Raw genomic sequence first — 116,156 nt, forward strand, 5'->3', positions numbered from 1 at the left:
CCTCTTAAAGGAATATCCTAACTGCTATGCTGAGAAGGAAGGGGGCAAGGGTTAAAAATAAAAAAAAAAAAAAGAGATCTAGTTAAAAGGATATTGCAATAGGGGCACCTAGATGGCTCAGTTGGTTGGGCAACCAACTTCGGCTCAGGTCATGATCTTGTGGTCCGTTGAGTTCGAGCCCCAGGTCGGGCTCTGTGCTGGCAGCTCAGAGCCTGGAGCCTGCTTTGGATTCTGTGTCTCCCTCTCTCTCTGACTCTCCCCCACTCATGCTCTGTCTCTGTGTCTCTCAAAAACGAATAAACGTTAAAAAAAAAAAAAAAGATATTGCAGTAATCCTGGAGGGAACCCATGTGGGCTCAGACTAGGGTAGTAACCAGGACGGTGGTGGTTACCTAGGGAGGAGCTAGTGCAGGGATGAGATTGTGATTGAGGAGAGGCCTCACAGCGTGCCCCCTGTTGGCAGTGTTTCTTGACTTACTTGTGTGATGATTACATGGGTGTTCATTCTATAATTATCTAATAAATTGTGTATTTTATGCATGTTTTTGTACTTGTGCTATTTTTCACCATAGAAGGAGCTGTAACGGGAGAAAACGGAGATATAAAGAGGTAACATAAGGAGCCCGGGTAATAAATGGCTGAGATATGTTGGGAACTAATGCCAGTGCTTTGAACCCTAACCAATCCAACCTAAGGCATGGGCCCCAGCCCAGATCACCTATTTCCTGGTGCTGTGGCTTCTGGCAAACCCTGTCACCTCTCTCACCCTCACTGTTCCATCTGTGAAACCAGGAAAATAGTGCCTGGCTCCCTTCTTCATCTGGGTGCTGTCAAGACCACAAAATACTTTTTCACCTGCCCAAAGCACACATTGTTATTGCTATTTAACTACGCTTTTTTTTTATGACTTTATTGATACGTAATTGATGTACAATAAATTGTCCATATTTAAAGCGTACAACTTGATGAGTTTTAACCCAGGTATACACCGTGAAAACATCGCCACAATCAAGATAGCGCACATATCCTTCACCACCCCCCAAAGTCTACTTGTGCTCCTGCGTCTTCTATCCCTACCTGCCCTCTGTCCATATTCCTAGGAAGCACCCTTTTCTTTTGGGCTTAACCGACGAAGCCACCCAGGTGCCCCCGTATTTTCTGGAATTTTATATGAATGGAATCATAGAGTCTTTTTCATCTGCATTTTTTCACTCAGCATTATTAGCTTGACATTTATCCATATTATGTATGTACCACAGTTCTTTCCTTTTTATTGCTGAGTCGTATCCCATTATGTGGTCTAACTACGGTTTGTTGATCCATTTACCTGCCAATGGTTTGTTTTTAGTTTGAGGCTATAAAAATAAAGCTGCTATACATGTTTGTGTACAGCTTTGAATTCCCTTAGATAAATTTCCAAGAATTGAGGAATGGCTGAGTCATAGGGTAAGCATATGTTTAACATTTTAAGAAGCTGCCAGACTGTTTCACAGTGATCATACCGTTTTACATTCCTACCAGCGGCGTTTGAGAGTCTAGTTGCTCAACATCCTTGCCAACATCTGATAAAGTCAGTCTTTTATTTTAGTCAGGCTGTGTAGTGGTGCCTGATTGTGGGGTGTTTTGTGGTGGTTGTTGTTTGCTTGCTTTTGGAGATGAAGATTAGTTTTATTGTTAGAAGTTGGTTGGTAAGCTCTGGCAGAAAGAAATTCTTACCTACAAGCCATGCCAATATCATAACACCCATTTGTGAGGCCACCAGCTATGATGGCCACTGCCTGGAGCCCAGATGAAAACTGTCTATGACAGTGGACAAAGGCAGTCTCTGGGGTGTCACTCAGAAACTGAGCGATTTTGGCCATGATTGCTCCGGCCCTGAGCCGAAGCACATTTCCCACGCAGATAGCCCCCAGCTGGGCCCGGCTTAGCTTGACGGCCAGGGAAACTGTGGTCTTGACGGCCAAGAGAAGTTTGTCAGGGGTGATATCCTTGAAGTTGCTGCAGCTTCCTCAGCCAGTGGCCGTTAGCCACCTGTGCAATGCCACCATCATGTCCTCAGGTCCTCCGTGAACACCTGTGGAGCACCGCTCCAGCATGGCCGGGCCTGGGGCTCCAGCTCCCCACCCGAATTGAATCAGCTGGCGGGTCAGGTGGCCCAGCACCACCTCTGATTGTGGGCGTTTTTTTAATTTTTTTTTTTTTAATATTTTAAGTTTGTTTTATTTATTTTGAGAGAGTGTGTGTGTGTGCCAGTAGAGGACGGGTAAAGAGAGAGGGAGAGAATTCCAAGCCACATGTGGGGCTCAATTCCATGGACCATGAGATCATGACCTGGGCTGAAATCAAGAGTCTGATGCTTAACCAACTGAGCCACCCAGGCACCCGGAAACACATTATTTTTTATCTTGATATTAAAGACATTCTTGATTACACTTATTTTGAGATAATTGTAGATTCATAGGCAGTTGTAAGAAATAATAAAAAGATTCCAGGTACCCCTCTACCCATTTCCCCCCAATGGTAACACCTTGAAAAACTTGAGCACAGTCAATAACACAACATAAAATAGACGCTGATAGGATTCAGTGATCTTACTCAGATTTCCTCAGTTTTCCATGTATCCATTTGTGTGTACATGTGTGTGGTTAAGACCATCTTTTTACTGTTTAAACTTTAACAATGATTTATTTAGCTCCTACTATGTGCCAGACAGTTGACTTTTGGAAATACAAGGTTATGACAAGGCCCCTGCCTTAATGGAGGTCACAATCTCATTGGCTTTGGAAGTTGATGTTTTGGTTTTTTTTATATACTTTTTTTAAAGTTTATTTATTTATTTTTGAGAGAGACCAAGACAGTGCAAGTTGGGGGGAGAAAGAGACAGAGAGGAGAGAGAGAGAATCCCAAGCAGGCTCCACACTGCCAGCATGGAGCCGGACACAGGAACCCAAAGAACAGCGAGATCATGACCTGAGTTGAAATCAAGAGTCAGACACTCAGCCGACTGAGCCTCAGGGGCCACTGGAAGTTGACGTTTAAAAAGTTAACGTCGCAGGGGTGCCTAGATGGCTCAGTCGGTTAAGCCCGAGACTCGTGGTTTTAGCTCAGGTCATGATCTCATGATTGTGAAATGGATCCCAGCGTCACAGTGCTCTGCTCTGACAGTGCAGAGCCTACCTGGGATTCTCTCTCTCTCTCAAAATCAACTTAAAAAAAAAAAAAGTAATGTCGCAAAGGCAGGTTGTTTGTTGTAATCTGAAATAATCTAGTCTACCTTGTTGACAGAGAGAGTGAGGGAGTGGGGAAAGTCAGGAAAGGCCTCGATCAGACCCTGCCCCTAGCAGGTGCTCAATAAATGGGTTAAAGTAAGGTTCAACCCAACAGTATCTTCCGCTGTCTTTTGCAAATCCTCACATCCTGAATGTGGCCGTACATGGTGCACACATCCTTGCCACGTATGCCTTATCCCTACTTGGAATTCTGCCTCCAATCCTCTTCCCACTTTGCTGCCTGTAAATTCTGGACACGATGCAACCTGGGAGAAAACCGACGGAGCAGGCAACAGTAAACACGGCCTAGCGCAGCCGCCTTGCTGCCACCTTGCAGTCACCAGCCACGCGCGGGTCACGCCCTCACCCAGTGCGCTGCTGGGCCGGCGCATGCGCACGCTGGAAGCGGTTGTCCCGGGGACTCCCGCCCCTAAGGAGCGAGGGGAGGGGCCGGAAGCACCTCTACGCTTCCCGGTTGCTAGGAGACGGGGCTTCTACACGCCACACAGAGGTTCTCCGGCTTCTTTTCCTCCCTTTCTCTGCTTCAGCATCACCGCATGCGGTCACCATGTCGGACCCAGAAGCTGACACCTTGCGAAGCACCTTTCCCTCTTACATGGCGGAAGGCGAGCGGTTGTATCTGTGCGGGGAGTTCTCTAAAGCTGCCCAGAGCTTCAGCAACGTGAGTCGCGCTCTGAACGTACCGATTACCCATCACCCCTTCTAATTCCCGGTAACATTGAGGTCCCCGTGGTGCTGGAGGACCCTATTGTTTCTATGATTCATTTGTGTCTAATTGACGCACTACTGGCACCGCTCGGCCATTTTCTACCAATTCTCACTTGCCTTCTGCTGTTAATAACCATTCTCTGCATTAACAGTGACTTCTACTTTTTGCTGAATGTTTTGTGACTCACTGGCCTCTTTCCACAGAGCAGCCTTTATTACCCTTGGAGGCTGCATATACAAGTGGTGCAATCTCTGGCACACAGTTGCTCACAGATGGTCAGTATAGCACTAACATTGTACATAACCTTAGTATGACTCGATCCACCCCGTCCTACGGTGCTAAGCACAGTATGACCCTATGAGGGAGGTTCTGTTATGAATCCATTTTATGGACGAGGAAACTGATGTAGAAGTGGATTACGTGTCCGAGATTCATTGAACTGGCAAGAGAAAGGATTCAAACCCAGGCAGTCAGATTCCAGGGCTAGATACTAACCACCATACATACTCCCTCACAAGTAAGCTGTTAGATGTTCTTACCACAATTTCTTTTACAACCAATCCTTCTCATTCCAAAGGGAGTGGCAGGATAGCCCTCTAACCATCCCAAGACTCCCCCTAAAGTCAAGCTTCTCCACTGCTACCCAAAGTCTTTTGTCCCTTTGGCTCACCAACCACACCCTAAAACCAGAACTGGTTGGCCAGATGGGTTAAGGGTTGAGTTCAGGATTCCTGCCTCCACCCAGTCTCCTCTTTCAGGATCGCATTCCATCCTAGAGAAGCTCAGGCAGAGTGAAAAGAACACCCTGAGGGAAAATAGCTTTGGTTGAGAAGTAGCCTTCTTCTGGAAAAGCCAGTAGCTGCTTCCTGTAAAAAGTAGGTCTTAGAAAGGTGTGAGTGGAGTCTGATGCCTCAGGAAGGACAGTACGTCAAAGCACCTATGATGATTTCAGACAGAAGAGAGGACATGGGGAGAAGTGTTCCATTCTCGCCTTACTCCCCAAATCACAGTTTCAGTTTTGCTAGCATTTTCATCTTGATCTCCTGAAATAGTGATTCCTTCTCAATAAGGGAGTAAGGAAGAGAGAGTTGGGGAATGGATGCCTCAAGTGGCAGGTGTCCTAAAACCCATTTCGTTAGCCTTCAGAGTGCTTAGCCTCACAAATGTATTTTGAGTGTAGTGCAGCCTTTTGAGGTTTGTAGGTGAACTCAGTAGGCGCAAAAAAATCCTAAGCTTCTGTCACCTGAGTGGACCGGAGGAATCCGAGATGTTTTGGGGAAATTCCATATATCCACAGAGCGGTATCTGCATCTCTCTCAGCCAGTCGCTTCCACAACAGCTAGTGATTTGACCTTGTCTGAGAGGAGCTACGTGCAGACAGTCAAGTTGGCGGAGCGAAGATCAGTGTTATGCTGCTTCTGGTCTGATCAGATCCAGAGACATGTTTGCTGGCCTGAGGAATCCCCCGGAAGCCCTGGCAGGAGGGTTTGGGAGGCCCTTTCTGGTCCCGCTTCTACCTCGTGCTGCCTGGTGCCTGTCGACCTGGGTGGTTCGTTTCTTAGGCTCTTCACCTTCAGAATGGAGATAAGAACTGCCTGGTTGCCCGGTCCAAATGCTTCCTGAAGATGGGAGAGTTGGAGAAATCCCTGCAGGATGCTGAGGCTTCGCTCCAGGGTGACCCGACTTTCTGTAAGGTGACTTTACGTATGGGTGGGAGGACTCAGGCTAACCAGATTGCCTAGGGTTTGATGCCGTTTTCTCGCCTTAGGTCACTTATCTAGCTACCTGCCCCTGCATCCCAACCTGGATCCTCAACCCAGGACCCTCTCTGTTCCACCACACCTAAGTCCCATAAAGCCTTGTCTGTCCACCTCAATTTGACTTCTCTCATTTCAGGGGATTTTACAAAAGGCTGAGACCTTGTACACCATGGGGGACTTTGAGTTTGCGCTGGTGTTCTATCATCGAGGCTACAAGCTGCGGCCTGACCAAGAATTCAAAGTTGGAATTCAGAAAGCCCAGGAAGCCATCAACAACTCAGTGGGAAGTGAGTGACCATTGGACCTGTGCCCTTATCCAGGGAGGCTCTTGGAATCCTTAGGCTTGGAGATACGAGTGAGCAGCCACCACCAGGCCTGCAGGGAGCATGCTTGGATTTAGCTGCTGCTGATTTTGTTGGAGATTAGGAACTGTCTACCCAGAGGACCAGCTCCTGAGCCACTGTGCTCAGCTCTGCAACTTCTGGTTCTCCTCCAAGGGCAGGCTGTTCACATTAGGCCTGTCTTTGGCCTGGTTTCATAGGGTAGGTTGGGGTTCTGAGCATAGCCTGCCCTAGGACCTGGCCTCCTCTCTTACCACATCTGCACCAAGGACTGGACTTACCTGTCAGGTTGGTGGCAGGGGGAGGAGGGAGGAGAGCACGAATTTGCCTCCTTGGGTGGGCTGCAGAGTGTGGAAATGCCTGGGGATAGAGAGCTCCTCCAGTGCTTAGGGACTGCCTTCTTTTGGAAATTTGGCGGCCTTGGCCTTGGGCTAGAGGGGGGTGCCCAGCTCTTAGGAGGCTGTAATTCCTTCCAAGCACCCGGGTACCAGTAATCTGCTGGGCTCGCTCAGAGCCAGCTTTGCCACAACCTCCACCACCCCCTGCCAAAGGCAGCCATTTCTACATAAAAGTAGGTGATAGATCATGCCTGAGGGCCTGGCAGACCTGAGCCAGACTTCTCTCCTTGCAGGTCCTTCTTCAATTAAGCTGAAGAACAAAGGGGATGTCTCCTTCTTGAGCAAGCAGGCTGAGGTGAGGGCCTTGGTTCTGACACCACAGCCCGCCCAAGGAGAAGCCCACATGGGCCTGAGCAGCACAGGTCTCAGTGGCCTTCTTACCTGGGGACGGTCAGCTTCTGCCCATCACGGGCAGCCATGGGTTTCTGCCCCGGCCCCAGAGCAGTCTTGTTCCCAGACCAGACACACTCCGTGGTTCTGGGTGCACAGAGAGGGCCCTGGAGGAGATGTCTGGGATCATAGACTCTGGGGCCATGACTGGGTACTCTGTGATCCCTGTTGAGGCTCTGTCGGGTGTCACTCCATCTTCCCAGAGTATGAAAGCCCAGCAGAAGCCTCATCCCATGAGACACCTCGTACACCACCCCAAGATAGAGTCCAAGCGGAAGGGCTCGTTGAAGAGTGAGAAGATTGTCCGCCAGCTCCTGGGCGAGCTCTACGTGGACAAGGAGTATCTGGAGAAGCTCCTTTTGGATGAAGGTTTCAGACACTTTGTTTGCGACAGGGAACTTGGGGCAGAAGAAATCTGGGACGGGTGCTTAATGCACGAGCAGGAGACAGAGCCTGTCGTGTAACATGAGCCGATATGCTCCTATGGACAGGTTTTCCTAGCGTTCTCATTTACAGATGAGGAAACTCAGGTGCAGAAAGGTTAAGTAACTCACCTAAGGTGGCGCATAGGTAAACAGTGGACTTGAATCTTAAGACGTCCCATTTCAGAACCAGTGCTCTTGGCATTATGGTGCCCTGTGAGGGAACACCAGAGATGTGGGTCCTTGGAGGGGCATCCTCTGAGCCTTCAATTTGTACAACGGGCAAAGAAATCTAGCTGGGACTTGCTGGGGGGAATCCTACAATACTAGTACTCGAATGTTCTGAAACCTCATCTGGTCTAATCCCCCCTTTTATAGATAAGGAAAGAGAGACACTGAATGGGGAGTAACTTGTCCAAGGTGACAAGCAAGTTCATGGCAAAGTTGGCACCAGAGGCCGGCCTCCTAACCTCAGGTCCAGCGCTCTTTCCACCATACTGTGCTGGCGGTGGCAGAAAATAGGGCAGAGCCTTGAAATGAAACGGGAGGGTGGGAGTCTTGCCGTTAGCTGATAAGCCTAAGCAGGATTCATCCTTGAATCAAATGCCTTTTCTCCAGAACTGACTTCCTGAGGGCATCTGCAGAACGCCCTGCAGGTCTGTGTCTCGAGCAGCTTCACTGCTGGCCCATCTCTGAAAGAGGCCTGAAAACTTCCTTCCCTCCAGAGGATCTTCTGTGGAGGAAGGGGTAGCCTGAAATTTATCCCCAAGAAGCCCTGCAGTTTTGCTACCAGCTCTAACCTCGGATCAGGCAGGCGGGCAGAGCCTGGGCACGCCCCCACTCCCCCACCCCGGCTCCCAGCTTGCACTGACCCACTGGCACCTGGGGAATCACTTGGCACTCGTAACCTGGACCAGGTTGTGCATTCATACTTAGTCTTCTCAGAGGACACAACCTGAAATAAGGGAGCCCTGTGGGTTGGGGTCCTTTCAGAAAGCTATCCGCCAGCTGCCCCTTCTGCTAGCTCCTTCTATCTTGCCATAAGAGGCCTGTGCACTGAATTCGGCACCCTGGGAGTGCCTGGAAAGGGGGCTCTGGCCTCACCTGGGTCCACATAGAGCTACTCTGTCACCTATGTGCCCTTGCTTTCTCCAACTCAAAGCAGAGAGCCCCACAGGGGCCCCCGCAGCAAGGATCCCCAGCCAAGAGGAGGTAGCTCCCTTACATGCCCGTTCTAGTTGGTTTCTCCTCACACCCTTCTCCCCAGACCTGATCAAAGGCACCATCAAGCACGGCCTGACCGTGGAGGACCTCATCATGACAGGCATCAACTACCTGGACACCCGCAGTAATTTCTGGAGACAGCAGAAGCCCATCTATGCCAGGGAGCGGGACCGGAAGCTGATGCAAGAGAAATGGCTGCGAGACCGCAAACGGCAGCCCTCACAGACAGCCCGCTACATCCTCAAGAGCCTCGAGGACATTGACATGTGTGGGTAGTGTTCTTGGAAGGGCGAGGCCTTCGCCAGGCGGTGGAATGCAGCACTGTGGCCTGAGACCCTGGTTTCGCTGGCCTGTGGATGGTATCCCCTGTGGGGAGGTGGGTTCTCCCCTCAGCCTGAGGAGGCTGCTCCCGCCTCCATGTTCCCTGTTCCCCTTCCTAGTGCTGAGCAGCGGCAATGCTGAAGGGAGCCTTCAGAAGGCTGAGAAGGTGCTGAAGAAGGTGCTGGAATGGAACAAAGAGGAGGTGCCCAACAAGGATGAGCTGCTTGGAAACTTGTACAGCTGCATAGGGAACGCCCAGATTGAGCTGGGGCAGATGGTCGCAGCCCTGCAGAGCCACCGGAAGGACCTGGAGATCGCCAAGGAACAGTGAGTGTCCACGAAAAGCTGAGCGGCTGAGGCCCGTGGGCCTGTAGACGAGGGGGGCAGGGGCCGTGCCTGGCCTTTTGCTAGGACTGCTGGCGGGTGAACTCCTAGGACCGAGGCTAAGAGGCGGACCTAGACTGTCAGCTTTTTTGCCACAAAGAGGAAGGAAGTGGCCCCAATGCCAGAAAGCTCCCAGAGGTTTGGCTCTGAGGGGTATTTCTATTCTTTATTTTTTTAAGTTTTTATTTATTTATTTTGGAGAGAGAGAGAGAGAGAGAGAGAGAGAGAGAGGGAGAGAGAATGAATCCCAAGCAGGCTCCACACTGTCAGTGCAGAGCCAGACTCGGGGCTCTATCTCACAAAGTGCAAGATCATGACCTGAGCCGAAATCAAGAGTGGGTGGCTTAACCGACTGAGCCACCCAGGTGCCCCAAGGGTATTTCTGTTCTTAAATCATCTCAAGAAGCATATATCAACCCCAGACTTGCCACATGTTGCTAGCATTAAGAACACAGCAGTGACCCAAAATAAGGGTCATCTCCCTGCAGATGTAAAACAAAAAAATGACATAGCTAATAAATGGTAATTGTGAGACGTGTCACAAAGGAGAAGTACAGGACCCAGTGCTATGAGGAGTATATTCCAGGAGGATAGGACTGGGCCCTGGGGAGCACACTTGGTCTATGGGAGGACCCTGAAGGAGGCCGATGGAAGCTTGATGCTGGAGAGCACAGAGTATTGCCAGGGGAAGAGTGACCAAGAGGAAGCCAGGCCAAATGGCAGGGGTCAGATCGAACAGGGTCTTGGAAACTATGGTGCTGACCAAGAGCACGGGGCTCTAGAGTCCACCTCACCTGGGCTTTGGAATTGTACCTCGCAGCCAAAACCGCAGCCGTGGGGCCTTAGGCAAGGGACCTCCCCTGTCCCAGCTGGGTGTCCTCTGTCAATGGGCATAACAGTATCCCCTTCCTGATAGGGGGGAAGGAAGAAACCACGCAGAAGTCCATGTAAAGATCTCAGGACAGTGCCAGGTATCCATAATAGTATGAATACCAGCTATCAGCTCTTCCCAAGACTTGAGGGTCCCTCTCAAGGTGCCATCAGTTTCCAGTCATCCTGAATCTAACCTGTAGAGCCCTCCATGACGTTCCCCTGCTCGGTTCCCATTTGCCCACAGTCTGAGCCTCTCCCCCACCTCCCATTATCCATTTCCAGTCACAGGTCAGGGGCTCGGCTGTCTCTGCCTCCAGCTGCTCCCACACCTCACCTCCAGCGACCTGCATTTCATCCCCCAACCCTTCTAACCCTGTTGACACACTGGCCTTGGCCCCTTGTTGTCTGCGGGTTCAAACCACCTGCCTTCACTTGGCACCCAAGGCCTCTTGTGAACCCACTTCTGCACAGCGCTCCCTGTCACTCCTCCATTTGGGTCAAACCCTATTTCTTCTTCTTTTTCTTCTTCTTCTTCTTCTTCTTCTTCTTCTTCTTCTTCTTCTTCAAAAATCTTTTAATGTTTATTTATTTTTGAAAGAGAGAGAGAGAGAAAGAGAGAAAGACAGAGTGCAAGTGGGGGAGGGGCAGAGAAAGAGGGAGACCCAGAATCTGACGCAGGCTCCAGGCTCTGAGCTGTCAGAACAGAGCCCGATGCGGGGCCCACAAACCACGAGACCATGACCTGAACCGTAGTTGGACGCTCAACCGACTGAGCCACCCCGGCGCCCCTGGGTCAAACCATATTCCTTGAAGGCTCCTGCCTCCCACCCTCTCCTCACTCACCGGAGCCCCATGTGCTATTCGTTCCCAGTTCATCTCTCACTGGCCTTTGCGTACTGAGCAGAAGTATCCCATAGCGGCTGTTCTGGAAGTAGAAAACAACCCAGCAGCTTTGGAGACACGGCCGGGTTTGATTCCCAGGTTTGATTCCCGGCTCTGGCACTCTGAGGCTGTGTGGATTTGATTAAGTTGCTCATCTCCTCGGTTTGCTCATCTCTGATGAAGGCATAATAATACCGACTCAGGGACTATGAGGATGAAATGAGATATGTGTTGACAGTGCCGTGAATCCAGCTGTCTCCCAGGCCCTGAGGACTTACTTATTACCTTTGCTTCTCACCACCCCTCCCTCCCGAGCCCCAGGTCCGCATAGCCAACCGAATCCCAGGCATTTTCACTTGGGTGTCCCACAGGAATCCCAAATTTAACATGTCCAAAGTGGAACCCCTTATCTTCCTCCCCAACCTCTTGCTCCAGGGTTCTCTGTCTGCGGGGATGGCTCTCTTGGCCACTCAGTCCCCAAGAAGGAGCCCAGGCAGCTTCTCAGATTCCTCCCTCCCTTCCGTGCTCATGCCCAGCCAGCCTACGTCTTGTCTGGGCCTCCTCCTTCCTGTCTCCTCGGTGTTTTTCCATTTCCCTCCCACAGCTCAGTCCAGACCCTCCTCATTCCTAGACTGATTCCTCCATCCTGGGTTTCCTGGAGCCCACCTGGCCCTTCTGTGCAAAACAAGTCCAGTCGTGGGTCGGGATGAAGTTCCAGCTCCCAGTTCTGCTCAGCGTGGTCTGCCCTTCCTGACCTGACTTGTCCTGGCCCCAATTGACCTAGTTCTCTCCAGGCCCCTGGGCGTCTTGGGCCTCAGCCAGCACCTTGTGGCTCTGTTCCTGCAGCCCCTAAAGAGGACTTCCTTCTCTCTAGCCAGCACTTTCTTTATCAGCTCCCTCCTTCCCATCCTTCAAATTTTGTTTATTTAAGACAATTTTTTCAAGTTTATTTGTTTTGAGAGACAGCGAGCATGAGTGAGGGAGGGAGAGAGAGAATCAGAAGCAGGCTTCATGCACTGTCACTGTGGAGCCCAATGTGGGGCTTGATCACGAACCGCGAGATCATGACCTGAGCTGAAATCAGGAGTCCACTGCTTAACTAACTGAGCCACTCAGGCACAGGCACCACCACCCCCTTCAAATTTTAAATGTGTGTCCCCTGGGTGATATAGAAATCCCCCTTTAATGTTCCCTCTGCACACTCCATGTGGATCTTGGCTCCCCTTGGACTTTGGAAGGGACTATCATATATCCCTTTCCCTTTCCAGCAGCTGCCACTTAGTGGGCATGTGATAAATGCACGCCAAGTGGCTAAGCAAATAGAGGTGTTCTTTTGATAACGTTAGGCCCTTTTTAACACCCATGAAGGGGCCTCCAGTCTTGTTTGTGAGTTCAGGTCCTCCCTCGTTGTAATCAGCAATGCCCCACATGTGCCTCCCACCTCCAGAGCCTGCCAGCCCTCATTTCTCCCTTCAGACACTCTAGATTGCATGCTTTATCATTGCTATTGTTTCTTGTTACACGGTATTATGAATAAGTTAGCATTCATTCATTCATTCATTCATTCATTCATTCATCACACCATAGCAGAGCACCCTCTCTAGAAGGGGGAGGCTGCCATCGGGGGTGCCATCAGAGCAGCAGGTGCACAATGTGGGTGAAGGTCCAAGGAGAGGCAGGTGGGAGCACTGGCGGGAGCTGAGGGGGCCTCGGAGAGGACAGGTCAACCAAGTGGACCAGCGGAGAGGGAGGAGGGCACCCTAGGCGGAGAGAGAGAAGCAGCAGGGGTGGAAGCTGCGGGGGGTGGGGCAGGACCTATGGGGAGTGGCAGTCTAGATCCCATGCTGAAGAGGACTGAGGGCCGAGTTTGTTTTTACACAAGTACTAGTGTGAGTGTGGTACTTGGTCCAGAGCTCTGTGGCACGGAGAGCAGAACTTGGAAGTCCCCCCCTCCTCCCCCACCTCCCAGGACCACACCCCCCGCACTTCCCTGGGGTCATGTAGACATGTGGCCTTCTGGCCCCTTTGCAATATATTTACCTGTGTATTTCTGTACATAAGCACATACCTAGGATTCTCAAAACAAAAGCAACTCGTTTTTGTGGTTTTTAAAAAGCATGTGCCTTGGAAAGGGTCTCGTCCTTTAAATGGCTCCAGAGAAAGGAATTTCAGCACACAACGTACTTTCTTGCACTGTGTCCCTGTGGGCAGACATGCAGGATGTTCCATTTTTGTCATCATGCACAGCAATACAGTGCAACTCGGTGCTTTTGTGTGCATGTTTCTGTGGCGAGAGCAATGGCTTGATGAGATGTGCATGTTTGAAAGGCAGGCTCTGTTCACACTGGGGAGAATGAGTCCAAGGTGCCAAGTTTCATGGGGGACACAGGAGCCCGCTGGATGGCAGGGCCTTGGGTGAGGACAAGGGAAAGAGTGGGAGGAGATGCTGGGGGTGACGGGAACATTGGAGGAGGGTTTTCTTATTTTCTTTGTTGGGGAGGAAGTTTTTGACAGATCAGAGTGTTCGTATGGTGGTGATGGTAAAGAACCAATGTAAGGGGAACAATTGTGTTTTTCTTTATGGAAATATCTTACTCTCTTTTCTGTTGTTACAGGAATACTGTACACAATTTAAACAATATGGATAAATAAATAGTTTTCCTCATACTCTCATTTCCCCTGGGTAATCACTGTTAATAGTTAGACTTACATCCTCTCAACTTCTTTTTTTTTATTAAAAAAATAATTTTTTTTAATGTTTATTTATTTTTGAGACAGAGAGAGACAGAGCATGAATGGGGGGAGGGTCAGAGAGAGAGGGAGACACAGAATCAGAAGCAGGCTCCAGGTTCTGAGCTGTCGGCACAGAGCCCGACGCGGGGCTCAAACTCACGGACCGAGAGATCAGGACCTGAGCTGAAATCCAGAGCCGGACCCTTAACCGACTGAGCCACCCAGGCACCCACCTCTCAACTTCTTTTAAAAATGCCCATTAAAAAAATTTTTTTTAATGTTTATTTATTTTTGAGAGAGAGAGAGAGAGAGAATAAAGGATGGGCAGAGAGAGAAGGAGACACAAAATCCAAAGCAAGCTCCAGGCTGTGAGCTGTCAGCACAGAGCCCCACATCGGGGCTGTCACTGTCAGCACAGAGCCTGATGTGGGGCTCGAACCCACGAACCATGAGATCATGACCTGAGCCGAAGTCAGACGCTTAACCAAATGAGCCACCCAGGTGCTCATTTTAGGTGCCAAAAAATGGGCACCTGGGTGGCTCAGTCCATGGAGCATGCAACTCTTGATCTTGGGGTTGAGTTCAAGTCCCACGTTGGGTGTAGAGATTGCTTGAAAATAAAATCTTTAGGGGTGCCTGGGTGACTCAGTCGGTTAAGTATCCGGCTCTGGATTTCAGCTCAGGTCCTGATCTCACAGTTCATGAGTTTGACCCCCACATCGGGCTCTGTGCTGACAGTGTGGAGCCTGCTTGGGATTCTCTCCCTCTCCCTGTCTCTGTCCCTCCCACGCATGCTTGTGCTCTTTCTCTCTCTCTCTCTCTCTCTCTCTCTCAAAGTAAATAAATAAACCTTATTAAAAAAAAAGAGAGAAAATCTTTTAAAAAATGCCCACTTTTTATTCATTCACTTCTTTTTTGGTGAGTGAAAATAACACACGCTCATTCTCTTACAGATCTGAAGGGTAGAGTCGTAAGCCATTGTCACTGGACCAGAACCAATGTGTTGGCAGGGCTGTGCTCCCTTTATAGGCTCTAGGGAGAATCCGTTTCCAGCCTTTTCCACCTTCTACACTTGTACTCCGTGCATTGAGCGTAACTCATCCATGGCTCCTTCCTCCATCGTCAGGCCAGGGGCACAGCATCGTGCCTCAGGCCTGCATGTTTATTTTTGGCACAAACAGGGCAATAGACCTAGTCTATGCTCCTATAATCTGACTTTTTTTTTAGGTTTATTTATTTGGTTTGAGAGCGAGACAGAGCAAGCAGGGGAGGAGCAGAGAGAAAGAGAGAGAGAGAAGAGAGAGAATCCCTGCCAGCATGGAGCCTGACTCTGGGCTCGAACTCACAAACTGTGAGATTCATGACCTGAGCCGAAATCAAGAGTCAGATGCTTAACCGACTGAGCCACCCGGGTGCCCCTATAATCTGGCTTTTTAACTTAATATGTGAGGGACTTTTTTTTTTTTTTTTATACACAAAAATTGCCAGCACTAGGGCACTGGTTTAGATTGTTTCTGATGTTTACCATTATAAAGAGTGCTTTAAAGAATGCCCTTCTCCAGGTAAATTCCTAGAAGGGAAATTGCTGCATCAAAGGACATGTGGTAAGCTCTTGAGTGATTATTCTCTGGAAAGATCCCAAAGGTGTTCATTCATGGCCACAGAGCCCGAGAGGGCCTATGTGCCACAGCCTCGCCTCCTGGATATCATCCCTCCAACCCACCCTACCCGAGTCCTGGAGGCCAGAGGCCCTGTCTTTGCTTCTTTTCAATTCCTACAGCTCGAAGAATGGCCAACTTCTAGTGAATAACTTATTCTGCTTCTTCCCCACAGTGACCTTCCTGATGCTAAGTCAAGAGCCCTTGACAACATCGGCAGAGTTTTTGCCAGAGTTGGGAAATTCCAGCAAGCCATCGACACGTGAGTGCTCAGGGCTGTCCCTGCCCCACCCTCGGGCCAGGATTCCCCACTTCCCACCAGACTCCCAGCCAGGGGCCAGCATGCCAGGCAAAGAGGCATCAGAAGACCCAAGTTTGGCTCCAGGCTCTGCTAGGTGACCAGGGGCAAGCTGTTTTGTAAGCTCTGAGGCTCATTTGTTAATTGGCTGGATCTTCTCAAAATTTCCCAGTGACAAGAATCCCCTGCAGTACCGGTATACGAACACCTGTCTCTGCACTGGAAATTCTGATTCTACCGGTCTGGGTGGGAGCCCAAGAATCTGGTTTTAACAAAGCCCTCCAGATGGTTCTCACCTTGGGCAAGTTCAGGAACTGCCTGACCTTGGGGATCTCTTCTGAGGCTCTTCTGTGACTCTGGGAAGTCAACGTGGACTCACTGGGAAGGGAGGCTGAGTTCTCCAGGTGACCCAATCACTGAAGTGTTGATGTGCAACCACCCTGGGTCAACAGTCTGCTCCAATGGGGCAGCTCAGCCCCGGGGAAACTCCGGAGAGAGCCTGGCCCGCCTGGCGACCAGCCTGCATGGAGAGGTTCCACGGGCCCATTCGCTTACCCCTGAGAGCAGCTGTCCTACCGGTGCTCAGTGCTGGATCGAAATAGACTCGTTCACCAGGACCCTGTGCTCCAGGCAACTTGGTTTCCTGAATGGCCCCTGGTGTCTATGTGCCAAAAGATGGAGGAGTTTGAGAGTTCACCCACCCATGTGCATCTTTTTATAAGAAAATGTTTTAGGAGCTCCTGGGTGGCTCAGTGCGTTAAGTATCAGACTCTTGGTCTCAGCTCAGGTCATGATCTCACGGTCATGAGTTCATACCCTGCATTGGGCTCTACACTGGGTGTGAAGCCTACTTTAAAAAAAAAAAAAAGAAAGAAAGAATATGTTTTCTAGTAAATCTGTGCTTATTGTTAAAATATTAATTTGGAAAATATGGAAAAGTAGCAGAAAAACTACTCAATCTCACCCCCCCGAAGACAATGATTAACTCTAATCTTGCTCTTACTTTATTGAGGTCTCGCGTTTTTTTTTTTATTCTAATATTTTCTCGGTATTGATTTTGTCTTCTGTATACTTAATGAGATTCTTCAATGTTATTTTTATGTTATTTTTAAAGATAAAAAAAATTTTTTTATGTTTTATATTTGAGAAAGAGAGAGACAGAGACAGAGACAGCCAGCAGGGGAGGTGCAGAGAGATGGAGAAAGAATCTGAAGCAGGCTCCAGGCTCCAAGCTGTCAGCACAGAGCCCCATGTGGGGCTCGAACTCATGAACTGTGAGATCATGACCTGAACTGAAGTCAGATGCCCAACCGACTGAGCCACCCAGGCACCCCTTAAGATTTTTAAAAAATGGTTATTCATTTTTGAGAGAGAGAGAGAGAGAGAGAGAGAGCGTGCATGAGCTGGGGAGGGGCAGAGAAGAGGAAGACACAGAATCCCAAGCAGGCTCGAGGCTCTGAGCTGTCAGCACAGAGCCTGACGTGGGGCCTTGAGATTATGACCTGAGCCGAAGTTGGACACTTAACCCACTGAGCCACCTGGGTGCCCCTATGTTATTTGAAACGCAAGTTTGTAAACATTATCTCCGATTGTATCAGATTCGATTCCGTAAATGTACCAAAATAGCTCTGTTAGTTTGGAAATATCTTAACACTTATGGCTCCATCCCCGTGTCTGAAAGAGCTGGTAGTTGGAGCACAAGTTCTGTTCTGCCCCGGGAAGGAGCCCTGGCCTCCTGTGGCCGAGTAAAGGGTTTGGGTGGAAAGAGCCGACCCTGGTTCTTCATGTTCCCAGGTGGGAGGAGAAGATCCCTCTGGCAAAAACCACGCTGGAGAAGACCTGGCTGTTCCACGAGATTGGCCGCTGCTACTTGGAGCTGGACCAGGCCTGGCAGGCCCAGCATTACGGCGAGAAGTCCCAGCAGTGTGCTGAGGAAGAAGGGGACATCGAGTGGCAGCTGAACGCCAGCGTTCTGGTGGCACAGGCACAAGGTATGGGCACAGAGAGGACTGCCCTACCTTTCCCAGCCCTCAGGGCCCGCTGCCATGCCATGGCCAGAAGCTTTACCATCAATGTATCCCTGGCCAGGTTAATTTTTTTTAATGTTTATTTGTTTAAAAAAAAATTTTTTTAAATGTTTATCTTTGAGAGACAGAGAGAGACAGAGCACGAGTGGGGAAGGGGCAGAGAGAGGGAGACACAGAATCCGAAGCAGGCTCCAGGCTCCAAGCTGTCAGCACAGAGCCCGACGCGGGGCTTAAACTCACATACCGTGAGATCATGACCTGAGCCAAAGTCAGATGCGCAACTGACTAAGCCACCCAGGTGCCCCTTAGTCTGGCCAGGTTAATTCTGACTCTGAGGGTGGACGATAAACCCCTCTGTTTTGCCCAGCGTGTGGTAAGTGCCTTCTTGAAGCTAGTCTCAGATAGAGCTTGGGGCACCCTGGAAGCTGGCCCTGCTGTCGAAGAGCTCGGCCACAGACCAGCATAGCACTGTGCCATTGTCAGAAGAGCACCACTTCCCCCAGCCCTGGTGCTCTGTGCACATGCATTCTAGCACTTACTCACCATGTGAACCAATGATGAAGGTGTTATCTTCCTCATTTTGCAGACGGTGGGAGGGATAGGGGTAAACGAGGCGCTGAGTGGTTCAGCAGGTTGCTGAGGGACCTTTACGGAGTAACGGAAATATTCTGAAAGTGGGTCATGGGGATCATCCCACGCCTCCATAAAGTTGCCAAGAATCACTGAACTGTATACTTACAAATGGTGCGCTTTATAATATGATAGTTACATCTCAATGAAGTCGTAAAAAGCAAGCCAGCAAGGGGCAGGGGTGAGGAGGAATAGATGAAACAAGATCGGTGGTAGCTTGATCATTGTTGAAGCTGGGTGAGTAGTGGGGGCTCATCAGACTACTCCATCTACTTCGTGTATATTTGAAATATTTCATAACACGAAGTTGAAAAAGAAATGGCTGCAGGTCACGGGTTAGGACGCAATGAAGCCGCGACCAGAGCTCAGTGCCCTGCCCCAGGTGAGCAGCTGATCCGCAGTGAGGAGGGAAATGCAGCGGGTGCTGTAATCAAGGGCATCATCATTCACTCACTCGTACTGCAAATACTTCCTTGGCACCTTCTAGGCGCCAAGTTGGGCATACAGTAGGGACGACCACTGGTAACCGTTTCCTGCCTTCATGTCCAAGGAAGTCACTTTTAAGCAGAAACCTGAAGGATGAGAAGGCACCAGCTGCTCCAAGAGCTGAGGACAGAGCTTTCCAGCCAAAGGGACAGCATTTAGAAGCATTTAGGAGTTCGGCTGATTTAAAAGGCTGGGGGAGACCAGTTCCAGCTGGAGCCCCTGGGGGCCGGGGGTGGGGGTGATGAGGGGCAGATCCACAGGGCCTCATGGGCCTCATTTACAAATCAGATTCTTCCCTAAAAATATGGGTAGAAACTTCCAGTGGAAGCTTTAAGCTGGGGGAAGGTGTGATGACTGGAGCTTTTCCTAGAACTCTTTCCTTTTCTTAGGAGGTCATGGTATAAGCTCAAGGGGAAATGCAGTGTACCCGTCAGAGCTGACATTGCCCTGAGTCGACTCTCGACTCTCGACTCACTTGCCCCCGAGGGCCGCTGGGCCCCTCTCAGCTTCCCCTCTCTGGGATGGAAAAAATCAGATGAAGCCGCCTGGGAGCCACCGAGTTCTAGAGGCCGTGCAGCCCTGCGGGCAGAGCTTGGGCTTTGGGCATTCCAGGCTCAGAACCTTGGGGAGTTGGCCAGTCAGTCAGGGACTGGGTTCCAGCTCCAGCACTAACGAGCTGGGTGAGTGAGCTCAGACAGCGCCACTTCCTCTCTGGGTTCAGATCGAGCAGGTGCAGGGGCTGGACTCCAGCTGCTGGCCCGTGGGTCGCATCCAGCCTTTTGATATTTCTGTGGCCTTCGCAGCGTTTTTGCGCAATTTGAATGAACATTTTTAAAATACGGATTTCCACTTCTGGAACAATCTTAAGTTGGGAGAAGATGGGGTTGTCCCACTGCCCTGGAGTTTCCTCTTTGACCTCTCTGAATGGCCTGCTGTCCAAGACTCAGGCTCCTAGGTTCTGGTCCTTAGTGGTGAGATGGCCCAGGAAGGTGACGGAAAGGGTGGTGCTGGCCAGTGATGCTGCCTGAGGCCTGGGGCTTCTCACTGACCCCGGAAGCAGCCAGGCAGCCGCATTGTGCAACACACAGTGTCACAATCTACCTGTGCCGTGCCTCCTCCCTGCTTTCCAGTCAAGCTGAGAGACTTCGAGTCGGCCGTGAGCAACTTTGAGAAGGCCCTGGAGAGAGCGAAGCTGGTTCATAACAACGAGGCGCAGCAAGCCATCATCAGCGTGAGCTGCCCACCCCCCTGGGCCCTGGCTGTGGGAAGGGGTGGGTGGGCCGCAGCCCCTCAGCCCCTCAGCCCCTCAGTTAGCCAGTCCACAGGTATTTATTACCCACCAACTGCAGGCCACATTCTAGGAGGGATAGTGGCTTTCGAATGCTTGCTACTGCCGTCAGTTTATTCAGCAACCCCGATACTCTTCTTTCTTTCTTTTTTTTAAAGTTTATTTATTTTTAAGAGAGAGTATGAGTGGGGCAGGGGCAGACAGAGAGGGAGACAGAGGATCTCAAGCAGGCTCCACGCTGACAGCCGAGAGCCTGATGCGGGGCTCGAACTCACGAACCGTGAGATTGTGACCTGAACCGAAGGCAGACGCTTAGCGCCCCTATTTCTATTTGAAATAAACAATAGAGGGGCACCTGGGTGGCTCAGTCGGTTAAGCGTCCGACTTCGGCTTAGGACATGATCTCACAGCTCGTGAACTTGAGCCCTGTGTTGGGCTCTGTGCTGACAGCTCAGAGCCTGGAGCCTGCTTCAGATTCTGTCTCTCTGTCTCTGTCTCTCTCTCTCCCTCTCTGTCCCTTCCCTGCTCTGCTCTCTCTCTCAAAAATAAACATTAAAAAAAATTTTTTTTAATTGAAGTAAATAACAGAAACGAAAGTTTTACAAAACATATTTCCCATTACTATGTATGTTGATATTTCCTATTATATTCTCTTACAGTTTTCATTTTTTCTTTAATGCTGGTTGAAATCTTCTCAGTTGATTTTGGGACTTGACAGTTTGTAAAATGCTGCCTCCTCCAGGAGACAACAAGAAATACAGTGTGACAGCCTCCCACGCCTAGACCCGCACTGCTCACTCTCATTAAGGCGGCCGCCTGCCACATGCTGCTATTTAGATTAAAACGCATTAAGAGTAACTAAAATGTAAAATTCAGTTTCTCAGTCACACGAGCCACATTTCAAATGCTCAGTAGCCACATGTGGCTTGCAGGTACCACATAGCGCAGATCTAGAGGATTCTCACGGTGGTGGAAATTTCTGTTGGATAGTGCCGGCCTAGAGTGCAAGCTTCAGGACACAGAGACCAGAGGGGAATCCAGGGAAGCCTGCAGGTGCATCAGGCTGGCCACTGCTCCCAGAACCACTCCAGGCAAATACACACCCTCAGTAGGGTCTGCGCACCGACCCTCGACAACACAGGCAGTTTGGCATGAATCCCCTGGCCTCCCCACCTCCCACTGCCCGCCTAGGCTGCCCCGTGTTGAAACTCCAGAGCTACGACCAGCAAGCACCTGGCTGGACCCCAGTAAGCATCTGCTGGTGTGAATTAAGCAGGGCCCCTGTCCCGGGGCACCTAGGTGGCCCAGTTGGTTGAACGTCCGACTCTCGATCTGAGCTCAGGTCTTGTATGTATGTATGTATGTATGTATGTATGTATGTATGTATGTGTGTGTGTATGTACGTTTATTCTCTAGAGAGAGAGAGAGAAAGACAGAGTGTGACTGGGGTTGGGGCAGGGAGAGGCGGAGACACAGAATCTGAAGCAGGCTCCAGGCTCTGAGCTGTCGGCACAGAGCCTCGATGCAGGGCTTGAATTCACAAGCCGCGAGATCATGACCTGAAGTCAGACGCTCAACTAACTGAGCCACCCAGGCACTCCTATCTCAGCTCAGGTCTTGATCTCAGGGTGTGAGTTCAAGCCCCAAGTTGGGCTCCAAGCTGGGCATGGAGCTTACTTAACAACAACAACAAAAAGCAGGGCCTTGTCCTTGGGGAGCTTGCCCCCATGGTCAGGAGAGGCCAGGCATGGTAACTAGGGGTACCACGAAGGGCATGGATGGCCTTAGGGACCAGATTGAAGGTTCAGGCACTCGCGAAAGGGAGCAGGGACCCTGGGAAGTGACAGCCAAGGATGCTGCAGTTGGAGGCGGGCCTCATTCTGGGCTTCGAAGGACCAGGACAGCAGGGTTTGGCTGGGCTGAGAAGGGGTGAGGGCTCTGAATGCACAGGAGGCCATGGGCACTGAGGAGTCTGTGGGAGGCAGAGAAGAGGTCCTGGGACTGGGTGCACGGGCTGGCTCACTGTGGCAGGAGTAGGGCCAGAGGACCCCAGATGGTCAGTGGACCAGCTTGGACTCGAAGGGCTGGGAATGGCAGAGGAGAGACCTGATGTACTCGGTTTTTTTAGGACGTGAGCTTGTGGTTTGTGAGGACCCTGGTGGGACTACCCCTTTCCTGTCAGGGGGAAATTGCTCCCAAGAGAGTCCACCATGAGGCAGTCTGTGCCCTCCCTTCACCTGTCCCAGGGCAGCTCAGGCCCGTCATACCGCTGTCTTCTTCCTCTGTAGGGGGGTCAACTCCCCAAATGTGCACCTTGCCCTCCAGAGGAAGAGCTCTCCAGTCACACTCATGGTTTCTCCCACTTGATGTCCTTCTGTGCGATTGCCCTGCAGATGGAGCTTGACAGTTCAGTCCAGTACATATTTGCTGACCACTAGCTGGCTCTGAGCTGCCCAGCCCAAAGGTGACAGCTATGGTCCTGGGCCCTCGGGAAGCTTGCTGTCAGTGGGAAGGTTAAGGCAAAAATCCCTATTCTTGACCAGTGCTGCAGGGACCAGGGGATCTGGAGTGAGAGAGCCCAGGGCGGGAGGCAGGGCTGGCCTTTCCCATCTTGGAGGGTCTGGGGTCGCCTTGAAGGCAGGGCAGTGTTTTGAAAATGAGAGGCACGGGGAAGTCTCGGCCCTAGGTGACACCTCAGGAGACCAGGTCCCTGCCGCCTCACCTTCCTGGACCGGCAGCCCTGGGCAGGAATGTGTACTAGCGGGCAGACCAACGCTGAACAGGAGCATCCAGGCCCGTGGTCTTTCTGCGGATGGTTCCCGCATGCTTACTGCTGCTCTGCCCGCAACAACACTCGCACAGGCTGAGGCCCAGGCCCCTGGGGAAGCTGCAGATGCCCCGGAAGCCCCTCTGAAGACAGGCCAGCACTGCAGCCCCACCCACGGTGTGTTTCTGAGGCCTCTCCATGGCTCACTGCCTTGCTGAGTGCTTAGAGGCTTTCCACTCTACACTGGCTGAAGCCAAAAGAAGCTTTTGGTAAGGAGGTCAGAATGAGCAGAGACAGCTCCCAAATACACAGCTCAGCCCAAGGGAGGTGAAGTCCGAGTTCCCCGCAGTTGTGTATCCCCTGCCACTTAGTGTGGGTAATTCCAAGTCCGGAAGTCTACGTTTTTTATTTATTTTTGGGACAGAGAGAGACAGAGCATGAACGGGGGAGGGGCAGAGAGAGAGGGAGAGACAGAATCGGAAACAGGCTCCAGGCTCTGAGCCATCAGCCCAGAGCCCGACGCGGGGCTCGAACTCCCGGACCGCGAGATCGTGACCTGGCCGAAGTCGGACGCTTAACCGACTGCGCCACCCAGGCGCCCCCCAAGTCCGGAAGTCTAAATTAGCCCCAGGGCAGGAGTCTACAGAGGAGCCAGGGGACAAGGGAGGGTGGCAAGGCTGGTGCAGAGCCTTGCCTGCTGGGGAAGGGGCCTGGGTGGAGAAAGGGAGCTGCTGATGCCAACAGGGAGGGGTTAAGAGAGTTCACCGCGGGGGGGAGGGAGGGGACGCCTGGGTGGCTCAGTTGGTTAAGCGCCTGACTTCAGCTCAGGTCATGATCTCACAGTTCGTGGGTTCGAGCCCCGCGTCGGGCTCTATGCTGACAGCTCAGAGCCTGGAGCCTGTTTCAGATTCTGTGTCTCCCTCTCTCTCTGCCCCTCCCCTGCTCACACTCTGTCTCTGTCTCAAGAATAAATAAAAAAAAAAAAAAAAAAGAGTTCACCGGCTCCTCTCCACCCACAGGCCTTGGATGATGCCAACAAGGGCATCATTGAAGAGCTGAAGAAAACGAACTACAGGGAGACACTGAAAGAAAAGAGGGAGAAAGGTGAGTGCCAGGAGGTAGCTTCAGGATTCTCTTCTGCTTTCTTTTCTGTCAGTCCTCCACCGCACTTTCCAGCAGCTCCTCCGGTGCCGGGTTGGCACGGCCCACTGAGCCTTCTGGCTGCGGTGCCCCCCTCCCTCTGCAAACCCCAGGCCTTCCCTGGGGCAGGAGAGGCGGGCGGTCCAGCCCATCTGGGGGGGGGGTGGTCAGAGCCTACACCGTGTTCCCCGAGAGCCCACCCCTGTATTTCTCCAGTTGATTCATCAGATATTTGTTAAACACTTGCCATGCACTGGGAAGGTGTGGGATTTGGGGGAGACAGAGGCTCAGCCCCTGCCCCAGAGGAGCCCACAGCCCGGGGGCGAAGTCAGGCGATTTGAGTTGTCGGCAAATGGGCTCCTGCGGGGCGAGCACTACTGACTGGGAGGCATCGCTCTTCTGTGGGCACCAGCAGAGAACTCCGGCTGTCTCTGGGGAGAGCGGGAAGGTTCCAAAGAGGAAGAATCATCTGCTTTAGGCTCCAAAAGATGCCCAAGGGCTTTCTAGGCATGAGGAGGAAGGGGGAGGGCACTTCTGGTGGGACACACAGCGGCAGAATGACAGCAGCTTACGCTGTAAGCACACTTACACTTTGGGGGCTCTTCCTGCATTCCCGCACAGGGTTAAGCATCAGACAGGAAGGATCTGGCTCAGTCCTCACCACCTTAGGAGTAGCTACTGGTTTTTTTTGGGGGAGCAGTGGAGGCTGAGTGAGGTTGGGTAACCTGCCTAGGACACACAGCAGTCTGACTTGGAGCCACACTGTCCCCTGCTACATCACACTGCTCTCCTGGCTGGCACGTTAAGGCAGGGGCCAGGTGAGGGCACACAGGAGTCTGGCCTCCAGGGAAGCCTCGAAAATCCCCCTTGAAACCCCCCCCCTCGCCCATCCCCCAGCTCTAGGAAGGATTGAGGGAAGAGGAGGTGGCTGGAACCCCAGGCCCCACGGTAGTCAGCAGGGATGGGCCCCAGGGGGTTGGGGTGATGAAAGAGGCAGTTCTCCATTCAGTGCTTCCTGTGTGCCAGGCCCTCCTCTAAGGGCTTGATGTGAGCTGACTCTCCTGATCCCTTCGAGAACACTATGAAATAAGTATTACTGGTTTTATGGATGAGGACACAGAGGCAGAAGGGTTCAAGTCCCACCGTGGCTTTCAGTCTCAGGCAGCCTGGCCCAGAACCCATACTTCTACCCACTTTCTGCCTCCCCCTCTGTGGTGGTGTATCATTCCTGCTGCATCGCAGTGAGAGGCAGCCAGGTCTGGGCTCCGTGTTCCCAGGAGGACAGAGCCCCTCCAGGCACCAAGGCCGAAGTCCTCCAGTAGCAGCAGCGGGAAGCTGGGTGTGAGGTTTCCACAGCCCTTTATTATCCAGAGCCTGCCATATGGTGGCTGGATCTCCCCAGGGAGGGAATCTGCCCCTGCTCCCACAGGCCCTTAGAGCTGCTCTCAGAAGCCGCAGGGGCAATTGATGTGAAGAGATACAGCAGGGAAAGGGCAGATGCACCTTGCAGCTTCCCATCCCCTTGGCGGGCCACGTGCCGGGGAAGGTATCCTGAAAACCCATTGGGAAGGCCCTCGGGCGAGCGGCTGGGTACTGCTTGGCACTTCCCTCCGGGAACAGCAGGTGGCAGCATTGCACATGTCTTCACCACCAAATGGCGGCCTTTTCCCTGCTGTGAACTTTGGTTTTGGGGTGGGGGCGGGGGGGGGGGGCGTGCTTGTAGGCATCTTAGAGACCAGGGGCTTCCAGAAAGAGAATATGGAGGAACTCAGGAGGGGATTGTGACTTTTCTCTGTAGCTCATAAAAACATGGGGCAAGGATCACTTTGGTTGTAAACATAGCTCTCCAGCTGAACTTCCTGCTAACAGTCTGCTCATATTTTGATAGGGAACCTCCCAATAAATGATGAATGTGTTTCCCAGGGACAAAGAGAAATGCAGAATAAGGGTGCTGGAGAAAAGAACCCCTCTGTGATTTTCCAGTTCCTATGTTATTTTTCGTAGGGAAAGAGAATGTGCTCCGAGGGCAGACCGTCCTGGGTTCAAATTCTGGTCCTGCCATTTATTTATCTGCAGTGTGACCACTGGCTGTGATTTCTGTCATCAGTCTCGGGTCCTTTGCGAACTTGAATCACTGACACTATGCAATTCCATGACAACCGAATGGTATCACCTCTGCAGCTCACACGATGTCTGGAACAGGGCTGGCGCTCAGGAAACAATGATCCCCTTTCTCTGCTTTTGGAAAGGTGTGCTATCTCTCAGAAGCACAGGCCCCTATAGGTTGAGGTTCACCCAGGCCCAGAGATGAACAAACTTTTACTTTTCTTCCCTCCTATTTCCTGTTTTTCAGAAGAGGCCATTGCATTGGAAAATAAGATCATGATGGTAAGGGAGAAGGGAACAATGAGAAGAGAAAGAAACGAGCCTGAGAAGGTGATGAAGCATTGGGAACGAGAGCCAGTTGAGAACGAGAAAGAGACAGAAGACAAGTTGTCTCAGGAGATTCTGAGGATCACAGCAACTGGACAAGAAGAAAACGGGCAGAGAGAAGTAGGGGGAGCCCGTTCCTTTCAGAGAACAGGGCTGGGAGCCACGGGGCAAGATTCAAGGGACGTTGCCAAGAAAGCATCTGGAGAAGCAGGCGCAGAAAGAGCGGGAAATGTGAGCAGAAGGGAATCGAGAGAAATTTACAGGAGGCCTTCAGAGCTGGACCAGAAACTCTCAGGGGACTTAAGTGGAAAGGAGTCGGAGGGACTGGAGAGGAAAGTTTCAGAAGCCAGCAGAAAAGAGTCAGAAGTAGAGCAAACGGAACTGGGAGGAACAGCAGAAATGACCACAGCAGAAGATGCTGAAGAAATGGAAAAAGATGAAAAAGCAGATGAATGAAGCAGTCAGCAGCTGGCATTAGAATCAGGGGGCTTGTGTTCCCAGGGGCTGTGGGGATCTTAAACTGGACTTTCGAGCTGAGATTTGTCTTTAACGGGAGAACATGGGGCCTAGGCTCCGCAGGTCACTTCTGCCTAATTCTGTTACTGTTTTCCCTTTAAATAGATACCTTTCATTCTTACAAACCCCAAGTCTGTCATTTTGCCTCCCTCCTCTCCCACAAGAGCCTTAGAGAACGAATAACCCAGCTCAACCCAGCTCGAGGTACCGCATTCCAAGCGAAACTCTGACCTGACCCTGACCAGGTGACAAACACAGACCCCAAGCAAGGGCTGACCCAGAGCGTGTTCAAGGTGAGACGGGTGGTCCTCTCCCCTAAGCCCTGTCCAAGGACCGCATGGAAGAAATGAGAGAGGTGCTAAGAAGAAAGGGTTTCAGGAGGGTGAAGAAACAGGTAAGCTCCAAGGAACCAGGCTAACTTAAAGAGGGGAATAGAGGTATGTCTGCCCAGGCACCGGTCATCTGTTCATCTTGCTGAGTGCCTACTGTGTTCAGGGCACTGTGGGAGGCTTTATGGAAGAAATAATGATGGGACAGCCTCAGCCGTCACAGTGAGGAAGCCCTACTTGTAAACCCTGAAGCCTGGAAGGCAGAAAGAAGTGAATGCTGGCACTGACAGGGGCACTGTGTTCTAGAAACCCAGCTGGAGAAAGTTCCTGCCCAAGTACAGGCAGCAGCCCCAAGTAGGAGTGGCAGCTCGCCTGCACCTGCGCCACTTCCGGGCGGCATGGTCAAGTAAATCAGGCTCCCGCAAGCTTGTTTCCTCCTCTGTAGAATGGGTATCTGTCTCCCGGGTTGGTGTGAGGCTTCTAGGGGTGCTTAGCAACAGCACTTGGTACACGGGAAGCTCTCAAAAATCCAACCGAGCTTTCAGTGGCTTCCCAGAGGTGGTGGTGGCTGAACAGCTACCTCAGGGGATAAGCTAGGATTTCACTACGTTATCCATCTGTCCCTTGGCTATTGCCATCCTTATTCCATTTCTGCAGTTCTTGTAGGTGTTAGGGCTGACGTGACGCTAGCTAGGACCAGGCCCCGACTAGGGTGAGGCGAGTGAGGCATTTCAGATGCAATTTTTCATAAGGTGCCAAGAAACTCAGTAAGCGACATAACAGTATTTTAACATAATATTGTAAAACACACACAAATTAACGCAAACCCCCACGATGAATAAAATACCAAAATTTTAAATAAAGACAGGATCTGCCTTTGCCCTTGCACGACCCTGCCTCCCTGGCTTCACCCTAATCCCGCTGTGGGACCAGGGAAGGGTGACTGCCTCCCTCTTTCTAGAGCTCGGCTGGAACTCTGGGGGACACAGGTGCGCCGCGGCCCAGCTGGGCGCTGGGCGGCCGCTTCCTCCCGCGCGCAGTCAGTTTCAGGTTTCGATTCGCCGCGCCTGCGCCGAGAGCCCGCCCCGGCCCGCCGCGCGCTCCGCCCCCCGGGCTATATAAGGCTGCTCCGCGGGGGTCGTGCCACCGCTGGGCTCCGTGTCCCTCCGCGCAGGCGGGCGGTCCCGGAGAGCTAGTGCCTGCCTAGGCGGCGACGGCGGCGCCCCCCTCATCATGGTGAGCGGGCGCGGGGAGGCGGGAGCGGAGGGAGCGGGCCGGGCCGGCGAAGTACCCTTACGGAAAACGGGAGTGTGGGGGGATTTTCGGGAGGAAGTGCCATGCAAATGAGCACTCGAAGTTCCGGAGTTGAGCTCTGGCTTTCTGGGCCGTGGAGTGCAGCCCGAGGTAGGGGAGACGCGAGCCGAGTGGGAGGGCGGCACGGCCGCCGCAGGAGGGCGGGTGCCGGGCGCCGCGGGAGCCGGGCAGACCGAGTCTGGGTCGGGGGTAGCGCGGGGTGGGCATTCCTCGCCTTCTCCGGCCCGCGGGCCTTGTCTGAGAAAAGCGAGGGCCAGCGCAGCGCTCGGAGTGCTGCTGCCTGGGGGCGGAGGCGCTGTGGGAGACCGCGTACCGCAACAAGTGTTACCACTTGTGGCTTTTAGCGGGGCGGAAAACAAGTGGCTCGGAGAGGTGCCGCGGACAAAGTGGTGGACAGAGCTGGACCCTGGACGCAGGTGCCCTGGACCGCGCGGTCCTGGGGCAGGCACAAAGACCACGACTTTGTGGGGGGGCCAAGGGCAGAGGAGGAGGTGGCAGGCGTGGTGAATGAGGCCCTTTGTGCGGCGCTCTCCTGCCCTGCCCCCCACCAGGCCTTCTGTGGGACCATTGTCCCCCCCCATCCCAGACAAGAGAGTATTATCTGTTGCTGCCCTTGTTCGGGGGAGGGAGGCAGTCTTTGGGTAACCCTTCTCCACCCCCACCCTCCTCTGCACACCCAGAGCCAGGGCAGCTGTGGCTTTGCCCAGACATAGCAGCCCCACCTCCAAAGAGGTCATCCTTAATAGGTGCCAGGAATATAAAATTAGGGTCCGCTCCTAGAACCACAGGCGCACACTTCACGCTTTCCCTTGAGAGGTGGCAGCAGTGGGGGATCCTTGAAGCTATAGCTCCAGCCGGAGGGAATTAAGAGTTGAGGAGCGCCCAGACAAGCTCTCCCGTCCCTCCTCTACAACCAGAAGCCTACGGGCTACATACTACAGAGAAGGGAAAGGTCCGAGCTGCCGCTCTGCAGGGTGCCCGCAACCCCGGGGCTGCTTGTAACTCAGGGCTGGGAGCCCCGATTCGAAGGAGGCCAGAGACAAGGGGCGAGAGACTGGCGGGGTGGCCCCAGGCGAGCTGGCTGACTCTGCTCTTCCCCTCCTCACACAGAATAGAAGCTTCTCCCGAAAGAGCCACGCGTTCCTGCCCAAGATCTTCTTCCGCAAAATGTCATCCTCAGGGGCCAAGGACAAGCCTGAGCTGCAGTTTCCTTTCCTGCAGGATGAGGAGACGGTGGCCACACTGCAAGAGTGCAAGACGCTCTTCATCCTGCGAGGCCTGCCGGGGAGCGGCAAGTCCACGCTGGCGCGGGTCATTGTGGACAGGTACCGCGACGGCACCAAGATGGTGTCTGCCGACGCGTACAAGATTAACCCCGGCATTCGAGGAGACTTCTCTGAGGAGTACAAGCGGCTGGACGAGGACCTGGCGGCCTACTGCCGCCGGGACATCCGCGTCCTGGTGCTGGACGACACCAACCACGAGCGGGAGCGGCTGGAGCAGCTCTTTGACATGGCCGACCAGTACCAGTACCAGGTGGTGCTGGTGGAGCCCAAGACGGCGTGGCGGCTGGACTGTGCCCAGCTCAAGGAGAAGAATCAGTGGCAGCTGTCGGCCGACGAGCTGAAGAAGCTGAAGCCGGGGCTGGAGAAGGACTTCCTGCCGCTCTACTTCGGCTGGTTCCTGACCAAGAAGAGTTCCGAGAGCCTCCGCAAAGCCGGCCAGGCCTTCCTGGAGGAGCTGGGGAACCACAAGGCCTTCAAGAAGGAGCTTCGACACTGTAGGTGGCAGGCTGGCCAGGGTGTGGGCGGTTAGCCTCATTCGCGAGCCTCCCTCGCTGGGCACGGGGTGCTGTGTGCCCGGGACCGCGTGGTGTCCCCGCGTCGGGAGCCGGCTGTGCCAGGCAGGTGGACGCTCACCTGGTGTGAGGCACGGTGGGCTGTGGGGGGAGGCGCTCCCCAGGGCACCTCTCCTCTCACTGCTCCCTTCCTGCCCTCCCCCCCCCCCCCCCCATAGAGACCACTGACCCTGTCTTCGGGCAGGAAACACAGACAGGAAGTGCATCAACATTTCGTATAACCTTAGAGGGAGGATCTGGTCCCGTTGTTTTCTAACTTGTTTTTAGCCGCAGAACCATCTTTTGAGATAAAGTATTCCACGGAGGGGGCGCCTGGCTGGCTCAGTGGGAAGAGCACCCGGCTCTTGATCTCAGGGTCATGTGTTTGAGCCCCGTGTTGGGCGTAGAGATTACTAAAAATATAAACTTAAAATATTCCATGGAATCCTAAGCTGCCCAAAACTGACAGGACTATTGTGACCTCATTGAGGATGGGTCCCAGGTCTCAGGCTGGTTTCCCCCCATTTTGGACCATCTTTCTACTTGCAGTGTCCCTACCCATGTTTCTGTGTTACCACTCAGAGGCAGGGGATTTGTGCCTGCGCGTTGCTCAGAGACCCTTCTTGGCTCCTAAGGCTGGAATGCTGGGAAACCAGGGAGCCGTGGAGCCTACGGTGACATCGTCCAGGTGTGACCCCTGTGCCCGGAATGGCTTGGCAGAAAAGCACCGGCCAGGCAGGGCTCCTGGTTAGAGCTGGTGGCTGTGCCTTGGAGAGTGGCTGCCTCTTGAAACTGCTTTTACTGTTAAACACTACAATCCTTTTCTGCCTGCGACACAGCAGGAGAAATGTAATGGGCCTGCTCTCGGGTCTCCCTCCCCTGGGGAGGGTAAGCGACATCCTCGCAGGGACTAGACTCTGGGAGTAAACAGGACAGACCTAGTGACTCGGAAGCTAGCCACAGGCCTAGAGTCTGGAAATTGAAACCCCAGATACTCCAAGTCTCGCCTCGTAATATCTCTTCATATCCCAAGCATGGTCTCCTCCACCAAACAGGCCTGCAAGGTACATGCTCTGGTGACCAGGTAACTTCTTGTCCAGGAAGCTCCGAGTGCAGTGGGGCACGACTCGGAGTGACCCTGGGAAAATGGGTGTATAGTCACCTTGATGGTACTTGATAAAGACAGATAAGGGTCGATCACTTGCCCCAGGCCGAAGGGCTTGTGAGTGGGCTGGGATATTAATTATGCTCCGACTCCTTCCGTCATGCCGCACGGTTCCAACACTCCTTTGCCTTTCTACCCTATTTTTCATGACTTGCTTCCCTCTTTCAGACGTGTAGCTGCTGAAGCCGATTCCCTTGGCCTCTGCTGCCTGTCCCTGGGTTATAAGTGCCTTAGTTTTCAAATCTGGAAAAGAGCTATAAAAATCTGCATAACTAACGTGAAGTCAGGGAATTTAGACACCTTTTTGTAGCTCTGGCGTGGCTGTTTGACCACCTAGTAAATGAGTGAATTATCGTGGATTACTGAGGAACTTCTGTTTGATCTCCAGTTTTTTTTTTTTTTTTTTCCTCTTGAGCCTCCATGGCTGTGGTGACAGATGTCGGGATGGCCCCTGCTCTCCTGCCCTGACTGCCCCACTCTCTCTCCCTGCAGTTGTCTCTGGGGATGAGCCCAGGGAGAAGATTGAACTGGTCACCTACTTTGGGAAGAGACCCCCAGGCGTGCTGCACTGCACAACCAAGTTCTGTGACTACGGGAAGGCTGCTGGGGCAGAAGAGTATGCCCAGCAGGATGTGAGTGCCCCCCAGGGACACCCAGCTGAGGTGGGGAGAGGGCAGGGTCTCCTGGAGATGGGTGCCGGCTCAAGGCAGGGACCAGAAACCAGACAGCCTCTCAGAAGAAATGGCATCTCCTGCTCCCTTCACCCCTCCACAGGCTTAGTCACACAGATGTCACCTACCCTTTCTGGGGAGCACCCTCCTGCCCAGCATGCCACTGGCCTGTGCATTCACCCTGAAGGCCCGCCCACCAGAGCATTTTACTTTTGATGCCCGGCAGCAGACTTGTGCTCTGGCCTAAGCTTGTGTGGAGTCCCGAAGGCCAGGTGTCCCCTGCCCCCAGGGAGCCTGGTACTCTGACGTCCCTGTCCCCGGGTCCTAGGCCCGGTCTTGCCCTGGAGTAGGGCGCATGGAGGGATAGTGAGGCTTGTTGGCTTTGAGGTGCCAGACCCCTCCCTCCCGCTCTGCTGCCGCCCCCAGCCTCTGCCGTGTGGTCCTTACGCAGCAGGTGTCGCCCGGCCGCACGCTGCTGTCTCCAGCCTCCCCGGTGTCTCCCCTGCTCGTCTGCCTAGGTTGACGCGGCAGCCATCTTCCTGTTTATTGGTCTCCCCAACTTGCATTCTTTACCTTGGTTTGTGGTAGTGTTCTTGGCACCAAGCACAGCTGCATGAACGAATACGTAACATTGTCCACTACCATCCCAACCACTCATGCGTGTAACGGTATTTATTAAGCACCTGTTCTGTGCTAGACACAAGGGGTTGTGAGCAAAACTGGAGACGTGTTTATGGTCAGTCGGGAAAGATGGCCTTTTTCAGAGAATCAGATATAACCAGACATGTAATCAGATGTAAACCAAGGTGTACGGGGTAGATTCTGGTTGAAGGCATTGACTTCTGGCCCCACCCTGTCCTCTGGGATATTGCCTGGGTACCAGGGTGGCTTATTACCAGGATGAACTGAATAGCAATGGCATTGGCACTTGTCACATGCCTGTTACTCTTCTAGAGTCTTCACCCAGATACTCCTTTAATCCAGGCACCGAGGTAGGTTCTAGTATCCCTGTTTTACAGGTGAATAAGCCAACACGGCAAGGTTAAACAGCTTGCTCGGAGCCCTGCAGCTGGTGGGCAGGGGCAGGGGGATGGCTGAGTTCAGGGAGTCTGGCTTCCAACTCCGCCCATGTCTGGCACCTCTGGTACCTTGGCTTTGTCACATTAGCCTGAACGGTGTCCGTAGAAAGATGTCCTCCTGGAACACACGGGCTGCGTGCGGCTTTCCCCCCAGGGCTCGGCTGCCTCGTGCTCACCTCTGTCAGGTCCATCCTTGGTCAGCTGTCCACCGCAGGGGCCACCACCTCCAGCTTAGCTGTCGTCCTCTCCCCACAGGTGGTGAAGAAATCCTACGGCAAGGCCTTCACGCTGACTGTCACTGCCCTCTTCGTGACGCCCAAGACTGCCGGAGCCCGGGTGGAGCTGAGCGAGCAGGAGCTGCCGCTGTGGCCAAATGACGTGGACAAGCTGTCCCCCTCTGACAGCCTGCCCCGGGGCAGCCGTGCTCACATCACCCTCGGCTGCGCGGGGGACGTGGAGGCCGTGCAGACGGGCATTGACCTCCTGGAGATTGTGCGGCAGGAGAAGGGGGGCAGCCGAGGCGAGGAGGTGGGTGAGCTACACCGGGGCAAACTCTACTCCTTGGGCAGCGGGCGTTGGCTGCTGAGCCTGGCCAAGAAGATGGAGGTCAGGGCCATCTTCACGGGGTACTACGGGAAGGGCAAACCTGTGCCCACGCACGGCAGCCGCAAGGGGGGTGCCTTCCAGTCCTGCACCGTCATCTGAGTGTCCTTGCTGCGGTCAGCCCCTTGCTCCTTACAGGGAGAGCGGGGAGAGGGAAGCATGCCTTCTGCTTCATCTTTAAGATTTTTTTTTTTTTACTCAAAGTTAACCTTCTTGTAACTTTTTAAAAACTTGTAACTTTTCTTGCCCACCCTCGTCCCGCTAATGCCCAAGCTTTCAACACAAGGTGGGGTAGGAGGCACCATTCAGGAACCCAGAGCAAAGCTGCCCAGGCTGAGCCAAGCTGGGCCTGGAACTGCAGCCACAACCCCGAGCCCAGCTGCCTGTTACTGGTTCCCCTGCCCCTGCCCAGAGCTGGCCAGCGGGGTGGAGGGGGTCACCTCAGAGCTGCAGGTACCCAGAGGGCGGTCACTGCGGCTGTGGGAAACCGGCGATGGATTCAGGGTGGGGGGGAAATCCCTGGGCTTAGACCCTGGATCTTAATCATTGCAGCCCCAGGAAGTCTGGGGCTTTTTACCAGAGTAGAAAAAGGGGTGTACGTCCCACCTTTGGCTCTAAGTGCCTGTCCTCTCCTCCTCCACACTGTAACTAGGGAACAGTTGGATAAGTAGGGGAGAAAAGAGAACAGTAAGCAACAGCCACTCCCGGATGGCCACAGGGCTTCCCCCTTCCTGGGATGGGGACGGGCTGGCCATCCTTTCCAGCGGTGTGGCTCTGCTGTGGGGATGGGGGGAGATCAAAGCCAGAGAAAGTACCTCGGTGGGGAAGCTCCAATCTTGCTGTCTGCCCAGCCCAACTTGCCTCCTTAATGCCTCTGCAGGCCCGTGTGCCTCCTCCAAAGGGCGTCAGTTGGTGGGGACCAAGAGCCAGTGGGGTGCACGCCTGGCTGTTAAGGGCCAAGCCCTGCCTGGTGCCTCCGGGAAGGGGTTTGGAACATCGGTGCCTGTGCTGCGGTTCCTGGGGTGCCCTCTGCTGCCCCCTGCTCAGTAATAGGGCCTTGCTCATTGAGTTGTTACTGGACGAAAGTGCTCGAGTTACTATCCTGGCTTTGCCCAACCTCAGTGACTTGTAAGACTGACAGTGAAATAAACCGTGTTAATCTTGGCCGCGTGCAGTCTCTCTCACCCCTTCTGTGCCCAGCTCAGGCCTCCCTGGGGCCGGGGTTGGCGTATCAGGACTGGCTTTGTCCCGCAGCGTGGGGCCATCGGTCCTGTCTCCCCTCTGCTGGCCGGGCACAGCTGTGGTGAGGCTGGGCAGCTGAACAGTGTTGGCTTTCATGAGGAGGCAGAACGGAGAGAGGCTGATCTTAGACGGGCACAGAAAGTGGGGGCTGCCTGGGTCTGAGGGACGTGGAGTGGAGCCTGTCTCCCCCACTGACTGCAGCAGTGGGGCCACAGGTGTGCCAGCCCAAAGCAAGGAGAGGGCCTTCCCAGCAAGACCCACGGTCCCTAGCCTGGGTCCCTCAGTCCTCTAGGGACGGGCCACCCTTAAACACAAGGCAACACCTGACACTGAGGAGTTTTGTACAGGCCAGTAGGAGCTTATCAGGCCTACCTCGGGCATCCTGTCACCATGGCCTCGGCGACAAAGGGGGAAGACTGGAAAGAGAGGGGCAGGGGCTCAGAAGGAAGAGAAGCGTAAGTTACCTGTTTGGTCCACAGTCTTTCCCCAGCCATCGCTACTACCGAAGCGCCAAAAGTCTAAGCTTCAGCCAAAGTCTCAAGTATCTCTGCCTGGAGCTCCTAGAAAGATTACTTGCAACAAACACTAAACTTGACCCGGATAGCAGGACCCTGACCACTGTTTCCTTCCCCAGTTTGCCTCCCACACAGAAAGGGACACCAGTGGAGAAAGTGAGGAGTATATGCTAAGAATGCTGTCTCTAAGCGCGTGAGTTTAACGTCTGTGTCCCAGGAGCTGCACGTCCCACCTGGAATGGGCCTGGGGATCAGGGAGGCCAGGATTTTGTCCTGGTCCCCAGCTCCCTTAGCCTACACTGGCAATAGGACAGCAAGGGGGTCTGGGTCAGCCCAGCCACGTTCCATGTGAGCTCTGGACACACACAGCCTCTGGTGATTTGTGGTGGCCCTTACATCAAATAAACCCGTTCTCTGAACTCAACTTCCCCATGACTGACATCAGGCTGGGCCCAACAACATACTCAGGGCCTGCTGGGTACTCACATGCTCAACAGGTTTGGGAGAGGCGGCCAGCATCCCATTGCCATCAGGCCCTAGGTGCCCACATCCCCTGTGGGGCAGCTTGCTGAGCCTAAAATCCATGCCAGCACCAGCTCCGTGCTGGGGGCTCAGCTTCTGGCCCACCGAGTCTGAAGTGACACAAAGCAGCTGCCAGAGCAAAGTGCCAGAAAGGGTCAAAACATTTTATTCTCTTAATTTTTTTTTCTTTTTTAATAAAGTTAAACAGTAAAACAAAAATTCACAAGCTGCCTCCCTGTCCACCCCCCGCCTCCCTCCCCTCCCCGCAGTCTTCGGCGCTGGCTCCCTCTCCTTCCCCCCACTCACACAGACACAGGGCATCCAACTAAGAAAACGAAACTGCTCTAAGGATGGGGAGATGAGATGAAGGGAGGAGGTGAACTGTGCCCACGTTCAAGGTTACATTGAGCAAGTCTCCACTTTCTGGGTTCTGGATGGTTTCCTCTCCTTAGCCAAATTGAAAAAAGAAATTCCCTGGACCAGATGCTGTAAGGGAAAAGAAGGGCTTGTTAGTTGAATCTGTGTGGGAAGATCACTTTGCTCTGATTATGGGAAAGTCTTCAAGGGCTGCTTCAAGTTCAAACAGAAAAGCTGCCAAGTCAATCAACAGCCTGGGCCTGGGGGTATAAGGGGAGCAGGTGAGCAGCTGTCTGTGCAGCTTCTAACCTTCACTCTTGGAGAGGCCCTGGTACTAGACCGCGTGAACTACCCCCTGGCCCTGCAGAGGTGTGGCACCAATGGTCCCGAGGCATGGTGCACCCAGGAACTTCCCTACCGCCATCCTCAGCAGCACCTGTGTGGATCGGTACCCTGCTGGATGGGGGTTCTGTCACCTCTACTTAAGGGCCCCCCTGACTCTCCCATAGCGGGGAGCTGCATTATGGGCCTGTGATCTGGAAGCTCCCAAGAGCAGCGGGCATACCCACCTTCAAAGCTGAAGCCCCCAGGACCGCCAAAGAATGCCTTGAAGATATTGTTTGCGTCAAAATCTGTGCAGCAAAGTGAGAAACAGGGAAGGGGCAAAAGGTGAACAAGTTAGACCTGTCTGAAAAGGAACTTAGGATGACATGGCAGATGGGCCCCCAAGCTTTCCCAGACACACCCCTCACCTCCTTTCCCTAAAGTCATTGACGGGGGTGGGCACACGTATCCCCACCCCCCATGCCTAATCCCACTCCTGGGACATGTTCCCTACTCCTTCCCAGCGCAAACCTGAAGGAAAGCTTTCTTCACCTCCACCTACTTTGCTGGACCTTCTTCACAACAAGTGGGATGCCATTTGCACTTACATAAGACTTTCCTCACACTGTCTCTCTATAATGCTGGGCTGCTACTGAAAAGGCTAAAATCTATCACTTCAGTGCTACCAACACTAAATGTAAGAGTAAGTTCTAAGATTTATTGTATTCATTTGATTCCATGCTGTCTAGACTAAATGCCAGAAAAAAAGCGCCATGGCTTATGAAGCACCTACTAGGTGCCAGTCGTGGTGCTCGGTACTCTGCATGCCTTACATCATCCCCAGTTTATACTCAACAAAACCAGGTAGGAGCTCAAGTAACTTGCTCAAGATCACGTGGCCAGTGAAGGCAATAGAACTGAACATTCCAACTCCTGCCTGACTCCAGTACTGTGCCCTCATCACCAGGCCACAGCAGGTCTGCTGCCCCTACCCGCGCCTCCGTTGCTAAAGCCCACAGAGGACGCATCTCCATCAGTTGATCCAGCAGGCACATTGTATCCAGATGCAAATTCTTCCTTGCCTCTCTGTATCTGCTCATCTTGGGCCCCCTAGCTCAGGTAATGGCTCCATCCAGTCAGCCGTCCAAAGCCACTCAAGTTCATCCTTCCCCTCTTCCAACACAGACAGGAATCAAGCCCTGCCCTCCCACTGTGCCCTCCGATTCTCTCCCCCTTCACCGCACCAAAGCGCCTCTCCTCACCGCCACCACAAATATTCTGCCACCTAACTCTGGTTCATAGTTCCCCTACTTAGGATCCTTCAACAGTGGGGGAAACTTCTAACCAACAGGAAAAAAACCCGTATTGCCTACTCTAGCCCCTGCAGGGGGATCCAGCTACTCTGGGGCTTCATGCCTTAGTACCCCCTGCCTCAAACACCCTCTATTCTTCTACATTCAGCCCCTTACAGCTCCCCAACGGTATTATTTCTGCACTTCCAAGCCTTCCCTTGCTAGTGCTTATGTCCTCTGCACCCTGGGCACCCACTACATTTGACTGTACTTGTCGGGATTTCACACCCAGGGGTCAGAGGTCAGAAGTGGCTTGTGGGCCAGTTTGCAAAACCCTAGACTGGGTTCTCAGAGCACAGGGAACCTGTTTGATTCACCTTTGTTATTTCCAGCACCCATCACAGTGCCTCACACGTTACAGGTATTTATCTAGGGTGTGCCTTACAAATCACTATGCATCACTAGCTACTATACAGACTCCCCATTGGAGTGTCTTAAGAAAAATTCTAAAGATCCACACTGGTCAGGTTCGTCCCAGGCTGCCCCAACCAACTCACCACCCATATTCATGCCCTCCTCATCCAGGTCCTGTCCACTGTCATAGCGAGTCTTTTTTTTGGGATCAGAGAGGATGGTAAAAGCTTCTCCAACTTCCTTGAACTTTTTCTCCTCCTCCTTCTGAACTTCGGCACTGGCTCCACTGTGCCGATCTAAAGGGAAGAGTATAGGAAGAACTCAGGGTCACAACAAAATAAAAGTTGAAGAGAAAGACCACTTTATGTCCAATTTTAGAATTTGGTACTTCCAAAATTTGGAGGGTATGGAACTTAGCAACACCTTATTACCTATCAGCTGAAGGGCCAGAAACTTTCTTCCTTTTAAAAGTTTATTTATTTTCAGAGAAAGAGGGAGGGAGAGGGGGGAAAGAGAGAGCAGGTGAGCACAGGGTAGAGGCAGAGAGGGGAGAGAGAGAATCCTAAGCAGGCTCCGTGCTGTCAGACTGGAGCTTGAGGCGGGGCTCAATTCCATGAACTGCAAGATCACGACCTAAGCCGAAATCAAGAGTCAGATGCCCCATCAACTAAGCCACCCAGGCGCCCCAAGAGCTGGGAACTTTCTGGACCGAGTCCTGGTTCGTTCTTCCCACCAAGTCCCCTCCCCACACCCACTCTACCTGGATGGTGCATCAAGGCCCGTTTCCGGTAAGCTTTTTTGATCTCATCCTCAGAGGCATTCTTGTCCACTCCCAGAATTTTGTAGTAATCTTTCCTCTTACTCTTCTTCAGTTCCAGCTGTGCATTTTTTAGGAGCTGTTTGTGTTCTGGAAGGAGACATCTAGAGTCAATGGACAAATCTGACTCTGGTTTCCCTTACTAACCCAGATGCCTTGCAGTCAGAAGCCTTGTTAACCATACATACCCGGTGCTTTTATGGTGTTTTCTTTCTGAAGATTAAAAAACAAATCTACTCATACTTCAGTTCTGCACATCAGCCTCATTACACATAAAAGGAAGTAAAAGCGATAGGATATAGGGCCAGAAAATAAGTGCCTTGTCCTGCACTTGGGGTCTCTGTTAATTTCTTCCTGGCTGGTGATCAAATAAGCCCCAGGTATGTCCCTGATCCGTGAATCAAACTACTCCTATGTCCAGTTTTAGGGCCTATGAGTAAGACCTCACATTTCCCTGAGAAACAGGCTCTCAAACACCTTTACCTTTTGTTTTCTCCGTCTGATACACTTTTTCATAGTCCCGCACTGCTTCCTCATACTGTTCTGTGTCCATGTAACTGAAAAGGAAATACAGGGCGGTCCATCAACATAAATAGCAATCACCTTCAGTATCACTCTGGGAGAAGAGGTACGGCTCAAGCAAGAGACACACACTTTCGGTTGAGATGCTTCATGAAACAGGAATCCTTAAGCTAGCTGTGAGAAAAAATTAACTACCAGTTCCTCAAGTAAAAAGAGACAGGTCTCATGCCACTTGCACCCAACCAGCGAAGTGATACTCTGCTTTGAGCAGAAAGCAACTAGGGGGAGAAAGTTCCTTCTGATTTCAGAGCCACCAAAAGGCATCTGGATTGCCACAGGACAAGGCAATGTGAAGGCTCCTACTTGACTGATTACTTGGGATTAAAATGCAAGAGAAAAAGATCATGAAGTGAGAGCGGTGAATATGGAAAAGCTTTGAAACCTGCAGTGCCATAAACATGCAGGGCCAGCTCCAATCCAGAGTACACGTGGGATTAGTGAGCCACTAGAAGGATCAAGTTCAAGATGGTGGCTGCTGGCAAATGCCTCCACTAAGACTAATCAATCTGAGAGATGGAGGTAAGTGAGAGAAAAAGGAGACTCTAAACGCAGGCTTGCTTTTATTTCAGGAGTGTAGAAGAAAGGCGGGGGGGGGGGGGGGGGGGGCTGCCCCAAGATGGGCGGAATCTAACTTGAAAGGCTGATTGCCAGACCTGTTAAGACCTTCTTTTCCACAGAAGCAAAGTGGCATTTTCCATGTCCCGATGAGATCACTGGTGCCAAGACTGGCCTACCGATTAAACAGACTGTGTAGGAGTTCCAGAGACAGATCCCATCGGCTGGGGAGCAGGAGTGACTGTGCGGCACAGCTAGCTGCTGCCCAACAAAGACCAAGTTTACTACACTGCCACCACACATCCCATCTTTGCAAACATCAGAGCCCCAGTGGGCTTAGAGGCCAGAGCAGAGGGGTGCTGCTGATGTGGCTGGCAAGACAGAGCCCAACTTCTTAGGCATCTCTGATTTTCTGGCAACATCTTGATTTACAATTTTAATTAAACAATGGTGACAAAAACCAGTGCCCTGTGGACACTGGGCACAAATGTTACCAGGAGCTCAGAGAACCCATTTACAGCATGAAGAGTAATATAAGCTGATGGTCCCAGGTGTAGAATGATCTGTCAAATAAATAACCTTAATGAACTTTCAATGCCCTTTTGGAATGTATTAAACAAGCTTGTATTACAATGATTTACATTTTTACTTAATGTGTTTTTTAAATTCAAGGACATCTTTCCATTTAAATTTTTTTTCTATTGTCATACACCTGAAACATTACAACACTGTATGAAAACTATACATCTATTTTTTAAAAAGTATTTTTTTTTTAAGTTGAAGAAAATGCAGAGAAGTAGAGCTTTAGGGAAAATGGGAAACTGCAATGCATGATGGGAGATGTAGCAGAAATCTGGCATCTCCCCGTCTTTAGGGATAAGTTGAGGTAGCAGTCAGAACTCTGGTAAGGGTTTGGCCTGAACTAATCTCCACTACTTCATGTCAGTCCCAGCTGCTTGAGGGGACTGTTTGCCAAGTTCTTGGCCAACTGTGCCCCAAAGTGCACGCTGTGCCCCATGGTGGGATCTCAAAGGCAGAGCCACTCAGAGGACAGTTCTGTTTCTACCACAAAGATAAGCTGTCAGTTGTCTGATTAAAGCCATTTGATTTTTCTTTATTGAACACATATCAAGATAGAATTGTCCACCCCTCTATCTTGCTAACAAACCAAGAATATTCTCTCCCCATTCTCTGTTCAAACACAGCAGAGTATCCACTGAGTTGACACAGTGTCATATATATAGCCACCCCCGCCCCACTAGACGCTTAGGGGATTCTCCTTGTTTGCTCTTTCAGATAACATCACAGTAAACGTGCACATAGCATTCTGGATCTGTTAACATTAGTCTTTAGCTGGATCATAGGGTACTTGCTGTCTTCCAAAGCTTCCCTGTTTGCCTGCCAGCAGTTTGCAAACATGAGATGATAGACAGCTAGTTTCAAGATCTATAATACAATTTTGTGTACGTTTCTGTTTGATAGACTTACTCATCTACTTAGAAATCCACTTGGAAAAAAAAAAAAAAAGCACCACATACAGGAGCACTTTTCCTGCTTTCAAAAAAAGTGGATCATTTTGGGAAAACTAAAAGGGAGGCAGGCCACACCCTGCACCAATGAGACTGAGGAGCTTGAAGAATGAAGGGCTCATCAGGCATCAGTAGCAGCACCTCTTTGGATGTGACATTTCAGGACAAGGAACGGAATGAACGAATGCTGGAGAATTAGTATACAACAAATAGGTCTTCCTTCTGGAATTTTAAGATAGAATTGTTCTTCTCTGTCTGGGAAATAATCTGAAATAAGAAGAAATGGATTTGGGGGAGGTGTCTCCTAGCCCTTGCTAAGGTTCCTGTCTGCAGAAAAGAGTCTGGTGGGTCCAAGAGTAAGAAGGACATGTAAGCTGGGGAGCACCCCGATTCTGAAGGCGAATCCGGGCACTAGATCTAGGCAGGCACATCCTGGCTCATAAGTCTCCAAGTCACAGAGGTATTTCAAAAAGGGTTTCCTTATACTGCTGGGAGGCTGAGCCAGCTTAAACTCCTTTCTGTCTTCTGTAACCCGGAACAAACAGAAGCAGAACTCTCAACTGTCTCTGTCTTCCTCTTTCAAGCAACATACATTCATTCGACAAAACATTTATTGAGTGAGCACCTACTGTGTGCCAAGCACTGTGCCAAGTTAGAGCAAAAGTGTACAATACAAAATACAATCTCCAAAGGAAATGGATTTAAACTTTAACAAAAGGAATTTGGGTCAGGCATCAGAGGAAACTTACTGACCGTGAGGGGCGTAAGACACAGGCATGGGAGACTGAGGGAGCTGTGCAATCTCCTCGGCTGGAGGTCTATAAAGAGAGTCTAGGGCTGGAACAATCCCACCTAGAGGCAGGGGGAAGGACCAAATGACCTCACAACATCCCTGGGGCTGCTTCAGCATCCATAACGCAATCCCCCTGGCAGGCCGGCAGCAACTCCCTCTTCCCCTCACCCTCCAGCACCACTTACCACTGAGCTCTTCTCAAGTAGGCTTTTATATAAGTGTCATCGAGCTTCACTGCATTTGTGCAGTCTTCTATTGCACCATCTAGTTTCCTAAGCTTCAGGAGAGAGAGAGCAGTCATACTTCACACCTTCGGTGACTGAGGGAGCCCAGAAGCTGTGAGCACGGCTTCACAATTCTAAGAGGATCAGTCATACCAGGCCCCTGTCACACTCATTTCTGGTCACTGAGAAAGCCCTCCAGTATCTCGGAGGGCTACGGACACCGGGTTCAAAACTGGTTTCTCTTCTAAGGGATGGAAGCCAGGCACACTTATGGGCAAGGATAAGCCACCTCTGCCATTCCAGGGTGGTGCCCAAACACGACATGGAAATAGTAAGGGTGGTTCCTGCCCTCCACTCTCCAAAAGGCTAACTACAGGAGTAAGAATCACTGATTTCTGACCACTGGAACGCTACAAGAGCAAGAGCTTGCTCTGGTTTCTCGTGGTATGCAGCACTGCAGCGGGCGCTCAGACCACTTTCAGCTGAGCATGCTGGACAAAAAAAACTAAGCCTGCTTCATACTCTAATTTCCTCCAAATCACTCCCGAGAAAGCCACAATCACTTGCTTTGGCAAAAAGCAGCAACAATATTTGCTTAAAAAATTATCCCAAAGCCTCTAGCCATTCCCTTAGTGAAAGGAAGGGATCTTGAGGAAGACCAGATAGGAATATCCTTCCCAGCTGTCCCTCAAGTGCCCTGAAATTCTAGGAAAAAGGTAAAAGCTTGCTTCTCAAAAGGAAGTTCCTAACAAGCTGAGATCTCAACCAAAACCACTATTCTCCTTTCGTGTGGCTTGTCCTTATTAAGCAGACTCCCCAAGATGCCCCTTAAACATATCTCCATGGGCCCCAAGACCCAGACCGAGTGCTTACCTTGGAATTAACCGTACCCCGATTACAGTAGAGTTTAGCATTTGTTTTTATATTGTTAGGGTCTATCCCCAGGGCTTCTGTGTACAGTTCATAGGCTAGCTTGTAATTTCCTTCTTTAAATGCTTTATTCCCATCTTCTTTCTTTGCTTTAAGTGCTTTGGCATTCTACAGGGAAAAGCAAAGGGAGGTTAGTTCACATCCAGGAAATCTCAGACCACCATACAGAGAGGCCCGAGTCTATTTTCAATTTCTCAGATCTCTGTTGTTTAGCATCTTACAGATCCTTATCCCCCTCCCCTCCAACCCCACCACCTAGGCTATTCGCTGTTCACTAGTGCTTCCTACGGAGTGGACAGGGGAAACCAAGATTTACAAGAGAATACCAATGAGACCTGTGTCACCCAGGGTTTACCTCCACTTCCCAAAATAAGCATTACTATTTTTTCTTTACTGAGGGAAGAAAAAAAAAAAACACACCTAGTATTAGGAGGATCATATATGATCACATCTGCCTTTAGGCAAATAAAAGTAGTTCTGAAATAATTTCTAAGGAAAGGACCAAGCATCCTGGCAAGGTGGAAAAAGCATGTCCAGCATGCTCACATTTCATGTGGTCCTAGAATCTTCTATTTGTGACTTTCTTAAAGGCTCAAAAAGGAAGCTTTCTTTCCTACTCAGATGTGGGGCCTAGAACTTACTCTGCAAGCCACGCAGGCCTTCTCATGGTCAGGAGCCATCCTGAGAGCCTGTACAAAAAACTGAACCGCCTTCTCAATACAATCTTCATAATAAAGGCAAAGACCTCGTACGTACAGAGCATCTGCGTTGGTAGAATCCATTCGTAGAATGTCACTGCAATAGCCGTAAAGGGACATGCTCAGCTGTGGTTTGGATCTCTCCACCAACGCTAACATTTGTGATTACTATAGCCAGTTTTTCTCCTGACCATGTGTCTAGTATAGAAGTATCCAAAGGTAGACAGATCCCAATACCTTCCCCAAATAAACCACCTACATTTATCTCTAATACACTTCACGCATCTCAGTCTTTATTAGAACAGTGGTTGGTAAATTACAGCCCACAGGACCAAATCCTCCCTGCTACTGTTTATGTAATAAAATTGTATTGAAACCTACCCACATCATCCACTTATCTATCATCGATGGCCACATCTGCACTATAGTGGCAGAGGTGAACAGTTGCAACAGAGACCATATGACCTGCAAAGGACTGATCAGCCCAAGCTGGCCTACCTACAGGACATATGGTAGCTCCTGCTGTAGAGAGCTGCCAGACGGCACCTGTCCAGTGGTATCTGGTGTGTCAAGGCCGAACTGGCCCGACTTCATACCTGGCCACAGACTGTGCTTCCGGATAACGACCTAGCATTGCTAAACATTCTGCTTTGAGGATTTTGAAGCGATGGCAGGCAGGGGCAAATTCTAGGGCACGGTCCATGCAGAAAACAACCTATGGGGAGAAGGAAAGCAAATAACTCTCTTCATTCTGGACTCTACAGAAACATCTTCATTTTAGTTTCGCCACAGGCAACAAACAGATTCAAAGGAAAGTGATATCAGAGTTTAGGAACATATCTAAGTCATTTGATTAAACCACTGAAACAAGGAGAGCAGGTGATCCAAACGATAATGATGACAGCAAACATTAAGTACTTTATATACTGACCCACTTAATGCTCACAACAGTTTTATAATTTCATGAAGTTCCTTATTTTGTTAATGAGAAACTAAATGAAAACGCAGAAATAAAGTAATGTGTTCAAGGTCAACAAAGCTAGTAAGTGATAGAAACAGGATTGGGTCTCACACTGAGACTCCAGAGCCTGTAACTGTAATCACCATGCTAAGCTGCCTCCACACTGAATCATATCCAGTGACTGTGGTCAGAATCACATTCTGCTAATGTAGACTCATTTGCTACTCTGCCTAACTCACCATGTTTAGCCTATTATGTAAAACAAGGATACCCCAAATAACCTGAGGTAGACTCATTACTCCTTGTATGATCAGAATGGCTCACAGTTCCTTCCTCCCTGTGCCACGAGCCTCATGTCTCACTAAGTACCCTGGTGGCCACCCTTCCACTTCTATCTTAGTACAGAAATATACCAATAAAATGGCGTATTTTAAATGGTCCTAATAGACTTAATCAGAGTACTGCACCCAACATGTTGCTACACAAACTAAAAGGCAAGTTTCTTTCTCTCTCACACACGCACATGGCTGGGATTACTTCAATCTTTCAGCTTGATAAAGACTCTCCATGTATTCCCATTTTCTCTTTAAAAAAATTTTTTTTTAAACTTTATTTTTGAGAGAGACAGAGCATGAGCAGGGGAGGAACAAAGAGAGAGGGAGACACAGAATCTGAAGCAGGCTCCAGGCTCTGAGCTGTCAGCACAGAGCCCAATGTGGGGCTTGAAGTCACAAACCAAGAAATCAGGACCTCAGCCAAAGTTGGACGCTCAACCAACTGAGCCACCCAGGTGCCTCCCCATTTTTTTTTTAATGTTTGTTTATTTCTGAGACAGAGAGAGAGCGCAAGCAGGGGAGGGGCAGAGAGGGAGACACAGAATCCGAAGCAGGCTCCACGTTTTGAGCTGTCAGCACAGAGCCCGAAGCGAGGCTCGAACTCACGGACTGTGAGATCACGACCTGAGCAGAAATTGGTGCCCCCCGCCCTCACCCTTTTTCTCTTTTCAGAAGTTTGTTCTCTGAGCTTTCAGTTTTGGGTTAGCTGCTATTCCTGGGAGATCCTTGCTGAATCACCTTCTTGTCCAGTAATAAATGACCCAAAGGAGAAATGTGGAATTAAGGGACACCCATTTCCTCTCAGAATCTGGCCCTGGGGATCAGGAAGAGACGAAGTCTGAAAACTCAGAAGCAGAAATAGGACTAATTCCAGCAAACAGGCAACTGGTTAGACATTCATATAGTGGGATACTACATGCCTCTAAAGTATAATAAAGACGTTCTCCATATATTAATAAAGATTTCAAGGTCTAAGTGGGGGAGGGGGGAAAACAAAAGGTATAGAACAGTATACAGCATTATTTCCTTCCTCTCATGCAAAAACAAAAAAATTAGAAATCTATGCTTCTCTTTGCTTATATGTGTACAACTAAACTGGAAGGGAACAGAAGAAACAAGAACAGTGGTTACTTTAGTGGGTGAGAACTAGGCAGATGGAAATCAAGTTCGGGCGGAATACCTATCACTGAGTATCTGTTTCCACTTCTTTTAACGATGAATGGCACCTATTCAAAAATTTTAATTTGAAAATATGTGGAAATAGGGAAACCCCACGAGCTGCTCTGCTCCACTGGAAAGACTCCTTGCAGGGTTCAGAGCAGTGGTGGGGCGCCTCTCTTTCAGGGCACGGGTTACTATCCTGGAAGTCCCAGGACTGTATGAAGTTTTAGGTATGATGTAGAGTCACGGTGCTGACTTTTTCTCCCTTCGACAGAAAAATAATTGGGGGGGAGGTGAAGCAGTCAAATGTAAGCAGCCACACCCTGCTGCCTTCGCAACGCTCTGTGCGGAGATGGTTCTGCCCATCGGGTCAGTGGAGTGTGAGCCGAAGCTCAGTGCCTCACTTCCCACCCCCATCTCCCCACGACCAGGGACAGCTGCAGGCAAAGAAGATCTTTGTTTCTTCCAAGTTCATCTGCTTCCCCTGCCAGGATCATAATTCTTCATTTGTGACATCACCATGAGCTACAGTGGGGGGGCTGGGATGTCACAAACAGAGGATTCTGTCACAAACTGGGGATTCTGGCTCCAGAGTGGGCAAGAGAGAAAAGAAACTCAAAAGATTGCCTTTTGAGACAAAGCTTTTGCCTATGTAAACCTCAGAAAACATGACAGAAGGCAGAATCGCTTTCCAGATACACACACACACACACAATAAAAAAACTTATGAATCACCGTGGTTATTACAAAGACACTGTGGTTATTAAAACCAATGGACAGAAGAGGGATGCTGATAAGTTAATGCTGGGACTCTGCATAAGCTAATCAGAAATATTTATTACCAAATAAAAGACCTGCACAGTTTTTGACTTATGAATAATTCTTAACTGTATCCTTTTATCAAACATTTATTGAGTCCCTTTCACAGAAAGCACTGAGCAAATTCTCACCTGTTCCCTGGATGATACAAACTTTTTTTTTTTTTTTTAATTTTTAAAGTTTATTTTATATTTTTGAGAAAGAGCATGAGCACAAGCAGGGGAGGGAGAGAGAGGGAGAGAGAGAATCCAAAGCAAGCTCTACAATGTCAGCACAGAGTCTGACTCAGGGCTCAAACCAACCATGAGGTCATGACCTGAGCCAAAATCAAGGGTCGACCACTCAACCGATCCAATACAAACCTCTTTTAAGTGATTCTGAAAACTGATCCTGATCAGTGGTTTTTAACTTTTTTGGGAGCCATTCACCGTCCCTTTTGAAACTAATGAAAGCTACGTCAAAATATCATCTAAAGAAGGGAATTCAGAACTATACAGATGAGGCATAACCACTATAAACAAGATCTAGAAAGATATCTCAAACTTTTATACCCTTCGCATGTTTTCAGACAGGGCAATCTTTTTGGCACATTAATTTTCATGGGACTGTCACACGGCCCCATAAAGGAGACTAGTGGGTTTTCATAGAAAGGCCTAACATCAATGGGGCCCCTGGGTGGCTCAGTCGGTGAACCTTCCAGCTTTGGCTCAGGTCATGGTCTCACAATTCGTGGGTTTGAACCCCACACTGCGCTCTGCGCTGACAGTGCAGAGCCTGCTAGGGAGTCTCTCTCTCTGCCTCTCCCCCACTCACACTTTCTCTCTAAATAAAAACTTAAAAAGCAAAAAAGCCTAATATCAAAATGGTACTGATGACAGGTTACATACACTGTTCAAGAATCTAAAAGGAGCCTCTACTTTTTAGTTACAGCTGCATCCAGTTCACATAAAGCAAGAGTTAGAGCTAGCTCCCATTATTTAAATAAAAATGGATTATCCAAACATAATATTTAATTCCAACCAGTGTTTCCTCTATTAGCAGCACACTTTTAGGCTACCATCTTATATCAAAACCAGGAACAAACTCAAGTAAACTATTATTGCTTTTCATCATAAAGCCAAATATTATTAAGAAAATAAGTACCTTGGCCCAAAAAATTTTTAGATGCTGGTGATGATGTGGAGCAACAGGAACTCTCACTCATTGCTGGCGGGAATACAAAATGGTACAGCCATTTGGGTGGTTTCTTGCAAACTTAACATACTTCCACCATACGATCCAGCAACTGCACTTCTTAGTATTTACCCAAAAGGGGTGAAAACTTATGCCCACACAAAAACCTGCACACAGATGTTTAGAGCAGCTCTATTCACAACTGTCAAAAATGTGACTGTAACAAACGTACCTCTGGTGGGGGAATGTTGATAATGGGGGAGGCTATGTATGTGGGGAGGGGGGGTAGAGGGCATAGGAGAACTCTTTTTACCTTCCTCTCAATTTTGCCGTGAACCTAAAACTGCTCTTAAAAAAAAGTCTTTAAAAGAGAGAGAAAAAAAAAAGAAAAAAAAAGTCAAAATAAAGTGGTAACTGATTATTCTGGATCTTGTGTACTATACCACACACACACACACACACACACACACACACACATACGCGCGCGCGCGCGCACACACACAAAACCTTGTGACAAAGGGTAGGTGAGATCTCCCCATAGTTATACTTTACCTTCCGAAAATCCCGCTTCTCAAAATCCGTTTCTGCTATTTTCTCATATTCTATGACTGCATTAGCATTCTTGAACTATACCAGAAAATCAGATAAGGAAAGTTTTAATGAAGTTATAGGTTCAACAAACACAAAAATTAAGGCTTTGATGAATTATTAGTTCAAGAAAATCAGAACCACAGACTTTACAAATCAAGTTGGTGAAGATGCAGCTAAAAGGGTAAAGCCCAACCTGCACCCTCAGTTTGAACTTAAAGTCAAGAATACAAGAATCATGCCTTGAAAGATATAAAATAAGGGCAAGGCATTGTCAGAGGTCGAGCAGAAGTTTCCAGATTCTCACTAAAATGCAACCAGAGGTAAACAGGGTATATATGGAAACGGAACTAAAACATGTTTTAGCTGCTACCAATTTAATCAGGATTTGAATTTACTCAGATTCTTCAACTTCATTCAAATCAGTTCCTTGCAGCATCTGCCCACCCCAGGAATCTCAGAAACCCTCCAGTTTTCACAGATTCCTAAACCTATAAATCATACTCAAAACTGTCTACATACACAAAATCAAGCCTCAGACAGACTATGAGACTGCCTACAGTTAGCCAGGTGTGGCCGATGGCAGGAGTGAAACTAGCTCAGTTCTTTTTTTCCAGCTCTCAGTTCTGACTTTCAGGTCACTATACCACATTGTCTTTTTCCCTACACACAAGATCAGAACCATACCTCCTGTTGTGCCTGAGCATTTTTGTGATCCAGTTCTAGGGCTCTCTGGAAACTACGACATGCTGCCATGGCATTCCCTAGAGATAGGTGGCATTTACCCTCTCGTAGATGTCCCTAGAAGAAACAGAAAGAGGGAAGAAAAGGAGCATTACTGGCCAAGCAAAAAGCAATCAAACAGCAGCAAGAAACACCCACAGAAAACCGACATGGGATGAAAATGGCCAGAGCAGTGGTTCTTACCAAGGGAGATTCTGCCCTCCATGGGATGGTTAGATGGTTAACAATGTTAGAGACATTTTTGGTTGTCACCACTGGGGCCAGGGTGGGGGTGGGGGGGTGCTACTTATACCCAGTGGTTAAGGGCCAGGGATGCTGCTAAACATCATACAATGCACAGGATAGCTCCCCATGACAAAGAATGATCTGGTCCCAAATGTCTACAGTGTCTAGACTGAGAAGCTCTGGGACAGAGAATTTAATTGAAACAACCGGTCCTCCCCAGCTGATCTTTCCCCAGCCATTTCTCCCCAGTCAATCCCCCCCCACCTGCCACCCCTCTGCCCCAGCCAAGTGGTCACATCACGTACCCGGACGAAACTGTCATCCAACCTCACGGACTGCTGTGCATCTCCAAGAGCTTCCCGGAACTTTCCAAGCATCATCAAGGTGGCTGCTCGATTCCCATAATAGCTAGCATTTTTAGGACACATATCTACAGGAAGGGCAGAAGAAAGTAAAATACAGCTTAACCAAGTCACTGCCTCAAAAACTGCGGGGGCCATCTCCCTCAGAACTGTATCAAGGCAATCAAACTCTAACAGGAATGCTGACATACTCTGTTTAAAAGGCCATGGCCAAATTTTTGACTACTTGTGCAAATGGACAGCAGCAATGGTGCAACCAATGAAAAAGGAAGTTGCTTAAAAATAATTTACACTTAGCTTGAAAGTGCTCTGATTATCTTTTCAGGATAAAGTTGGGAGATGTCAGCATATTCATCTTCTTAATGAATTGTATTTTATGTAATAAGACATGAAAATGAATTTGCATTTGTTGAATTAGGGGTAGAGAACCTGTAAGCAAGTTAGGTGAGAAACATGCTGACATGGGATTAAAATATGCTGGCAAATTGAGCACGGAAGTAGTTAAGGCTTGATAATATCTACAAGGGCCATTTTCTAAGATAGTTAAATGAACTGGAAATGGCTGAGATGCATTTAGGCGGTTATCTTTTTGCCATTAGATCTAGAATTTCTGGAATTGCCTTTAAACTACCCATTTGAGCTAGAAAGCGTCATCCCTCATGAAGCCATTAAGCCAAAAGAGTTCACATGCCATTAAGTCCAAAAGAGTTCATAACAGTTATGAACCCACTACGCCAAAGGCTACTTCTTCGAGAGGGGCTACTTATAATGGTATTCAGCAAATTTATCTTTCAGCATAGGCAGTAGGTCCTTCTCACCTATGGCTTTTGTATAATAGTTATAAGCTTCATTGTAATCTTTCTTGGCATAGTATGCATTTCCTTGTTCCTTGAAAGACTCTGCTTCCCTGAAAAGAGAAAGAAGGGCACGTTATTTTACACAGGGAATAACCTCTGTAATCTCATGGGAGCAATCTTTGGTCTACAGCTCTGGGCATATTGAGCTGAAAGTGCGATACTTGAAGGAATTTATAGATTTGTTCAATGCTGTTTTTTGGGGGGGCTTTTTTGGGTCAGATACGTTTAAACTAAATGAAGAAAACCTCTCTTGTGTTGCCTGCCTTTCCTCACTATTCTGGCCTACAGTCACACCCCATACAACAGGCAAATTTAGACATCCTCTCACAGAAACTAAAAAATTTGTTAAAGTTTATCTATCTATCTACCCACCTACCTACCTACCCACCTAAGTAATCTCTACACCCAACATGGAGCCTGAATTCGTGATCCCGAGATCAAGAGTTGCATGTTCCTCCAACAGAGCCAGCCAGGAGCCCCAGAATTTTTCTATTTATTTCCTTTCCACTGTGCCACAACTTCTGCCTCTTTAGCAACCATAAAAAATCAGTTACAGATCATTCCATTCTGGGGCAATGACTTCTTAATGTGAAATGGGTCACATCTTTGGAGTTCTAATGATCTGTTCTCTTGAAAACTGGCTCATGCATTTGTCACTGAAAGGACAAGCAGAGCAAAAGCAGGTGGCAAAGGAGTTAAAAGCAGAGCATATTGATGTTTAAGATGGAGGACGGAGTTGAGTGACAGCAGAGACCAAGAACGTGGGTAACAGGGACATACGAGGTACAGCCTGCCGGGGATATGCTTTGAGAAGTACCCATCTACTGACACTCTCTCTGCCTATCACATCTGGGTGGGTTCTTACTGCCCCCTATACCGTTCCTACTATACCTTGTATAACCACCAAGTGGGTAGTATCAGAATTTTTGCCCTACTCCAAGATCCATTTTTTGAAGCTGTACCATTAGACAAATTGTTCTTTCCAAAAGGAACAATGTTATGTGAGAATTATACTCCAGACCAAGGAACTAGAATTAAGACATGACCAACAATGTTTCAAAAGAACTACTAACCTCTATCAAAGATACCCCAAATCATTCTAATGACTCAATTATCTTTGAGTGACAAAGATAATTCTTTACCAAAATGGTTACTGCAATATAACTAAATACCTGAGCATTTTTGCTATAAGAATCTGTTTCTTTTTCTGTCCTCTACACACACACAAGAGAACCCAGTTCAAGGGAAGCAAGGACAAAAGTACCTAGTTCTTAACTTTGGTGATGGTATGGGAGTTTACAGCTTGATTCTACAGACATCAGCATTGGGAAGATTTGTGATTTTTTTATTTACATATTTTAAACTACAAAGTAGCAAAGCTGCTCTCCTTTTAAATTGAGGCCCTCTCCCTTTCTATTCTTCTCCATCACTGTTCTGGCAAGCCCTACTAACATGAAAAGGCTGCCAGAAGAAAGGAGAAAGAAAATGGGAATGATCTACAAATGCTGACAGATTTGAACTGTGATGGACATGAATCTGTTTGAATAATTTTATTACACCAACTGTCACAATGCTGTAAAGAGGCCATCTGCTATTAAGTCCTCAAGAAGGATCCCCCAGCTGCAAGATTTACAGGACCAACTGCAACCTTTCTACATGGCAGACACCATCCTGTAACTCTATAAATTAAGCAAGGCACTATAAAAACTATGAGGAGCCTATCTTTTAAGAGCAGACATGCCAAGAGATCTGAAGAAATGGTTTCCCCAAACCTGGATGCCAGAAGCTGAGTCAAACCACTGTGAAGACATGAAGTGGTAAATTCAAAGGAAACACTGAAGATGTACCTGAAAAGGTCTAGCCTTCTCTTTTAGGCTAGTGGCTAAGAATACGCAAATCCTAGAGGAAAGCCAAAGGCATCCAGGCATGTGAACAGACACTGTATCAGCAGTATAAAGCTTGTTAGTCAAAGGTGAAGCAATCTGCAGAGCTACAGAAAGGTGCTCTGTCTTTCCTGAAACACTAACACCCATGGATACAAGGAAGTTCAGCACTGGCTTTTAGCAAAAAGGCAAAGGATGATTTCTGTGGAAAGTCAGTATCAATTACTGAAGTCTGGTACTTTCCATATGTTATCTTCCCATCAGGTGTTTCACATTATTCCCCTTTCTCATAGGAGTAAAATAAGGGGTAGAAGGTTAAAAACTGGCCCAAGGTCAGGATGTGGAGCCACACCTGTCAGATTTCAAAGCCTGTGCACTGTGCTATCTACTACGCTTAGCTTTCTCTCTAATGCTCATCTCTATCTATTGCCTAACTAAGACTTTAAAAATTAATCTGTCTTGCTAGGAACAAGACATGGGCAACGAGCGTGAATTTCTTCAAACTAAGACATAAAACAGCCACAGCGTGTAAAATCCAACTCCAGGACTACAATCTGGATCTAAACAAGCTAAATGACATTCCTAACAATTAGTCACAGAGAGCAGGGCTCCTTTCTCTTTAAGATGCAAGACCTAGTGAACTGGACTTTGCCTCCCCCAAGAAATGCATTTCATTTTAGTAAATGGTGAGTAGATTCCATTCTAGAGCAAACAAAGCGAGTAATGTAGAGTCAGCCCACAGCAGAAAGAACAAGAAGAATTGTGTTGTGACAAGTTACCATGTTTTTAACCTCACACTGCACAGCATCAGGCCAGAATTAGCTATTCCCACACAATTGCCTCATGAAAAGGACTTATTTTCATAGAAACATGGTTGATTAACAGCTGCCTAAACAATGGGCACTTAGTGCTTTTAGGCTGAAGGCTTATTTTTTGCCTCCAGGTCCAACTCCCAAAGTGGAGTCCCTCCTCCATTTTGAACCTCCCCACCAAGTATGCGACAAGCTTTAACCAATGGGCCTGACCCTGTGAGACCAGTCGAGGAAAAAGTGGATCTTTGGAATCCAGCATGGCAGCAGCAAGAACTGAACAAGGCTGCATCAGGAACAATTCCAGGGTCAAATCCATTCAAGTCCTGCCCTGGGAGTCTGAGAAAGGGCTGAAGCTTGTTCAAGTTGCCCTTACAGCAAAGGGACTGAAGGATGAGATGTCAAAGGCGGGGGACTGGAAAAGAAGGAGAAGAGCTGGTTAACACCGGAATTGAGGGCAATCTGGCACTGGTATCTGTCACACTGCTCGCTGCCAGAGTCGATGGGTAACAAAGTGAGGTTACAACACGTACCTACCAAAACACATGGGCACTGAGAAAGAAGAATTAGGATTAATTAGGCTCACCTGGACTAACCAAAAAGAGGAAAGGATTCCCAAAGGGACTAATTAAGCTACCAATTATTTTCTAAGGCCACAAAATGAAATTCAGATCAAACCTTGAAATATAATATCACATCAAAATATAGACTTGGCCCTAACTGACTGACCTGATGGAGCTATTAATAGCCACACTGTATCTCTAGTGCTTTTTCAGATTTTCAAAGCATTTCCAAGGAAGATCCTGGCCTCCTGAAGTGGTTATGGTGATACTATCACATGTCCTTCGGCAGAGGAAGAGCCGGAGAGGCATCCAAGGCAGCTAGCTGCACACGTTCCCTAACTCCAACAGTCTGGTGTTTCTTGCCCACTAGATCCTGTCAGCTGGCATCAAGGTTTTTAGATTAAAACTAATTTATCTAGTTTCCCACCCAATCTCTAAGCAGAATAAGCTTCGCCACTCTGACTCACCAGGAGACACAGGGAAAGAAAGACTCTAGCCTCCACCAAACCAGTCCTTTCCCTTTAACAGCCAGCAACAAATTCCTGTGAAAAGAGCCACTGAAAGATTTTCAAAACTCTCTATCCTCTTTGGAGGTTATAGGGAGGGTCCCAAACAACAGGATCGCACCAGAGGGCCCGGCAGGCCTTCTCTCAAACATACAGATAAGCAGACTACATTCTGCTCTTAGTCTGCTTTGCTTTTTTAAAATGTATTTATTTTTTGGAAATAACTTCATCAAAGTTCAGAAAACAGCCTCATAACCTGCTCTTCTACACTACACACGTGTGAAAAATCTGTGTGTCCTCTGATCATGCAGTTATACTCTCTCTCCCAACTTAGCATCACAGATGCTAATTACTCCAACAAAAGGCCAACGGAATCATTTGGTATCACACAGGTCTTAGTAGGGCTCAGCATTATGTGATCAAGTCAGACAACTAGGGCTTACAATCACCAGTCAACTTTGCACATTTACAGCTCAGCTAAATTAAACATACCTTAAAACACTGCAGCTGACATTGCAACATGACCCCAATTAGATGCTCTACAAAAATCTTCATTTTCTCTCTAAATATTCCAACTTGAACACTTAAACAAGATCTTTGCCTTAGGCAAACTAGTCTGTCTCTTAGCAATGAAAGAGTTATGCAGAGAATTTTACTCATCCGCTTTCATTGATGCAGGATTCATGGGTGGCAGTTTCTAAAACATCCTCAATGACTTGGCTCTCTTTGGAACTGTTTCATGTTTCAGTATTTGTGAATTATTAAAAGAGGGATGAGATGCTTCATCACTTGTACCATATCATTTTAAGATTTAATTACCTCAGTGCATGAAAAATACAGACTAACATAGGTCACTATTCTGTAATATTTGCAACCTAGGAAACACTAATCTGATTTTTGTATGACAAAAACATACCAGACTGCTTTTATCTATTTCAAGTATTTGGCTACAATAATATACTTTTAATAACATTCAGTTCTCCAAAAACCATTTATAATAGTTTAAATCAAAAGAAATGCAGAAGCTTGAAATCTTTTTTTTTTTTTTTGCACCTCTTTTTTTTGCATTTTCTTGACGTATTCTGCTACCCTTACTGTGGAAGAAACATCTAAATGCTAAAATTACAACTCAGGACAAGATGATTTCTTTTGTTAGAGCAAAGGAGTGTTTCAGGGCCTTTGATTTTGGAGGCTATTTTATTGGCAGAAAGAATCTTAGAAAAAAGATATCTAGGGGCGCCTGGGTGGCTCAGTCTGGTTAAACATCTGACTTGCGCTCAGGTCATGACCTCACAGTTGGTGGGTATGAGCCCCGTATCAGGCTCTGCGTTAACAGCTTGGAGCCTGGAACCTGCTTCGGATTCTCTGTCTCCCTCAGTCTCTGCCACTCCCCCACTTGCACTCTATTTCAAATAAATAAACGTTAAAAAAAAAAAAAAAAAGATATCTACTAACAATACTTTATATTGCCCATAAATCAACCTTTATGCAATCTTATTATAATTACTAATTCCAAAATGTCACCTTCACTCTGTGATTGTTGCACCCATTTCTTTTTTTCAGTCAAGTTTACTAGTTGCCCGTTGATCTAGAAATGTCCTCCACCCTTTAGAATTTACGGGATCTTGGCCAGTCTCAGAGTAGAAATTCCTTCCTCCTTCCCACAGACCAAGACCTCTTGTCCCCGAAGACATGTCATGGGCCTGTTTCATGCTGTACTCTCTCTGACCTCCACGACAATAAAGTAAAAAGAGCCCAGGAGCCTTATTTTTATTCCATCTCACCAAATGAGTAAACTGTTCTTTCTTTTGTAACTAGTCTAGGGATGAAGCGACAAGTTTTATAGGCGGAAGCCACATATGACTTGGAACAATTCCACAGATTCAGTGCTTGCTAAATGCAAGTGCTATATGCTGAGTGTGAATAAAGGCTTCATAATGGTCCAGCGAAAACAGAGGGTGGGCTGTCCAATGGCTACCAGTTGGTAAAAGTGGGCTACCCAGCATCCTTTACCCAATTTGCTTTAGAATAAACAGCTTCTGCTTTCACTTTAAAGCACAATTAAAATACCCAGCCTTCTCCTAAAAGAGAGGAGATCGAGATGAAGAAAACTCATTAACAACATACCAGTTCAAAGTGTTCTCTTTCTGGACATTCAGGGGGAAGCCTCAACAGGGGCAGAACCAGAAGGGACCAAGAGGCACCAAGTGGAGTCACAGATACAGGCTACACAAGGCAGTAGCACTCTCTACTGCTCAAGCAGGGAAGGACACCAGGCAACACCATGGAGTTGGCAATGTCTTATTCAGTGGGGGGGACAAGGCAACCAACTAATGGATCCATCCAGACGGAAATCCCATTAATGCAGGCAGAAAAGATAGTCATATGAAATAGCTGACTCAACCGTAATACATTTATGCTAGTTCCTTAAATGGGAGGTATCACAATCTGTGGCATCTACCTAATCTTCTTTACTCCGGGGGAGAGGAGACCTGGGGAAACAAGCTTCTCAGAAGCCACTCTTGAGTCCACATGGCATTGGCCTTTCAGCAATAGCCAGAGGCTTGTTTTCATAACACACTCCCAAACCCACCCTTTTCTATCCCTTGGTTCCCCATTCTGTGAGATCCACTACTTCCCTCATGGGGACATTAGTACACAACAAAAATCTAGAACTTAGGAACTATAATTAAGAAAAAAGCTGCTGAGGTTTTTTTCTTGGGGGGAGGGGAGGGAGTGAGTGGGTAGAGATGAAAACCAGAGTGCGGAGTCTAGGTTGTCAACTGGTATGTTGCTTCCAGAGTTCTCTTGGTTCCTTATTTTAACAGGAGGTTGACTATCTCCAACTGCCAGAGGAAAAACTCAGGACAGACCAAAAACAAGAGAAAATGCTGCTTGCCTCATACACCCCTCCCCCAAAGGCTAACAAGAGAATCAGAAGAAATGGTTAACACTTTGTTGATCTGACAATCTAGCTTCCCCACAAAAACTTTAAGTCACACAACACCAGAATATTAGGTATCAGAATTAGACTTTGAAAGTCAAATATTCCTCCTCATATTTTCATTCTCAAAAGCCTCAAACATTCATCCCCCTGACAATGGTGGGATAAAACAGAGGAACTGTTATTTTGATCTGGATGGGGAAGAAAACAAATTGTCAATCCAATAAAATGAATAAACACTGAGATAATTTGCACGACGAATCCGGTCTTACTGCTGAAATTCAGAGAGTTTAAAAGAATACCTGGAACGACCTCTAAGTAACTTCCACATCACTCAGCACTGAAGAAAAGGGACCAAACATTAGTGGAGTAAGGGAGAAATGGGCTCTCAGAGGGACTGCGCATCAGACCACAAGGCACCTAGGCAGCCGCTGACCATTGTTCTCCAATCTTCTAAAGTCCTAGAGAAAAAAAGCAAAGGCAAGTGCCCAGTACTCAGCTTTTAAAAACTTTTAAAATACTAGCTTCGATGACTACACTCATCCCTGATTGGCTAGAATGTTCAAAAAGCCTGGGTTTTAAGCCAATCAGAGTTAAGGTCGTTGGAACGGAATAGACACTAGAGCAACTGCCACTCAACTTGGCTCAATTTGGTTGGTATCTGGTTCTGGTTAGCATGTGGACTTGAATTAAAGCAGCAAGGACAGAGAGACCCTTCCTCTGTGCTCTACCTTTGCTCTAGTTATGACTTAACAATTTTTTCAAAGATTTTATTTTTAAGTAATCTCTACACCCAATGTAGGGCCTGAACTCGACCCTGAGATCAAAAGTGACACTGAGCCAGCCACGTGCCCCTGATTTAACAATTTTGCCACTTGTTAAAATCAGATTCAATTAATTTGCTGGTTTGGGATTCTGTATTCCTAGGTTTATCCGTTCCTTAACCATGACTTATTTGTCCCGCCTCTCATTTCTTCACCACTGACCCCGCACTTAAGAGTATACCAAAATGAAAATGAAGGCTGCAAACACTGTTTTCACTGATTTGGGTTTAAGGTCAAAGATAATATCCCATTCAGCTTGCAGGCTTACTGAAATGTCTAGCTTCACTTCATGACCTTGAAGACAAAGTTTAGAGAGACAAATGTCTAAGAATTTAAAACAAAGTGAGGAAGAAGAGCTGGGGAAGACAACGAACACTACAAGCTCTTCGGCTATGGCCACAAACACCAAAATGTGCCAGGAATCTGTAGTAAAATAAATAGCACCTACTGCAGACCCTGGGATATGGATTCAGGGTTCAGTGCTTCCCAGCAGCAATGGGAAGAGAAATAAAAAGCAAAGTCTACAGAGCTTACAATCCTGGATACTAAGAAGGGACCTAATGTTCTTGCGTGCATTCACACAGATATGGAAAAGATTATCAAAGAATCAGAAAAGGATGTTCTGTCTTCTAAATCTATGGCTTCTGTTTTCTTTTAGACCCTACTGTCCAGTCATGCCTGATATACGCTGAGACACAGAAGTGTCTCCTCTGTGGAGGAACAACTTGAAATCCTTCGATATTACCATAATAAAGACTACCTACGGTGACCTCCCCAGCCCCGGAAATGTGACCAGACAGCCTTCATTCAAGACCGGTATTCATACATTACATAAAGCAATCAGCATCTTCCCAGGAAAACGTAAGGCTTGAAATTAAATTAAATTAGCTGAATTGTAAAACCTCTGAAATTTAGCTCTCTGGCTCCCCAAGTAGCTTTATCTGTTTTGGTGGGCAAAGAGAAACAAATAATCTTCATGTTCAGAACCCTGATCTATTTTGGATGCCAACTAATACATCTTTTATTTTAGCCTCTCAGCTGCTATGGAGGAAAAAGAACTCTGTCAGAGTGACAAGCAAAAAAAAATTGAAGTACATTTTTTTTCTCTCTAGAGACACTAGTTAATGAAATAAAACATGTAGCCCTTTAAAATGCTGCAACCATGAGGCCCCAAGTCTTGAAAGCTCCTCTCGTTTTGCCGCTGTGGGACCATAACAATTTAGCAGCAGCAGCAAGCCCTTGAACCAAGATGCACAGAAGGAAGGATTCCTTGCTGGACTTCACAAAAACAACCCAAGAGACCCATCAACTCCGGTGTCCCCAAGTGAACTGGTAGTAGGACTGTAATAAGAGACACAAACTTGGCCAAATGACTAACCAAGCCAGATAGTAAAGGGCATCTGTAAGGGATGTTACTATCCCTGCCTTCTGCTATGGGTACACAGGATTCCAGGACACATGAAAAATGTAAAACCACCTTCCTCCAAAACTTCTACATCATCACTCCATTTTCAGCATTGGAAAACCATACATAACATGGTTTTTTCCTTAGATTCCAGTGCTTACTTACTCTCCAAGGATGCCTTATATGGCAGAAAATCAAACTGTAATTTTTTTTTAATTTCACTATACTTTCCTTTTGATTGGCTCACATAAGTGATATATCCATTTTTAGCCGTATCCAAAAGAGAGCATATAAATATGTGTAACATGGAAGTCTATTTAGCAAGGATGTATCTTTTCTTAGTGGCAGATAAAACAACTGTGCCTTTTACAATCGATGACATCTTAAATTCCATGTAATAAGGCAGAGTTAACCTACATTGACACCTCTTCTACCAAATACCATGTTTTTGTGTGATGTGGTCACATTACAGCATCACCCATTTTGTGTTTCTTTTTTTTTTTTTTAATTTTTTTTTTTTAACATTTATTTTTGAGACAGAGAGAGACAGAGAATGAACAGGGGAGGGGCAGAGAGAGAGGGAGACACAGAATCTGAAACAGGCTCCAGGCTCTGAGCTGTCAGCACAGAGCCCGACTCGGGGCTCGAACTCACAGACCGTGAGATCAAGACCTGAGCTGAAGTCGTTTAACCAACCAAGCCACCCAGGCGCCCCACCCATTTTGTGTTTCTTAATGTATCCTCAGGTTCATTTACTATAGTTTTATGTTAGAATATCCTCTAAGGCTGTGTGTTGTTTTTGTTTTGTTTTTGTTTTTTAAGGAAAAGGACCTGCTTCAGATAGAGGGCTTTGAAGTAAAACCCAAATTAGGGACAGTCCCTACATCAGAGATCTATATTATGTAAGAGAAGGTTTTTTTTCAAATTACTACATATAGCCCAAGTCTCTATAGCACCAAAAAAAAAAAGAAAAAAAAAAACCACTGAATTCTTCACAATCCCAAGTAAAGTAAATCCTTGCAATTGAGGGAGGGGGCGGTTGTTTCCCGTTGTGTAGTTCCTTAATGATGCCTAATCCTCAACACCTGAGAAATAGGTCCTCTGTGAAAACTCAAAACCAAGAAGAGAAAGAGACTAGACTCTGGTGTCCTGCCTTCTCTGATCGTCCCAAGGACTTACTACAACACTGTGTCAAGCCTCTCAGTTCTCAACAGACCTTGAGACACAGGCTGCAGTAAACTACCCTGAAGCTTGAGAACTATTCATTCTGCCACCCTGAGTACCTCCCCGTATTTCAACTTGGATAATAAAAAATCCTCAGAACCCTGGTTTCAGATCTCAGGCAGCCAGAATGAAGCCATACAGACAGCGTTTGGTACAAAGATAAGAAAGACAAGTGAAGGAGACTGAGGGCACTGTAGTCAATTAATCTGCAGTTGATAAGGAAAGGGCCCCGCGCTTCCAGAACCATTTCGTTAATTCTCCTTCAGGATTAGGACAAGTATGACTACCCACAACTGTGTTCCAATAACCTGCCTTAGCTGTAGCCAGAATCCAGAGTGTTCTCGAAAACCACTCACTCAGCAGCTCCCTTGGCTAGTCCAGACTGGCAATCTCGAGCCACTGCGGCGGCCCAGCGGTGCCAACAGCGCCCAAGCAGTTGCCTTCCTCTCTGCTGCTTAACTTAAGAAAGAACAGTCCTGGGAAGAATGAGGATCTTACTCCGGAAGGACGGAAGGGCCGGAGTTTGACGCGTAGAGCATGAGACAAACCCCTCACTCTTCCTTCTTTCTCTCTCATCTCCGATTTCTGGGGTACGGGGAGGGGGCACCAGGTCAATAATGGAGACACGCTCGGACCTAGGCTCGTGGTCGCTGGGATACATTACTGAGGAGAGGGGGTGAGGGGAACACGGGCTTCGGAGATGCAAAGTGCTGATAGACAACAATGCACAGAAGTTAACAAGAGCAGGCGGGGGTCGGGGGCGATGTAAGGAAGTCGTCATCGTCGCCGCGCAGCCTCCCCCACCCCACAACAGACCTCTGAGGTCCCCTCCGAGACCCGGCCTCTACACTAAGGGCGACATTGCTCCCTGCTTGGAGAACCAGGCCGTGCCTCAGCTCTCCAGCCAGGCGGAAGCAGGAGGGGAGGGCCGACCTCCGAGAGCGCCCCTTCAGGGGGTCCATCCGGACTTATCTCAGATGGGGGGGGGGGGGTCGCGGAGGGCGGGGCGTCCCCTCAACACGGGCTGCATCACGGAAGGGACGGGTTTCCCGGGGCCACGGAGCTGAAGCTCGCCCCTTCCACTACCCTGCTACCCGGTTACCTCTTTGCTTCCTCGTCGTCGAGCAGCTCTGGCTCGGTCGCCGCCATTACCACATCGCACTCCGCGGCAGCCGCCATCTTACCGCCGGGACCAAAGAGGCGGGTGGGAGGCAGGCGGTGAAGAGCACTTCCGGCTGGAGCATCGAGCCGCTCGGCGGCGTTGCGCCCAGAGGGGCTCCCTCGGGCCCGTCTACCATCGAGAGGCTCCGCTTGGGGCCAGAGAGGCCTCCCGCCTCCGGAGGTCCACGGTGGTCTCCGTGCCGGGCCGGTGGCCCAGGGACGGTGCCTGTGCGTAGGAGGCGCCACTTTACCCGTGCGTCGGAAGTGAGGGGTACAAGAAGGTGATGCCTCTCTAGGCCTGAGCTCTTCTCAGTATTCTGAGAGCCTCGTTGCCATAGCAACTTCCAATCCTAGAGAGTCTCCAGTAAGGTTCAGGAGAGTCTGGGTTGGGTTGGGGACTCGGTGACCCAGCACTCTGGAGGGAAAGAGCCCCCACTACTACCTTCCTGACCTTGGAGTGTGTTCACAGCTTCCTACCGGGAAAGGCAAGAAGAGACACTTTGAGCCCAGTTCCCCTAGCTTTCATCGGCCCTTGGAAGCCCTGCCCAACCAAGCCAGGGGAACGCAGGGCGTCTTCACCCCGCGCCTTTCATCCCCACTGGATCTCCAAGCAACAACTGGTTCATCACCCTAATGACGCTGACCCTTTAATGAGGCTGCTTTCATGTCAGCTGCCTGGGAGTGCCATCTCAGCATTAAGCCTAGGAAGGGTGGCACGGCGCCCCAGACCCTGCCCTGGAGTTTATAAGGCAGCTCTCAGGGTGAGGTCCCTGCTCCATAGTGTCCCCAGTACTCATCCTTTATGGAAACACCCTGCTCGGCACGCTTGTTTTGCCGAATGCAGTCTGGACTGGGAACTCGAACCAATAGTATTCGTGGGTTTGAATAAAACCGGGGTTTTCTGAGGTTAAATTAAATTGGAGGAGTTTGAGGTTAAAACTTTTTAATTGAGAACTAAAGAAGGGGACAAGTGAATTTGGAAAGGATCTACTCCTTTCCTCCAGTAAAATAGTGTCATCCTCAGTAGGCTTCTTGAAAGGCCTCTGCCTATGGCAGTGCTAAGGGAGCAGAAACCACACCCACCACTGGCTAGAGAAGGTTGGGAGAGGCTCAGTGGGTGGGAAGAGAGAAGTCATTCAGCCAGCCAATCATTCACTAGTCTCTCCAAATGGCCTACTTGGGGAGTGTGCTAGATTGGGCGGATACTCACAGACCACCTGCCCTGCCTGCCAATGCGTCACAATCTATGGTCTAATGCAGGAAGCCAACCTGTCTGTGGACCATCTTCCCACTGTGTGTTCTTTGCATCTAAGCCAATTCATTTACTCCCATAGCTTTCATTTGAGCTGTAGATGACCCTCAACTTTGTCAATATTTCCAACCTAGACTTCTCACTTGTGAGTTCTAGATCTCTATATCTACTGGATGTCTTGTATGTTTCACAAATCCTGGAGACATTTATATTTAAGTCAAGTTTGTCATTCTCTCATTCCTCAACAACAACAACAAATGCTTTACTTATTTCTCTTTTCCTGAATTCCTTATCTTGTCAAGTGGGTTCACCAATTGGTCACCGAATTAGAAAGATAGGAGACATCATGAACGCCCCCTTTCTCACTCCTGACTCCCAATTTATCACCAAATCTTGTTGATTTTCCTACCAAATGTCTTCCAAATCTATCTGTCTCCATTCCATACCAATCAGGCTCTCCTCATTTTTATTTTTAAAACTTGGAATACTACCATAGTCTCCTAACTGGCCCCTTGTCTCATCTCCATTCTTTACTCTTCTGCCAATGACCTTCCTAAAAGCAAAAATGATCATGTCACTTCACTGACATAAAACCTGTCAATGGCTTTCCACTGCTGTTAGGATACAGTTTGAACTCTTTGACCTAACACACAAGGTCTTCGATTATTTGCCTCCTTTCCACCAATATTGAACCAAAACACTTGTAGTTCCAGAAAAATGCCATGACTTTTGCCATGTTTCCTCCACTCTTTCCTCCCAGACCCTTCAAATCTCAAAACAGACATAACCTCCTCCAGGAAGTTTTCTGTGATGCCCACTGTCCCTGAAGTCCAATGTTTTTTGCTGTGCTCCCATAGCACCTCCAAAATAGTTTTTACCATGCTGCCCTGTAGATATCTAGCTCCTCTAGACGGTGATGTTCTCATGAGCAGCTACCTTGTCTAATTACATTTTTTCTCAGCATGTGGTTTTTGTATCTGGCACAGAGTAGCTGCTCAGAAGACATCTGACTAATAAACGATTGAATAAATGAAGCGTCACTGCACTATGGTAGCCTTTAGAGAAAGAACATTTGGGCATTAGAGACACCAGCCCCCTGTGTCCAAGTTGCCTAGAACCTTGTGCTCACGTGTGCAGCCAGCCCTGGTGCCGGCTTTCTCCCCGTCATTCTCCCTTCCTGCCTCTGGGGGCGCTGTGTGCCCGGCTCCTGCAAGCTGCAGCCGGAATTGGTCCTTGAAGGACGGAAGCTGGGGGGCGGGGCCAGACGGAGCCTGGGACGACCCGGGAGGAAAAGCGGAGTGCTTGTGGCTGTGCTGCCCCTCCCCTAGTCCCGGCGCGCCTGGAGGGGCCCAGCCGGGGTGCTGCGAGGGCTCCGGGAGGTACGGAGGTGGCAGGCCAGGGTCGGTCACCGCATCCGGGCCGCTTTAGGTGGCGGGTCTCTGCCTCCGATTCCCTCTAGGGGCCCCCTCGGGGGTAAATCGGTGGCGGAAGCCCCTCTAGCAGTCTCACTTGGGGTATCCTTTCATTGTGGGGCCCACTATTTGGGCCCCGAGCGGGGAGGGGGTCTATATCGGGAGTTTACTCGAGAGGTCTCTGTTTAAGACACCTCTTGGGAGTGCCCTCTGTATCTGCTCTCTGAGGCAATCCTTGTCTGGGGTTTCTTCTGGGAAGCTTGCGTTTGGAATGCCTTCGACGAGATCTCTGTCCGGGAGGTTTCTGTGTCTGAGCCTCATTTTGGCTTATGAGTTCAAGGGCATCACAGATTTTCTCCTTTTCCCCTTAGATTCTTTCACTCTTTCTTGTGTGATGTTCTTCATCTTAGCCAGGGACTTGACTGGGAATTAGAGGGAATTAATTGTCCAGATGAATCATACGGGAAAGCAAAATCCCATTCTCATTAGCTCGCTCTCCGGACGAAGAGCCGTTTAAGACCAATCCACACAATATAGCATTCTTGTTTATTTCTCCATGGAGGCATGGCTCAAGACAGGAAGCTGAGTGGAGCTCCCTCCAGCTACTTGGTCTTCCACATCCTGTGCACAGAAAGGAACCCGGCCAGTGGTTCCTTTAAACCAAAGACTCTCTTTCTCCTTTATGGCAACAATTACTGAAAACCTGCTCTGAGCCAGTTACTGATCAGGTGCTCGGAATGACAAAGATGAGTAAAGTACAGCCCACTGTCCAGTAGCAGACGGAGACACATCACTCCAATACACCCTGACCACAGTAGGGGACAGACAGTGCTGAATCCCTGAAGTTCTGAGGTTCAGAACCTGGCCCTCAGTTATAGGAGATCTGCCCTCTGTTTTCATCCCACCTCACCCAGTGTGCTTCTGTTCTTCAAGGCAGAAGGCTAAGCATGGGGAAGAGCTGCAAGGTGGTCGTGTGTGGTCAAGCATCTGTGGGCAAAACTTCAATCCTGGAGCAGCTTCTATATGGGAACCATGTAGTAGGTGAGTGTTGTTGGGGGTAGGGACATGGTGGAAGAATAAGTAGGATGTGATCATAACATGAAAAGGCTAAAAGCTGCTGCTGCTGGTTATTGTACCCCCAAAGAGTGAAATCTACATAACGACCTTAACCCCAGCATATTGAAATCTGGAAAGAGGAAACCCAATATTTGAGATAGCGAGGAAAAGCTCTCAGGTCACGCTTTTGCTTAGTATGGCGTTAGCATGAGATCCATGCTGTTCCCCAAGTCATCCAGTCCTGCCTGTCAGTCCCTGGCCCTCTGTCCCCAGCCCCACATTCCTTTCCTTCCCTGGCTGATTGGCCTGTTAGGATATACTCAGTCACCCACGTTTCCCATCTTCCTTCTTTCTACAAACAAGTTTTTTCCTCATTTTGCCCCAGGTTCTGAGATGATTGAAACACAGGAAGACATCTACGTGGGCTCCATTGAGACCGACCGGGGGGTGCGGGAGCAGGTGCGTTTCTACGACACCCGGGGGCTCCGGGATGGGGCCGAGCTACCCCGGCACTGCTTCTCCTGCACTGATGGCTATGTCCTGGTCTACAGCACGGATAGCCGAGAGTCCTTTCAGCGTGTAGAGCTGCTCAAGAAGGAGATCGACAAATCCAAGGACAAGAAGGAGGTGTGTGTGGGGATCCCTTCTCCACCTTTCCAGCCTCATTCCAGCTTCTGGGGCTCTGAAAGACATATCCACGGGTGGGGTTAGGAGAAAGAGTGGGCCCTGGGCTGGCTCTGGGGAGCCTGGCATGGCTGTTTTTCATTCATATCCCAGGAGGTAGGGTAGGAGCTAGAGGGGGGATGGAGGCCACTGGAGGGTGTCTTCACCCCTACAGGTGGCTGTATGTTGAGGCAGCTCAACCAAAGGGGCTTTCCTTTAGTTTTAGAGGTTTCTGACCTAACTTTGGGAGCCCCCACTAATCTTTCTTTATGATGGTTCTTTGCTCTTATCCTTCTGTTCCCAAATCCCCCTTTAAGCTGCAGGTGTTTGGGGAATGTTCCCTCACCAGTTGTTTAGCCAGAAACAGACTGATGCTCGTAATGAGCAGGCACGGGTGACACAGGGCTTATAAGAGAACTCCTGGAGGGAGGGCCAGATGGAGGGTAGAACTTAAACAGAGGAAGGAGAATAAAAAGCAACCATCTCCCTCTCCCCAGTCATTGTTTCCTATATAAGAAGAGGCAAAACGTTAGCTGTTGAGACTTTTTCTTCTGTTAGGACTTCTAGGTCGTTGCCAACCCTCACACCCAACTCTGAGGCCCGTGGTACATCCTCAGGCCTCTACTCTGTCCCTCTTCCCCAGGTCACCATCGTGGTCCTTGGCAACAAGTGTGACCTACAGGAGCAGCGGCGTGTAGACCCAGACGTGGCTCAGCACTGGGCCAAGTCCGAGAAGGTGAAGCTGTGGGAGGTATCTGTGGCTGACCGCCGCTCTCTGCTGGAGCCCTTCGTCTACCTGGCCAGCAAGATGACCCAGCCCCAGAGCAAGTCTGCTTTCCCCCTCAGCCGCAAGAACAAGGGCAGCGGCTCCTTGGACGGCTGAAGACCTGCCATCCTTCCTCCACCTTCCCAGCCTCATTCCAGCTTCTGGGGCTCTGGGAGATATATCCAGGGGTGGGGTTAGACAAGCTGTCCTTCCCAGGCCAGGCAGCTGGGCTGTCCCAGGCTCAGGTCGCTTTTGCTCCCTCCCAGCCTTGGGAAGTGGAGATAATCTAGGTTAGTGCCCCCAAAGCCTCCCTCCCCACCAGCTCTTATCATACCTGCCCTCCATGACCTGGGGCAGTTGTGGTCAATGTCCCCTTCCACCTGCCCTGGACGGGAAGCTGAGCTGCCATGCACAAGTGCCCAGTCTAGGCTCTGGTTCCTGTCACATGGGTCCCCCACCTGTGAGCTTTCTGCCAGTGACAGACAGACACACACACACACACACACACACACACACACACACACTCATACTCATGGCACCAGACTGGACTCCAGAGGAAGGGCGTCCAGGTATTATGTATGTGCGTGTAGACGTGTGCACATGTGCATGTGTGTGCATGCTGGTGTCCAACTCTGACCCCCTCACCTTTCTCCTGTCCTCTCCTTGGCTGGAAGAAGCCAGCCTCCTGGGAAGTGTAATTTTCTGCTTTAACTCCCCCCCCACCCCACCCCAATTGTTTTGCTTCTTCTTCCTGCTCAGGGAGCACATGGCCCTTATTGGCTGAGGTGGAAAGGAAGGATGGGCTGGGCTTCACCAGCTGGCTTTAGGACCCTGCAAGTCCTTTCCTCTCTCTGGGTTTCAGTTTTCTCATCTGTAAGGTGACGGGAGTTGCTTAGATGATCTTCTGGATCCTCTCCAGCCCTCTGATTTTATAACACCTGTGGCTTGGGGCTGGCTCTTACTGTACCCTTTGCTTCTCCCTCTTCAAGGTGCTATGCCCACTGGCCCTGGAGGCTGAGACACTGCTCTCCCCCAACCACCAGGGGGCAGGCATGCACTGCCTCTAGCTGCCAGAGCGGCCGCCCGCCCAGTGCCCGATCAGCCCACCTCACACCCGGTGGGGCCTGGCCTTCACCCCTTCCTGTGGTTGTTTTCAGCTGATAGCTGGACTCCTATTTATAAATTACCTGTGTTTATATGCCTGCTGCCATGGTGAAGGCTGGACAAGGTGCTCCTCTAGCCCTTCCTTACCTCAGATGCCTGAATAGAACAAGGCAAACCAGTAGCAGCTTCTCAGGAGCTGACAGATCTGTCGGGGCTCAGAAGGGTGGTTACACTTTCAACATGCTATCAAGTGAGCTTGTAACCCACGACTTCCCGTGTCCACTTCATGCTTCTAATGTGCACACCCAGCAGAGATGAGACACCAGAGCCAGAGCCAGGTGACCTCTAGTCCACACCCCTTCTCCCCCGGATGGGAGAGGTGAATAGGGCAGGGCTGGGTGAGTCGAATTAGGGCATCTACAGGCTCGGGCTTGAATTCATTTATTGATGCATTGGACACAATAAAACCACAACTGTTATCAAAAGGTTCCCCTCCCCTCCCCCCTTCTTGTCCTCCCATTGGAAATATCTAAAAAAGGAAAAGATACAGGTGGATACTGGCAAAGTCCCATATTGTGGGGTGACAGAGCAGTGCTGGGGGGTGGGATGGAGGTTGTGACATTAACTTTGACAGCATGAAAATGGGTCTTGAGTGTGTCAGCCTGGATCCCAACACTCAGCTTCACAGGGAGGGGGCAGGATTCTGCTTGGGAGGAGGGGAAGCTGGATTTAGTGCTGGGGACCGGTTTGGGGTGAGGAGCCTGAGGGGAAAGCTCTTCTTTTGGGAGCCCTGGGGGAGGGGGGGGTTGGTGTTAGCTGGGTCCATAGTCTGGAGAGATCCAATGCCCACCACCACCCTCCACCCCCAGCTGGGGTTCAGGAGAAATCAGTGACAGGCTGAGGAGAGAGCTTGTGTGGGATTGATGACCTCTGTTAAAACTGGGCCCAGCCAGAAAATCACCCTCCCCTACCCCTCTCCCAGCCCTGTCTGATCACAGCGGAGGAACCCCAAAATCTCTCAGCCCCAGCCCCACCCTGGCTTTGCTCCCTGCCCCCCCTTTCTCCTCCACAGTCTTCTTCCACTCCCCCAGGGTCACCTTGTCCAGATAGCCTTGAACCCTGTCCAGCTTGAGACCCCATCTGCCACCTCCAGTGATTCTCCAGAGAGTCCAGTGAATGGAGAAGGCCTCTTCTCTAGACTTCTTGCCAGGCTCAAAGTTAAGATTCCTAGGACCTCGGACCATGGGGTTCTAGGTCTCAGGTGGGGGAAATGAGAGCACCATGGGGCTGGGGCTAGGATTTTGCATAGATCTTTGGGATTTCTCAGTTTGCTCCCTGCAAATCAGGCTGGGCAATGCAGGGGAGCCCAGTGCCAGCCTGAGGAGGCTGGGGAGAGGAGGGTTGGAAGGTCTTGGGCCAGGAGGGTTGTAGTTGAATCCGTAGTCCAGACTGGGCAAAGGGCAGCTGCCCTTAAAAGTAGCCCAGCTCTTCCTAGATTGGGCAGGAAGCTTTGGCTGTAAATAGCAGTCTCCTAGGGGATGGAGGAAACTGAGGCATCTCGGGAAGAGGAGGCAAGGACAGCGACTGCTGGGTGCCGAGCCCCGGCCTCCCCAGGAAGCCTAGTAGGGGGCAAAGACGATGGGCCCTGTGGCAGGGCGGACGGCTCCTGCTGGGGTGCGAAACAGAGCCGGGCCCAGGATGGGAGCTGGGAAGAGGGTGGTGGCTGCTGTGGGGGCAGGCCTGAGGGCCAGGGGCCCTGGCAGCGCACAGATGGCTGCGGCAGCGGCGGGGATCGGGCTGGGCAGGAAGCGGGCTGCAAGTGTCTTGGTGAGTTGCTTCTGCAAGGCTAGCTTCGACTGCAGAGGAGAGAGAGAATGGACACAGTCTGACCCAGGAAAATCCCAGCCCTCCCGGGGCCCCATCCTTGGGCGTTCTGTTGCAGGAAAGACGTGCCTTTTAGGGTTCCAAACCTAAACCCTTCCCACCCCCAAAACATCATTCCAAAGGGCTTTCTCCAGCACCTGTCTTCCTGCCCAGAGGAAGGAGGCTATGGGGGGTGGGGGCAGAGATGGTCTCTAGGAGATGCACGCCCACTCCTCGCTCTTGACCCAGAGATTACTATCCTCGGCCCACCTCCCCGGAAATTCCACTGGGCAGATCCCAAGATGGTCCAAAACCCCAGCCCGACTCTCTGCCCAGGCAGCCTTAAAGGGGGGGTGGCTTCCTTCCTGCCCCACCCCCACCAGTCCCCCCCCCCCCCCCCCGGCTTGCCCTTCTGGCCCATCCTCTCCCCTCTTGACCCAGGGCCCAGCCCTGTCGCCGGGAGACAGATACCTTGAGGATACTCACAGCCAGCGCTGCATGTTTCTGCAGCTTGCTGTGCTGGCTGGAGGGCTTGGGGGGCTTCCCAGCCAGGCGGTCTTTGTGCCTCCTGCTGCTCAGGTGCTAATGGACAGACAGACAAACTGGCAACAGGATAAGGAAGCCCAAGGACCCCTAGATGACTCTATCATCCTCCACTAGCTAACCCTTCCTCACCCATGAGTCACACGTCAGACGCACACCTACTGGGTATCACCGTGGGAAGGGGAGGTGAGACCCAGCCTTGGCCCCTCCAGGAGCCCACTGCCCCTCCAGCCTCCCTCTTCTTCCTCCCTGGCTCCCTCCTGTCACCTGGGACCGGTCCCACCCCTCAGCCCTGCTCTGGTTTCTCCCACCTGCTTGAGTTGGGTCTCCGAATTGACCTGGAGCTGACACAGGGCACAGTGAAAGGGGGGGCTGGGCCCCTGTCGGCCGCCCTGGCCCCCTGCCACTCTCTTGGCCTTGTGTCCGCCTCCCCGGGGCACAGGGCGGCCCCGGCCCCTTCGAGGAGCACCTCGCTGACCTTCCACCATCCACCGGTGCTTGGCTCCTGAGAGAGAAGGAACGACAGCCCTAGCCTGTCAGCACCCAAGAAGGGCTCCAGGGCAGGGGAGATGCCTCTGAACCAGGTCATGCTGGCTGCCCCCTTAAGCCGCCTGCACACGCTCTCCCCTCCAGCCACCTGAGCGTTCTCTTCCCCACCTCCGCCGGGGCCTCCCAGCTTCTCTTGTCCCCCCCACCCCCAGCCTCCCCAGAACGCCTCCCTGCAGGGGAGCCTTGTGGCTTCCCTTTGCTCCCATCTCAGTGCTTTCCTTCTGGGTCTAAGATAGATGGAGGAGGACCTTCCTGCCTTCTCCCAGCGACCCTTCAGTTCCTGCTGCCACAGACTTCTCTTCCCAATTCTCCCGCCTCAAGCATTAGTGGGAGGACCCCAAATGCCCACCCAATCACAGCTGAACACAACACCTCTGTCATGAAGCCCTTGGGCAAAGTGCCCAGAAACTCCAGCCTGCCTGCAGCTGTGGAGGGGGTCTCCCTGCCCCACTCCTCCCTGGACTCAGGGGTGAGGGTGGTGGGGGAGGGAGAGGGGCACAGCACTGACCTGTGTTGTGAGCCTGAAGCTGGGAGGCAGAGTTCACTGTCACCTTGCACGTGGGGCAATAGAGGCGCCCCTTCTCGCTCCTGCCCTCCCCGTTCACACCGTTTCCCACAGCAGCCACTGCGGGCTCAGGCCCTGGCGCCTCTCTCCCAGGCTCTGGGGAGCAGGGTGGGCAGGAGGAAGAAGAGGAAGAGGAGGCAGCATCCAAGAGATCTGAGTGAGCCGGCTCCCTCGGCGTGGGGTCCAGAGTCAGCGGTGGCTGGAGTTGGGGGCCAGGGGGTGGGGCTGCAGGAACGGCTGGGGAGATCGAACGCATCGGGTTAGAATCATCTGGAGGCCATGATTTTAAGTAGTGACATATTGGGGGTGGCATGGCAGAGTGGAAGCATCCCTGGTGTCGGGATGACCAGCAGTGGGTTCCAGACTCCACTCTCCCACCAACTCCCTGGGCAGACTTGGGCCTCTTTAGGCCTCAGCTTCCGCATCTGAAAATGTAGAGTTGGACAGAGTGGTCTCAGATAGCCCTCACAGCCCCGACACTTTACAGTTCTTTGCTAACTGTTAAATAAGCGGAAGTTGCCAATAAGATGTGGTGTTATATTCATAGAGCACTATTCGTAATAGCATAAAACTGGAAACTGTCCAAAAATCCATCAACAGGAGAATAGATTTAAACAAAAAAAGAGAGGGGAACCTGACTGGCTCAGTCAGTAGAGCAGGCGACTCTTGATCTCGGGGTTGTGAGTTCAAGTCCCATGCTGGGTATGGAGATTACTTTAAAAACAAAAATATATATTTTTAAAATTTCTTTAGGGGCGCCTGGGTGGCTCAGTCGGTTAAGCGTCCGACTTCGGCTCAGGTCATGATCTCACAGTCCAGGAGTTCAAGCCCCGCATCGGGCTCTGTGCTGACCGCTCGGAGCCTGGAGCCTGTTTCGGATTCTGTGTCTCCCTCTCTCTCTGACCTTCCCCCATTCATGCTCTGTCTCTCTTTGTCTCAAAAATAAATAAACGTTAAAAAAATTTTTTAAAAATAAAATTTCTTTAATGTTTATTTTTGAGAGAGAGAGAACAGAGCATGAGTGGGGGGAGGGGCAGAGAGAGAGGGAGACACAGAGTCCGAAGCAGGCTCCAGGCTCTGAGCTGTCAGCACAAAGCCCAATGCAGGGCTCGAACCCATGAACCTTGAGATCGTGGCCTGAGCCGAAGTCAGACGCTTAACTGACTGAGCCAGCCAGGCTCCCCTCAAACCAAAAAAACTTAAAAAAAAAAAAAAAAAGACAGCGTTGTACGGTCATTAAATGGAACACTACACAGCAATAAAAATGACAAACCACAGCTGTATGCAACAACATGGAAGAGGCCAGGCACAAAAGTTCCATGCGATAGGATTCACCAAAACCAGGTGCAACGGATCGATGGCAAGAAAAGTCAGGATCACCTGGGGTAGGGTAGTTGAATTCAAGTGGTTGATTAGCATCACCCCAAAATTCACATCTGCATGAAACCCCAGAATGTGATCTTTGGAACTAGGGTCTGTGCAGATGTTAAGTAGTTGAGATCACAGTGGACTGGGGTGTGCCCCAATCCAATGACTGGTGTCCTTATAAGACGACCACATGGAGACACAGAGACACGGGGAGAACGTGATGTGAAGACACAGGCAGAGATTGGAGGGATGCATCTACAAGCCAAGGAACACCACGGCTTGGCAGCAAGTGCCAGAAACTAGAAGACAGGCATGGGACCGACTCTCCATCTGAGCCCCCATGAAGGAATCAACCCCATCAACACTTGGATTTCAAACTTCTGACTTGAGCCACCGAGTTTGCAGTCATTGATTATGGTAGCCTAGGAAGCTACTACAACAAGGTGGTCACCCAGAGGGGACCAAGGAGGGCTTCTGGATGCTTGTTTCTTGATCTTGGTATATTCAGACTGGGAAAATTCATCGAGCTCAACACTTGTGATGTGTGCCTTTTTCTGTATGTATGGAATACCCCAACACACACAAAAATAATAACAATATGCAGGGGCGCCTGGGTGGCTCAGTCAGTTAAGTGTTCGACTTTGGCTCAGGCCATGATCTCACAGTTCGTGACTTCGAGCCCCACATCGGGCTCTGTGCTGACAGCTCAGAGCCTGAAGCCTGCTTCAGGTTCTGTGTCTCCTTCTCTTTCTGCCCCTCCCCCACTCAACTCTGTGTGTGTGTGTGTGTGTGTGTGTGTGTGTGTGTGTGGATCTCCCAACCCCTTGCCACAAACCAGATTTGGATTGGGGAGAGGGGAGAAGAGTTCAGGACTGACCTTTGCTGTGCGGCTCTCCAGGGGATCCACTGGCTGGAGTCAGGGTGGGGGACACCAGCACCCCATCCCGGGCCAGGGTTTGTGGCCTCTGCTTGCTCTTGGCGGCTTCAACAGCCTTGAGTTTTCTGGCATGTTTGTGGCCTTTGTAATGTGCTTCAGCTTGGTTCTGGGGAGGGGAGGACTTGGGGTCACCATTTTTTGCTGAGTCCACATGCCCCATCCATGAGCTGGCGAGGGGCAGGGGGGCAGGTCAGAGGGGACAGGGCTCTGGCCAGACAAGAGGTGAATCCTTGTCATCACAGCATTTGTGTGGCCTTGAGGTTTACAGAACTCATTCTCATACATGAGCCTCCAGGCAAGCAGCCTCTGGCTTCAAATTCTGTCTCAGCCACTTGATGAGCTGTGCATCCCTGGGCAAATTGCCTCACTTCTCTGAGCCTCATTTTGCTGACTTGTAAAGTTTGTGATGACAATACTGACCTTGAAGGGTTGTGAGAATTAAAAAGAGAACATGAATGACAGGGGCCTAATACATACAGCACGTGCTCAACGATGTTAGTTACCAGGTTCAAAAATGCACAAATGGAAAAAATAGAGCAGTCCTCATGCTTCGGGTATGTACACCCCAGAACATTCATCTCTTTGTTCAGTTTTTCAGCAAATAGTTGTTGAGCATTTGCTCTTTGCCAGGCTCTGTGCCAGGAGCCCAGCATGGAGAAGACATGGTCCTTCCCTCAAAGCGAGGTCTTTCTGTCCATCTCTTATAAGGTTCATATAACCTGAAAGCCTGGAGGAAACCCCTGAATCTGGCCTGTTCGTGTCCTCCCCCCTTCACCTAGGGGTCCCTGCTTCTTGCTCCCAAGTATAGGAAAGACAGGCCCCCATGGCCCCTCCCTAGACCTTTTCACCAGAGCAGATCTCTCCAAGCCCCACAGTTGTCCAGAGAGAAGGTAAATCTTCCCTGGGAGGCCAGAATGAGGCTTCTCCACTATCTAGGGGCAGGCTGTGGTAGAAAGTATGTGGGCCTTGGGGTCAGCCAGGCCTGGGCTCAAATCTCAGCTCTGCTACTCACCAGCTGTGTGACCTCAGACAAGACACTTAACCTCTCTGAGGCTCATTTTCCTCATCTGAAAAGTGGGGATGATAACAGGGCCTCTATCCATCTAACAAGGTGTCATGAGAACTAATTAAGATGATGGGCATGAAAACGTTCAACATGTTAACTGTCACATGCTTTAAGAACTCAGCTCCAGACTAGGAACTGATGGTGTCCCTTGGGACCCAGAGCAGGAAAGGTCAGTCTTCTCTCTTGCAGAAGGATCCAGAACACAGGAGAGAAGCGGGAGGGAAATGGAGTCCCAGGACCACTAGAGAGGGAGGGAAGAGGCAGAGGAATTTGGGGAGAGGAGAGGGTGGGATGGGTAAAGGACCAGGAGTGCCTCTTCTGCACCCAGGGACAGAAAATATGGACCCCAGTCCCTTTGCCGGCCTTATTCCTCCAGGAAAGACCCCGGAAGCCACTGTCCAGCCCCCTCCCTGCCCAGCCTCCTCCCCAATCTGTTTCCACTACTCCCTCTCACCGCTGAGTTGAACCTCAGGTGACAGATGTTACAGGAAATGAAGAGCTTCTTCTTCAGAGGGGAGGGGACCCCAAACGTGTGGCTGATGACAGCTTTCTGGATTGGGTCCATCTGTGAAGGGGGTGGGAGGGCACAATAACTCTGGGGTCGGCTTGGTGGGGGGAGGGGGCAGTGCAAAATGCCAAAAACTAGAGACTATTGAGGAGGGCAGGAATCAGGCCGTAGGAAGAACTTCCCCATCCTTGTGGATAGGAGACACACAAACAATCTCTTCCCCGGGTTTCTGCTTGGAGGCAGTGGGATGGCCAGGGTGGCCTCCATGATCGGGAGAAACAGAACCATGTCCTGGTGATCACCTTGGCATCTCTTGCAGCCCCTCTGGTCTCTGGTTTGTTGTTGTTGTTGTTTTCCTCATTCACAAGAATCACAACTATTGGGACAGAGTTAGAGGCAGGGAGAAGCAGGGAAGGGACAAAGGGTCTTCTGTTGGAAATCCTGTCCCACAACCCAGCTTTGCGCTGGGCCCATGGGCTGGGACAGAGAAGGCTGATCTCATCAGCTCTGCCACTGTCACAGGGCCTGAGAAGGGGAGTGAGAGCAGGGCTGGGGCAGGTGGGGGGCCGGGAAAGGACAGGCAGCAGCACATGGAGGCCAGAAGGTTCCCCGAGCAGCAGGATCATTTCTTTGGAACATTAATTTATGTGGTTTCTTTTTCCCTTTTCCTTATTTTAACTATTTTTTTTTCTCTTCTATCAAACCAAGCCTTCCTGTTCCCTTTTCTCAGGGCCTGGCTTGTTGGACCAACAGCAGAAGTGGTCTCAGCTTGCTTATCAAGAGGAACTTTCTCAACCTTCCTGAGAAAAGAGAACAGAGGCTTTGAGAAAAAAACATGCCTTCAGAAACTTTCCTGAGAACAGAAAGAGGTTCTAACCCTCACCTAACAGCACCGAGGGCTGGGGGCAGGCAGAGGACAGGAGAATGGCCAGCAGGGCCCCCAGCGAGGAGGGCGACAGAAGCTTTATCCACTCCCAAGGGACTGTGTGCATGAACAGTGAGTGTGTCAGCAAGTGACAGAGGGGACTGAAGAACAGGGGACCCTCCCCAAAGGACTCAGGCTCCTTCAGATCTCTGTGTGACCTTGGAGGTTGGAAAGGGGCTCCAAAGAGTGACTGAGACTGAATTTCCCGCCATCTTGTCAGGTAGGGTGGGCTCCTTGATGATTACATTTGATTTTCCAGAATTAAAGAAAGCAGGGAGTTACTCCTTATCACTCATGGAGTGAAGTAAAATTCATGCTCCCTACACTTTCATTCACACACATGCACACGTGGAAATACACAGACTGGTATACACACACATAGCACATAAGCCTACAGGCAGTTACAAATCACAGAGCCATGCAGAAAGATACACACTCACATGCATACGAATGGCACACTTGCATAGACACACAATCACCCAAACCACACAAACACACACACGCTCAGAGGTCACACACATCAAACACATACAGAGTTGACACAAAGACACAAAAATATCTCTCAGATACACAGGCATACACATTAATTACATACAAGGACCCAGGCACAAAGAGATGTTTACAAACACACACACTCACACACACACACACACACACACACACATTCACAACCACAAGGAACACACAAAGACCCACAGACACATAAACTAAAATAGAAGGGCATACCCCAAATGCACACAGACGTACACAGATCACCCATAGATGTCCCTATACAAAAATTCAAGTATAACCTACAGACGACAGGCCCAGCAGGTGTTACTGGAACCATCCTCATTCCCTGGCCTAAGGAAAAGCTGGGCCAGGGGTCCCCGTTTGGGGGGCACCTAGTCACTCTTGGGGATGTCGTTTCTACTTATACCCAGCTTCTGAGAGCCAGCCCCTCTGAGCCCACCTTCCCTGCCCACCCCAAGCTTGGCCGCATGCCCCCACCCGCCAGCCCAGCCCGTACCGTGCTGAAGTTGGGGGTGAGACTGAGCGGGGTGGCGCCATTGAAGTGGAAGGCGAGCAAGTGCTTGAAGTCCAGCGGGGGCTGCAGAGGCCTGGCAGGCAGGGGCAGGGAGGCCAGCAGGGGGCTGGGGGCGCTGGAGGCCGGGCCTGCTGCAGGAGGAAGAAGGGCAGGGTCTGAAATGGGGAGCCACGGGGCTCACATCTACCTCCACAGCCAGAAAAAGAGGCTGATGGGCTTCTCGGGTGTGGAGCTGGGGCAGAAACTCCTGTCTGCCTCTTCACAAAGTAGCACTGGCTAAGCCCAGGGCAATTACCGCCCATTTCTGTGCCTCTCCTCTCCACAACCGGGGGAGCAGAAGCCCACAGTTTGTGGTTCCCAGTCCAGGAGGATGCCCCTCCCATCCCCTATAGAGGTAGCAGAAGTACCCCATGAATCCCAGGCCAGAGGAGTCCTGACACACACACAGCACCATGGAGACTGCGAGATGCACTGGGTTTCCAGTTTATTGCAAGTTAAACCCAAACCCCTCTCACTAATGCCCACACAGTCACAGCAAGGCTGACAGAGGGGATGGGAAACCCATTGGAATCTGAAGGGATGTGTCCTCCCCCCCTCCCCCTCAGCTCTGGCGAGGCCCCAACTCCTTCTCCCAGGAGGCAAAAAGCCCTCCAGCTCCTGGGTGTGGCCCGAGGCTGGTCCTCAGAGTTGGCCCTTCCAGCCCTGTGGTTTTACAGTCTTTGGTCTTAAAGGTCTGAGGCAAGGGCGGGGGAAGGCTCAGAACTTTGGGGAGCAACCAGACTTTGAGGAAGAAAAACATTAGAAATAAATGCAGTCCGTTGAAACTTTTCTGGACTCTGTCATTGCAAAGCCGGAAGAAGTCCTTTTCGATTTTTTGTGTGTTAACGATATGCAAGATAGGATAGATTTATTTTACATTTGTAGATGTGTATATCTATATACACAGCCACATATAGGCAGCCTACCAGTGGGTGGGGAGGTAGGGCACCACTCCCACCTCCCTTGAACTGGTAGCTTGTGCACAGAGAGGGTGCTGTGCTGTGTCGACACCAAGGAAGTCATCTGCCGTCTAGTCCTATCTGAAGAGAAGAGATGCTGCCAGGCAGGGAGCTAACAGCCAAGGACCCATTCCCCTTTCCCTCAATCCCTCAGACCCAGTCTTCCTTTCTCCCTCCAACCAAGACTCCTCAGCTTTTCTATGGCCCAAACCTGGGCTGGGTCCAGAGGGAAAATGGTGAGCTACTCCTCCCCAAACTCTGGCAAGGGCAGGAGTGATCCTGAGGGTGTCCCCAAACCCAACATCTCCGTGGGCTCGCCCAGGACCCCCTCGACACAGCCCTTCCTCCACAGCCCACGGGGCTGGGTTAGTACTCAGCGTGGAGCGGAGGAAGCACGGGGCAGGTGGTTGGAAGGCCACAGTTAGGGGGTCAGCTTGGGTGCAGCACGGTCACCTAGAGTCTGTCTTGGCCCCTAGAGTGCTCAGGGCCCCAGGCTGTCTGGGCGGAGGGAAGGGGGCCGCCCTCACGTGAGCTGTGACCCCAGGAGCCCCTCCGCCCACCCACTCTCCAAGAACTCCACGGCGAGTGCAAAGTCAAACTCGTGCAGCGGGGGCCCATCCACGGCGATCTTCACCGCCGGGCCGCCCCGGCCTTCCCCTGCCCCGCTCTGCCCCCACCACCGCAGCTCCCGGCTGCGGCCCACCTTGTCCAGGAGGCCGGCGCCCGCGGGCAGCGCCAAGGCCAGGGCGGCAAGGGCGGCGAAGTCCGGGAAGAGCTCGTGCAGCTCGGAGCGCGCGCAGGCCAGCTTGGCGCACAAGGCCCGCGGGCCCAGCCGCCCGAGGCTGCACACCACGCGCTTGAAGAGCGCGAAGTCGCCCAGCGCCCTCTGGCGCACCACGGCGGGGGCGAAGGCGCGCAGCAGCACCCGCAGTGCCCCCTCGCCGTGCGCGCCCAGCTCCTCGGGTGCCTGCGGGTAGCCGCGCGAGTCGAAGATCGCCGCGAAGGCGGCCACGGCGTCCAGCGAGGGCCCGGGGTAGGAGTCCCGCAGCCCCCGCCGCATGGAGTCTAGGAAGGCCCCCCGCAGCCGCTGCAAGCCCCGCACCGCAGCCTCGGAGTAGCCGACCAGCTCCACACCGCGGTAGGTGCAGCGCCCACCGCCCAAGTCAGAGCTGGAGGACGCCAGCTCCTGCAGGAAGCCCTGGAGGCGCGCCCCACCCGAGCTGCGCAGGGCTTGGAGGGAGGCTGCGGCTGCCATCACCAGGGGTTGCAACAAGGCCAAGTCCGGCTCTTCAGGCTGCAGGACAAGGGTGAGCTTCTGCATGGATGGCAGAGTGTCCAGCAGCAGGTGGGTGAAGGCCACGAAGGTGAACTGGCGTAGGGCGAGGGCCAGTGCCTTGGCTGTAGGGGAGGCTGGAGCAGAGGCCTCCAGCGTGGGCACCAGGCAAGGCCAAGCCTCAGCCACAGCTTCCACGATAGGCAGCAAGGAGGCCCAGGGCACTGGCCGCGGTCCTGCCAAGTCAATAGCTGCAAGGTCCAGTGCTGCCCGCAGCTCAGGGACCATGTGAGAACTGGGGCCACCATGGAGGCGGAATAGGGCATCCAGCACACTTTCATATTCGCTTAGGTAGGCAGGGGGCTCGGGATCTGTCCGGCCAGGGAGGCAGTGTAGTTCGGTGAGCAGCGGGCAGGCGGCCCGGAGTTGTGGGCCCACACGCCCAAGGCGGTCACTGGGGAGGCTCGAGCTGAGCCAGGCCAGCTTGGGTGCAGACACGCCGAAGGCCTGCAGGATGTCCAGGAGTTGGCCAGCGGTGGCCTCACCCTCCTGTAGCTCCACACTGCCCAGGAAGGTGGTAGCAGGCTGGCCATCACAGGGGGACACCGAAGTGGCAAACAAGGCCAGACTGTGGGACTCGGGCCAGTCCCTGGTCTCGTCCAACACCAGCCCCACATATGGGGATGCCTTCAGGCGCTGGCAGGCCTCTGTGTGCAAGACACTGGCAATGGCCACCTGGGACAGCCAGGGAGAGAAAGGAAGGGACAGAGTTAGGCTCCTCCTGCAAAGGGGAGGCAGCAGTACTGGGGAAAGAAAGGGCACAGACCTTGGGGGCAGACAGACCACTCCTAGCTTTGCATCTTACTGGTTGTGTGATCTTGGGCAAGTTATTTCATCTCTCTGAGCCTCAGTTTCCTCAGCTCTGAAATCAGGCCACTGCCTGCCTCTAAGCTCTTAAAAGGTTGCTACCAATTGGGGCGCCTGGGTGGCTCAGTCAGTTAGGCATCCGACTTTGGCTCAGGCCATGATCTCCTGGTTTGCCAGTTCGGGCCCCGCGTCAGGTTCTGTGCTGATAGCTCAGAGCCTGGAGCCTGCTCCAGATTCTGTGTCTCCCACTCTCTCCGCCCCTCCCCTGCTCATGCTCTCTTTCTCCCTCAAAAATGAATAATTAAAAAAAAAGGGTTGTCGGCAATTACAAATGTTGCTGTGCTTGTAAGTGTAAAAATGCTTTAGGAACCATAAAGATTCTATAGCATTTTATGTGTGCTTTTATGGCATTGCCCTAGTCCGCCTTATTCCTGGGAGTCTCCCTCCACTCTGCTGCTCAGGGATTAACTGATAGACATGTTCCCTCTCAGTTACATAGAACCCCAACTGTGTGCTCCGTTTGTCTGTCTGTCATCGATCACTCTGTAGGATGAGATCGAACTCTCCCACCCTCACCCCAGCCCCTAGGACTCACACAACTGGTACCTAGGACAGAGCTGCAACTTGCATGCCCCCTGGGGCCACATGGGCGGTACTGGGCTTGAAGTGGGCCAGGGATACACCAAAGGGAATGGCGAAGCCCCGGGTCTGCTCTTCATGCCCTGAGAGCATAGGGACCTAGCTTTTCAGAAGTCACAAATCCACATTTTTATGTGTAATCTCTCACTTCTTTTTTTTTTTTTAACTTGGAAATTAACTTAGGTTTTCCAAAAGCACTGTGAAAATCAACAAAATGTATCTGTGGGCCGATCGAGGCTCCAGGCTTGCAACCTCTGGCCTAGACAGCGAGGGAAAACCTCTGTGCCCCTGAGGACAGGGCCTGGTCTGGCCTCTTCCAAGCTGTGCCCCCAGCAGCTGGCCCAGGGCCTGGCACATGATACGCCTCAGTGAAAGGTTCTGCTGGGTGAAGGTATGAATGAAGCATTCTGGCTGTTGCCCGGGGGCCTGGCATGCTGGCGCTGTGCCCAGACAGCTCCATGTCCTCCCTCCTCGAGCCCTCCCCCACACCTCTGGCTGCCACCCACCTGCATGTCCCTCACCCTCCTGGGGCTGTAGTAATCGCCATGCTCCGTGCCCAGCAGCGCCTGGCACAGGTTGAACCTCTGCAGCTCAAGCAGGGCAGAGCAGCGGTCGTCAGGCACGTCCTCCTTGGCCATGCAGTACACCGTGGTCAGCACCGCCACTTTGGCCGGGTCCACCTCCACCTTGACGCCCGTGGGGGTGGGGGTGGTGGCCAGGTCTGGGTAGGCCCCTCCTCCCTCAGCTTGGCCCTCAAAAGTGGGTTGGCCCCGGTTGACAGCCAGAGCCTGGCGGTGGGCCCCCGAGGTCACGTGGCGCAGCAGGGCGTGGCGCTGGAAGTTGTCGGTGCCCACGGTGAAGGCGTTCTCGGCTTTGCCGTGCTTGTTCCGCACCAGGGCCTGGCGGCACTCGAGACAAAACATCAGCTTCCGCTCGTAGTCGAAGTCCAGCCAGGGGAACTCCTCTTTCCAGTGCTCGTTAAAGTAACGCTTGCATTTTTTGTTGGAGTTGGAGGCCTCTCCGGCTGGTTTCTTCCCCGGGGGTACCATTCCTGCTCAAGGGGCAGGGCACCCCCGACCCCACCCAAATGCTCTGGTCCCCCAGGCTCCCCCCACACACGGCAGCACCTCCCTTGACAATGGAAATTGTGGGGGGAGGAGGGGAGCAGCGCGCCAGGCTAATGGGGACCATCCATCTAACTTAGCTGGGAATGGTTATTCCCGCTCTGCCGGTGGGAGACTGGAGATGAAAGAGACAAGGGAGAGGCGTTAGGGGGTCCGAGGTGGGTTCATGCTGCCCACAGAGCACTCCCCAGCTGACGGGTGGACTGCACCTAATGGGGAAGGGCTATTGGGAATGGGTGGGGTCATGCAAAGGGCCATAGAATGTTATCCAAAGTGGGGGAGGTTTGGGGGTCCCCAGCCCACTCTGAGGGTCTCCCTCCATCCAGGACAAGGCGCTGACTAACTTTGACTGCTGGAACATGTCAGAACTCAGCTCTGAAAAGATTGGCATCATCTATGCAACCACATTTTATAGGTGAGGGCACTGAGTCCAGGTGACAGCGGTTCTCAGGGCCCATGAATAATTCGTGACTGAGCCAGGACTCAAACTCAGACCTTGACTCCTCACTCAAGAGGATGGCCAGTCTCTCCAGCCCACCATCGCTTATTTCATCAGAAGGAAGTTAGCACAAAGCTGAGCTCCCGGAGTCACAGCACCAAGGAATGTCCTTTGTTTTCACTGGACCTCCCTTCCCTGAACGTTCACATGGGCGCACTCACACTTACACACACTCCCTGATAGTGGGGTTCTGGGAAGGGAAGCCCAGAAGTGGGGGGCCAGACCCCAGACCAAAGGAGCTAGCTGCTTGCCTGTACCTCGCTCATGCTTCCACCGCCCCAGGAACGATGACAGGTGAGCCGTTCAGGACCAGAAGGCCATGTCCAGCCAGCGGCCAAAACCAGCCAACTTCCTAACTGTCCTTCGACCCTGTCCCCACCTCTCCACGCCTACTAATAACAACAGCAGTAACTACCATTTGTCAAATGTGAACTTCATCGGGCCTTGTGCTAAGGACTTTACAGTGACTCCACGAGAAAGCCAAGATTCCTCTTTCAAGTACTCTGAGGGTGGTATCATCCCCATTTTGAAGAGGAGGAAACCGAGGCTGGGGACTTCAGATGATTTGCCCAGGGTTCCACGAGCAGTAAGTTAGAGTAAGGCTGAGGCAGAGTTAGAATCTAAGCCCTCCTTATAAAAACAGGGAGGGGGACAAAACAGAAGAGACTCATAAATATGGAGAACAAACTGAGGGTTACTGGAGGGGTGGTGGGAGGGGGGATGGGCTAAATGGGTCAGGGGCACTAAGGAGTCTACTCCTGAAATCACTGTTGCACTAGATGCTAATTTGGATGTACATTTTAAAAAATAAAAAATGAAATTAAAAAAATAATAAAGTAACTCTAAAAACAACAACAACAACAACAAAAAAGAATCTAAGTCCTCCTGACCCCAAAGGCCATGCTGAGACTCTGGTGACACCTGGATGATACATCTGCCTCCACCTCTGCAGGCATGCACCCAGATTCGTCCCTTGCCCAGCAGCCAGAGGGCGAGCTCAGACACAGATCCCTCTCTCGCTTCCACCTCTTCAGTGGCGTCCTAAATGGTTGCCTGAGTCTACACACCTCACCATGAGCCAGCGGGGCCCTCCCCAGCCTCCCGCCGCTCCCGTCTGCTCGGCCAGCAGCTCCAAAGGCTTACCATTCCCCCCACACACCCAGCTGTTACTTTGCTCCTGCCTCCATCCTCTGTGCCCGGAGTTTCCTATCCCGCCCCATTCCCTGGCTAATCTCCATTCATTCCTGGAGAGCAGTTCTGCATCCCCTCTGCCACCCTGCCCTCCCCTGCCCCCAGCCCCCAGCCGGGGCTGGTGCCTATCCTGTAGCTTCCCATAATTCTCTGCGCATGGATCTTGGTGATACAATATGGTAAACTCAGGGACTCTCTGTGTATCTCTGCACTTGGTTCCCAGAAGGCTAAGATCACATTTGTTCAGTTTGGGATTCCTAAGTCCCTGGGCATGCACGGCTGGGCATCCAGATGCCTTTCAGCACAAGTTTGTTGTTTAAAAGACTAAAAGGATTTACTTGGGCCCTATGAAAGAACTTCATGTGTCTGAGGCTATGGGTTAGATGAGTCTGGGCTCCAAGAAAGCGGTGACTGTCTTGTCCTCCAGATATACCCAGCACCCTGCAATGGAACCTAGCATGTAATGGGTAAGTACAAGGGCAGATGAGCAGAATCCCAGGGGTAGCCTGTTCAGTGCAAGGGAAGGTGCTCTCTGTTGCTACGTGTGGTGAAATTCATCAATTCTCTCCCCCTAGACTGCTCACCCTACCCTCCTTGAAACATGCTTTTCTCTTGGCTTCCAAGACTCTATGTCCCCTGGGTTTCCTTTCCCCTCATCAGCACTCCTCCACCTCTGATGACACTTCCTCCTCCTCTTCCTAACCTAAAACCGTCCAAAAAGTTCAGAACCATCCCTGCCAGTCACCCTGAAATAAACAAGCCTAGCCTGAGCCATTCCTCTGGGCGCCATACCTCTCCATCAAACCACGTTCCTGGCTCGTCTAGATGGAATTGTCGATCTGTCCCTACAAATATGCTCTTCTCCCAGTCAGCCCAGCTCAGGAAATACCTGCTCTCCTACCCGGGTGCTGTGGCCAGAAACCTGCCCCTTCAGCCCCTGCTCTCTTCCACATTCTGGACCCAGTCTATCCACAGGTGCTGTCACTCCCACCTCCACAATCAGCTTCTCACTTGTCTCTTCCCTCCGCTGCCACCAGCCTCATCCAGGGCACCTGCATCTCCTGCCTGGACTACAGCAGTCACTTCCTGACGGCACTCTGGGTTTCCACCCACTCTTAACCCTCTCTGAGCCATCTGGACCTATAGCACCTGGAGGGGGCTTTTTAAAACATACTGCCTAAAACCCCTCTATGACCTCTTGTTCTCTGAAGCCAATGCCAGGATCCCTTTCGAGGTCTGCCAAATGTCCAGGCATTGCTGACCTCTCTGGTGGCCACTTGTGCCTCTCTTCCCTTCCAGCTACATCCCTCAGTTCCTCCAGAGTGCCAGGTTCCCATCCCCAGGGCCTTTGCGCATGCTGTACCTTCTTCCAGAATGTTTCTATCCTCCCTTCTCAATACTTTGCCTGTTTCACTTCCTCTCTGGTCTTAGTTTAGTTGTCGCCTCTTCCCAGGAGACTTCTCTATCCCTTCCCAGGAGGTCCCCTTTTTTTCTGTTGCTGCTTCCTGTTTGTTTCCTCTATTGTACTCCCCACAGTTTACAAATCTGCTTATTTTCCCTGCATTTCTGTTGCTTGGCATCCTCCCCCCACCCCCACTCTCTGTCTCCCTCTCTCTCAAGAAAGCAGGCTTCCTGAGGGCAGGAAACGTAACCAACTTGTTCACATCTGGACCCCAGAGAAGGGAGCACTGCCTGGCACCCAGCAGGTGCTCCACAAAATTTCGGGAGTGAATGAGTAAGGAAGCACCAGCTTTGGGGCAGAGAGAACAATGGAGTGAAGCCTTGGGTACCTCTTGGGTGGCTAAAACAGCTGCCTTTGACCTCTCTTCCTCCTAAGATCCCATGATTCTGTGTGACCCTATCCAGCCTACCACCCAAGGGATCTTAGGATGGGGAAGAGGTGCAAGTCCAAGGTGGTACCCTTCCAAAGTTTGTCAAGTCCCTTCCATATACCTAGAAACTAGCTATCCTGTCCCATTCTGCAGAGGGATAAAGTTACTGTTTTTGATAAAGGAACAAAAGATTGGTAGGGAGGAAGCATGGGAAGATGGATTCCGAAACTGCTCTGTCAGATATGGTAGCAATAGTCACATGTGGCTGTTCATCAGAATTAGATAAACATTTTAGAATTCAATTCCTCAGTCTCAACTAGCCACATTTCAAGTTCTCAATAGCCACATGTGGCTACTGGCTATCGTATTAAATGGCCCGGACAGAGAACATTTATTTCATCCCAGAAAGTTCTACTGGACAGTGCTCCTCGAGAGCAACCCAGCCAAAGCATTGGCATTCCCCTCCCTACCTCAACCTGAAGGAACCAGGCTGGATGGGGTGGAGTGTAAATCAAATGTGACTATATGACCAAAGCTGACCAGGGGTGTGCACCTGTCAGACCCAGGTCCCTCTCACCTCTCTCTCCATGCCCTGGCCACCTGGACGTGAGCTGGCACAACTTGTGGGGCCCCTGGGGTGACTGTGTGTTGTTCTGCGGTCCCCATTCCACCCTGGCAGGTCAGCCTCAAACACGGTGCTCACCTGGCCCCAGGATGGCAGTCCCCAGCCTCCTCCCTAGTCCCCTCTGGGCCCCTTCCCTTCGGGAGCCCCTAGGAAGGTCCACGCTCAAGGCGGAGGACAGGCGAGGTAGGGGCTCTCTGCTCGCCCTGGGCCGGACACGGAGGGCTGGGGAACTTCCTCTGGGGGGCGCGTGGTGGGGGAGTTCCCCTCCCCCCTCCTGCCTCCCCCCCTGCTGCCCCGCCCGCAGGGCCCCCACCCGTCTCCCGCCCCCTGCCGCGAAGCTCCTGGAGGGGGCGCCCCGCCCGGCCCGGCCACCGTGCCCGCCGCACACACTCACGGAGACTCGGGAGCCACCATCTTGCGCGGTGGACGCTCTGGCCGCGGTCTCCTTGGGCTCCACTGAGCGACAGCAGCCACTAGCGGTAACCGGGGCGAAGAGGCGCCAGCAGCCGGCGAGGGCCGGGGTGGCGGGCCGGGTGGCGGCGCCCCGGGGCTCACCTGCCCCGGCTGTCGCCCAGCGCGCGCTCGACCTCCTCCGCTGCGGGCGCTGCAGCCGGAGCGACGGAGGCGAGACCTCAGGAAAGGTGTCCCGCCAGCCAGCGGGAGGGACAGAGTCATTCATTCATCACGTGCACCGGTCAGTTCTTAGAGGAGCTCACAGGCGAGAGCCAAACAGGGCGCTAGGGAGGCACCAGCAAAATGCTTTGGGATCACACAGGAGCGCGTGGAAAGCCGTAGGTCTGCGGGGGAGAGTCTATTAGGTTTCACTGCAGGAAAAGTCAAGTTTCACCAGGACAGGGGCATCCCAGGCAGTGGGTGGGCCTGGCCCAAGCTGAAAGTGCGGGGCAGGTTCACGAAGTCACGGCAGAGTGGAGGTATGGAGGGGAGGGGGCGGTGCCTGCGGCTGGAAGGCTCTGCAGTGAATACTGGGGATTTTGACCTTCAGGCCTTGTGGGGAACCTCCGGAGGTGTTGGAGCTGGGAGCTCAATCTTTAATCTAATGAGTTATTTGTAATGGGGATGCCAGAAGGGGAGGGCTGGTGGAGAGAGGAGGGGCCTCTTCCTAGAATTCTCAGACGCACAGAAGCCCCTCACCCCTATGTGGGTTCCCAGGGGAGGGGAGGAGAAGGTGGAGGAATGTGGAATTGTGGCAGACCATCCCTCCCAGACCTGCAGTCCAGAGGCCTGCACTGGAGTTCCAGAGACATTGAACTCTGAGGCCTTGGGCTGTACACTTAGTCTATGAGCCTGTTTCCTCATCTGTGAAGTAGGAATTATGGCTGGGTGAGGAGGAAAGGGCAGGACAGGAATGGGTCTGAGGAACAAAGGAACTAGGTGTGGAGGCGATTTGAAGAAGGGGTGCCAGGGCACTTGGTGATTTAGTCTCTCCCTCCAGTCAACACAGTCACCCAGAAATGCCTTCCAGGCCCTCCTCCCAACTGGGTACACTTTTCTCCCACACAAGGCCTAGGGCACACGTTGATTTGAGGTCAGGACCTCTCCGGTGGCGTCTGGGTACTCCCCCAGCACCCTTCCCACATCGCTCCTCTGTGCCACCCACCGTCTGCTGCTGACATTCACAGTGAACCCTGGCCCCCAGGGCCGCTGGGATGATGCATGAGTCATGTCACATGCACACACATGTGACCGCCTGGCTGTGGGTACACTCAAATGAAGGGAGACACTGCAGACCCCAAGCCTGCCCCAGGATAGCACCACACAGCCTGGCACCCACGATAGGGTCAGATATGTGTGTGCGAGGGGGAGAGGAAGTTGTCTGTGATGGTCTTTTGCAGCCGAACACCCTCGCTAAGCCCCTCTCCTCCCAACCGTAGCCAGAGGTCCACGGCTGGGACCCACGGCTCATTGGACGGCTGCCTCAAGAGGGTGGGTTATTGCTCTGGTCAAATACAAACAAACTGAGTGGCAGAGAAGAGGCCACCCCTGGGGTCCACCTGAGGCCGAGGCAGGGGCACAGAGCAGGTGTCTTATGAAATAACATCACTCTGGCTGCCACCCAAGGGAGAAGATCTGGGCAAACCACATCCTGCTGTTTTGCCATCACTTGGAAAGATACACAGAAGAGCACAGGGACTCACACCCTGAGACCCGTGGGCGCCCACAGAGATGGCAATAGGCACAAACACCACGCACACACTTACACACATCTCCTCGTGATGAGTCCATCTTGGCACACTGAGGTGTGCCCGTACAGAGGTGGTACCACGCAGAGATGGCCAGATACCCAGGCTGGCTGGGGGCAAAGGCGGACCCAGAGGCCACGCACAAGCATGCACGTGCACACAGACAGGCAAGATCAACAAAGACACAGTCAGACCGCATATACCCAGAGAGACAGACATACGAGGACACCCAGACCCCTACTAAGGGATATGCACATACTACGAAACCACAGGCAGGCAGCGGCAGGTATTACAAAGAGATACGTATATATGAAGATCCATATACAGACACATTTACCCAGAGGTAGGTGCCTGGCGCACACCCTCCCTTACAAAATTAAATGCATCAGACATGGACACAAGCTCATGTAGCCAAACTCAGATTCTCTCTCTCTCACCTCACCACAATTCATAGGGGCAGATGAGAGGGTCCTCCCTGAGGCGGTACATACACACACACACACATGCATGCACGCACGCATGCATGCATGCACGCGCACACACACACACACACACACCCTCAAATAGTGAAGCTACCCTTCCTATCATAGATGAAACCAAAAACTCTGTGAAGAAAATGGGAGGGAGAGAGAGTCAAAGGCAGGGAAGGGGGGGGGAGGGGAGGGAGGGTTGATCCAACATCTCCTGCCTGCCCACTCCCCTGTAGGCTTAGGATTCCCACCCCAGCCACATTCTCTAGAGCCCCCAGCCACTTCTGGGTCACCCAGCACCTGGGATGGGACGTGTTGATGTTCCAGACTTTCCCCTCTCCCCAGGCTGGAGGAAGACCCCAAGGCCAGTCACAAGAGCTCTGCCCCAGCCCCACAGCCTCCAGCCCTTGCCCCCGTGGAAGGGGTTCCCCAAAATACCCCTTAAAACATAATGGCTGTCTCCCTCAGTGTGCCAGACAACCCCTGTGTGGAGAGGTGAGCTAGGAGACCATAGATAAAGGTGGGGGGCAGCACAGTGACCTCAGCACGGTGGCTGGACCTCAGTTAGGAGCCACTCAGATTTCTGCCTGTCTCTCTGTCCACTTCTCTCTCTCTGCTGAATTAATAACTCTCTTTTCAACACCCCTCCCCAACCCCAGCACACACACAATCCTCCTTGGAGGCTCCTGGCAGCCCCTTGGAGGCAGCAGAAGGTATGATTTGATACAAGGAACCTCTGGCACAGGCTTCCTGAACATGCATCTGCCCCAAAGTGTCGCTCACCTCCTTCCTGCAGGGAACACCTCCAGTTTCCGAGCTGGCCCTGCCCGCCACCCCCACCCCTGCCTTTGTTCCCAGCCAGAATGCCCCCCCCCCCCCGGCCCAGCCCTAGACCTGGGAAAAGGTACCAAGAGTCAATTGGCTCCCAGAATCTTTCGACAGCCAACTTTTTGGGGCCAGCAGTAGCAGGAAGAGGATAGGGCAGATAGAGGAGAGACCCACCCTTGTCTGAGCCCCCTCCCCACACTCCGGCATCCTCAGCACTCACCCAAGAGCATTTTCTGCCTTCCGAGGCACCGCAGAGCGCGCCGTCTGAGGAGCAAATGAAACCAGCCAGAGAGTGACAGAGGGAAGGGGTGGGGATGTGAGGGACAGGAGGGGAGGGCGGAGGGAGGGACTCCTGTTGCCGCTGGAAAGCAGTGGGTGCAGGGCCCTTTCTCCCTTTGCCTGGAAGGAGCTGCCTGTTCCCTAGTTTCTCCCATCCTGACCAGGGTGGAAAGCACAGGACACTTCCTGCCCCCACGGTGGGATATGGGGCAAATGTGGGGACAAGGGACAGAGTTGACCCTGCCCATACAGACCTCCAGAAAGGAGATTCTGCCAACCACTTCTCAGCCTGCCAGAAAGTTCTTGCTGGACTTTGAAGCCTTGCCTCAGGGCCTGCTGCTACAGGAGCCCCCATTCTCCTGTCCAGCCTCACTCATCCTCTCCCCACCGTCCCCTTACATTGGCCTCCTTTTGCTGAAGGGGAAACTGAGGCCCGATTTCATACCAGAGCATTGGCCATGGAGGTGGGGGAAGGGAGCGCAGGCGGCTTGCCCCTCTTAGTCCAGTACCTGGACCATCGGACCTGCTCCCTGGGCAATGCCAGGTGGGGTGGGGCATGGTCATCTGATCAGCTAGAACTTCTGACACCCCTCCCCTGCCCATACCCTTCCCTACCCCTCAGTCTCTGTCTCTCCATTTGCTCCCTCCTCCCCCTCCTCTTCCTGACTGAGGGCCAGCTCTCTACTCACCTGAGCACCTGGTGGCTGGGAGGGGGCGGAATGGGGGAGAGAAGGCAGCCACCCCCACAGCTGGATCCAGTCTGGCATTCCAAGCCCAGTCCCAGCGCTAGCCCCCCACCCCCTCAGCGTCCTGTCTCCGCCAGACAATAACCTGTAATCTCTGGAGCAGCCAGTACAGCCCAAAGGGTCTGGGGAGGGGTTGGCGGCAGCAGCTCCCGAAAACAGGTTTGTTAGGAAGAGGCTCTAGGGGGAAGGAGCTGCTTGTTTGGGGAGCGGAAGGAAACTCAAGCCCAGAGCTAATTAACCCACCCAGACACAGACAGAATCTTTGTCTTCTTGAGGGCAGGGATCTGAGCTAAGCCCCCTAATTCTCTACCCAGACAACCTTGCATTTCCTGGTGGTCCCTGTGGGGGGGGGGGGGGAGGGAGGAAGTGTCTGATGGTCAGGTTCACACCTGGGGGAGGGGGATGTGATGGCTGTCCAGGGACAGCAAGGGGCACTTCTATCACCTGCCATTTAAGGAGAACAGCAGCAGGAGGTAGTGGTTAGACTGCTAGAAGAACTTCCCAGTGGCCTTGGGGGAGCACAGTTTCTCTGAAACATGTACCCAAAGGCCTCGGGATGGGTTGGGGGCACTGAGGAGGAATCGGCAGCCCAGGGAGATACTGAAGCGATGGGGGCACAGGCTGGAGGGCTTCCGGGGCTTCCTGATGGGACTGAAATTAATCCATCTGCGGGGAATGGGGGGTGCGGAGCTCATCAAGCCGGCGACTCAGGCGTGACCTGAGTTCAAGGTCTTTGATCTCTGAGGCTCCGAGTGCAGCAAGAGGCTTGTGCAAAGAATCGGAGAAGAGATGGAAGGTCTGATTAGAGCATGAGCTGGGGGAGGTCTCAGGGTGCAGGGCAGAGGACAGCCTCCGCCTGCCACTCTGATCCCTCCCTGCCCCCAAAGACACAGCGTCTGTGCCCTGAAATCCATTATAGTCTGAGTTCATCTCTTGTTCTCCTGTCCCCCTTAGTGTCTACCCTGCACTCCCCACTCAAGGCCCCCCTGGCCTGTCTGGAACTTAAGTGATTTCTGAAATCCCCTTCTCTCTGCTCTGGTGTCATATTGCAGTCCTCACGGTGGACCTGGGGGTGGGCCCTGAATTGTATGGCTGGGTCAGTCCTGCCAAGAGAAGGGAGGGATGGATTGGCCTTGGGAGGCTCCCCTCCCCTCCCCAGCTGGGCGAGGCCAAGGAGGAGTTGGCTGGCATCTCCCCATTTTTCAGTGGAGGATACCAAGGCACAGGGCAGAGGAGAGGCCATGGGTTCTAAGCACCGTGGAGTCATCTGGGAGCCAGTCCACCTTCTCTGGACATCCCTTCTCCTCATTCCTAAAATATTAAGGCTCAATATCTTTTATTTTTACTTATTTCTAATTTTTTTAAATGTTTGTTTATTTTTGAGACAGAGACAAGAGCGTGAACAGGGGAGGGGCAGAGAGAGAGGGAGACACAGAATCTGAAACAGGCTCCAGGCTCTGAACTGTCAGCACAGAGCCCAACACGGGGCTCAAACCCACGAACTGAGATCATGACCTGAGCTGAAGTCGGACGCTTAACCGACTGAGCCACCCAGGCACCCCTAGGCCCGATATCTTTTAATAAGTGCTGCTCTCCTCAGCAGCAAAGTGGGTAGGGTGGGTGGGTCAGATATGCTAGGATCTGAACCCAGCTGGGTAATTTGCTTAAACACCCTAAGCTCCAATATCCAATGTAGAGTGAGGACTGGGGCACCTGGGTGGCTCAGTTGGTTGAGCGTCTGACCCTCGGTTTTGGCTCAGGTCATGATCCCAGGGTTGTAGGATCGAGCCCCGTGTCAGGCTCTGTGCTGAGCGTGGAGCCTGCTTAAGATTCTCTCTCCCTCTGCCCATCCCCTACTCATGCTCTCTCTCAAATAAACAAACAGATAAATAAAGTGAGGGCTGAATGCCATCATCTACTCCTGGCTTGGCTGGGTGAGAAGGGAATGCCTTGCTGCATGTGGCAGTGCTTTCCAAACAGCTCAGGTCCTGAGTAGATGCTTACATGTTCCCTGAGCCAGCCCAACATCCACACTAGAGGTTGGAGCTAAGAGGATTGAGCCGGCAAACCTTTCCGTGGATGTTCAGGAACCACCTAACATTGTTTAGAGGCGTGTGTGTGTGTGTGTGTGTGTGTGTGTGTGTGTGTGTGTGTGATGGTCAGTAGGGTCACTGAGTTCAGCCTTATTGGGGTGGAGGTGCCTGGTGCCCACACTCCCCACCCTGTGGTAGGCAGCACAAGGAGCTGGGGAGAGAGGGCTCAAGACACATTCCTGAAGAATGAAAGGGCGCACTGTGTGGGAGACAGATGGGGCGGAGCATGGGCAGGGGAAGTTGCAGAGGTATCTGGAGAGGGGAGCTGGGGGAGTGTGGGGTACCTGCCACTTCCTCACCCTGTGCCCTGTCCCAAGAGTTCGAGGCTCACCTAGGTGTGGCAGAGTCAGGAGGCCTCTGACCCAAGCATGGGGAAGCAGGCTCAGAGAGGGAAGAGTCCCTGCCTCCCCCTCCCAAGGATGGCCTCGGGCACATGAGCAGGAGAGGGTCCCTGCCTCGCTGCCTGTGACGGCCTGTCGCTGTGCAGGCCGCCAGCCCCACAGACCCCTAATCAAAGTGACAGCTCCAGGAGGCCTCCCAGAGTGGCTGTCCCACCCCCACACCTTCAGCATCCTGCCAGGGAAGTGTGGTCCTCCTGGCTGCCGCAGGTCTGAGACCTCACGTGTCTAGGAACAAATCAGTGTGTTAAAGGCTCCTTATACTTTGCCTGGAGCCTCTTGAAAGTTGAGGTGTGACTCTGGTTTTCCGGAGCTGCACCCCAAGGGCTCTCTGCTCTGGCCCAGTCCCCGCCAAGGGCTGGGAAAGGCCTTCCGCATGCCTGAGGTCTTCTTACCCCCACCCCTCACTGCAGGGCAGTTGGGGGCCTGCCTCTCCCACCCCAGCCCTCAGAGAGACAAGGAGACAGGAGAGATCCACGGGAGTGGGTGGGTGTTGGGGGGTCACGGCCTGGAGTAGAGTCAGAAACAATGAGGCCAATGGAGAGCAGGTTCTTGGCTGGAGCCCCTAAATTCCAGGGTTCCTGGAAATCCGAGGACCCTTCATCCCTGCCCGAGGCACGGCCATCCCTGTCGCATGCTCCCACAGTGCTGCTCACTCCCTCAACAAGACGGTTAGAAAGGTCTGGCCCCATGGCTGTCTCCCCCTCTAGACTGTGTGTGTGCCTGACCGTGTATGTTATCAACACATATGCAATCATAAAGATGCAAGGGGTCGCAGGCACCAAGCATGTCTCTGTGCAGAATCCCGGCACGGGCCAGCACAGACAGATGACTGGAGGGACAGTGACTCACTTCTCCAAGCACCATATACCCACCTCTGTGAAGACTGTTATTATCTTGGACAAACTTGTCTGCGTGTGTATTCACACAACTCTTTTTTGACAGGTAGGTATGCCACCTTTGAAAAATATGAATTCCCAGACACACACTGTATGTCCTCAATTACATGCAGAATCTAAAAAAGTGAGTCTTTAGACTGAATCCAGGTGGCTCAGTCAGTTAAGCATCTGAATCTTGATCTTGGGTCGGGTCATGATCTCACAGTTCGTGGGTTTGAGCCCTGCATCGGGCTCCATGCTGATAGCATGAAGCCTGCTTGGGATTCTTGCTCTCTCTTTCTCTCTCTCTCTCTCTCTCTCTCTCTCTGCCCTTCCCCTGTGCACCCTCTCTCTCTCTTTCAAAATAAATAAATTAATTTAAAAAATTAAAAAGCCAGTCTCATAGAATAGAAATTACAATGGTGGTTTCGAGGGGCTGGTGGGTCAGAAAAATGGGGAGATGTTGGGCAAAGGGTACAAATTCCCAGCTTTCAGATAAGATGTGGGGATCTAATGCACTGCATGGTGACTATAATTAAAAACACTGCACTAGATACTTAAGTTGAGAGAAGATACTAAATATTATCAACACAGGGACTCCTGGGTGGCTCGGCTGGTTAAATGTCCAACTTCGGCTCAGGTCAGGATCTCACAGTTCGTGAGTTCGAGCCCCGCATCGGGCTCTGGGCTATCAGTGCGGAGCCCACTTTGTATCCTCTGTCTCCCTCTCTCTCTGCCCCTCCTCCACTCACACACTCTCTCTCGCAAAAATAAACATTAAAAAAGGCTATCAACACATGCACAATCATAAAGATGCGAGGGGATAGAGGTATTAACCTTATCGTGTATATGTGTAACTGTTTTATAATATATATATATATATATATATATATATGCATGAAGTCATCACATTGTACGCCTTAAGCTTACATATGTTCCATGTCAATAATATTTCAGTACAGCTGGATAGAAGTACAACTATGAATCCTCTGAACAGCAGCTTGCACATAGGTTTCCATAAATATCTAATGAATTAGTGAGTGGCTTTTGAGCTCAGACGTATATAGACACACACACACACTCTGGAAACGTCCATACAGTCAGATACACTCTTACTCAGAGTCACAGCGTTGGCGTCCAGCCCCAAGCGCTCAGGTGGACAGCAGTTACCAGCCATCAGACCATTCCCTGCCTTTGCTTTACGCAGTGACCTCCGCCTGCCATGTCCCTTCTTCCCGTGCGCCTATTCCAGAGTTCAGCACATCCCGCTTCCTTCAGGAGGCCTTTCCTGGTGTCCCCAGGTATAACTACCCTCTCTCCTTTGTACCCACGTGTGGCACCCACAACACTCAGCTGCTCTTTTTGTGTCTGTCTCAGACCAAAAGACGGACTCAATCCTGGCGCAGGATGGTGAGGGGCAGGACCAGGATTGGTCTCCAGTCCCCAGCACAGTGCAGGGAACACAATGGGTGACCCATGACTATTCACCCAAAGAACGGGCGGCCTTGGGGCACCTGGGTGACTCTTGATTTCCGCTTCGGTCATGATCTCCCGGTCATGAGATCGAGTCCCGTGTCAGGCTCCACAATGAGTGTGGAGTCTGCTTAAAATTCTCCCTCACTCTCCCTCTGCCCCTCTCCCCGGCTTGTGCTCTTTGTCTCTCTCTAAAATTAAAAGGAATAAATGAAAATGTAAGAACAGGCAGGCTTGTTACAGCCCTCTGGCAAAGCTGCCTACCTGGGCTGCAAAGTAGGTTTCTGGTGCTGCCCCCAGGAACCAGGCGGAAGTTCTGGCCCTTCCGACCTCCCACACTGGGCCTGGTTCTGAACCTTTTCTCCCTGTCAGCCAGCAGCCTGCCTCTCCTTGCTTCCCCCACGGCCCCTATGTGCCTGTCAGCTGGAATCACCCTCACAAATGCATTCACCCATTTCCCCCAGAAATCTGTCTTGTAGCCAGCGGCCCCTTCAGTGCTTAGAGCCAAACCTCTGCAAAGTCACCCCAGCCAGGGAGAGGCAGAAATCCCGGCCAGGAGTCCAGCGGCCAGAGGAAGAGAGGCTTCCCCTGCCTGTCCCTCAGCTGGAGTGTTCCCCAGCTTGCTGAACCCGGCCTTCAGGATCCCAGGACACCCCGCAGGTGAGACCCTTGTCAGATAGCCTATCCCTGCCAGAGGGCTCCAGATTGGAGAAATGCTGCTTAGGGGTCCGGCCCCAGAAGTCTCCCCAGGGAGAGCTCCCAGATCCCAAGAAGACCTCAAGAGAAGTCTTCAGCCCTAAAGACCCTCAAGATCCTGAAAGGCCCCAAAGAGGGTTGTCCAGATGCAAAATAAAACTCTACGGTATCAGGGGGACTTCAGACCCTGAGACCCCCTCGGGGGGATCCCAGACCCAAGACCCCACAGAGAGAGGCCACAGACCCAGTGCCGCTCCTGGGGCCCAGACCAAGCCTGTGGGAGCGGCGCCCCTCGACACTGACCTGGCCCGGCAGGGGTCTTTCCCAAGCTGAGCTGCCGAAGCCGCCTCTGGTGGGCGCGCCCCCCGCAGTGCACCTGGGCCTGGGCCGCTGAGTTCAGCTGGATGTTGCAGACGTCACAGAGCGTGTAGGATGGCCGTTTTCTTTCCCGCTTGGGCTTAGGCAGTTCTGGGGGCCGAGGGGGGCACTCAGTAGCTCCAGATGTGGGCGGCTCCTTCTCACCCGGGGGAGATGGGCTCAGTGGCCGCTTCATACCTGAGCAGATAGAGAGGGAGACAAGTGAACCAAGGCTGGGTGTTGTGAATACAGAGAAGGAGCAAGAGGGGTTCAGGACTCAGGAGATACCTGAGTCCCGTGTCCCAGATGAAACTCCCCAGCTTTGGGGCATCCCCAACCCAAGGGTGGCAAAAGGGAGCGTAACGGGGTCCATTTCAACCAAAGCAGCGTTAAAATACAGGAATATTGGGGCTCCTGGGCGGCTCAGTTGGTTAAGCGTCCAACTTTGGCTCAGGTCACGATCTCACGGTTTGTGAGTTTGAGCCCCGCGTGGGGCTCTGTGCTGACAGCTTGGAGCCTGGAGCCTGGAGCCTGCTACGGATTCTGTCTCCCTCTCTCTCTGCCTCTCTGCCCCTCCCCCACTCACACCTTTTGGGTGTGTGTGTGTGTGTGTGTGTGTGTGTGTGTGTGTGTCTCTCTCTCTCTCAAAAAATAAACATTAAAAAAATTAAAAAAAATACAGGACTGTCTGGAAGAGTGTCACAAATGCCTGCACACCAAGAGGCTGACAGCTGGGGACTCGGCCGCTGGGCAAAGCTCAGAGAGGAAGACCTGGAGACCAGACTGGGCGGGCACCGAGGGGCAGGCGGCAGTGAGGTTAGGGGAGTCACGTTCATGGAAGCCAGGGCCCTATTCTGGGCCCCACAGCAGGCGCTGACAGTCCTGATGCAGGCAGGCATGTGGCGCTTTTGCTGCGGCCGCTAGCCAGAGGGGTGACTGCAGAAACCCTACCTCCCTGTGTCCAGTGCCCGGCCGGGTGACATTCACAAACGTTGACAGTGTGTGAAGCCATCCCCACCCCGGCCCCACGTGGCTCCAGATGTCCCTTGCTGTGTTGGCGACCCAGGGCTGTGGCAACAGTTGATATTTTCAGTTGCGACCTGGGCCCTACTGCCTGCGTCTGCTGAACACAGCTTCTCCTCCCTCCCCCCTCCCCCCTCTCTTGCAGACACATACCCCACCCCTCCACACCCCTCATCTGCCACCCACAGTCTTCCCTTTCCAACTCACTTCTCTGAAATTTTCTTGCCTGACTCCTCAGCCTCTCACTGGCTCTATTCTGGGGGTGGTCGACCCCCTTTCTCACACCGAGCTGTGTTAATTTTCACTTCCTTCCTGGATCAGTGTGCGTGCTCTCCGTCTGTGCTGCATCCTGGGGGCTTCCTGAGGACAGGGCCTGAGCCTTCCTCGTGGGGCCAGAGAATCCCTGAGGTCAGGGACCTGTGACTTCCTCGCCGCCCTCGGAAGGAACCAACACTGATGACCCCGTGACTTTGGACCTCTAGCTTCCAGGACCGTGAGGCAATGCATTGCTGTTGTTTGGGCCACCTGGCGTGTGGTACTTTGTTGCAGTAGCCCTAGAAAACGAATCCAGGGAAGGTCTGACTCTTGGGCTTTGGTAGGTGCCTGGTGGTTTCAAGGCAGCCGTCCCAGAAGCCTGGTGGGGTGGCTGGGGTGCAGTACCAGTGACAGGCTCCAGGCGGCGCAGCGAACATCTAGCTGGAAGCTAAGAGGTGGAACTCTATACCCCTCCCCGCAGGGAGGACCCCACTCCTCCACACTTTTTGGGGGAACCAGGCTGCCTCCCCACCCTGAACCACACCAAACCTCCTGTGCACTGTCTGGGGTCCGGGGCACAGTTCTGTCCACAGAGGGCACACTGGAAGTTTACTCCCCTCACCTTGTGACTGACGCCCCTCTTATGCAGCACTGAGCCCCCACCTACATTGGGCTCTCTCTCACCTCTAGGTGGAGGTCATCAGGGTTATGTGGCTGCCTGCCCAAGTCTCTCCCCCCACCTCCCAGCAGGAGGAAGGAGCAGGAAGAGAGTATCAGATGCAAGTGTTTTGGAGGTGTGTGTGTGGGGGGCGGGGGTCCAACCTGCCAAGGGGGGGAAGAGGCTTCAGGGGAATGAGATTTTCCTGGCCACGCCTAGGAGCACGGCCTGCCCACCAGCGAGGAGACAGGGGGTTTTTGAAATCTCGGAGCAATTTATGACAGGCGGGCCGAGGACACGGGCCACGAGAGCAGACAAATATCTGCCATGGGGCTGATTAAACCCCTGTGATATACAGCCTCTGGGCTCACAGGGCCTGCCTGGATTCCGGGGCTAATTGTGTTCCCCCGGCCAGGCTGCTGGCCTGCTGCGGCCTGCCCTGCTTGACCCAGCCTTCCCAGCTGTCCCTTCAGGAGCCACCCTGCTCCAGCCAAGCTCTGACTCCCAGCCAGAAAATGTGGAGGGGTGGGCATTTTTTAGGGCATGTACACATCGGCCTAACCCCAGGCCAGCACCCCCTGCCCTGGCCCCTGTAAAGAAGCATCACGACTCACCCTAGCTGGACCTACACTTGGACAGGACCTGGTTCACACGTTCTCTTTTTTTTTTTTTTTTTTTTAAATTTTTTTTTTCAACGTTTTATTTATTTTGGGGACAGAGAGAGACAGAGCATGAACGCGAGAGGGGCAGAGAGAGAGGGAGACACAGAATCCGAAACAGGCTCCAGGCTCTGAGCCATCAGCCCAGAGCCCGACGCGGGGCTCGAACTCACGGACCGCGAGATCGTGACCTGGCTGAAGTCGGACGCTTAACCGACTGCACCACCCAGGCGCCCCTCACACGTTCTCTTTAACAGAAGAGGAAAACTGAGTCCCACGGTAGGGGAGTGGACTTTTTTTAAAGTACATGAAAAGACAGGGGCATCTGGGTGTCTCAGTCATCCGACTTTGGCTCAGGTCATGATCTCACGGCTTGTGGGTTCAAGCCCCATGTTGGGCTTTGTGCTGACAGCTCAGAGCCTGGAGCCTGCTTCAGATTCTGTGTGTCTCTCTCTTTCTTTCTCTGCCCCTCCCCTACTTGCGCGCGCGCGCGTGCTCTCTCTCTCTCTCTCTCTCAAAAATAAGTAAACATTTTAAAAATAATAATTAAAAAATAAAGCACATTTTTTAGCAAAGAGCTGTTTCTAGAAGCTTCCTTGCCTCCCCCTTTACCCAGCTACCCAGGCCACCTCTTTATAATTACAGCCCTGTTTATTGAGAGCTTACTATGTGCCAGGTGCTTTACACATAGGATCTCTTTTAAGCTTCACAACAACCCCATGAGTTGGGCACTATTATTAACCTATTATCCCACTTTATGGATTCGAGAACAGGCATTGAGAAGTTTCACAGCCAGACCAGAACCTACACTTGTCTGACCCTGGAGCCCAAGTCCTCAGCCACTGCCCTATCCCACCTGTCCTTAAGGCCTGCCAAGCCCTCTTTTGAACTTCTGGGTGGGGCAGGGGGTGGTTACAAATTCTGGGAAGGACTCCTGGGGACACCTGGGGGTGCCCAGCCCCTAACAGGCTGGAGGGCCAGGCAGGGAGGTGCCACACCCTGGCAGGAAGGGGCCAGAGCCAGAGAGGCTGGGAGAGGGGGATGTGAAGAAAGGAGAACTGAACCTGAACAGAGTTCTGAAAAAGACCAAGTGAAAGCAGAGAAAAAGTGCGTGCATGTACTCAGGTGTCTGTCTGTCTGATTTGCACAGGAAGGGGGTAAAGCTCCCTGCTCCCACCTTCCCTGAGAAATAGTTAAGGGCTAATGCGGGGGGGGGGCGGGGGTGCTGGACGGTGGAGGGGGCCACCCTCTTAAAGGCAGGCTCACACCAGAGCTGGAGAGCTGATGGGGCCAGGGTTGCTGTCTGTCTGTGTGTCTGTCCATCCATACGGAGCTGGAGGGGGTGGGGAGTGGAGGCAACAGTCAGGCAGGACCCCAGGGCTCCTTCTCCACCACTCTCTTGCTGAGTGATGAATGGACTTGGGACTTGGCTTTCAGTGGGGCCCTCAGGCACTGCAGTGGGGCAGAGCTCTTGGCCTGCCCACCCACAGAGGGCTGGATGGAAAGGGACCTTGGAAGCTCTAAGGTACAGAGAAGGGAGTTGTTTCAGATGCAGCCTGGGGAAGGGGGTCCTCAGGAAAGAGCTGCTTTTGCCAGAGGGTTAACGGGAGAGGAAGGTTCTAGGCCTGTCCCCAGCCTTTGGCAGGGCATGAAGGGCTCCCTCACTAAACCCTTAATGAGCCCAATTACACTCTGGTATTTTCCCCCCCCAGTCTGCCAACATCTGCCCTCCCACCTTTCCCAGCCAGGTCCCAGGCCCTGCCTCTGAGCGGGAGCCTGGCTGGCTGGCCAAGCTCGGGCTAGTCCCCGTCCCTCTGGGCTTCAGTTTTCTGTCTTTGGAGAGGGAGGATTGGGCTGGGCTAATCTCTTAGGTCCTTTGCAGGCAGTGTCGCCACTGAAGCACCGAGCAGCTGTCTCTGAAGCAGGGGGTAAAGAGAAGGCCGGGTTGTATCTGTTTCTGTCACCAGAGAAAGGCAGGCGGGTACGGGGAAAGAACTGCCCGCGGTGAGTGCCCACTGCCCTCTGGGCCACTGTACGAACACCCTCTCCGTTAACCCTCACAACAACCCCGTGAGGCTTTACAAATGGGGAAGCTGAGGCTCAGAGTCAAAGAGAGAGGCAGGTGAGTAGGACGAGTTCTCTCCCATTTACAATGCGGGAGCAGGGGGTGTACCCTAACAGCCCCCATCCCAGTCGCTCACAGGATCACCAGCAGGGGTTGGGGAACCTGCCCCACCCACCGACCCAGCTGCAGAGAGAAGTGTCTGGAAGAAGAGAGGTCTTGTCTGTTCTTGGTCTAGAAGAGCATGAGCCTTCCTGGGCCCAGCTGCCCCCCCCCAATACCTCACCTCCCCTCTCCCAAGGCTGACACCTGTCTAGGGTGAGCAAGGGGGAATAAGCCACTTCGGTGCATGGCCACCAACCACAGGGTGGCAACCACCCCAGCCATCCTGTGGACTCAGAGAGCTGGCGTCGCCCCAGGGTCACACCCCAGAGGAGCCAGAGGCCCACGCCTAGAGGAGTAGGGTGGCCTGAGAGGCGCAGGAGGCCCTGGGATTGGGCAACAGCTGTTCCAGATGTCAGGGGCCAGGTGGGGGGTTTCCATGAGGCAAACCAAAGTGTCCATGTCTGTCTTCCCATTCAAAGTGGTGACAGAGGAAGCCCATCAGCTTCTCCTGGGGGTGCCGGGTGCTGGGGATTTCAAGAGTGAACTGACCAAGAGGTGCTGAAAGTCAACACTCAGCCCCAAGGAAAGGAGAGAGAGGGCACGAGAGGAGAGGGAGAGCCATGGTCCAGAGATGAGGTCACCGTCTCCCACCACTTCCCCTCCCCCAGTCTGCCCGGTCCTCACCCCCTATTGGCTGGGTGTCCCAGGGGGGCCTCCTGCCATCCTGACACCCCCAAAGGCAGGGGCTGCCTGTTCTGGGCAGCGATACTCCCTCAAAAGACCCTCAAGCCACCCTCAGGAAGGAAGTCCTTCTTGCTATCTAACCTGCATCTCTCTTTGCAGGGGCCACAGTGGCCGCACAGCAGCTGCTTCTAAGATTGTGACGGTGGGGGTGGCAAGGAAGGGAATATTAGCCTCAGCACCCCTTTTCCTAGCCTCCGCTGCCAGGCAAGGCCTGGGAAACCTGACTTGTTGTGCAGGAGATCCCCTATGCTCCCTCCCCCCTCTCTTAGCACCAGGGCCCAGGATCTTGGTGCACTGGCCTCCTTGTCCGCAGCCTGTTCTCCCCGTCTAGGCCGAGCAGTAGCTCCCCCAAACCCCGTTCCCTGCCGGTGATGGCCCCACCATCAGCACTCCCAAACTAGGGCTGGGAGCCAGAGGGAGCTGGAGGGAGGATGGTTGGGAGTCCCCAGACTGTTTGAGAGTTGTGGGTGGGAGGCCAGCCAGGAGGGCCCAACCTATGCCCATTGCTGAAAATGAGGCATTGGGCTTGAGAGGGGAAGGGAGGACAGAAAGGCCTCCAATGACTGGGGATCATGAGAGTGGAGAGGGGTGGTGAGTGCGCTCTCTGTACCCCTCAGAAGACAGCAGGAGACCTCCCCTCCCCTACTCCCTCCATTCTATTCTATCCCAGGGGCTGATAAGGGTGGGGTGATTTTGGGGTTCTCTCTAAACTCCTTAGGAAAAGGGGAATGATTTTGTCCAGCTCCCCGTCTCCAGACAATGGTCCCCTCCTTAGGGTGGGAGTCTCACCCTCTCTGCTCTGTGGCTCCCAGCCTCCCTCCCCCAGGGGAAACTGGAAGTCCTTCCTGCCATCACTCTTGCCCCACTCCCAGCGTCGGTGTTTGGCTAAGCTGCCGTTTTTTGCCTGCGCCCCCCCCCCGCCCCGCTGCACCCACCCCCGCCAAGGTGGGGCAGGGTCCTTGCCGCTGCCCGCAGCCCTACACCCCCACCTCGGCGCGCGCGGGCCCCCTCAGGCGCTCAGCCCCAGCGGCGCTCGGTCCGGGATGGGGACGGAGCCCGAGTGCGGGCCCCCGCCCAGCGCCGGCGCCTACCTGAAGGGCGCTGCGGACCCGAGCGGGGCTGCATCTAGCGGCCCACGGCCACCCGCCACCCAGGGCGATCCGGATTCCCGGCTCCTGGAGGTGCGTGGAGGAGGAGTCCCGGACTGCGAGTCCCGGGGCAGCCGCCGGTCTCCCGAGCCCGCCCCCGGCCGGCCCGTGCGGAGCAGGTGCCAGGAGCCGCGCCGCTCCGAGCGGAGCGCAGGAGAGACCCCGGAAAGGAGTTGCGCGGCGGCTCTTCCCAGGAAGAAAGGCGAGGGGGGACCAAGCGGTGCTCCCTGTAAAAGGGCTGGGCCCTTTGGTGAGTATCCTCCCTACTACCCCTGGCCTGTTAGGGGTAGAATGCTCCTCAGCGTCTGAGGGGTCCTAGAGCTCCGGGAAGGGAACCCCAAAGTGGCCACGTCCCACCGCTCTGCTGTGATCTCCCCACCCCCTGCAAATTGCCCCTCTTTTGGGGGACAGCTCAGAGAGAAGGAGGAAGCTGACATTCAGGGAGCACCCACTGGGTGCCAGGAGGGATCGCATTCAATCCTCATAACCACTCTGCCTGAATGGGTTTGATCCCCATTTTACAGACCAGGAAACCGAAAAGATTGGGATATTAACTGGCCCAAAGTCACACAGGAAGTGAGCACCAAGTGGGAGACTCCAGACTGCTCCTAGGATCCCCCTCTGGGGGTCTGGGGCAGGGGGAGGAAATTTCACCCGTGTGTGTGTGTGTGTGTGTGTGTGTGTGTGTGTGTGTGCGCGCGCGCGCGCGCGCGCACGCACGCGTACACACACACACACACACACACACACACACACCTGGGGGTCTTTTCTGATTTCTCCCAGGGAGTCAGTGCATGGTGTCTGGCCCAGAGTGGGGGCACAGTGCAGGAGCATGAAGCCAAGCAGGGGAGGGCAGGGGCTGGAGGCAGGACTTCTGGAGAGTGCTGTTAATGGGGAGGCAGTAACAGGGTCAGAAAATTAGTCTCAGAGGAAGGAGACAGAAATGGTTCTTGTATCCAAAGAAGAGGTGTCAATGCTGCTCACCCTTGGTTGGGGTAGGGCAGGCCTCCTGTGGACCAGGCCTGGAGAGAGGAGGTCCCACCATGAAGAGCCCTGGCCATACCCCGCCCACTGGGGCAGGGCACCTGGCAGCCACTCAGTTTCCCAGAACTGCTTGCTGGGCCTCACACCCACCAACTCACGCCTGTCTTGAGGCCTTTGCTCCTGCTGCTCCCTCGGCCTGGACTCTCCCCTGACCTCCGCAGGGTTGTTTCCTTGTCGCTCAGGCCTCAGCTCCAATGTCGCCCCCCCAGGCCCCGTTGCCCTAGCGCCATTATTCTTTGCTCCAACCCCTGCTTTATTTCCCTCTTGGCACATCTCCCACGATGTCATTCTTTTGCTTGGACACTTACCTGTCTCCTCTGTGAGGACACAGTCTTTATTTCCCAGGTGCCTGAGGCACCGGCACAAAGTTGGATGCTTAGCACACAGACGCCGGGTAGACAGTTATGCGTGAGTTCATGTCCACTCTACAAGCAAATCCGCAGTGCGTTGCACACTTCAGTTGGGTGAAGTGGATGCTGTGTGAGTTATATCTTAATAAAGCGGCTATTATAAAAAAAAAAGCCCATCCGGCAGCACACCCGCCCTCTCACTTGATCCAGTCACACCTCTGTCCGTCCCAGTCCACATCCTGTGTCTGTCCACGGAGAATCACAGTTGCTCAGATTTGGAAGGGGTCTGAGAGGTCATCCTGTCCCTTTTGTAACTTGCCAGAGTTACCCTCTGGCCTCTGCTCACACATGCCAATGACAGGGAGCTCACTGCCTCACAAGACGGCCTATTCCATTGTTGGAGGGTTCTCAGTGACAGAAGTATGGAGGCCTGGAAGCTGTTTCCCTGTAACGCTCCTGCTCATGCACAGGCCCTAGATCTGCTCCTCGGTGGTGCCGAAGGAATGCACACCACCTTCCACAGCCAGCTCAACATGGCTGGCAGCTTCATCCTAAGGGGTCTCTTCTCTAACTATTCTTCCCCTGACATGGCCACCTCCTCCAGGAAGCCCCTCCTATGTTCTTCCTGGACACCTTGTATAGGTCCCTAACACGGTATTTATCACACTCTATTGACGTGTCTTCCCCAAATCCTGCCCCAGCCACCCCTCTGCACCAAGTGGGGTAGTTCCGGGCTTTTATTTATTTTCTTCCACCCAATACCTTGCATGGTGACCAACTGAGCTGAACTAAGCAACTTAATAAACATTTGTTTCCAGGGGCTTTATTATCCTAGTCACATCCCTCTAAGCTAATATAGGCTTTCGATGTCCTCTTTCAGGACAGAAAAAGAGAGAATCACTCCCCTGATCCTCAACCCTGTTTTCTCCTAATGCTGCCCAGTCCTTAACTTTTCTGCACTCTCGAATCAGCACTATACAGAACTGAGGGTCCACAAACCCCCCCGCCCACCCCAGGGCTATTTCACATGATATGCTGGCAAGTTCAGCCACCCCATCTCGTCGCCAAAAGAGTGATTTCTTGAACCGGGAGCACCAGGCCTTATGCTTAGGCTTACTGGCGCTCCGTTTCTGCCCAGCCTGTTGAAATCATTCAGCAGGAACACAGGTGCCAGCTTAGTGCCACCGCAAAGACGTGGCTTCACCTAGACACCTGGGAATAACATGCCCCTAAACTCCAGCCCCACACACAGACAAAAACATTGTCATTAGTTGAGGCCCTTCTGTATTCTGTATTCTTCCCACACCTTTATCCCTCCCCTAGCCCTGAGGAGTGTTCCTCTTCTCCCTTTGAAGATAAGGACAGGGAGGCTCTGAGAGGTTAGTTCACCTGCTCAAGGTCACACAGCTAGAAAGGGGTAGAGTTGGAACCCATCTGGTTGACTCCAAGGTCTAGGCTCTCTTTGCTCCATGTCATGGTGGCTCTAAAGGCCTGGTGACTTTTCCTGTAACCTCACCTGTGGGGTGAGGAGGAAGCAAGCATGGAAAGCATTTTCATGAGGGCTGGAGGGGCCAGGCTGTACTCCCTTGCCCACTTACCACTCGTCCAAGGAGGGATTCAGGCCCTGGGTATTGCCTTCCCCTGGCCAGAAAATGACCCTTAGTCTAAATAAAGCTGCTTAGTCTCTAGTTGGGCCACTCAGTTCTCAGGGCAGCCCAGTCTCACTCATCCTGTTATCTCCTCTCCCTCTGTCTTGTCTGTGAAGAATGCCCAGCCCAAAGCAATGCTTAGCTCACCAAAGGCAACCAATACTTATTGCTGGACTTGAAGAAAGAACCGCCCCTCACTGTGAGCACCAGAAATGGAGTGGGTTCCTTACTCTGGCTGTGTGGGCTTGGGCAAGTTACTTTCCCTCTCTGAGCTTCGGTTTCCTTATCTGTAAAACAGGGCCATTGATACATAACAACACACAGGGTGATGTGAGATCATCCCTGCAGAGTGCCTGACGTAATATGTGTCCAATTAATGATATGAGTGTCATTAATGAGGTGTTCTGGTCCCCGCTTGAGAGACAGGGCAGTGGGCTCAGAGGGGGAAGGGACTTACGTAGCCCATGGTACCAGCTTGGAAGCAGCCTATATAGGACAGGAGCCTGGTTGTGCCTGCCTTAAAGGCTGAGTCTTTTTCCCAGCCCCACGGGGCCTTCCCTGAGTGCTCAATAAATTTAATTTCTACCACTAAATTATGAGATGGCTACGCTAATCATTCCTACTAGTGAATAATACCCAGAGCTCCAGCTAAAGCAAAGCCTGTAGCAAAGGGCTCAGGCTTCTATTCTGATCATGGCCCCAACTAGGTTGGGGTGTGCGGAGTAATTCTGGGCCCCCGGGTTCCAGGAGGGTGAGAGAAGCCTTACCCTCAGGTGGGCCTGTTTCCTCCACCACAGGTCCTTTCTATGCCCACCGAAAGGACAGAATCACTAATGGCTTGAACAAGTTCGCCATGATCCCTCCCCCAACGGGGCCAGCCTTTTGCCTCCTAAAATAGCCCAGAGCCACCATGTGCCCAGGGCGGCTCCCCACTGGTTGCAAATCCCCCTGAAATTAAATCCCCATCCTGCCCCAAGCAGGATGGCACCACCTCCAGCCCTGCTGAGCTCCAGGGCTGGCCAGGCTCCCCCCAGTGGAAACTGGGACGGTTGTCCTTCACGGTGACCGAGACATAAATCCCCAAATAATGAGACAGGCGCTGGGAACATAGAACCAGACACGGTGTTAATTGGTTTACTTCTGGGCAGGCGTGATGTAGAGGCAGTAGCAACAGGCCTCGGTTTCCCAGCCAGTAAAATGGAGTGGGGGGCTGTGTTGACTTCCGGCGTTCCTGGCCGGGGTTTTCTATGCCCTCTGACGGGTCTCCCACCCAGATTCTCCAGCAGCCCTTCTTACTTTCCTAGAACACTAACTTCGCATATGTAAAAGGGAGGAAGTGGGGTCCACTTGTCCCGGTCTCGAGGTAGGGAGACCCAAATTATCCTTACCGTGATCTAGAACCACCTTCTTTCCACTAAAACCAAGCCGAAAGGCTCAGTCCACCTCGGCACGCATCAGGGTGAGGGTGGGGGTGGGGAGGCGGGAGGGCCCAGTGTAGCCTTCCTGCTCATGGTATGAGGCCGGTCGGTGATGGATTCTTGGACGAGCATGAGGGCCTCAGTTTGCAGTGATCAGGATGAGATTATCACATTAAACTTTAAAAGTCTTTGCTCAAAAAGAAGCAGCAGCTGACACCCTGGACTCCCCCAACTGCCACCATCATCGTCTCTTGGATCATGGCTGCAGATGCTGGCCACTTGGCGGCTCCACTGCACTGGGCTAGAGGCAGGGGGATGGACAGAATGACCTCTCCAGGCCTGGGCTGCTCCTGAGTCGTGGAGAGATGGCAGGGGGAGGAGCCAGGGGAAGGGGATGAGCCTTGTCTGTGGGAGTAGTTTGCAGGGCCTCGGGGGAGCCCAAGAGACTTGGGATCAGCACTTATTACAACTTGGCCACTTACTATCCTGTGACTGGGGACACGCCCCTTTGCTCCACACCTCAGTATCCTCGTCTGTGAAATGGGGACAGCAGGAACAGTAACTACTACTAACTCCCCTGACCCGAGGCTGACAGCTGAGAAGATTAAATAAGATAACATACGGACAATTCCCTGCAAGCTGGAAAGAGCCATCGCGGTGTGAAGGATGGCATTGTTAGTTACCGCAGGAGGGACGGTGACAAGGCTGCAGAAAGAACTTCCTCACGTCTGTGCATTGGAAACCAGTGGGGCAAGAAGAGAGGGGAGACAAATGGGCCTGGGGGGAACCCCCAAAATGTCACCCACGATGCCCCCTCCCACCCAGGGTGCCCATCCCCGTGTCTAGACCGACCCCCTCCCCTTCTGCCCATCATCTTCCCTCGCAAGGCTGGCAGCCCACCCCCAGTCTTTCCCAGTCCAAAGCTGTATCCAGCTTGTGTTTGTTGCCAACGCAACGGAAATTATTTCAACCTCCTCACCCAGCTTGGCAAAGCTGCCTGGGTTGTATAGGAGAGGCTGGAGCTGGAGGAGAGGAAGCTGGGAACTGGGGTGCCCACAGCAGGGTGGCCCCCTCCCCAGAATATTAACTTCGATAGCAGCAATCAAGAAGGCAGTCAGCCTACTGGGGGGACTTCCCCATGCTGCCCCATGGGAGGGAAGGGAAAGGCTGAAGGCCCCGGGGTCTCACCGGGACCTTGGCTACCTTCCCTCTTACTTAAAGAGCTGCATTCAGAGCAGGCCGGGAAAGGCCCTGACTACCAGCCAGGATCAACCCTGCAGAAATTAAGATCTTTGGATTTTCCCGACCCACCCTTCATTTCCTGATGCTCTTATTTAGTTAGTTTGTTCGAAAGAATCCTCCCACCCCAGCCCACCCCACCAGACCTTGGGGCCCTTCCCCTTCCTCAGTATAAGAAGCCGAATCCAGAAGGATGGAGGCAGGGAGAAGCTGAAAATGGCCCTGAGATTCCGGGGTCACCCTGAGCAGGAGGGAGGGAGAGCCTCCAAGCCCACTGTGGCTGAGGGAGATGGTGGGGTGGCCACGGTCCACCTTGCCGGCCAGGGAGAAGTCCCGACCACATCAAGGAGTCCTCCTCTCAAACTGGCTGGTTGGTGGGTGGAACCACATGGCCGTTGCAGGCCATGAAGGAGGCCTTTCAAAACCAGCTGAGAGGTTCCAAGAATGCTCCTGGGATGGGCTTTGTCAACATGCCCCATGCCCCCCTCCAGATCCTCTGTCTGGCTTCCTATAGCAAGGCTGCTCAGTGACCTTAGCCGGGGAGGGGGAGGGGGCATCGTGGGACCCGGGACAGAGACCAGGCTCTGGAGTCGTCAGACTTTGGGCAAGTGGCTTCACCTCTCTGATCTGTAAAATGGGCCCAACGGTATCTACCTCGTGCGATTGTTGGGACAATTAAGAGATAATGTAAGGAGAACGCCTCCCTTTGTGCCCAGCACAGAGTTGGGGCTCAATAAACTCACTAAGGAAACATTTGTCGGACACCTACTATATGCCAGGCCCTCCCTCCATTCCTCGCCCAGGGGACCCAGCACTGAACAACAGTCCTGAGGAGCCCTCATGGAGCTTGCCAGCCAGGGACAATGGTCACAGCCACTAAGTAGCTAACCACACAGGTCAGGGAAGATGAGTGGCCAGGAATAAGCCTCTCTCAGGAGGGGACAGCTCAGCCTAGACCTGGCTGACTTGAGGGACAGGCCTGCCTGAGGGTCCTCGACTGTAGCTGCTCACTGGAATCACCGGGGCAGCTTTGAAAACTTCGGATGGCTGGGCCCCTCCCCAGGGATTCTGACCAGATGGGGCTGGGGTGGCGCTGAGGCAACAGGATTTGATTTAATTTCTGCCCAGGTGATCCTGATGTACAGCCAAAAGTGAGATCCCCTTGCCCTGCACTTTCCCCAAGTGCCTGTCCATGTGAGTATCACCTGGGGAGCTTGTCCGGCATTGCGGGCTGGGCCACAGCCTTAGGGGTTCAGATTTAGGGGCCGGGCTAAGGCCCAGCATCTGCCTTTCTAACAAGCACCCAGGGAATTCTGAAGAGCAGACAGGTCTAGCGATGTGTCTAGGAGAGTAAGTCTCAGGTCAGAGCTTGGCACGGAGCGCCCCCCACCACGGACCCCAGCCACGCCCACACAGGACCACCTGCCACATTGGTTCCCACTGCCCCATCTCTGCCCTCAACCTGAGAAGTGCCTCCTTTCTCAAACAGGCAAGTCCCGGGCATGTTCCTAGGCTTATCATGAAGCCTGAAGGTCCCCACCGCTGTGGGCGTGGGGTCTGTTTCCCTACTACCCTCGCTCGGCCCCTTGGCCCAAGCCCCTGTGCCATTCTGTCCATGCTTCATGCCCGGCCAGACCCTGGGCTCTCAGGGGTAGGGCTGGCTTCTCCAACCACATGGCGCTGAGCCTGGCATCCCACAGGGTATGCCTCATCTTAGCTGAAGGAGTACCAAATCTACCCCAGCCTCTGCTGGGCGCACTTGCCCCCACAACTGAGCCACAGGTGGGAAAGTTGTGACCCGCCCTGAGAGATTCGCGCTCCGCTCCTTCTCCTGGGTCCCTGATCCCGGATTCCTCTTGTGGAGTCTGACTTCTCTCTCTCCTATTTCACCCTTAGCCCTGCCCTACGGGCCAGGCCCTGAGATGGGAGACATGGCCCAGTTGTGCTCCCCAAGGCAAAGGTGTGCCAGAATATACCCCTATCCCTGCTGAAGAATCAGGGTCACCCTACTCCAGGCGCCTGGCATGATGCCCACCCCTTCCTTTTGGGAAGCAACATAGTGTAGCCATAATGCCTGGGTTAAATCCCACCTCTGCCACTTCCTGTGTGACCTCGGTCTGTGCCTTGGTTTCCCCATCTGCAAAATAAGAATAAATAGTACCTCTCCTAGAGGGTCACTATGGGATTAAATGAGCCAATGGTCATAAAGTGTTCAGCAAACAGGCACATGGTAACCACTGTGTGTGTTTGTTAAACAATGTTTAAAAATACATGATTCTCTGAAGGCCATGCTTTCGTCCGTCAGCAAAGTGGGTCCTGACAATGCACCAGATCTGGAAGGCAGGGATTAAGATCCCATTTTACAGGCTAGGAGACTGAAGCTCAGGAGAGAAAGGGACGGTGTCAGATGACACCCAAGCCTCGGGACTGTGGCACTTCAAGTCCGGTCTCTCCCAGCACCCCTGGGCCCACCTCCCTCACTCCTCAGGCGCCTGCCCTGGCCCAGGTGGGCTCTGTGCCCTGCACTGACAGAGGCCCCTTTGTACCCCTGCCCAGGGCCACACCCTGAGCTCAGAGCAACAGCCAGACAAGCGCCCTGTGTGTTGGTCTGTTTCGCCGCCAGGTCTGCGGTCACCCTGGCCGCTCCAGCCACGTGCTCTGGCTGGGCGGATCTGAGGGTCATCCCCCACCCCTTCCAGCCCCCCATCTCAACCGCGGCAGGGCATCCCTGACCCTCCCTGGGCTGCATTCAGCCAGGAGGCAGACTGGGAGGCAGCCCCAAGGAAAACACCCCCATTCTTGGTCTCCACCCTGTGCAAATTCTAAGTGACCAGACTCTAAGGTGTCTGGGGCCCCAGAGGAAGGGACAGGCAGGAGCTGAGGGGGTGGGGCATGACATGGAGGTTACTCTGGTTACCCTTTCTATCTCCCTAAATCTTTCTTCAATCTGTTTGCTTCTCTTTACCACCTGGACTGGCATGACAACCTTCTCACTGGCCTCCCTGCCTCCACTTCTCCATCTCTCACCTTCCCAGTTTGTTCCCCACGTCCCAGAAGGAGTCTTGCAAAAAGGCAAATCCAATCACATCCCTCTCCTGCCCCAAATCTCCAAAGGCTTCTTCCTCACCTTAGAGAATTCCTATCGTAGCCTGGAAGATCTGGCCTCTGCCCACCTCCCCCAAACCCTTTTCCTCTTCCAACCTACCCTTCCACTGGCTTCCTCCCACAGATTAATGGAGATATAAATACAAGTCTCCGCCTAAGAATACTACCGGTAGAGCTAACACTGATAATGGCTAGAATCAGATACAAAAACACTCCTTATTGACTAAAAGGGATAGAAGAATCCAGTCTTGACCACAAATCTTGTCTAAAATTTCAACCTTCCCATGGGGCGCCTGGGTGGCTTGGTTGGTTAAGCGGCCGACTTCGGCTCAGGTCACGATCTCACGGTCCGTGAGTTCAAGCCCCGCGTCGGGCTCTGTGCTGACAGCTCAGAGCCTGGAGCCTGTTTCAGATTCTGTGTCTCCCTCTCTCTCTGCCCCTCCCCTGTTCATTCTCTGTCTCTCTGTGTCTCAAAAATAAATAAATGTTAAAAAAAATTAAAAATAAAATAAAATAAAATAAAATTTCAACCTTCCCAAATCGGATGAGTTTACCCAGTCACACAATGGCTGAGACTAAGGTCAGGAGCCTTTGACTGATGCCACATTGACTGATGGATCAAATCTCTGCAGCAAAATTTATACAGCATTGATGCCAATGAAAATAATTCCAGTAAAATTAAAATGGAATGGAAAAAAATGGAAATGTGTTTAACTGTACCATAGAGGAAAAATTGAAAAATCTGATCAAGAAATTAAATCGGATGAAAAGAGTTCAAACTGGAAACCACTTGCTAAAAACGTCTTCAGTGCTGGTATGTTTGGGTTTACAATGTTTGCATTCAAAACATCCTGGGGTCAAAATGTCCAGGTCAAAAGATCCTGTGCCCCTCCGATGTTTTCTTACCACTCCCTACACCGCTCATGAGAACTCCAGCCACACTGGGCTCTTTCTCTCCCCAGAGCACAGCAAGGTCCCCCTTCAGAGCAGAGCATATTCTCAAAACCCATTCTTTCTGCCTGGAACACTCTTTTCCTCCCAGCTCCTACCTCCCCTACTTGTGGCTGATGCTGAAATAACAGCTCCTGGAGATGCCTTCCCTCACTGCCCTCCTTCAGTCAGATTTCCTTCCTGCCTCCTGGCACTCACTCTTCGACCTGTCTTATCCCCCCACCTTGAATTCCCAGGGCAACTTCTCCCTGTCTTATTCCCCCTTGGAATCCCCAGGGCAAGCCTAGCAAGTCTAACACATAGTAGGCGCTCAGTAAATATTTGTTGAATGAATGGATAAAACAGTATCACTAGGGTGAGGGGCAGGGGAATGGGTTGGAGCTTCCAAGGGCCCCTGGAAGGGAAAAGGGCAGAGCAGAGACATATCCTTCCATTCTACCTTTACCCCCACACCCCAACCCCTCCCCCCCCGCCCCCCCCCCACCTGGCCCTCTTACTCCTGACACCAAATTCCAGAGGAGCCTGTTAGCAGGAGAGAGAAGAAAACAATACCAGACCTGCTTCATTCATGCTCCTCGTTCAGCTTCCCAAGGCCCAGGTCCCTGTGCCAGCTGGCCAGCTGCCCCCCTCCCTAACCCTGCTCCCACTTTTGGCTGTGGGCCGGGCTATTTGGGGAAACTTCCTGATGTCCCCTCTGGCCTTTCCACCTCCACCCCTCATCCTGAAGCCCTGGAATAGCTGTCCCAGCCTCAACCTAGGAACAGTCGCGTTCCCAATTAGCACCCAGATGGTTGAAACCATGTCTAAAAGCTTCTCCTGTCCCTCTCCCCTCAGGAAGCTGCTAACTAGGGCAGCCGATCTCAGAACGAGGTCACAAGAATGCTACCTGCCCTTATAATCCCCTCCCAACCGGAGAGGAGACACGGGTGGGGACCAGGAGTCTCCACTGCAGGCCAGTGAAGACAGAGGAGATGTGGGGGAGGCTCAAATGCAGGGAGAAGTGGGTTCTTTTTGCCCAACGGGCAGCTCTGGTGCAGGCTGGGGAGTGAGGAGTCCTGGGTTCGAGTCCAGACTCCACCTCAGTGGGGATTTCGTTACCTCTCCGGGCGCTCAGAGGGCAGGATGATGCAGTTCTATGTATGGGTCGGTACCACAATCCAGGAATGGACCTCAGCATCTCAGGGAGGTCATTCTGGGACAGATCTTGGGAGGCCCTGAGCCCATTAGAGCATCGTTTCTCTGCTGAAGACTCACGCTAGCTCTGGCTCAAGCCTCAACTGTGAGAGCGGATAGGCAGGGGGGCAGACCTTCTCCCACCCTCTGAAGACCATACCCCATGTGCTCCTCTTTGGGAATCCCCCGGAGAACC

General features: G+C 52.0%; 6 protein-coding genes across 12 annotated transcripts; 3 read left to right on the forward strand and 3 right to left on the reverse strand.

Moving 5' to 3' along the window:
• Nucleotides 1-3,824: 3,824 nt before the first annotated feature.
• On the forward strand, nt 3,825-27,095 carry ODAD4 (outer dynein arm docking complex subunit 4). Of its 2 annotated transcripts, XM_047093556.1 has the most exons (12): nt 3,825-3,951; nt 5,562-5,693; nt 5,896-6,046; nt 6,732-6,793; nt 7,092-7,257; nt 8,578-8,802; nt 8,975-9,182; nt 15,561-15,647; nt 17,478-17,674; nt 19,957-20,057; nt 23,901-23,985; nt 26,375-27,095. In XM_047093556.1, the coding sequence occupies exons 1-12, from the start codon at nt 3,838-3,840 to the stop codon at nt 26,908-26,910; spliced, it is 2,064 nt and encodes a 687-aa protein (XP_046949512.1). In that variant the 5' UTR covers nt 3,825-3,837; the 3' UTR covers nt 26,911-27,095. The 2 variants fall into 2 exon arrangements, with proteins under 2 accessions (XP_046949512.1, XP_046949513.1); XM_047093557.1 differs by lacking the exons at nt 19,957-20,057; nt 26,375-27,095 and having other exon boundaries at nt 23,901-23,984.
• Nucleotides 27,096-28,432: 1,337 nt separating this feature from the next.
• On the forward strand, nt 28,433-35,134 carry CNP (2',3'-cyclic nucleotide 3' phosphodiesterase). Of its 3 annotated transcripts, none has more exons than XM_047093530.1 (4): nt 28,433-28,535; nt 29,724-30,393; nt 32,108-32,247; nt 33,621-35,134. In XM_047093530.1, the coding sequence occupies exons 1-4, from the start codon at nt 28,533-28,535 to the stop codon at nt 34,068-34,070; spliced, it is 1,263 nt and encodes a 420-aa protein (XP_046949486.1). In that variant the 5' UTR covers nt 28,433-28,532; the 3' UTR covers nt 34,071-35,134. The 3 variants fall into 3 exon arrangements, with proteins under 3 accessions (XP_046949486.1, XP_046949488.1, XP_046949489.1); XM_047093532.1 differs by lacking the exon at nt 28,433-28,535 and adding an exon at nt 28,653-28,703; XM_047093533.1 differs by lacking the exon at nt 28,433-28,535 and adding an exon at nt 28,959-29,029.
• A 1,351-nt stretch (nt 35,135-36,485) lies between these two features.
• DNAJC7 (DnaJ heat shock protein family (Hsp40) member C7) lies at nt 36,486-63,362 on the reverse strand. Of its 2 annotated transcripts, XM_047093377.1 has the most exons (15): nt 63,248-63,312; nt 58,995-59,153; nt 51,949-52,037; nt 51,074-51,198; nt 50,487-50,600; nt 49,764-49,838; nt 45,359-45,477; nt 44,706-44,859; nt 44,008-44,172; nt 43,096-43,187; nt 39,935-40,008; nt 39,395-39,541; nt 38,778-38,930; nt 37,174-37,236; nt 36,486-36,733 (listed from the first exon to the last, which is right to left on the reverse strand). In XM_047093377.1, the coding sequence occupies exons 2-15, from the start codon at nt 59,021-59,023 to the stop codon at nt 36,696-36,698; spliced, it is 1,437 nt and encodes a 478-aa protein (XP_046949333.1). In that variant the 5' UTR covers nt 59,024-59,153; nt 63,248-63,312; the 3' UTR covers nt 36,486-36,695. The 2 variants fall into 2 exon arrangements, with proteins under 2 accessions (XP_046949333.1, XP_046949332.1); XM_047093376.1 differs by lacking the exon at nt 58,995-59,153 and having other exon boundaries at nt 63,248-63,362.
• Nucleotides 63,363-65,822: 2,460 nt separating this feature from the next.
• NKIRAS2 (NFKB inhibitor interacting Ras like 2) lies at nt 65,823-70,044 on the forward strand. Of its 2 annotated transcripts, none has more exons than XM_047093369.1 (4): nt 65,823-65,937; nt 66,904-67,011; nt 67,412-67,653; nt 68,333-70,044. In XM_047093369.1, exons 2-4 carry the CDS (start codon nt 66,918-66,920, stop codon nt 68,570-68,572), a joined length of 576 nt encoding a protein of 191 aa, XP_046949325.1. In that variant the 5' UTR covers nt 65,823-65,937; nt 66,904-66,917; the 3' UTR covers nt 68,573-70,044. The 2 variants fall into 2 exon arrangements, with proteins under 2 accessions (XP_046949325.1, XP_046949327.1); XM_047093371.1 differs by having other exon boundaries at nt 66,908-67,011.
• ZNF385C (zinc finger protein 385C) lies at nt 69,985-79,293 on the reverse strand. The gene is made up of 8 exons (XM_047093248.1): nt 79,206-79,293; nt 78,893-79,065; nt 76,905-77,015; nt 75,325-75,490; nt 73,023-73,316; nt 72,277-72,470; nt 71,894-72,004; nt 69,985-71,415 (listed from the first exon to the last, which is right to left on the reverse strand). The coding sequence occupies exons 1-8, from the start codon at nt 79,291-79,293 to the stop codon at nt 71,179-71,181; spliced, it is 1,374 nt and encodes a 457-aa protein (XP_046949204.1). The 3' UTR covers nt 69,985-71,178.
• Nucleotides 79,294-79,497: 204 nt separating this feature from the next.
• Nucleotides 79,498-88,486, reverse strand: CUNH17orf113 (chromosome unknown C17orf113 homolog). 2 transcript variants are annotated; one of them, XM_047093367.1, is made up of 3 exons: nt 88,353-88,486; nt 83,194-83,926; nt 79,498-81,916 (listed from the first exon to the last, which is right to left on the reverse strand). In XM_047093367.1, the coding sequence occupies exons 2-3, from the start codon at nt 83,734-83,736 to the stop codon at nt 80,432-80,434; spliced, it is 2,028 nt and encodes a 675-aa protein (XP_046949323.1). In that variant the 5' UTR covers nt 83,737-83,926; nt 88,353-88,486; the 3' UTR covers nt 79,498-80,431. The 2 variants fall into 2 exon arrangements, with proteins under 2 accessions (XP_046949323.1, XP_046949324.1); XM_047093368.1 differs by lacking the exon at nt 88,353-88,486 and having other exon boundaries at nt 83,194-85,006.
• Between the last annotated feature and the right edge of the window lie 27,670 nt (nt 88,487-116,156).

The sequence above is a fragment of the Lynx rufus genome, unplaced genomic scaffold (genome assembly GCF_022079265.1).
Source record: "Lynx rufus isolate CCGP_SWC_20201006 ecotype Redwood Valley unplaced genomic scaffold, mLynRuf1.p SCAF_34, whole genome shotgun sequence".
Lineage (NCBI taxonomy): Eukaryota > Metazoa > Chordata > Mammalia > Carnivora > Felidae > Lynx > Lynx rufus.

What these genes read in the sequence shown, in the direction of transcription:
- ZNF385C (XM_047093248.1), bottom strand. Translation starts at nt 79,293, where the DNA reads ATGGGAGGGGCATCCTCCTGGACTGGGAACCACAAACTGTGGGCTTCT. An exon ending in ACCTGAGGTTCAACTCAGCG is followed by an intron (nt 75,491 to 76,904) that starts GTGAGAGGGAGT and finishes TCCCCTCCCCAG; the next exon opens with AACCAAGCTGAAGCACATTA. An exon ending in CGGAGACCCAACTCAAGCAG is followed by an intron (nt 72,005 to 72,276) that starts GTGGGAGAAACC and finishes TCTGTCCATTAG; the next exon opens with CACCTGAGCAGCAGGAGGCA.
- CNP (XM_047093530.1), top strand. An exon ending in CAAGAAGGAGCTTCGACACT is followed by an intron (nt 30,394 to 32,107) that starts GTAGGTGGCAGG and finishes CTCTCCCTGCAG; the next exon opens with TTGTCTCTGGGGATGAGCCC. An exon ending in AAGAGTATGCCCAGCAGGAT is followed by an intron (nt 32,248 to 33,620) that starts GTGAGTGCCCCC and finishes CTCTCCCCACAG; the next exon opens with GTGGTGAAGAAATCCTACGG.
- NKIRAS2 (XM_047093369.1), top strand. Translation starts at nt 66,918, where the DNA reads ATGGGGAAGAGCTGCAAGGTGGTCGTGTGTGGTCAAGCATCTGTGGGC. An exon ending in ATATGGGAACCATGTAGTAG is followed by an intron (nt 67,012 to 67,411) that starts GTGAGTGTTGTT and finishes ATTTTGCCCCAG; the next exon opens with GTTCTGAGATGATTGAAACA. An exon ending in AATCCAAGGACAAGAAGGAG is followed by an intron (nt 67,654 to 68,332) that starts GTGTGTGTGGGG and finishes CCTCTTCCCCAG; the next exon opens with GTCACCATCGTGGTCCTTGG.
- CUNH17orf113 (XM_047093367.1), bottom strand. Translation starts at nt 83,736, where the DNA reads ATGGTACCCCCGGGGAAGAAACCAGCCGGAGAGGCCTCCAACTCCAAC. An exon ending in GGAGGGTGAGGGACATGCAG is followed by an intron (nt 81,917 to 83,193) that starts GTGGGTGGCAGC and finishes TGGCTGTCCCAG; the next exon opens with GTGGCCATTGCCAGTGTCTT.
- ODAD4 (XM_047093556.1), top strand. Translation starts at nt 3,838, where the DNA reads ATGTCGGACCCAGAAGCTGACACCTTGCGAAGCACCTTTCCCTCTTAC. An exon ending in GTGACCCGACTTTCTGTAAG is followed by an intron (nt 5,694 to 5,895) that starts GTGACTTTACGT and finishes CTCTCATTTCAG; the next exon opens with GGGATTTTACAAAAGGCTGA. An exon ending in CGCAGCAAGCCATCATCAGC is followed by an intron (nt 20,058 to 23,900) that starts GTGAGCTGCCCA and finishes CTCCACCCACAG; the next exon opens with GCCTTGGATGATGCCAACAA.
- DNAJC7 (XM_047093376.1), bottom strand. Translation starts at nt 63,324, where the DNA reads ATGGCGGCTGCCGCGGAGTGCGATGTGGTAATGGCGGCGACCGAGCCA. An exon ending in AGAAGCGGGATTTTCGGAAG is followed by an intron (nt 45,478 to 49,763) that starts GTAAAGTATAAC and finishes TTCTCCCCATAG; the next exon opens with GTTGTTTTCTGCATGGACCG. An exon ending in TACTTGAGAAGAGCTCAGTG is followed by an intron (nt 40,009 to 43,095) that starts GTAAGTGGTGCT and finishes TTTCCTTTTCAG; the next exon opens with TTACATGGACACAGAACAGT.